At 48.0% G+C, this 144179-nt stretch overlaps 1 protein-coding gene across 1 annotated transcript; it reads right to left on the reverse strand.

Moving 5' to 3' along the window:
- Positions 1-12794: 12794 nt before the first annotated feature.
- PGP (phosphoglycolate phosphatase) lies at positions 12795-119307 on the reverse strand. Its single transcript, XM_069647346.1, has 2 exons — positions 118276-119307; positions 12795-14563 (listed from the first exon to the last, which is right to left on the reverse strand). The coding sequence occupies exons 1-2, from the start codon at positions 118871-118873 to the stop codon at positions 14238-14240; spliced, it is 924 nt and encodes a 307-aa protein (XP_069503447.1). The 5' UTR covers positions 118874-119307; the 3' UTR covers positions 12795-14237.
- Positions 119308-144179: the final 24872 nt, after the last annotated feature.

Raw genomic sequence — 144179 nt, forward strand, 5'->3', positions numbered from 1 at the left:
CCTTTTGTTGAGGTAGTGCATGCCTTCCGTGTTGTCCGTCAGGATCAGGACATTCTTCCCTCGCACAGTCGGCAGAAAAGCCTTCAGGGCTAGCCTGACGGCCCTCAGCTCCAACAGATTGATATGGAGTCTGGACTCCGACGGAGACCAACGACCGCTGACTGTCAACTTGTTGGCATGAGCTCCCCATCCCGTGACGGATGCGTCCGTCACGATCGTCACCTCCGGCCAGGGTAGCCAAAATGGAGTGCCCTTCATCAGATTGTCTTCGACGGCCCACCACAGAAGGTCCTGGGCGACCGAGGAAGGCACCTGAACAGGGTCCCACATCCTGCCGGAGGACTGAGACCACTGAAGCTTGAGTGCCCATTGCAAAGATCTCATCGCCAACCTGGCCTCCGGCACCAGAAGAATGCAGGATGCCATGAGGCCGAGCAACCTCAAGAACTCGAACGCTTGGAGACTCTGGGCAAGCTGAAACTTGGGCACCATCTGCTGAATGTGATAAGCCCTCACCTGGGGAGGAAAACACTGCCCCAGGGACGTGTCGAGCACTGCTCCGATGTACTGGAGCCTCTGAGTTGGTGTCAAATGGGACTTCTTTAAGTTGAGGGAGAAGCCAAGCTTGTGGAGGGAGTGGCAGGTGACTGACAGATGATCCAGGACTTGCGTGCCCTGATCAACCAATCGTCCAGGTAGGGGTAGACGTGAATCCCCCCTTTCCTGATGTGCGCTGCCACCACTACCATGAGCTTGGTGAAAACCCTCGGGCGGAGGTCAATCCAAACGGCAGGACCCGAAACTGAAAGTGCGAGTCGCCAACCGCGAACCTCAGGTACTTCTTGTGCTTTGGATGTATCAGCACATGAAAATAAGCGTCCTTGAGGTCGAGAGACACCAACCAGTCCTGAAGTTGAAGGGCCTGGAGGACTTGAGAGAGAGAGTAACCATCTTGAACTTGTCCTTCCTGAGGAGTTTGTTCAAACCGCGCAAGTCCATGATGGCTCTCAATCCCCCGTCTTTCTTGGAAATCATAAAATAAGGGGAATACCATCCTTTGTTCCTCTCTGCTACAGGCACCAGTTCTATGGCGCCTTTCTCCAGCAGGGATTGAATTTCCTGCGCAAGGAGCGGATACGGACTCTTCAAAGAGAGATTCCCCGGTGGATTGTTTTGAGGCCTCTGCAGGAAAGGAAGACAGTAGACGTGGGTTATGATCTCCAGAACCCACACATCTGAAGTAATGGCATGCCACTCTGTAAGATGCTGCGCCAGCCTTCCCCCAACCGGCGAACCATGGGACATGGCCTCATGACTGAGCTGAAGCGGCTGCAGCGTTGCCTGAGGGCAAAGTAGTAACAGCCCGAGTAGCCTTGGCATCTCGAGTACCTTGTTTTCCACCTCTGGCACTCCTACGGTGGCCCCTTTGACTAGTAGCTCCTCTCGCTTTACCAAAGGATGAGTAATAACGAAAGGAACCTCCCCTCCATTGCTGTCCCCTAGGACGAAAAGGCAGAGGTTGTCGAACTACAGCGTCCAACGACTTCGCTGCAGCTTTTGAGGTCTGCAACCTCTCAAGGCTCTCGTCAGCCTTGCTGCCAAAAAGATGTTCCCCGTCAAAGGGCATGTTGAGGAGCCGGGCCTGCACATCAGGAGCAAACCCCGACTTCCGCAACCACGCAAACCTGCGTATCACGGTGCTCGCCGCCATGGACCGGCTGACGCAATCTGCCATGTGCAAACCCGACTGAACGGCCTCACACATGGCATCCTTGCCATCCTGAACCATGGCAAGAAAACCATCCCGTTCGTCGCCTTTGGGAATATGTTCAGCCGCTAAGGAAGCACAGTTCCACAGAGTGTGCATGAAACGTGACAAGGCACATACCTGAAGCGCCATACCCTCTGAAGAAAACACTTTCTTTGCCCAGCCGTCAAAATGCTTGTCGTCCCCATCAGGAGGGATGGTAGGATACGACGCCTGCTTTGCCGGGGCCATAGCCGCCTGCACCACCAAACTCTCCAGAGTGGGGTGCTTGGACAAGTAGCAGGGGTCGCTACTGGCTGGGCGGTATTTTCGTGGCAAAGACTTGCCCACTGCCGGGAGACTCTCCGGAGCAGTCCAAGCCACCGCCACCCTCCTCTGTAGAGCCATATGAAACAGCAGTACCGGGTTAGTTGGTGGACCAAGGTCGAGGATATCCGTAAGGTCATCCTGAAGAAACTCCCCCGGGGGAGCAGACCATCCCAAGTACTCGGTGACCCTCGACATAAGGTGCCGGTACGAGGAGGTAGCATGAGTGCCAGGCTCAGGCCTACAAAACTCCACCTCCGGAGAGGTGTCCAGCCCACTAGCATCGTGCAGGGACTGCCTCAGGTCCTCAAACTGGCTATGGACCGAGAGAATCTCGTCTGGCACCGTATTAGGAACCATGCCATCATCAGAGCCCTCATCCACCTCTGAAATAAACTCAAGATGGCGGTAAGAAGGCACAGAATGTGAACCAAAGCCATGCTTGACCTTGGCCAGAGCCTTTATAGGGGGTTCCACCGAGCCTTGGGTTACCCCCGTCGACCCAGCCTCGAAAGGCATCGAGTGAATCGGCGTTGATGCCGAACGCGGCGCCGACAGCATTGATGGCGTCGACACAGGCCTCGAGGCCGGAGCCCCGAGCGTGTCCTTCGACAGCCTGGGTGCCGATTACTTCTTTGGAGGCGGGGCCTCGCAAGAGTCCGTCAACGACCTCGGCGCTACCGGCGTCGACGTCTTCCTTGAAGACATCACAGGTTCACACAGTCTCTAGCGTGTCGAGGACCGGGACCTGGACCGGGCATGACGAGAACGATTCCCCTTATCCGAGCGGGACCTCTCCCGCGAATCGTGCCGACCACCCGACCCCAAAGGAGTGCGAGCGGTGTCTCTCGACCGATCACGACCGACCCCACTCGGAGGCGCGGATGGACCGGTGCCCTGCGATTCGAGAATCACTAACATTTTCTTCCCGAAGGAAGCCCATTCCTCAAGCATCACCTGCTTGGTAGGGTAAGCAACCTGCCGACGGGCAGATTCCTCGGAAGAGGACGGGGAAGGCAACCGTTGACGGCGTTTCCGGGAGTGCCTCGGAGATGCAGAGGAGTGACGGGACCGACTCCGGGACCGAGACCCACTGGACTTCCGACAACGACGCGGAGAGTCGCCTCTCAAATCGTCTGTCGAAAGCCCCGCAGACCTCGACTTCCGTGGCTTAGACACCTTACCTACCGATAACTTCTTGCGCTCCCGCAAGGCTTTAGACGTGAGTGACTGGCAGTCGACACAGTCATTCGTGTCATGGGCCTCTCCGAGGCACCAGAGGCAGGTGTCGTGCGAGTCCGTAACCGACATCTTGGACCCACAGTCTCTGCACTAAATCCAAGACGCGGGGTGGAAGACGAGGTAGACATCCTTCACGAAGAAGAAACTTCACAAAAGGAACAGGTTCGAAGAACCGAGAAACAACAGAAACTCCAAAGAGTCGAGACGCGCCGAGATCTCCGAAGCGAACACGTTCGTGGAAAAAACGGAACTCAGGCTACGGGCGGCGTGCGTCCTACTTATAACATCCAGTGACGTCGGCCGTTGGAGGAGCTCCTCGAGGGCGGCGTATCGACGCCATCAACGCAGGACGCAGATGCCCAAAGATTTTCCGAAGCAGCACAGCTGTGGTGATTACTGTCATAGATATGGAATACGTCGGAAGACCCAATACCCTCGAAGTCTTAGTTACAGGTCATGGTTACAGGGAGCGAAGGCCTGATCTGGTGCAGCAACAACATGAACATAGGTGATTGAGATTATAAACATCAGCTTAGTCTAGTCATGGAAGAATTTAGCATACAAGCGTGCAAGCAACAGAGCGGATGGGAACAGGTTTAGACGAACAGAAGGGCTTTGACCGCTTTCCTGAATGCAGCGTGCGATTAGATGTTTCTCAAATGGGCCGGTAAAGCGTTCCAGTTGATAGCTGCAATGACGGGGAAACTAGATCCTCCTGCTCAAGCCCTGAGAGTTTAAGGGATGGTAATGCGGTTAAAGTAGGCGGTCCTTGTGGGTCTGTCTGTGGCGGGAATGGTGATTTGTTGAGCGAGGTAATAGGGGCATTGTGGTTTTCTTGCTGAGACACAGCTTTCCAATCCTTCTTTCTTCATGGGTCTGAGCTTACTAAATATGTGACACTGATGTCCAGAATTCTATATAATGGCGGCACAGCCTGCAGTCTACTCACTACGTATAGCTAGCCTTTAAGATCACTTATGCTACTTTCGTTGCTGCATTTGTACAGTTATAAAACTGCTTGTATTTTATCAAGTGCTCTTCACACGTGCAATCTTCCTTCCGCATATGAAAGTTTACTCGATTCTTTACTTCGTCATCAGATCTTATAAGGTCTATGCATCTTCTTCTTTGACCATTCTTCTCAGTGCGTCACGCTCATTTCTTGTGACATCACCAGCCTCTTTTTCTCTCATCTTCATATTCCTTTGGGGATCTCCTCCTAGAGATGGTCATCTCTGTGGGTGTACATCATATAGGGTCTTCTTAATGGATACCTTTTCTCGAAGACTCAGTGAAATTGGCACAATCACTGGGGTCGTGCATGTCAGGATTTCCGGCTTCCAACATATGGGCAAGATGGGGGCGGGACTTCCTGCAGAGGCCTTCAGATGCTCATCTACAACCTGGTGTGAAGAGATAGAATACCTGAAACAGGCGATAGTGGATACCACACACGAGAAAGAAGCTGTCAGAACAAAGAGTACTGGGGAACCCTTCTTTGCTGAAGACCATTAAGCAAATTGCCCAACATTACCCCAAAGAGCATCCTGGCCAAGGGGACCCTAGGAAGGCAACCAAGTACTAACCGAGATGTCCCGGATGGTTGAGTAAGAGTCTTAAAGTCCAGTTCCAGAAGAGACTTTGACAGACGGCTCAATGTATGCCGATATCCTCTACACCGAGGACATTTTCCAGCAACTCATGGGTTATAAAGGCAAACACGGAAGGTTTCAGCCCACGAGAGGTGACCCAAGAACCCCTTGTCAGCTATGTTAGCGAAGTTTATAGTCCATAAGAGGGAAGGTGGGATGGCCAAGGACAGGTTGCACAGACAATTGGAATTTGGGGCAAGATCCCAAACCCCCATAGGAGCCACCATGGATAGAAAACCTCTTCCAGAGGTAGAACCCCGTCCAGGGTAGTAGCCAATGGCCAAACTCATGCTACTCCTGTGGTCTCCTTGATCATGCTGCCAGATACTTTCCACTCGATTAGCAGAAGTCAATCAAGAACAACTGATTACAGAATCCCATCTAGGATGAAGAGACCACGAGGGAAGCAGCAAACTAGAGCAAGGGCCAACCTAAACAGGGAGCATAAAAGAGAGTAAAAGGAAACCCTTCCTTTATGCCCCTTCTGTTCACAGCAACAGAGAGTTCCTAGTACTATACCAGGTATACTATTGAGATGTGTGGGCACAACTGGACGCTATTACCCAAATTGTTCGTTTACAATTGTTCGAATGAACAATTGACCAAATTTAAAGGGCCACAATTGACCTTTTCACAATTGACTATATATATATTAGGGGTTTTGGGGGGTTTGGCGTTGGGTAGGGGTTGTGGGGGGTTTCCCCCCACATATATGATACAATTGACCTTCACAATTCGGTCAATTGTGAAAAGGTCAATTGTAATTCGAACAGTTGTAAAATGAACAATTCGTATACAACCCAGCTGGACTCCAGCAGCAGGCCTCATGCCATGCGACCACAGTTCTGACGCTCCAAACTCAAAGTAACTCGTATGAGGATCACCACAAAGTGTATCCATGGAGAATGCAGGGATTAGTCTAAAACACAGATTCCCATCAGGATCGGGAAACAATACTGGGACCTTCCCGTTGCAAGGGTGCCAGACCTTTGCACACACCTTCCCCAGGGGACAAGCTCTCAGAGATTCCACCATTGGTTGAAGCAGGCCTCCACACCTAAGAACCGTGGGGTAAAGAACCCAAACTCCCAGATACCTGAAACAAAGGAAAGGGGAAATGTGGTGAGCTGGTGGAACACTCCAACTTTGGGCAGAAAGCCACTCAGCCACCTGGAGAAAGCCCAAGCTACCAAACTGATGGTGCCTGTTATTTATTTCCTATTCATGGGCCAGACCAAGGAACAGGGAATCCTTATTCATAGCGTGTAACAAAATATTTAAGATGCAAATTGATTTTGTTTCCGCTAGGCACGAGAGACCGGCTCTGTGTGGGCGCTCATCATGGAGTTTGAGAATCACTGACCATAGGAAACAAGATCCCTTTGAACAGCAGCATTTGTTCCTCAAAACTGTGGTGTGCGATAATCAGGCGAAACGTGATCAGGGAAATCAAAGACCCAAAGTCGCTAGGCATCACAAGACACACGTCCACAAACAAGCGTGAACGAATCTAAAGGTTGCTATTTCTCAGTATGCAAGCATTTTACACACATGAGAGTTTCCGAACATCACTTACCTATTTCCTGAGCAAGCCAGCTTTGAGGTTAAGCATGCTCAGGGTAAAATACATGCTCATCCTTCCCGGAGAAACAGAAGTCTCACAGGTCACCATTGAGAAACAGGGAGGGATTTCCAAGATGGTGCTGCCCACCGTAGACACCCTAGAAATATCACAGACCAACAAGCCAGCTAAAGGAGGCAAAGTAATTAGCCTATACCAACATTAGGTGAATAGCTGAACAAGACTAGTTAGCAGTGCCATGAAGAATAACCAATCCCAAGGGAGAAAACACAGAGGAGATAACATATCAGAAAACAGTATGAAATAGAGCTCAACTCTCATAGATCAAAAAAGGGGCTGGTGCAGCTCTCTTGGTGTCTTGGACCCAGAGGAGATGAGGAGACTTGTGGGTCTGCTCATGCTCAATTGATGCAAAGGGAGTGCCCATGGAAGAGAGGTTCAGGGGAGGAATGACCCCTGGAGGAAGACCCAGGAAGTTTGGGAGTGCATGAGCCTGGTGGTGGTCCTGACCTGGAAACCCTGGAACTAGAAAGTATTCAGGGTAATTGAAAACTGAATCGAGACTGGAGGTAATTGGAATGCCTAAACTAGTGGCCATCCACCAGCAACACCAAAGAGTTGAAGGCAATACCGGAGCTGCGGCAGGAGGGCGACATAATATTGGAAGCCCGAAGAAAGAAAAAAAAAGAAATATGGAGGGTGTCGAAATACCCATTTATCCTGAAACCTAAGGCCGACGAGAGGTGCCTTCTAGGAATCCGGAAACTTAAGGCATATGAGAGAGGTATGCTGCGAATCCCGCAACCCGAGGACTCTGAGAGACCTGCTATTGACCTTGAAAGCCCAGGGTCCACACTAGAACGCCAGGTTAGAAATCCGGATAAGACAACGTCCAGAAAAAGGTCTAGTTACAAAGCCTGAATGACGCGAATGTCCTGGAGATGGACTGGTTGTGGAACAAGAGTAAAACCATAGTCCAGGAGGTAGCTGTTAAGAATCCTGAGAGAACCAGGGTTCAGGAGGGTTCTGACGTCCCGGCAGAGTCATCTAAGGCTCATGAGAGAGCAACAGCAAACTTGAAAAAACCAAGGCTAACAGAGGCCCTCAACTTTATTGTGAAAAGACTGAAGTTAACCTAAGGAGAGGTTATTGTAAAGCCTGAAACCGGAGAGAGATCTGTCGAAGCAAGGTGAAAGGAGACCAGACTGAGTAACCACTAGAAGAACCTTTTTATCCATCTATCTTTGTGCATTTGTAAAGTGCCTATACCCATAAGGCATCTAAGCACTAATAATGGGATGTAGAAAAGGGAAAGAAAAAAAAAATGGACTGAAACAGTTTATATCTGAATTCCATGGGTTTTTCTAAGGAACGAAGATCTTTATGGAGCGCATAGTGGTTAGAGAGTGAGCAGATCAGAGATTACGGGGCAGGCAGTGGCACTTACATTTTTGCTGGAGATGCATAGGGCCGATTCCTTCAAGGGCCTTGAATACAAGACCAAGTGCCTTGGACTTAACACATGTAGTGATAGACAGCCATTGCACTTTGAGAACTGGCGAAATGTATGCTCTGTGGAGGGGTACTTGTTACAACTCTAGCTGTTGTATTGGGAACTATCTGTATGAACATATTGAGGAGCTCCTAGTAATATTGCAATGCCATAATCGATCCTAGAGCTTACGATAGCTTTAGCTATCAATGCTGTATGACCTTCAGAGATTAATGTTCGAATGTGTTTAAGTAACATTAAATAATAATTTGACTAAGAATTTTGTTGACATGTTTGGTTATTACAATGTAGGTTTCAAAATAGGCTCCCAGATTATGCACGGATGCCTGAACTTTAATAACTTCATACAGAGGAATTTCCTTCAAGCATATTTGCGATGATGAATTTAAAGCAGTGCTTAGACACTCAGATTTAGACTCAGCTAATTGGTAACCATCTAATATTCTATATTGTTAAATGTTTTGAGTTCTTTTTGTAAATTCACTGTCTGAAGACTGAATATCAGTTCAGTGTCCTCAGTGTAACTCTGAAAGTACTCCATAGTACTCATCAGTCGACCCCAATATATTCAGACTCGTTTATATTGAGTTTTACTAAGTCAATTCTTCCTTTTAGGAACGAAAGAACCCATTTGGAGGCAGGCTCTGAAATTTTGGCCACTTGTTTTCACCTGGACATTAGTATGGAATGATCTAGAGTGTCAAAAGCTGCCGAAAGATCAATTATTTTGTTCCATATGCTCTGGTAGTTGGTTGGTTGCTGCCTTATCTCTTCCCAGAAGAACATTTCTATTTTGGTACTTTAAATTAGGGACAGACTTTGAAGAGTAGCTTCATGAACCGTTTTTGTTTTAGGACAGAACTTTATGCTATTAGCTTGTGGTGACTATAAGGCTACAGCCTTATGAAGAATAGGTTAAACTTTTCTGATGGCCTTATTGTTGGACATTACTTTAGACCTAAGGAGTCCACAGGGGGGCAAAGACTTTTTAGATTATGAGTTTTTGGAACTTTATGATTCACAAGAAGGTGTGGAAACGCAGCAACTAATTCCGCTTTACTTTAACCTACCATTGACACTGTTTGACTATAGACCTTTATAGTGCCACAAATATACATACAATGTGAGGTGTTAACCCAACCCGTTCCTAATTAAAATATCTGACAAGAAAGATATTGTTTGAACCACTCTTTTAGCCTGTAGTTATCGCCTTTAGCATCAGAAACATCAAATGGAAATAATTAGAATTGAGTAATTGTGAGCACAAAAAAAACACAATCATACATCCTCGGTTTTTAAACTTTTTATTTACTACAGAATGATGTCCTATATGGAACAAAAAGAACAGTCATCAGATGTACTTTTGAAGACATCAGTAGTATTTGTTATTCTACACGTTTATTATAATGTAATTGTTCTTGTAGTGGCCAGTCAGTGCGCCAAACTTGTTCATCTATGCAGCAGTTTTCCTTAACTGTTAAAATAAACTGGGTAACTGTAATACTAATTTCTCCTTCCAATAATGATAGACAGCAAGCTGCTGCCATAATGTTTTTCAATTTGCACTGCGGCTTTGCTTTCCCTTACACAATGATTTTTTTCCATTAAAAGCAATTTTTGACATGAAATCTGGTAAAAGAGGAACTGGTGCGCAAAATGAAGTTCACTTGCATCTTCAATGACTAAGGGATCTGCTAGGAGAAACCCTTAGTTAGCACTTGTGTGGAATAGAGTAGAGTGGGTGTTTATCTGGGGTACAGGCAGAGTAGCCCCTGCCCAAGATCACAGCAAATCAGGACTCAATTCACATTATGTTGCTCATATAAGAGAATCTTCCTCCACACTAGTATCTTGGTGTAGGGAACGCTATTCCTGCAACAACCACAAATGTACATTCAGCAGGGAAGACACAATGCCCACACAACTTTACAAAAATAATAATAAAATTAATAAACTGAAAAAAGTGAACATGTAAAAAAATGTATTGCTGGTGCCGTTTAAACCAAGCGTTCTTTGTATTTTCAAAAGGTCGATGTAATTTACTTTATTTGACACCTAACATAGTTTGAAAGCCTCCATGCTATTGTCTTGTCCCTGAATGCCTTCTAATGCTAAACAAATACTGACTGCTGTAGCGATGTAAACATATGTGGGGGTGAAGGAGCCAGTATCCCCACCTAACCCGCCACACTAAATAGGGAATAGACGAGGTTCCCAGGAAATTTGGTATGGCATGAACTCTGGAAAGAAATATAAAACTCCACGTCTGTAATGATGCCTCCATACCAGGGAATGAAAGGGTCCATCTCATAAAATGAAGACTCCATGTCAAGGAAAAAAGGGTCCATCTCAATGAATGAAGGTCACAGGTCAAAAAGGTGAAAGCTCCAACTCATGAAACAAAGGTTTTGTTGCATAAAATGAAGTCATCTCATGGAATTAAGGAATCCTCATAAAATTAAGGCACATCTCATGGAACAAAGGATTCATCCCAGGTAATTAAAGCTACATCAAAAAATAAAGCCTCCAACTCAGACAATGAAGAATCCATCTCGGTATGGATCGTTATGACCGTAAATGAAAGACTGATTACCAGTATGCTCCACCTCAAGAATGGGAAAAAACTCTGTGCTGAATAAAATCCACAATAAATAATTATTTTCAAAGGGGAAGGTTACATTGGCAGAAATAAATATCTGGCTTGAGGGAAGTGTTTCAGAACTGGGCTTCCAGAGCGTGCTGCCTCTGGGAAAGGCACCCATGCACAGTTATGTCCAGAAAATTCCTTCATGTGGGACATCTTGCCCATGCCGATGAGAAGCAGAAGAATTCCTAGTGCAGATCTACTCCAACCTTTATTAGCATCTGCTGCTTTCCCTGGATACAATCACTGGTGCCATAAGAATGCATGAGAACACTCCAAGGTTTGTAAGGTACCACAAAGCATTCTAAAAGGAAAATGGTTGATGTTTGGGCACCCTTCCATCAAACACGACAACAAACAGACACCTATGGTAGATCATTTTGATGAGACCAATCCATAAATGTTTAAGCCACAACCATACCACAGCTTGACTGGCCCTACTGAATATCCCTACGATTACGAGAGGGTGGTGCATTTGTTTCCTATGTCCACAACTCCCTCTGCTTACATTAAAACATTGTCAAATAAAAGTAGTTTAGTTTGCCCCCCCCCCAAAACAGAACATACTTACTCTTCTGTTGCCACTTGCAAAAGTCAGACGATGCGAGTGCATAAGAAGCCAGTGTATAGCTCTCCTTAATTGGAAGAAGGCATGTGACTCATCATATATTGCAGGTTGGAAGACTGTCAGGGTTTTCCTTGGGCTATTTCAGTTCCGCATTGTTCCATTCACAGCTTTATGGCCTTACATCAAGGGCAAGCTCTGTCATACAACTGTGAATATAGCTGGGCGCTAGGTTTATACTGGCCACTAGTCATTGGCCAGTGAGATTGGACTCTTGGCGAATAAGAAATGGTGTGCTGTGTCTATGTATAGAAATTAGGTTGCAAGTGACTTTTCTATGGCTGCTAAATTTCCATCGACACCATAATAAATCAACAGTTGGGTAAGGTATTTTCAGCCACGCATCTATGGTTCTATAGTCGAGAAACTATTTCCCAACTACAGCTTTATGGGTTTTACAGTCAGACATCATTCCTGAGACGTCCATACTGTACTACAACCAGAAGCCTCCATTCCAGCTGGGCTTTTATAGTCTCACAGCAGCACACCAACATGCCAGACAAATTTACAAAGTTCCGAAGTAAGACATTGGACCACATTGCAAGTTTTGAGGTTACTGAAAAAAAAGAAGTTCACAGCATTAACTCCTGTTTTTTCAGTTATCCTGCTTACAAGTGGCAAGCCCATAGATCGTAATACCTCCAAAAACGTATGGGCGTATTAACTCCAAAAGAATGGAGGAATTATCTCCTCTGGAGGGAAATCCTCCATTACCAGTGAAGTGCTATGGAATTTCAGAATGGGGATTAGCCACAACTCAATCAGGTGGAGATTCGCCATCAGTGGTAAGCGTAATTCTGTTGGAGAAATCAGCACTGCCAGCACATTAAAACTCCTAATGTGGCCCAGGGTCTTCTCAGTAAGGCTCACCCAATCTATCCTTCAAACAGTAAAATTCAATAAGGTTTTTCAATAAAGTTTTCAGGCTATATACAAAAAATGTATTCGAAAAATACATAATACAATAAATTTAAGATTTTGTGAATTACTTTTTGCTGTGGCATCAAGTTCAGCCCTGCATTTTAGTCACATCACTATGATTTTACCACCGTGCACAGTGTTTCAGAAACATTTAATGCCCTGCAGATGGGGATATATTTTCTACAGTCAAAAAGGGTCTTCCTACAGCTATGGTGACAATCTTTTTTCAGCCATGCTTTCATAATGCTGTAGTCAGGGGATCTGTCATTCACTTTTCAATAGTTGCTTGAATCAGACCGGTTTCCAGCAATACCATGATAGCACTAGAATTATACAGGAACCTTTAAGTCACATCTATAGTGGCAACTAGGATTCAGCTGTTTTTTTGCAGGTGGAAAAAAACATCAGCCGCAGCATTTATTTGTGATCTACTTACCTCTCTGCTACCACCTATACGCCATCCAGTTACACCTCATATGGGGCGATAAACAGGAATGCCACCTATAGCATTGTTTATCGGAAAGCAGAAAGACTGGGAACGTTCTATTGCCACAACTAGGCCCAATGTTTTATTCTGTTCTACAGTGCCTGTCGAACAGGATTTATCCATCAAATGGCTACAGTCAGACACATTTTTATCTGTAGCCAGGCAGGGTTAAAAACTTGTTTTCACAATTCTATAGTCTGGCAGGAAATCGTAGCCTAAACTCAATAGTACTACCAGACACAATTTTACAGTCATGCGTTAACAGTACTACAGTAGAGTGGGATCCTCATTCAGTCTGACCTCTTTCGGGCCAAAAATACAAAGTATTTCCATTACACCCCTAGATTCCGGCTAGAGCACCACACTTCAATAGCGCTAAAGGCATACAGGGTCTTTTGGTCACACATCAAATGCACAAGAGCTGCAAAGGATCTTTTAGCCAAATCTATACAGGATTGTAGGAGTACAGGATCTTTCTCACGTTAAAGTGCTAAAGTTACCAGTATTTTTCAATCACATCTATAAAGTGGCACAGTCAGACATGATATTTCAGTCACGTGTTTTTAAAGTGAAGGTCAGACAGGCTGTTTCAGTCAGATTTCCGTTGGTCTACAGGTGAACAAGAACTTTCCAGTCACATCCCTTATTTATATTCTGGGTCAAGATGTCTTCAACCCCCACCTCTGCACTTTTGTAGCAAGATCAAGCTCACCAGTGTGCCACAAAACAGAATGTGGAATAGATTGCATGCAATCTACAGGCATTCTCTAGAGCAATTAAATCTTATGTCTAGCAAAGCGTAAATGTCTGTATTTTCTTTAACATAAGCATGTCTGCACATTTGTTTAATTTGGGGACTAGAGAACAAGATGTTTCTAACCAAAAGGGACTGTAGAACGTAAAGTTTCGGAATCCAGAAACCAACTAGGTTCCCCATCATTTAAAAACAGCAATTGCTGTAATCACAAGAAATCATGGGGTTGGACAGAACTCACATTTTTCTCCAGGATTAGCCTGTGCTGCACATGGGTCCAAGAATGGGACACCAGAACTGACAAATGGTAACCCTGAAGAGAAGGCAGACTCTTTCCATTCATCCAACAGGACCAATGGTTCATGACGATTGAGAGAAACAGAGCACAAAGCCCAAATATGCTGTATAGAGCAGTTTGGCCGTTTTTTTCAGGAGAATAAGAACGCCTGCACCAAGCCGATATTAGGTGCAAATGATCCAAGCAATATAACACTGCTAATAGTTAAACTCTTCTTACAAGGCAAACAGTGCTACAAGTTTCCATATAACAAAAAAATCTGTGAAGCAAAACTGGCTACTACTTTCCTCAATGACTTCGTTGGTGAGACTTCCCCTTTATTTAGAGCCTTCTAGAGCACAATATAGCGTGTCTCCACTACAGTGATGAAGTGATGATGAAATAATCCTTTGGTGCTGTTAAAGGACTTCGGCCCTGAATGTGTCTTGCCTTCTTCACCTTCCTCTCATCCCTGAAGAGCTGGCAATAGGTCTGCTATGGTGTCCACGTAGTAATCGGGTACCATTCCCTGCCTGGAGGGACTACCACTGCTCAGGTGGGCCTGTGCGTCCTCGAGGGTGGAGAAACCTGTCAGAGTCAGGATGGTTTTGAGGCCACAACTGGTACCCATAAGAATGTCTGTGTCGAGACGGTCTCCAACCATGACTGTGCGTGCAGGATTGATGGGGTATTCGCTGGCCACACAATCCAGAATGAAGCGGGTGGGCTTGCCAACAATCTGGGCCTGGCGGTGAGCTGCTGTTTCCACGGCTTTCACCAGACAGCCAGTACCTGTAAGAGAAAATATGGGAAAGGGTGTGAGCCACTGCAAAGTCAGATGTGAAGAATATATATATATATATGAGAGGGAATAGTATAGGCTTAACCCACTACAACAAAATATCTGCCAACTGTTTGTCAAACTTTTCACATCAACAAAAAGATCATTCCCCAATTGTGTTGAGTACATATACGTCATGTTTCGGGATGCAAATTGTTTTGATGTGTCCTGCATTCAGGAAGTGTAGTCATAATAGCCTATCAAAAGCACATACATGTGTTGCTTTCTATACAAGAACTGTTCTTACCTCGACCCCAACTGTTGTTTTTGTCCTCATTGCAAGGTGTAAAATATCTTGGGGAACTAATAAAAAAGCAGTGGTAGATTGTTTGGCCTCGAGCCAGATAGAGTAAACAAAGCATTATCGTTTCTCATATTTCCCTCTCCAAATTAACAGCCTGCACTAACAGGAAGCATGAAAAGGTAGGCAGCAGTAAATCTGCAGGCGCACTATGACGAGCCCAATAGAACACTAGTAAGAGGGCAAACTATACCACGTCCTCTCCGTCAACAATTCTGATAGGTCGAAGGCAGATCAAGGAGTCTCCACATGCATGCAGTGAAAGACATGTCAACATGGGATCTGAATTGGTTGCCAATGTCTTTCACTGCACGCATGTGAAAAGTACGAGGTGGCCTGTTCCCCCTCCTGCACGGGCGTGGAAGAAATCTATAAAAGGCGGCTGCAATATGTGACATGGTCATGCTCATGACAATGTCCGGGGATGGGAGGAGTGAACCCATTTGCGGTAGGCAACCTACCAGTGTGTATACCAAAGCCAGTCCGACCCCAGAGGTGGCTTGAGGCCCCCCCTGACCCCCTCCAGACTGCATTGTACATGACAGCAGGTTCCACTGTCTCTTCCACAATGTTGACCAGCCTCTCTTCTGGCTAGAGGTCTTAAGAACCGCAACTCCCAGAATGCACATGGGAAACCCCTACACTGGAGCCAGAGGAATGGACCAGAGACCAGACGTGGAATTAACTGGGATTTTTCCAGCAGACCCTAGGGCAGTGGTCTTCAAACTGGGGTGCCCGAAGGAAGTCCGGGGGTGGGGTGGGGGCTACTTTTAAAAAGGGATTAAGATTACTGTTTTTAATATAAAAAGGATTAAGGTGACTGCTTTTAATCGAAAATATAAGCAGTAGACGATTGGGTTCTATTTTAAAGAGAAGGGGTCTCCCCTGGACACCCTTAGGGCCCCTAAGGCCAGCCAACCCCTAGGTGGGGGAGCCCAGAAACAATATTTGTGCTCAATGGGGGCTCACTATGAAAAAGTTTGAATACCACTGCCCTAGGGGAATGGTAGAGCAACAGAAAATTAACAGAGTGAGAAGGGACTGTAGGGGAGCAGGACAGCGACAGAAAACCTCCCCCAACCCAGTTCAGAACTAATCTCACGAGCAGCCGAGCATATCGCTGCCACCACACACATGGAGACAAAAAGGGGGGGGGCACTAAAGCCTTCTTAAAGCCTCCAAAGATGTCCCAACCCACAGAGGGATAGCCTAGCCAGATATTGGCCAAGGTGAGCATGGGAACAGGGAGGCTACAGGAATCCAACATGCCGACCAGCATGCGGCGGAGTGGCAATCATCCACAGGAGCGATTGGCCGTGCTCCATCATACCCTCTCCAAGAACAAGCTCATTGGAATTACTCGCCTACCGGTTCCCTCTATCGGCCAAGGAATCCATCACATTTCAGCTCACAGGAGTGACTCTCATTGCAGACATCTTCAACTTGCTCTCCTCTTATTTATTTCATTTATAAAGCGCACAGACAACTCGGAGGCATTGAGGCGCTGTTAAAAGGTACATGTGCAGTTCACATGAGATACATTATTAATGAAAATGTAGGATCAACCAAGAACAACAGTATTGAGCAACAGTAGGATCATGCATGTTATTGTTGGCGTACAATTGACAGATACAGGTCTCTATTATGCAAAGGGCTGTGTTTTGAGTGCTTTGCGAATAGCCAGTAAGATTTCTCAGCTCTAAGGGAGGTCGTTCCAAAGTTTTGCAGCAATGTATGGTACGCTGGAGCATCCAGCTTTAGTTCTCTTGACTTTCGGCACGAATAGGCGGTCTGTGTAAGGGGACCTTGTTGGTCTGGTGGCAGGTGCCTTGGAGATTATGTATGTGAGGTACAGGGGAGCTGTGCTGGATAAGTATTTGTGAATGATTGAGAGGGTTTTTAATTTGATGCACTCCTGTATGGGGAGCCTGTGTGCTTCTCTTCTAGCCTGAGAAATGTGATCTCTTTTTTGGATGTGGAGAGCCGCTCTCAAGGTATTTTTTTGTACCACTTGTAGTCTTTGTATATTACTTGCTGATGTACCTGTGAATAGGAGATTACAGTGGTCGATCTTGGAGCCAATGATTGCATGGGCAATAGTGAGACAATTTTCTCTGGTGAGGAAGGGTCTGGCTGTGTTCAGGACCTTGGTGGAGTAGGCAGCTGAAGAGGTAATGGCGCTTACTTCCCTTGACATGTTAAGAGAGGCGTCATGGTAGACTCCTAAGGTCTTCACTGTTGGTGAGACAGAAATTGGGCGTTATCTATCTTGAAGGCAGAGTACTGTTTGTCCAGGGACTTCAGGGCATTTGGAGAGCCTACAATTAAGGACCACTTCGATTTACAATTCTTTACAGCTCTTCTGCCACTTCTCAGCTGGATACCTTACAGAGACCTTCAATTGGGCACACACCCGGTGCCGGAACACTATGTCTCACAGCTTTGCTCTTTTGGACTACAAGTCCCAGAATGCACATTTAAGGTTTTGTTCCCATTTCGCCAGTTATATGCACTTTTGGGATTCAGACAAAGTTCTTGACACAACAGGTTATCCTGCCTTAGCTTCCCTCGAATCACAGGGTCTCCATCTTTTACCATCAGCGATGAGGTATTAGCGGGTCCTCAACAGAGATTCACTTGAGGTCAGGGTCCCAGCATCTGCCCCTCAACTACCTGGGTTTCTGGAACTCACCCAGGGAGCAAGCACTGATTTAATCATCAAAAGCGACCGACTTACCCACCCACTAATGTACAATGACTCTGTAAATTATATATGAACATCGTTCCATCACTACAGAATGTATTGTATTCCCACTAATCCATGCAATCCCTGGTAACATGCACCTGCTGTCATCTACCATCTGATAGTAATGTACAACTACCCTCCCCCCCGCCTCTATGATACACCACATTGGTTTCCAAGGTAGGACCACCCCCTACCTACACACATGACTGCTACAATATTTAAGAAGAGTGTCCATCCATTACCACTTTATGTATTGTGTCCCACCCATTTATGCAATCCCTGCACCCACCCCTCCACCCCCGTCGCATTCCTTAATTTGACTGGTCACTTACTGCAACAGGCATACTCTTCAGATTACGTGCCCAGTCCTTCCTGTTCTGCATCATGCTATTCCACAATACTTGCATGCTTACAATTGACAATTGCTCCCCACACACACCAACTACTTGGCTATGATATGTTATGCTATTTGGCATTTATATAGCGCTCTATATATCATTGGTATGACCTTAAAGCCCTGGTAGGTTGAATGCCCTCAGGGACCGCAGTCCAGTTCAGTAGAGAGAGTAAGAGTCGTAGGGTGCGTGGGTCCACCAGTTGTGTGCAGCTGATGTAATAGCCTGATGTAGAAGCTGCAACCTAGCGTTAAGCGTGGTGGTGAAGATATCAGTTGAATGTGTTCAGTCTGGTGGGTGGGCACCCAGACTAGGTTCTGGCTGCATTAGGCCTGTAGGACGCTTATGTCAGCAGCTATGCCGGTTTGTAATGGGATATAGCTGTGTTTTATTAGGGTGATGAGGTGTACATGGGGTAGTGTTTGTATGTGAGCAGCTAGGCTGAATTTATCGAGGGATATAGCTGTACACTAATTGAGCGATGGTGTAGAGTGTAGTGATATAGGATAGGATGGTTTATCCATAAAGCGCCTAAGCATAACAAGCATGATGTGTTTCGAAAGCGCTCTATGACATGGGGAGGAACGTGGGAGGACGCAGAGACGCTCCCGCAGGCCATGAGTAGCGGGAATAAGCTACTGCACTTGGTCTAGTTACACATCTAGGGCCTCCCTCTGGTACAGCCTCCCTGCCACTCTAAAACTTGAGGAGAACCATCTCTGGTTCCAGAAGCACTTTGCATCTGCCTTTGCTCCCCCTCTCCCTTGCTGATCTGCTCTCTCTTGGCACTGTGCATCTGGCCACCCCCTGTCCCCTTGGCCCAGGCACCTGCTCACCCTGCCACTCTTCTGCACTGCCTCCTGGCCACCCCTTGCACTGGGGACTGTATCTGCACCCATACAGTCCCCCACACCCCTTTTCTTCTTTTTATGCACCTATCTGACTTACCCAGCTCTGCTGCGGTAAACACAGCACTTGCCACTTGCTGGCTGCACTACCCCTGTTTATTGAGCCATTATCTATTTTATTTGTATTTATTATTATTTATCTGCTTATCCTCTGCTCTGCACTTTCCACTCTCCCCCTTCCATGCACTTTTACCCTTTTCCTTGCACTTGCTCGATCTCAAGGTCACTGGGCCTAGTAAGATCGTTGTTTTGTTCTCCCCTGTTCCCCTCCCTTGCCTTGTCGCGCTCTGAAACACTTGTGTACGAGCGCGATACAAATAAAATATCATATCCATACTGGCCAAGTGCTGGTGTAAGGACAGGAGGACATGCCTGGGAGCGGTACATGAGGACCAGAAAAACTGGGTACACAGTGACATTGCGGGGTACCGGGATAGGGGCAAATAGGAAGCATGCAGGGGCTAGAGGTACAGGGAGACATTACGGACCAGAGGGCTCGGGTATACAGTGACATCCAAGAGGACCAGAGGGGCAGGGCAGGCAGTCACTCCATGGGATACGAGTGGGGCATGGGTGTACCCAGCTATCTCAGGGGACCAGCTGGGAAGTTGCATTCCATCATGTGAATCCCTTCTTGTTGATCTCCTGCAACCTCAGACTTTCTCCCACAACTTCCTACTCATCTACAGACCCCTTGGTTAACGAACAACCTCTGTAATTCTGTAGCCACCATCCAAGTAAATCGCCCCGCTCAGGGAGGAGCTTTACTTTGTTCCAGCATTTGAGGACTTGGGTGGATGCTAGGGGGGTGTAGGGGGAGGGGTATTGGTGAGGATGGAGAAAGGGATGACAAAGTGGTCGGACCAGATGAGTGGAAGGGGGTTGGGGGTAGATGAATCGGGTCATGGAAACTGAAGATTGCATCTAGGGTGCGTCCCCTAGAGTGGGGGTTGGACCGTTCATATGAAGGGAGAGGTTGAGTGCATCAAGACTGTGGATCAGTGGGTGGGTCATGGGGTTGGTGGGAATGTCCAACCAGATATTGAAATCTCCTAGAAGAGTCAGAGCGGGGCGATTTACTTGGATGGTGGCTACAGAATCAAAGAGGTTGTTTGAGAAATGTCTGTCGTAACCAGGGGGTCTGTAGATGAGCAGGAAGTTGTGGGAGAAAGTCTGAGGTTGCAGGAGATCAACAAGAAGGGATTGACATGATGGAATGCATGTCTGAGATTCAACAAGTGAGACAGAGAAATGAGATTTGAAGAGGACTGCCACACCGCCTCCTCTGGAAGGTCTGTTGAGCGGGATGAGTGAGTAGCCGGGTGGGGTGGTGGGGTGGAATGCTTCATATGCAACATGGGCAAAGTCGTCAGAGAGCCAGGTTTCAGTGATAAAGACTAGGTCTGGTTTGTTAGAGGAGAGAGAGGAGGTCGAAGATGCTGTGCCTGTTTTTCGGTACAAAGCGAGCATTAAAAAGGATGCAGGTGACTTCGGAGTGGGGTGTGGTCAAGGAGGAGGCCATCGAGATGTGAGCAGCAGGAGCTTGGTGGATTGGGGGGCAAGGAGGGCCGTGGGGCATTCTGGGTCGTCGAGGCAGGGAGAGGAGGGGTAGTGAGGGGGTAGGGTGCAAGCAGATTCTGAGTGACGGGGGATGGGGTTACTTCTGTGGAGGCTGGTAAGAGTAGGCAGGCGGAGCAGGATATGTGAGGGGTGTGGGTAGAGTCTAGGAGGGGCAGACGGTGGACTGATGGTCAGTGGGTGTGAGGGGGATTAGGTGGTTAGAGATTGGAATACGTTTTGCAGGGTTCGGGGGGTCCGTTGTGCAGGGAGAGAAGTCGAGAGAGAAGGGTGGAAGCAGGGCGAGGACATGGGGGAGTGTGATGGGGTAGGTGAGGGTGAGGTTGGGTTGATGTAGATGTGGTGAGGAGTAGGCAGTCATTACCCACACAGCCGTTCTATCAGATCACAACTATATCCCTATGACAACCCAGCGGCCTATTAGAACCCGCCTTGTATGGGGCAAACTGGCCAATGGGTACAAGGATACTAGATAACTAGAAAAACAAGATGGCGGGCAAGATCGAAAGATCACTGTGACCACTCATCTTGTATCCAGAGGCCTCGCTGGCCACACAGGTAAGCACACACCCCCTAGCCACGCTATTATGATATGGCACCTTCATTAATACCAGCCGCCCACTTCAGCCAGGGCCACCGCACCATTAAGCTACTCAGGGTTCACCTCACTTTCCTCATCTTCTTAAGCCCATGTCAGCGCACCAATTTACCACAGGATCATTTAGCGTAGACCACCTATATATCAATGGCCCTGCGCCAGGCCTCAACTCTGGGCCCACAGAGAAATGCTGCGTCAGCCCTCACCATGGCCACTACTTGCATGTGATATACACACATGCCTACGGGCCAAATCACACACTTGGGGACCTGAGCCCCTATATTCTTTGACCGCTACCAGACAGAAGCTCATCCCCATTCACTCCCATGCTGCCACAAGCACACTAGACCGCCTTGGTCCATGATGCACACCACCACGACTGTTCAATCGCTCCAGCACTTGTGCTCCTCCAGGGAAGATCAGTGCCAACTGGCTGCATCCCACCTACTACCACAGGGCCACCATGACCCAACGGACGCCACATGGTACTCCATCTCAATTGATCACTGCAGCAGGCAACGCACTGACTGATACCCAACTAGTAATATCGCTGACAACGCGTTCTTAAAGCATCAGTCGACCTTCTCTCGAGGGCACAGGTTCTCACTATTAGGTTCCCCACGTGAGACACACTGTAGCCCCCTTTGTACTCACAGGCCTTACTGTGTTGGCAGACCGCCCCCCTAGCCCCCCTTTCAGGCTTCCCAAGGGTTCCATGTGATATTTTCGCCGCAAAAATATTGCGATGCAAAAATATCGCCATATTTTTGCGGCGAAAATAACACATGGACCCTGCGGGGGACACCCCTGCAACCCCCGCATCATTTTTTTTTTGTGCGGGGGACACCCCCGCACCTAATATTTTCGCCACCAAAAATATCGCCTATAGCCGTTCCAGACGACAATGTGTTCGCCGATATTTTTGCTGGCGAAAATATTACCTGATACCTTCCCAAGGTTCTCCCAGCTGCTGACTTCCCCTTCTGGCTTCCCAAGGTTCTTCCAGCTGTTTTCTCCTTCTGGTCTTCACGGTTCCTTCAGCATCCCCAGCACACGCAAAATGTTGTTTCTGGTGCTGCTTTTATACTCCCAGCTAGAGTTAATTGGAGTCAGATGAGAGTAGTTGTCCCTCCCTGCCTGATACTGCCTGACCTCATTATCGGGACAACATGGAGACTGCACAGAGGAATCCATTGCCCATGGATTCCTATGGGTAATGCTCATGACTCCCATCTGCCCCCTCTCCGTCCCAGTAGTTGGACTTCTAGAATGAAGTAGGGATTGTGGGAGTTGTAGGTTTTTCCAGAGATCATGGAAAACCCATGTAGGTTTTTGTCAGGATGAAGGGGGATAAATGTATTGTGGTGGGTGAATGGATTTTATATTGGGTTCATGTGATTTTATAGATGGTTTTAATTTCCCTGGTTGTTTTCTCCTTTTTATTACAGAAAGGTACTCGGGTATGATGGGACTCTGCTGACAATAACCCAGGACAACTGAGGGGATGTCGGGTAGGGGTGTATCCGAACGAGTGGAAAACCATGTCTCGGCCAAGGGGGTGTCTCTCATAGTCCCCAAGGACCCCTTGCCCAGGTGATCCTCCCTGGCTCGTCCGCCCCAAGTGCTGGGATCCAAGAGCGATGGCCCTCCCCCTGGCCACCTGAACAAAGGATCCCTGGGAATAGCCTGGGAGAAATGCCTTAGGTGGCTCACAACACCGTCAACCACCGCTTCCTTCTCTCCCTCCTTGCTGACCGGATGGGATTCGTTGGCACTGTCCTAAATTGGATCACCTCCTACTTCTCAGGCAGACACCAGGATGTCTGGATGAACTTGTTGCGTTCTAACTGGCTCCAGGTCTCCTGTGGAGTCCCCTAAGGCTCCATCCTCTCACCAATCCTGTTTAACCTTTCCATAGAGCCTCCCGACACTCTCCTCAAAGATCCCAATATAGCCATCCACCAATACGCAGACGATACTCAGTTGTACATGAGACTACACAGCGCGCAGGACATTTTTCGTCTCCACGATTACCCAGCCATCACCCAGTCCTGGATGTCAACTGCCTACCTCAAACTAAACCCATCCAAGACTGAATTTGTACTCATTGAGCCACCCACTAAAAAACAATTTGTCCAACAATGGCTCAATGATATGCGCAATAGAAGGCTTTGATCCACAACTCTCAGACTCCTTAGGCTTCACTATTGACAGCAATCTGTCCTTCCAGAAACACATAGCCAAAGGCCCAAAAAGCCTGGCCCAGAATCTCTACCCTTTGAAAGAAAGAAAAAAAAAAAAATCAAACCCTTCATCCCACCACAGGACTCCTGGACCGTAGTGCAGGCCGCTGTGGTCACTCACATTGATGGGCGAAACACTCTCCTGACAGGGGTCCCAGCTGCTCACTTGGATCCCCTAAAGGCAGTCCACCACGCTGCAGCATGTCTTATTACAGGAACACAGAAATTTGACAGAATTACCCCCATCCTACACAAACTACATTGGCTTTCACTCCAAGCCAGGATACTGTTTAAGACTACATGTATCACCTACCAAGCAGTGACGAGTAGCACACCAGAGTACCTGGTGGCCAAGCTCAACATACCTGGTGGCACACGATCCTTGCACAGCAAATCGGCCAGCCAGCTAGAGAGAACCCGCAAACAATCTTTCTCTTGTCATGCACCTACCCTGAGGGAGTTGATCCCGGTGTCGGATCAGAATGCCCCCACAATTCTCCAATTTTGCAAATCTCTCAAAACATGGCTCTTTCAACAACACCTGACCAAGGACTTATTCCAATAGACGCACATACTGACACAAAGACCTCACAGTACTGTGCTGTTAAAAGATGCCAGCCCAAATGCAGGCTACCCACACACTGTACAGTGCTCTGCTGCTCTCAAGCTAGGTCCGTGCTCAAACAATAAAATAATAAATAAAATAGGAATGGGGGAAGGAAAGAGGTGCAGATAGGTAGAGAAAAATATGAAATATGGAGAGAGAGGGGAAGGAGAGAGAGGGAGGGAGAGGAGGAGGAGGGAGAGGAGAGCGGGCGAGGAGAGAGAGAGCGGGCGAGGAGAGGGGGGAAAGTGGGAGAGAGGGGGAGGAGAGAGATGGGGAGGAGAGGGAGAGAGGGGGAGGAGAAGGAGATGGAGAGAGGGGGAGGAGAAGGAGATGGAGAGAGGGGGAGGAGAGGAAGAGATGGGGATGAGAGAGAGATAGGGAGGAGAGGGGAGGTGGGAGGGGGAGGAAGGTGGGAGAGACAAAGGGGGGAGAGAGACAAAGGGGGATGAGAGAGAGAGGGGGGGAGGAGAGAGAGAGAGGGGCAGAGTCTTTAGGTTTCCCTCCCGCAATAAAGAATATAAAGACAGTAGGAGAAACCTTGTATGACAAGGTCAGTAATCTGACGGCAACAAACATGGCCAGGGGCACCACACAGGGCACCCTGATTTTTCAATTAAGAGATACTAAACACGTACTACAATAATTGGAAAACTAATACATCCTGAATACTACTTTAAATTTTATTCTGTAAAACGCGAAGTGCCGCCAATTAACATCCAAACAAAGCTAATTTAGGACAGCTCAAACACACCCAATGCTTTAATAAGATGACAGCTAGCTTTGAAAAGGCATTATGGTCGGAGGACAACCAGGGGGCGCGGACCAAGATGGCTGCTTAGAGACGAGGCTTCATGTGACACCGTCCTTTCAATGAGCTAGATGATTCCCCCAGAGCCAAGGAGAGCTTTTTCCCCGTGTAGGGGCTGGCCAGAGTGAAGCCACATATGGTGGCAGAAACGGTGCCCACGAAAAGAGCAGTGGGAAGCTGACCGGGCCGTGCTAGGAGGTAAGGTGGTGCAGAGAGGGGAGTCTCGAGGCTGCCGGAACACACTGTGGGCAGTCAGAGTGGAGACAGGACCACAAAGGGGACCGGGAAGAGCTTTGACCTGCCCCCATCACAGGGCAGCAATATGTGGATGGATCAGGACCCCCCTGCAACGCGGCGAGTCATCAGTGGGGAGCGGCTCCGGACCCGGGCAGGATGAGTGGAGGAGTAACGGAGCACAGCAATATGGGCGAAATCAGCCTCTCTGAGCCCTATGTAGGAATGCACCAGGAGAGGCCCTGGGTAGGCTCCCTGCTTTGTGCGAGTGTGTCTCCGTGATATAGCGGGCCCCCCCTCTTTCACCCGCGGGGCTGGCATCCACTTAACACCAGAAAGACAAGCACCCAGAGAAGGCGAGACCGGAGGGAGAGCCTCCAGCCGTGCGCAGCGGCAACTTGGTGTGGCCCGGGCAGTGGAGGAAACTGACTCTGAGGTACCCTCGGCCAAGGCAGCAGCAGAGTTGACAGTAATCGAAGCCCCACGTGTGGAGGATCACAGGTACCAGGGGTAAAAAGGAGGCCCACAGGGTGGTGGAGTCCCATACCTCCCAGAGTTCCCAGAGCTGTGGGGCCTGGAGGACCCTTGATTAGGATCCCAGGGAATTTGTAGGGTCACAGAGCACCGGGCCCCTAGGGGTGAAGCAGAAGCGGGTGCCGGGCCCCAACCAGAAACATCAAGGCACAAAGGCCGGGTCCCCCGCACCGGGGCACGCCAGACAGTGTACCGCAAGCCGTCCTCGGATGTAGGGGCAGCCTTAAGTGCATCGTGAACCTGAGCCCTGCCAGAGAGCCTTGGGGACAGGAAATGGACAAGCGGTGAAAGGCGTCAAATATTGGAACTGAGACAACGGAGTAGCGGAGGCAGGGGTCACATATCCCCCCCACCCACACCGCCCCATAACGAGGAAGTATAGTGTAGTGAGAAAGAAGGTGGTGAGGGTGTTGCATGCATTGGATCTGGCTTGGCTGATTAAGATTGAATCCTGAACCGGTCCCATGGTGGCTCAAAAGCACAATAGCCACACTGGAGAGATTTCAGGACCAGATTCGACGACAGAAGGGCCTGGAGTCTGGCTTGGCGACCCTACAATGTTTAAGGAGGTGACTAGAAGAAGACATAGAAGGGACCCCAACCAAAAAAAAGACATTATGGCCGAGGAAGGAAGCGCGCCGACCCTGACCACGGACAACATGAAAGACATTTTCCAGGAAATCAAGGCCACCCGGACGGACATTCAAGCGTCAATATGCGACCTTAAGGGAAGGGTAGACAAGCTGGAAGACAAAATGGTAGGGATGGAAAACAACCATCTGCAGGTCGGCCTCCTGGACATGAAGTACAAGGCTTGGTTAATGGACCTGGAGTCAAGGGAAGAAGAAACGTTACTGAAACTGGATGACCTTGAGAATAGAGAATGTTTCAACAACCTGCACATCTTCGGAATAAAACAGCAGAGGGGTGAGACGGCAGCGGATGTCAGAAGGAAATTCTAGGGTTTGATCAACTCCATCCTTGTGGCAGATAGAGGGAAGGAAGTCCAGTTGGAAAGGGCCCATAGAGGTGTCGGTGGAGCTGGCGGAGGCCCAAGGTCTATCGTGGTTCTATTCCTGAGGTATAGGGAGAAGATGGAGGTGCTGGAGAAATCCAAGTGCCTGGGCAGCATCCCATTCCAGGGTGACTGAGTTAAGGTCTTTCAGGATTGGTCAGGCCTCACCCTGTCCAGACAAAGAGATTGCCGTCCCCGGACTCAGTGGCTGACAGAGAGGAGCATCAGGTAGCGTTGGTCCTTACTCTTTGCAATGACATTTGAAAGAGAGGAGTGGACTATTGCATCATGAGCGGCCAAGAGGCACTCAGGTACTTAAGAAAGACACCTCGAATATAGAGACAGGAATTGAGCACCCCGGGAGCAAAGCCCAGAAGGGTTTCGAAGTGCTAAGAAAAGGATGACAGGGGGCTGAAAATACAAGAAGCTGAACACCCCACCAACAACAAAATAAGGCTTTACCCCAACTTGGGAACGGGGCCTGAATATGGCCATTAGGTCCCTAGGAGACCCTAGAGTTTAAGTGCACACGGAGGGAAAGGGAGATTAAAAAGGAGACAGTGGGCAGAGCACCTGTCACCTCTGACGGCTCATCGTACGGTGGGCATCCCACAGCGAGGGAAGGGGCTAAGGGACAGGAGGTACGCAGAGGGAGGTGGAAAGAGGATAGTCCAACAACAATGGGATTTGGAGGGCACTATAGAGTGGTCGGGACACCTGATTAATTTGTTAAACGGAGGGACCTGAAGCCGAACCGATACACTGAAGGGGGGGGACACTGAATGTTAAGGGTTGGAATTCGCCCACAAAGTGGTCATTGCTGGCCAGGGAACTCCATAAAAGGGGACTTGATTTGCTGTTATTCCAGGAGACTAGGCTTATACAGGGCGAGGAAAGGCGCATCCCAGGGACACAAGTGGGGCAGACATTCTGGGCATCGGGACCCACTAAGAAGGGTGGAGTAGGAATTCTTGTAAACCAGAGGATGCGCATACGTGAGCCGCAGTTCTGGAGGAGGGAAGATGGGAGAGCTCTGGTGGTAGTCGGTACTGTCGAGAGGGTCCAGGTGACCATTGCCACAGTATACTGCCCGAACACAGGCCAACTACAGTTTCTTACCGATGTTATGGGAGAGATACTCGCTAGGGTGGTGGGCCTCCTCCTACTGGGAAGGGACTTTAATATGTGGGCAGACCGGCTTATGGACCATTGTGGAGGTCAACATAAAAAGGGAGGGGGAAGTAATCAAGGGGAGGGGGGCCTCCTCAGATACATGATTGACCAGGGGTTGATGGATGTCTGGAGGGAATGCCACCCTACCACAAGAGGCTTCACCTTTTTTCCCCAGCCCACGGGTCCCGTACGAAGATTGACTATTTATCTGTATACCGGCAACGCGCACACAGAATATCGACCAGAAACATTTGTCCCATCAGTTGGTCAGACCATGGTCGTTATGGGGTTAGTCCTGACGGGCCTCAGACCCAGAGAGGCATATGGCGCTGTAATGACAACCTACTAAAAGGATCTTGCCTTTGCCATGGAGATGAGAGAAGCGAGTTCTTTAGATTAAATGACATGGGAGAGGTAGATTCATGTGCAGTCTGGGAATCGGCCAAAGCTACACAGAGAGGCCTCCTAATACGGGAGGGTACCTCCAAGAAAAGGGTTAGAACTCTTCGAACAGAGAGGAGATCCGCAAGTTGGAAGTGAGGTTCTTGAGGCAGGGGGGTGGGGGGAAAGGATAAGAAACTGAAGGTAGCCAGGGTAAAACGACAAGAGTCGTGGGAGCTGGAGGTGGGGAAGGTTGTCTTGAGTCTCCAGTTCTTCAAACAACAGTATTATGAGAAGGGAGACAAGGCGAATGCTATGTTGGCATCAAGGCTTACGGGTCAGAGAGCAGTCTCCGAGGGCGCGTGGGGGCATTCACACTCCACCACAGGGGAAGCGGCCCAGGAATTTGCTACATTCTATGAGCAATTGTACGGGAGGGGGTGGGAGGCGGACGAGGAGGAGCTCGATAGATATTTAGGGAAGGTTGTCCTGCCAGCCCTTAAGGAGAGTGAGTCCTAAGACCTGGGAAAACCCATCTCGCACGAAGAGTCGCTGAGAGCCATCAGGGGGCAAAGGGTAGGGAAAGCTCCTGGCGAAGATGGTTATACGGCAGGGTTTTAAAAGGGGTTTTCAGGCTGCTTGGCCTAACACATGGCCAAACTCTATAATAGTATCCAGACCACGGGAAAGGCGCCCTCCTCGTTTGGTAGAGCATTGATAACAGTCATACCCAAGGAGGGAAGGGATCCAAAGAGATGTAAATTATAGCGCCCCATATCCCTTTTAAATGTTGATGCTAATGTCTTTACTAGGATCCTGGCCTCGAGAATGGAGGGGCTTATGCCAAAGCTAGTTCATTCTGACCAGGTGGGATCTATCCAGGGAAGACAGGGATCTGACAGTGCGTACAACACTGTACTTGATGGAGGCGGCAGTGAAAACAGAGGGTAACCCAGTGCTGGTCTCCCTCGATGCTGAGAAAGCATTCAATCTGGTTGACTGGGGTTTCCTTTATGGGCTATTGCGGAAGTTTGGGTTGGGAGATCGGTTTTCTAAGGGGATAAGGGCGTTGTACGAGTCCCCAGTGGCACGGGTCACGGGAGACTGTCACAGGAGTTCCATTTGGGGAGGGGCACGAGGCACGGCTGTCCCCTCTCACCACTCCGGTTTGCACAGACGATGGAGGTGCTGGCGGAACGGCTCAGGAGAGCCCCATGGGTTGAGGGGATCCGGGTTGGTGACAGGGAATTCAAGGTGGGATTGTATGCCGTTACATCTGGTGAACCCCCGGGACGCAATTCCTGCTTTCCTAGAAATCAAGGTATATGGCTCCTTTCCGGCATTAAGGTGCATAAAGATACGTCTGTGGTGTTCCCATTTGCAGAGGATGGCCAAAGGGACGTAGACGTGCTCGGGCCGCTGGAGTTGGAAATACAAAGGGAATGCATAAAATACCTGGGGGGGTCAACATAGTACGGCCAGGGAACGACCTGGGCGAGACCAACTAACCCCCTCTATTTACCTCCTTGTTCAGCGAAATGGCAGGATGGGCCAAGGGGCAGATCTCATGGATGGGAAGGCTCAACGCCCTAAAAATGAACTTGCTACCAAGGGTTGTACCCGTTTCAGATGTTGCTGGTTAGGGCCCTGAGGCGCTCCTTAAAGAGGCGAAAGCCTGAATGATGCGGTTCCTGTGGCAAAACCAGAAACCCTGAGTGGGGTATGACACGTTGATCTGGTCGAAGAGGGGGGCTCCCAGACCTGAAACTGTACTACATGGCGGCCCACCTCAGAGCAATGGTCCCCCACCTGAGGGAGAATCTCGAGATAAATGGATGCCGAAGGAAGAAAAAAAATCTCCCCATATAGTTATCATTTCCCTGTCAGCAACAAGGCAGACTATTTATTCTGCAGCTCGGACTTTGCTCTTATACTTAAATCCCTATATTAGAGGACGTTTCTCACTGTATGTTCCTGCCTCATATTGTGCTGCTCAAAATGTGTGCAGCAAGATGCAATCTTATTGCAAGTCCTGCTTATACTTGCTTATAATCATTACTATGGTGTCTGATTTAGGCTTTTTAAACTAGAAGCAGGATTTAAAATGGTTTACTGGTAAAAAATGACATGATTTAAAATGTTTAGAACACTTTACAAAGAACAGACGCAACACTCTACGTGTCCATCTACAAAATTGAAGGTTGCCAGGGAGATGTGGTGGATGTGGTACAGTGAACTTTATGAAGAGATTGAGGTTAGGATGATCCAATGACTAGAGTGCTTTGTCAAAATCAGTGGTATTTAATGCTTAATTTGAATGTGTTCAACTACAGTTAACCAAGTCTACAACTTCCGGAAATTGAACACGAAGGTCCACAGATGAAGGTTGGTGTCCTTGTGAATAAATCATCTGGTCACCCTAGGAGTAGAACACTAGCAACAAACACAAAGCACCATCCGCACCTGTACATTTGCACTTTCGTGACAATCATCTCAGTTTAAAGAGGCATTTTTAAGGGGTGGGGTATGATAACCCCCCCAGCCTGCCCCTCGCAGACAGTGTTCCAGGTGTCTATTTGTAACAAAGGAAACTAAACATATTTTTCAAGTTGGTGGTGGTTTGCAATCACACACACCTATCACCGTCTTTTTCTTTTTCGTTCAGACTTTCTAGAGTGCAACGTATGCCCGAAGAGATCTTGGCGCTAACGCAGACAGGACGGTAGGACAAGAGAACTAAAATAAGTATGTTTTAAGAGAATGCCTTCTACAATTCCCTACCTTGAAGGTGCTGCAGGGGAACACCCCCAGAAGCACCACAGCACTGTTGAACAGCCCTTCATATGTGAAAGGGCAGGGTCAGTGAAGAAGTGCCTCTTAAGTGTCACTGAAGATGCCTTCTGCCACAACCCTCGGACACTCTAAATGTGATGAAAGAGTGCAGCTCAATGGTGTAGTGGGCGAGATCCTTATGCATCCCCCAAAGTATAGGCGGTTGGAAGTTATAGAAGGATCCTACTGGTAGTAACATCATGGACATTACTTATTTTTGTCTGAGATATCCAATGGGGCAAGGGAACCGAAGAAATAAAAATAACCAGACCATTTTAGAGTTTGGCGCCTCATGCATGGAGATGATGATCCCTCCTTGTCTGTTTAATCATCAGTCCATCAATGACCATATGTGCTTAACACCTTGTACCACCAAGGGAAGGAGGCTTAAGCAGAGCTGCTAACTTGTCCCTTGCTTGGTATGTAATATTAAACAAGTCATGGCTTTCTTGCTCATGCTGCTTTAAATTCTGGTCCTTGTAGGTCTTCTATTCGTGACCAAGGTATTCAGTGCTGACCTTTTATTAAACAAAAACGTACATGCTGGGAGTTGTAGCACTAGATTATACTGATCTGTAAAGGAAAAACTCAGGACTGAAAACAAGATGTCCTGCTGACATGAAGTGTGGTAAGTCAAGACATAGGAGACGGACAAGAGGACACGTTTCGTTCAAATGTTTATTAAAGGAATTAAGCAAACTCCTCTACTCCTTAGCCCTAGGATGGTGTCAGTATACATCTATGGAACATAGTCTCTAGTTCGTTCAGGCCGCTTAAAATTCCTGGACCATACAAAAAGTCCATCCTTGGGTGCAAGAGCCTCTGTTTATTCATTCTTGTACCAATCGGGCTCCTGGGATTCCCCCACCTAATCCATATCACAGCCCCTGGTCCGTCCTTTATGTAATATCTCAGTCCACATTTCCCACTACAGTCGTCAATGCCCCTATTATCTTACGTCACCTTAATCCCCCGGCATATGTGACACCCCTGGTTTCATCCAGCTCTCTCTCTTGTCGGCCCTACTTGTTCTTGCGGCTTCAATCATATTCTGGGTAAGCATCTTCCAGGCCAGTACATCCTCCCTCCTTTCTCTCAGGCCCCTTTCTATCGCCCTGTGCCACACCACTGTCTCAGCCATCGCCCATCTTCAGTGATCTACCCACCATACTTCGAATGCTTGGGACTCTGGCCTGTTTCCAGGCCATGGCTATCCATCTTAGGCCAATATACATAGTAAATCTTTCATCCTTGTCTGATGCGCCGTCTGTTTGCCACGTCTTCCTCTTCTCATACCCCTTGGAAACATCCCTAATAAGCATGCCTCAGGCGGCCATCCCTGCATGTCAATGCCTCCCACTTTCACTTTTTCCACAATTCAAGCCCAGAATGTTTGTATAACTGGGCAGACCCAGAAAATGTGGATCATTCCTACCTCTCCTGCCAAGCATCTCGGGCAGCTTTGTTGTCCCGCCCGTGGAATCTGCAATATCCTGTTCGTTGTCATGTAGCTACGGTGCGTTTCATACAATTGAATCAGCTTGAATCTAGCATTTCTCGACACCCGCTTTGTGTATAGGCGTATATTGCCCCATTACACATTAGTAAAGTTCCTGCCCAGGTCTGCCTCCCACGCCGTCTTCGTGACCCTATGCCCCATTTTCCACATCATTAAGTCATATAGTCTCGATATCATATGACCACACTCCTTGACGTCATACCTGGTCGCCAATGTGTCTTCCGCTTCTATCCCAGTTTGTACCTCGGGCCATCTATCCACAATTAATCTCACCATACTCACATGTGTAAGATACTGGCCCGTTGAAATTCCATTGTCCCTCCTTAAGGCCTCAAACTCCTGTATCTTCTCTTCCTCAAGTAAATCACCCACCATGCTATCCCTTTTTCCTCCCATTGGATTCAAATCGCCTCCCTCATGCCCGCGTGCCCATTTGCTAACCCTGCTAGTAGGATGTTTTGTAGTAATGGTCTTCTATCTTCATCGGTTTCTATGCTCTCTTCCACATCCTTCTTCTGTGGACAACCAAATACAGCATATCTATTAAGCTTTTATCATCTACCCACAGTATTTCATTTAAGGAAGAGGGGTTTGAGCAATGGTTGTAGTAGTCATGTGTCTCCTGTAGCTTCATCTGCTATTCACCCGATAATGAACTGTAGCTGCCCTGCTAAATAATATGCTTCAAAGTTGGGTACATGTATCCCACTCTCAGCGGGGTCCCTCTGAAGCGTTGCCAATGCTATCCTGCATCTCTTGCCCACCCACAGAATTCACTTGATGGTGCTGTCAATTTTGCAAAAGAATGGCACGGGCAATCATGAGGAAAGTTCATCAACTGCTATAATAATCTCGGTAGTGGCACCATCTTAATCAGTACTGCCCTTCCTGCCATTGACAGCAGTAGTTCCTTCCAAAACGGCAGGCAGTTCCACACCCTTTGCGTATTCTGCCTGTGGGTATCTGTGAGGTCATGCCAAACATCTACTTCCAAGTATCTGAACAACCGCATCGGCCATTTAATGCCTAGGTCCGGGAGTGGAGTTTCATCAAATGCCCTCAGGGCCCCTAGCAGGAACAAGCTGGATTTGTCCCTGCTGATCTTAGTCCCTGAGAGTTCGGCATACTTGTCCAACACGTCTAATATATAGGGGAGATTGTCTTCGGGGCCTATTTAAGTAAAGCAGCATGCTGTCTGCGTAAAGTGATATAACATGTCTCACGCCTTTTATTGCTGTACCAGCATCTCTGTATTCTGAGTGCAAGAACTCTGCCAGTGGCACCAGGGACAGAATGACCAACATAGGGGAAAGGGGGCAGCCCTTTCCTGTCCCCTATGCCAGAGATATGCTTCCCCATCTTTAGTCTAGCCCTTGGTGCCGCATAGATCACTTGTACCCATCGCAGAAAGGCTGGACCCACGCTGAAGCGTCGTAGTATAGCATACAGGCAGTTCCACTTGACAGAGTCAAACGCCTTAATAGCATCTAGGGAGGCCACTACGCATTCCTCCTGCATACTATCCGTGCAGTCGATTATACAGTGTAATCTTCGCAGGTTCCAGGAGGTATCTCTGCCCAGTACATACCCTGTCTGGTCTGAATGCACTATTACGCCTATCACTCTTTAGTCGTTGCGCTAGTGTGGCCGTCAGTATCTTACAATCTGTGTTTGTCATGGAAAGGGGCATATACAACCCGTATTCCAGAGGGGGTTTTCCCTGGTTTTAAAATAGGCACTTTTATGGATTCTCGCAACAGTGTATTCGCATATTCCCTATATAATTCCCCAGGCAACCCACCAGCACCAGGGCGTCTTTATGACGACCTGTATTTCTTCTGCCGTCAATGGTGCCTGTTCCGGTGTTAGGCGCGGTAGGGTCAGTTCTGACAACACTTCCTCTGTCTCCGAGCGGTCCAAGTTCTGCCTTTGGCCGTATATGGACTCTCATAAATCTGGCAAACACTGTACTCACCCCAACTTGCATTCTGCGCAATTGCCCGTCTCATCTTTTATCGCACAGATCATGTCCCTCATGATCTCCTTATGAGATAACCACACCAACAGTCTCCCCGTTTTGTCTCCATCCACCATGTAATTATTCTGTGCATCTTGCAAAGTCGAATGTACCTAACCTCGCCCATTGTGCTATAGACTGCTGTCTGAGTTTTATCAATGTTCCATTCTCGTCCCCCTCTGCAGTCTGCTTACGTTCTGCATTGGCAATTTGTCGTTCTGCATCAAAGAGGTCTAGAATAATAGTCTTCCTGGCACCACTCATACGCCCTATCGCCTCCCCTCTCACCACAGTTTTAAAAGCCTCCCATTGTGTGCCCACACTGTGCTCGCTGCCCTCATTGTCTTCAAAGAAGTGCTCTATACTAGCTGACCTCGGAACGTATTGTCGAGTAGCGCTTCTGCTCGCAACTTTCATACTGGGATAGGGGGTCTAGATGATAGGCCCTGCCATTCTACAATCAGTGGGTTATGGTCTGAAAGAACCCTTGGCAAAAACTCTAGGAGCTCAAATTCCTTTAGGGTCTCCTGAAGAAATAATATATGCATGTAAATACTCCATGCATGGCTGAATGATGCGAGTATCCCCGAGCACACATCCTCTAGCGCTAAATGGTCTATTAATTTCACAAAGGTCTTTAGCGGGGGGGCTGTGGGGGTGAGGCTGCCTCTTATAATTCCCATCTGATCTGTCCAGTGTGGGATTTATTGTATAATTAAAATCCTCTCCCCAGATCCACAGTGCCTCCTGATATGTGGCTAGGTGTAGCAACAGCAAATTGAAGAAGGTACGCGCGCCATGATTAGGCGCATATGTGTTGGCTATGCACATCTCTCGTCTCTCTAAAAAGCCATGCAGCAGGACCATTCAGCCCTCCTTGTCCCTCCAAGATTTTAAAAGGGACGGAGGGCGTCATCCCGACAACCACTCCCACAGCATATGCTGAGTACGGCGAATCCACCAGGGTTCCTCCCCATTTCTTTGCCAGGGTATGTCGTTTTCCTTTCGTGAGGTGCGTCTCTTGCAACAGAGCTATGCCTATACCCTTTCTTCTGAGGTATGCATGTATCCTCAAACGTTAACATAATCATTGAGGCCCCATACGTTCCAAGTCATTATCTTAACCCCTAGAGCCATATTCGTTAATTATCCCCGCCACCCTCGTCCCACAGGCCCGCCTCCCAGTCTCTCTCCGCCACATTTGTGCATGTTCCCTTTTCTCATGTCCTCTTTGGAAGAGAACCAAATGTCCATCCTTTCCGGTACGCACTCTCATATCTATCCCTTGAAGTTTAGGCACCCCACCCAACCTTAAACTCGAACATTTATGGAACGTGTTCATTCCGAACATAAACAATGGCCCAACTGCGTATAGCACGTTCAGGCCCAACAACTTCTCACGTTCCCGCGTCTCAGGTGATCAATGTGCAGCGGCGAGCGCCAAATGACCTGCGCTCCTAGCAAAAGTAACTGTTTATGTGGGTGTGGACGTCACCGGCTGTCCAGAGAATTCTATTCTCTCCACCGGTCTCTGCCTCCAGGAAGACTTCCTGATCCAAACTCTGTTCTGCAAATACGCTACTGTATTCCATTTTCCGCTTCATTACCAGGGTAGTGCCATTTTTCAGCGGGCTCCTCTCTTCAGGATGGGCGCTATTCCTTTGCTGTTCAGCCATTCTTGTGCTTCTGTTGTGGATTCAAAAAACCAAGTTTTACCCCCATGCAACACTACCTTGGCTGGGTAGATGAGCATGCATTTAATATTTGCACATCGTAGACGTTCTTTGACTGGGCCAAACTGCACTCTGTGCTTTTGTAAGTGCAGGGTGTAGTCAGGAAATATTGCCAGCTGCGAGGACGCTCTTTGGATGACCCCTCCACCTGTACAAAATGCTAATATGCGCTCCTTGTCTTTGAAGTTTAGGATTTTTGCAATGATAGGTCTGGGTGGTGCCCCTGGCGGCGGTCTCCAGGGATCTGTGAGCCCTCTCCACTTAAAATCCTTGCGTTGGTGTGCTCGCTCCTATTTCTTGCATTAGAAGATTCTTCACATACTTTGTCGCACTGTGTCCTTCTCCTTCTGGCAAATCTAGTATAGAGATATTGTTCCTTCTTCCTCGCCCTTCTGCATCCTCCACTCTTTGCTCCAGAAATTTCATTCGGTCCGTCAGCTGTGCCACATTTGTCATGTTGTTTCCTATGTTCGCAGTGTTCTCTTGCACTTGCGGTTCTATCGTGCTCAGCTTGTCGTAGTAGCCTAATGCCCACTATTACTGCATCAATCTTGTTTTCTAGCAAGGCTTTCAGAGCGGCTATGGCTGATAATATTGGTCCTTTGCAACTTTGTTGCCCTTGTGCGGTGTCTCGCTCTGTCGCTGCTCTCTCCTCCATTGGGCCTGGGGCACTCCCATCCTTCCTTGCGAAGTCCTCCATCATTAGTGGTTTGCCCTTCCCTCCGTTATGTTTTCTGGACACAAGTGCTGCTCTCTGTGACCTATTATCTCTTTTCTATTTATCTGTTCTGCGGTTGGCGGTGGTTGGCCTCTTCCCTTTCTTATCTTCTCTGTTATGGCTTATTAGCCGCCCAGGTTATTCTGCTTTCTGAGCGCTCGTCTGTCCCTTTTTGCAGCAGGGCATAGTCAACTCGATCCCAGAGCTCCTGGTCAGAATCCTAACTGGAAGGGAAGGAAGGAGTGTTGGTCGCTGTCTCCTCTGTTACTTTACTTGCCCTCATGGAGCCTCTGTCGTATACAGCTGCAAATTCCCTTTTTCGGTGCTGTCTGCCAGCCAGTCTGTTTCTGTGGGTGTAGCTCCTCCCCACACTTCTATAGGTTAGCAGGTCTCTGGCTGCTGCCTCCGTGTCCTTACCATTGCGCTTGTCTGCCTGGTGTGCCCCAACGTTTCTTGGGCCCGACAGATGCTGCTTGTTTAATGTGAGGGGGGGGCGCAATTCTAGGATGCTCAGCCGCTGTCCCGCTTCCCCTTTATTCCTCACCTCAGATCACAGTCCGTTATGCGTGTCTGGGGGTGTGGGGGTGGGGGCAATGTTCCGAGAAGAGCTCCTCTCTTACCTCACGTCAGCAGTGTGCTGCTCTCCCTTGCTCCGTCACAGCTGCAAGGTTTTCTATGGCTTGTCTGCCATGCGCTCCGATCTTGGTCCGGAGCTTCTCTGCTTTTCGTCCCGCTCACACCCACCTCCTGTCCGATTTGCGGTATATGCTCTGCTCTCCACATTGCACTCGGAGTTCTCCACGCTAAGCACACTTCTTTTATTCTGCTGAGCAGCACCACTGCTCTCTGCTACTCGCTCAGTCTCCCGCTTCGCACATCGCTGTTCACACGGGTCAGGGGATGTACCGGCTCGAACGCTGTATAGGTTCGTGACAATTCCTGGGCGGTGCAGAGTCTTCTCCCTCCCTTCTTCCCTTCACTGTGTGACGGCTGCCATCTTGCGATCGGGAGATCGAACCTCTCAATCTAAGCATGGAGAGTGCTTTTCCCTTCCGAGTCGATCGCTCGAGTAACCCATTGATTCCCAGATCCTTTACGCTGGTATGTTCCTCAGTTCAGACCTGCATGGGCTCCGGGCTCCTTCCGTCTGCCTGGTTGCCTCACCCACCCACCCCTTTTCTGGGGTATTCGGCTGCTCAACCCTGCGTGGACTTCAGGCTAGCTCAACCATGTATGGTTTCTGGCATTTCTCACCCCCTCCTGGAGTATTCACACACAAAGCCCAGCAGGGTTTGGTTGTGGCCTCACCACCCTCCAGCTACTCTTCAGATGCTGCTGCATAACATTTTATGGTGACACTGCACTGGAGGCGATCTCTCTGGCCCATGGGGTCAGCATAATCCTTTGGTTTGGTCTCTGCAGCCTGCTGTTCCACATGGCCTCCCCCTTCTCTGGGGGTCAGCATCAACAAAGCAGGGTGCCAGTGCATCCTGTTTCGTTTGCTTCTGGTTTGTTCTTACACTGTCCCAGTCTAGTCTGGACATCCGCTCTCGTTAATGCAGCAGCACTCAGCAAGCTGCCTTGGGTCTCTCCCTGCGTGGCTGTGAGCTCCTCCTGTGTGGGAGCATCTCTCTCTGCTGCACATCCGCAAAATAGAGTATCTGGCTTTCCAGCGACACTTTCGTCTGCTGGTGTTCAAAGGTTTTTATGTCCCTCCTGGGAACGGAGATGAAGATTCCATTTTTGCTGTTCTTCCTCAAGCGGTGGCTAAAAAACCAGATGAGAAAGCAAGCTATGTACCTTAAAAGGGCTGTGTAACTGCTTGGAATTTTCAACTCCCATGCAACCCACAAAATATTGGGTAGTTTATGGTGGAGGGAGGTGGGATGGAATCCTTGTTTGGGGCTTCCTTACACCCAATGGGATCCAGTTTGCCCTGACACCTGCACAGGGTATTGTCTAGTGGGCTCACATCCCTTGTCCCAAAGGATGTGACTCCCCCATGGGGCGAAGGGGCGAATTCCCTGGATTTCTCACAGGAGTCACCTTATGCACAATATTTTTTTAACCTCTTTATTTAAATGCTACAAACAGTAGCATTACATTGTTACGCTCACCTGGTATCCACAGGGACGCCACCCAGCCCTGGTTGGATGATTTGCACTCTCGAACCCTCTCCCGGTGTCTTAGTGGGGCCTCTGGGGAAAGATGGGTATGCAATATAGGAGAGCTGGATTCAATACCAGATTGTCTTTATGTTTTACCACCTCCCTTGGCCTCAACTCCTTCCTCCCCCTTGGGCCTTCTCCTCACCTTAATATTGTAAAAGGTGGATTCTCCGTCCTGCTCCTCATGGCAGGGGCGCGTAGATGTGGGGGCGAGCAGAGACCAAGTTACTTCACTGGTGCAAGCCCCCTGTGGGAATCCAGGCCTGCTGCGACTCCGTAGGTTTGCTGCTTTACAGTCTTTATATGCAGTTCTTATGTTCCATTTAGTTCGAATAATAATGTCTTGCTTCTTTCCTTTTAGGTATGGAACGTTATTTTGTTGTTGTCAAGCAGTTTGAAGAGGAGCATTGGCTGGTAGGCGAAAGCGTGGTGTGCGCGATGTTGTCCGGTGAGCAATGCGCGATACGTGCTGCTATTTCGCCTTTTATATTGCTAACCTGTGTCTTTTCTCTCCTTGCAGGTTGCGATGTTCCTCGCCGAGCGCTGTAATGTTCCAGCAATGATACTGACCAGGAGATGACTACCCAGGTAAGAATTGTGTGGCTTTCTTCATTCGGGAAGAAACGTGAGTAAACGCTTACTAATGCTGTCTTTCTTTCTCCTCTTTCCAGGTTATGGTATTCCAGGATGCATGCGGTGCCGGATGATGGAGTTCGTACCTTCAGGTGAGTGGAACTGAAGTCAGTGATGGATTGAAGACAGGATACTGTTCCAGGTAAGTTTCGTAGTGTTCTTTCTCTCTCTGCAGGTCCTTGGTTTCAGGTAAGCTGGCATCAAAGAACTGGACACGGTGAGCGTTATGCTGCCTACAGCAGAATAACGCAAAGCATGTTCTGCTGTTTGGGTGTGGTTTAAATAGTCTCAGGTAAAGTAGCCCAGGTAAAATAGTCCCAGGCCTGCCACACCCAAAAGACTAGACCGCATAGCTCAGTTCCTTGTAACTGAGCTATGTGTGTGCCTCCATGTTGGCTGACACCCTCACCCCCTCCCCCAAGTTAAATAGTCCCAAGTAAATAGTCCCATTCTAATGTTGGTCTTCATGATGGTTATGAGCCTGACGCCAAAGGCGCCAGGACTGACTCCAAGAGAGTCTTGGATGAGGTTTTAAGGCCTCTGACCTGGCCCTAACTGGACGACTGACTTGCCAGTGAGGGCTCGGGGCAATGGTCATGACATACATACAAGGCTATTTTTTAATAACACGTATAGTAATACCTCTAGTTAGGTTGTGGTTTCTCAAAACTATTTATTTTTATTACTTGCTTTAGTGAAAGTCTGGTACTTGAAAGAAAAAAATAAACAGGAAGAAACAGTGCAATCAGTTTGAACAAATATGAAAAAGAATTTTGAAAAAAACAATATGAATCAGCGTCAACAATAAATGAAGTATTCTTTAGCCTGGAGTTTTTTTTTTAAAATCAAATTTTATTAATATTTTGCGTTATAACATTGCATAACATATTTAAACATGAGTCTCCATAACACAATTATAACAAAACAATTATAAAACGTTCCCCATATACCCTCCCCCCACTAAACCCCCAGTTCGAGCACTCGCACATAGTCCACCTAGTGAGTTTGTGGAGAGCGTAACCGTGTTTATTCATTTGTCTCTTTGCACACTGGAGTTTTGGGCCAAACATTTAGGCAACTTTCAATTGGTCCGGTTGGTAGCAGCCTTTCCCATCCAGGGGGGCAAGCCCCTGGTGTAATTCTGCCCCACTAGGCAAAGCAACCATATTTTTCGAAAAAGGGGAACCATAGTTCTTCAATATTTGATTTGGACTCATCGATCAGATGGGTGAGGAACTCCATATTGTAAATGGCCCGTACTTTCGGGACCCATACCTTTTCTCCCGGCATAGCGGGGCTTTTCCATTTCTGTGCCAAACAAAACCTGGCCGCCACCAACATGACTTGCAACATGTGGCCCTGAGTTCCCTCATGGTCATGAATTCCAAAGAGGAGGAGCCAGGGGCACAGAGACCTCTCGACTCCAGAGCAGAAAAAGTCTATAGAGGCGCAATTTCACCCCCTTGGAGCCTTGAGTGGAAATGAGAAGTCTCTCAAAGTCGGTTAAGTCCCTCCTGAGGGTGTCACCACACGATGGTTCGGTAAGGACCCCCTAAATCGGGAGGTATTGGAATGGTGACAGGGTGTCTATTCCCAGTGCCTCCTCTAGATCTCTCAAGGGTAGAAATGAGCCCCCCCCACCCAAAGGTGGCCAGTCCTGCTTAGACCGGCTTCAAACCACTTTTGAAATGCAGCTGGCTCTGCTATTTTGTCTATGAAGGGGGGGGGGGCAGATGCGGCTCAGTGGGGAGGGCCAGGTTCTGAGCCAACGATAGTAACTTCCCTCCCTCCATAGGGACCATAACACTTTCAAGACTGGGTGAGTCAGGACTCTTCTGGGAATGTTCTTTCTTGGGACCCAGAGCCATTCCTCTACTGTGACAGGTGTGAGGACTTTATTGTCCATAGCCACCCATTGCTTTTCAGTATCTGGGGTGAAACGGTCGACAAGCACCCTCAACTGAGTGGCGCTACAGTATGTCTCCAAGTCCGGGTATCTCACCCTGCCATCTTCCTTTGGCCTGGTTAGTGCCTCATAGGAAATCCTGTGTTTTTTACCAGACCAGCGAAAGTTCAGGAGGACTCGTTTTGTTTCTGTGAAGAATGTCTTGGGGACCTGTACGGGAAGCATTTGGAAGAGGAATAAAAACTTGGGGAGAATCACCATTTTTACCAGATTAAGGCGCGCCATCCAGCAGAGACCCGATCTTGCCCACCTCTCTATGTCCTTTTTAATTTCAGCCCAGAGGGGGGTAAAGTTACTCGGGAATAGTCCATCAGGGTCGCGTGTTACTTGAACCCGTAGGTATCTGAACCCATCTTCCTGTAGTTTGAAGGGGAGCCCTCTCACATAGTTTATCTCTGGGTCTGGCAGACCTCCCCCTATGAATGCTACAGATTTCCCGAGGTTGACCTTGTACCCTGATAGGTCCCCATAGCGCTTCAAACCCTGGAGGATCATGAGGACTGTGTGGGCTGGCTTTGTGATATAGAGTAACACATCATCAGCGAATAGTCCGATCTTACAAATTGTGTCCCCTATCTGTACCCCTCTGATGGCCTCATCGTTGCGAACAGAGATTGCCCAGGGTTCCATCACCAATGCGTATATTAAGGGAGACAATGGGCATCCCTGCCTTGTACCTCGCTCCAGAGGGAACACCCTCGATTCTGTCCCGTTCGCAGCCACCCTGGCCGAGGGAGAGGAATATAACCCAGCCACCTCGGCCCCATCCGCAGAGCTGAAAAAACCTCCCCCATGAAAACCCAGCTTACCCTATCGAAGGCCTTCTCCGCATCGATGGCCAACAAGAGTGCACCCTCCTCCCGAACTGCCCTCGAGCTCAGCACATGAAGGGTTTTCCACATATTGTCGGAGCCCTGTCTATTTAGGTTGAATCTCGCCTGGTCAGGGGTGTATTAAACAGGGGAGGCAACTCTCTAATCTGGTCGCCAGGATTCTGCCGAAGATCTTAGCATCTAAATTCAAGAGCGAGATAGGTCTATAGGACCCACACACTGCCTGGTCCTTGCCCGGCTTGGGTATTACGGTGATTAGGGCCTGTAGGAACGTCAGTGGGATTGAGTCCTGATTTTTAATTTGGTTGAATAATTTGGGCAGCGGCTTCACCAATATATGTTGGCATTGTTTATAGAAATCCGCTGCATAACCGTCTCCCCCTGGGGCCTTCCAAGCCTTCAGTCTTTTAATGGCTCCCTCCACCGCCTACTCAGATATTTCCCCCTTCAGGGCCTCACGCTCGGGGTCAGTCGGGGCAGGGGGTGTTCGGCCAGGTAAGTCCGAATGTCTTCCAGCAACTCGCCCTCCGGTCTGGAATAGAGTTCGCTATAAAAGCCGGCGAACCCCTCTGATATTTCCTCCCGAGTTTTGCAGACCCTCTTTGTCCCTGAGAAGGCCCACCCCTCTCTCCACTCTGCATCCTCGAGCCCTATGCGCCAAGAGGGTCCCAACCCTGTCGCCCCGTTCGTAATACCTTTGTTTGGTGTATCTCACTTTCTTGATGACTTCCCCTATGAGGACCGTGTGCAGCGCCCGTCTTTTACCTTGCATCTCCACTAGAAGAAGAGCCTCTCGATCCTCCCCGGGCAGGCTTAGCCTCGCTCTCAAGGCTCCCAATTCTGTTCGGATCTTATTTTCAATTAGGCGCCTTTCGCGCTTACGCCTTGAACCTTCGGCTATCAGGAGGTCCCTGAAGGTGGCCTTCGCCGCCTCCCACACCACGGCTATATCGGTCTCCCCATTATCATTTATCTCGAAGTAGGCTGTCATTTCCTTTCTCATGAATTCCGAAATATCGGGTCTCTGAGGAGCGTGTCGTTGCACCGCCATCGCGATGATCTCGGGGAGATCGGCAGAGACCAGTTCGCTATTAATAGTTCATGGTCTGACCACGTTGTTGCCTCTACCCTCGGTTGCACAACCTCCCCTCTCCCTTCTTCAGAAATTAGCAAGAGATCAATTCTTGTGTAGGTGTTGTGTGGGGGTGAGAAGAAGGTGTATCCACCCTGGGTCAGGCATGCTCTGCGCCATACGTCCACCCAGTAGTGTTCCCTCAGGAGGGTCTGCAGGGCTAAGTTGTCCTTGGAGGCTCCCTTGGGCGCTCCCCCCTTTTGCTGACCACCAGTCTAGGCGGGGGTCCATTGTGAGATTGAAATCACCCGCCCTGCCCTGAACCCCCCCTCCCCCCCCCAAGTATCGTGGTCCCCTCTGTCCATTCGTCTATTATCCTGAAGATTTGGGTGAGGAATCGTATCTGGCCTGAGTTGGGTGCATAGAGGGTGGCTAGGGTGATGCGTTCCCCCTCGTAAGTACCCTTAACGCCCAGGAACCGTCCCCCTTCTTGGTTTCTATTTGTGAGCTGCAGAGTGTCTTGCCCAGAAGAATGCCTACTCCCTCCTTTTTGGTACTTCTATGGAAGGCCCAATAGTTACTGCCAATTTCCTTCCCCTTTATCATCGATTCCTTCCCTTGTTTGTAGTGCGTTTCCTGCAGGAAGAAAACACGAAACATGTTGCTCATAAGAGATCTCTTATTCTGGGAGTTTAAGTCCTTAACATTCAGCGTGCCTATTCTCCCCTCAATCATTGTTTTTCTTCATCTTGAGCTCTTTAAACCCCTTCGTATAATTCATATGTAGAACCCGTTGTGGAACAAAAAACCATGGCTCGAACTGTTTTTCCCCCTTTTCCCTTAACCCCCTCAAAAACCTTCCCATTCTTCCCCCTCGCCCCCCTTACCCATGTTTGTGAGGCGTTTGTCGTCGCCACCCCAGCCGGGGTTGGAACAGGCAACGAACCACCAGGGTTGCTACCCTGGCCCCGGGAAAAACGTTCACATAGGACGTTCCTTCGCGCCCTAAACTCAGGAGTGTTACCCCATCTCCGCTGGCATCGGGGTTCCAATAAAGGCCCCTGCCCCGTGTGCTCCTCCCTGTGTCCATCTCATGTGATCCGCCCCACTTAGCCGTGGGACCCCATTTCGGATATCTCTCAGCGTGGGCCTGTAGGCCCCTATCCCAACACAAGGGCGAAGGACTGATAATCATTCAACATAGCAGTTTGCCGGCTTCTCGGCAGGTAACTTTGCAACTTTAACTCATGTCCTTTGAACTAAAGAAAAAACACCCAAACCATGGTGACAACACAAGATAACTAACACTTTCGCCTGGTCGTTGAGATCCCCTGGAAGTTGTATGCTGAACTTCAGTATGATGATTAAGCCTTTTTGACACTACCCATGCGTTCATGTGGGGCCCCCGCGGTCCGCTGGGGGATGTCTTGTTTTTTTAAACTTCCGAGAGCCCTTGACTTTAAGCTTCCCTTGAGTGAGATCCGGGCCCTGGGGGGCGCGGCCAAGATCTCTGTCACTTCCATTTTGGTCTCTGGATGTTCCGCCATGTCCCCAGTCAGGTCATCCGTGGCTCTCTGAATGTCCTCCTCCATTACTAACTGGTACCTCTGGTCCTGCCATTAAAAAACGCCAGGTAGAATGGATGCCCCCAGCGGTAACGGACCCCTTTCTCCTGTAGCCATCTGATGATGAATCCACATTTTTTCCTCATCTGGAGTGTGAGGGGCGAGAGATCCTGATAGATTGTCACCCTAGAGTTCCCGTACTGAACGTCTCTCAGGGTCTTTGCTCTTTCCAAAAGCCTGGCTTTGTCTCGGTAGTAGAGAAATCTTGCCAGCACTGAACGCGGGCCCCTTCCACCGCCGCCGCCCAGCCGGTGGACCCTGTCAAGCAGGAGTGTCTCTCTGGAGTCCGACCCCAGGACGATCCTGATAATGTCTTGGACCCACTTGGGTCTCCCCCCCTGTTTCTGCCGAAAATCCTCAAGTTGTTTCTCCTTTTGCGATTTTCCATATCGTCGACCTTGAAACGGAGATCCTCCTCACGGCGCTGCAGCTCCTTAAACCTTGTTTCCATCTGTGTTTCAAGGAGGTCCGTTGATGCCTGGTTATTCTCTACCCCCTCCATCTGGTCCTCCAGCGTGGAGACCTTAGCCGTGAGGTCAGCCAGCTTGGTGCCCATATCCGTCCTCATACCTCTGATTCCGTCAAGGATCGCCTGAATGTTGCTTTGGATAGTGTTCATATCTGGAGCTGGCGTGGAGGGGGGTCTGGTTTCCATCTTCAATTGCCCTGGCGTGAACGGATATCTCGCAAGGATCTCTTTCCAGCTCATGAGACTCCACTCGCCCTGGGTTGCTGTGGTTGTGCTGTGTTTTCGCTGGGGTCCTCCTGGCGCCCTGGGTCGTCTACGTTGTTATGCGGGGAGGGTCTTTGGGGTCTTCTTCCCCCCCGTGTTTGGGGTATGTGTAGCCACCCGGGCCCCTTTTTGCAAGTCACTTCTCTGGTCTCCCCAAGTCGGCCTCCACTGGTGTGCTAATTGTGGATCCGCGTTATGGGGGGATTCCAATGCCCTCTTCAGTACACCGTTCGGGGTCCGGGTGGTTCCTTACTGGTGTCTGGGAATCCAGTGGTGAGGACTACCCTCCTCGGTGCAATGCGCACTGTGTTTCCTCCCTGTGCCACCTCCCCATACCCCCTGGGTGTGGTGGGAAAGGTCAGTGTTTCCAAAGGGCCTCCTGTGATGTCCTCAGGGCTGGTTACCTCTTCCAGTGGGTTATTAGTGTGTACACAAGTTCAGGTATGTGGCAGGGTGATGCTGTTACAACTGCTTGTTTTGGAGAGCCTGGTATGGCCTCTTAGTGTTGGGTAGCGGATTTGGTCAGTGGGGCGCTTTCACCTGCATGGTCAGCACTAAGGCATCCAGATAAGAGGGGAGCGACCCAGGCGCGCTCCCGCGTCAGCCCGGGTCTGTTGAAGAGGCTGCAGGGGGGGGGTGGAGGGCGGACCCTCCAGGGGCCGCGATTGCCACCGCGGTCCCACAGCCTCTGCTGCTGCCCCTCTCCGGGCTATCCTGGATGAGCCCCCACCGTTGGTGTTCGTTGCCGGCGTCTGTCTCACCAAGGCTGAGGCGTTGCCTGCAGGAAAGGGGCCCTGGCGCGCTCCCGCGTCGGCCCGGGCCGGCGTGTGTCTCCGCTAGCAAGGATGGGGGGAGCAAGAGGGACACGGCCCCCAGCGCTCCCTAGGCGCAGGTGTGCCGCAGACCACGCCAAGTCCTCCTCCAGCCGCCCCCCCAGTGGAGCCTCAAAGCAGTGCTTCACTCCGGGAGAGGGAGGAGGGGGAGGCGGGGAGAGGATCCTCCTGCCAAGATCTGAAGTCGGTGGACCCCCCGGGGTGGGCGGGACCACCGCAGTGAGTCAGGGGCCCCTCTGGTGTTCGTCGGTGTCGCACGTTGGAAGCGCACTGGCCCCTCCCACCACAAAGCAACAGGCCAAACAGCGGTCCCCGATCGGTGTCGTCCTCTGTGTTGCTCGGGGGAGGGCCGGGACTCGCACGGACCTTTCTCCACAACGGGGGCACCCCAGGAGGCCACTCCAACGCCTCTAGACTCTCCTGTGTCTCCCCTCCCAGATCTTCATTAATTGGCAGGGGTCACTGTCCACTAGGGCGCATGTGTCTGCAGGTTTCGCGGGGCCATGCGGGGAGCATGTAGTTTAGGTAGCCATCTTGCCCGCGCCCTCTGGTGGCCTCCTAGCCTGGAGTTTGATGAAGGTAATCGGCGAATCAGATGCCCTTAAATTTTCAGTTGGCAGAAGTGAACAGAATAATGCGGCCAGTCACACGTGTCATGAACGCTAATTTCTACTGATCGCTCTATGGTACTCAGTGAATAAAGAGAGCTAAAGCCGAGACACTGTGGACATTGTGATAATAGTATGAATGCATTCAATTAAGGGAGACCAAACACCACATGTACTGAACACATTCTGAATCGAATAAGTGGGTTTGCCAATAGCCAAATTGTTACCAAAGCTTTTGCCAGACAATAGACATTAGATGGAGAATCTGATGGGGAAATCAGATGGAATCTACCAGCATGAAATACAGACCATTGATGCTAACAATATTTAAATTGTGAGTTTAATTATGGGAGACTGGAGAGTTTAGGTCTCAACATCACCTACTGACCTTAAACGCTCAACAAGCAGGTGCACCTAAAGCAGAATCCTTATCACCCTTTCAATTAAGACATTCAGAAACTCAGAATCGTTGGGGCATGACCACCAGATATCAACCATGTTAGCAAGAGAGACACAGTGTCACATACTGGTGTAAAATAGATTGTACAAAGATGGGATGGCATCATAAACTAACATGGAAAGATTATGTAAATACTTTCTTGCAGTTGAATCCAATGGGAAGATTTGGGTCCAAGCAGCCTCTGACATTATAGCTCCCATTTTATTTCCCCAACTGGTCACGTAGTGCAACTTATCGCTACGGCTATTGATACTAATTACTTTATATGCCCAGAATACCAGATGAGGAAAAGCTTTTCAAAGTAAGATAGAGGTCTGCAGCAGCCTTTCTCCACTTCACTCTGTGTAATTCAGTGAAATAGTTGATCAACCATGAAATTGTAGAGCTCCAGGATCCCAAAGGCTCCTGGCATGCTACAGAGTTTAGTGGTGTACCATCCCAATAAAACCATTGCCACCTTCTCTACATGAAGACAAAATTCATCCACAGGAGACAAATGTCATTCTGAAATAGTTTTTAGTTGAGCTGTAAATGCATATCAACGGATAGCTAGAGCAAACATACCTCCTTAGTATCTTGGGTGGTGTGGGATGTTACGCAAGATTCAAGGTATCCTACCCTTCTACACCAATTTATACATTTCTCTCTGGACTTGGTAGAGCACTGTTTCAGGGAACTCAATCAGGAATTATTGCAAAACATACAGATGGCGAGGTATGAAGTTCATCCTTAAGCCATCAGGGGTGTCTCAAGATGGAGCCAACTAGATAGGACTTGGTAAAGAGTAGCCAGCAATTTTGGAATATTGTGTCTATATGAAATATTCATTCTTAAGGATGATTTGAATTTATAAATATCTGATATATTGCTGTTCCTGTGTGAACAGGAATGCCTTCTTTCACAAGTGTAAGTGCTGCTAGATTCAGTGCAATTCTTTTTTTAAATCTAGAGACAGCCTGAAAAGATTTTATTTCTGATCCCATCACTTGGCAGAGGTGGTCTTAGTGTCTCTGATCATGAAGTGCATGTCATCCACAAAGAGTGCTATTTTGTGATGTCATGTGGAAGTGGCATAGCCGAGAACATTGTTATTTCAATAATTTGGGAAAGGGCCCTATTGGAAAAGCAATATGGGGAGTGAGAGAGAGTGGAGTAAAAAGCGGCGCAAGACCTTAGAAAATATGTTTGTGCCTTGATTGAAGAGCAGTCCAGGCAAACGTTATCAGATTTTAGAAGCATTGATTTGGTGACTGGGCAGATTCCAGCACATTATTTTCTGCATTTTCATATTTATTTTCGATGTAAATTATTCAGCCCTAACAGTCGCACCATTACAACTTACTAGGAGGATAAATGTCCCAACCTGGTCCCGACTTTTAGTTACATAAAACCTCACTTCCATAAAACCATTTAAGACATCTAGAAATTATCAAAATTCAAAAGATTCAAATGGGATTATCCCTGCAATAAAAGTGCACGTTTCACAATAGTCTATAAATTAACACCTGATCCTCACAATTAAACAAAACATTGCTTCTTTACATTTCCTAATTCCGTTGTGTAAAAAGTGGGGTCTTAAGTACTTACACAAAGCTGAGTAGCCGGGGTAGGTTAACATGAAATGCACCAAACGATCCTTAATCCCCATATCACAGTCACACTTTGTGGGTCCAGCCACCCACCTCATGTGTTTCTTAAGTGGTAGAAAATGTAAACAAATTAGTAACAGTACCCTTCTGCCTGCAGTACAAGAATTTAATTGAGCAGTTTACCCCTTGGTAAAAATGTAGGTATATGTAGGTCTGAAAACGTTGATAGCGTGGGCAGGTGCTGGATGTTTCGCAAATCTATATCACTTGCCCTTTGAACAGGTCTGACCTTGATAGCTGACTTAAGGCGACTTAAGGAAGTGTAACTTGATAGGTCCCCATCTGCCCCAAAACAATCCTACCATATTCTCGTACCTTTATTAAACCACTTGAATGTATCTTTACCTGTGGAAACCATCATCTCTAAAACTCCTGCAGTCACATTGTGGTTAACGGAATAACCCATATATTATTTTTCTAAAGAAGTTTGAAATCTTAACTGGCATAGGATTTCTATACTCAAAAGCCCTGATTTCTATCGTAATGCTCTAAAAGGGCTTCCGGCGGGGATGGGTGGGGTCGGAAGGCACATTAATGGACGCAAAACTGTGCCACCTCCAATGGCTCACATTTCGTATGTCCCCAAATTTCACTCCAATTAAAATCACTGAACAGACCTTCATTTTATAGACATTTGTCTAATCTAATAAAAATAACAAAACTAAAAAGTCCTCCGAGTCAGCCTCCTCAATACTACTTTCATTGGGGGACCACTGATGGGGGTTCCCTCACTTCCTGTAAAATATAATGTTTGCCTTATATTTATTAAGTTTCAGGGTATGGTTTTCCAAGAATTCGTTAGCGTAAAGAAGCCTGTGCTGCAATTCCGAAAAAGTTAAACCCAGAATAACTGCATCATCAGCAAAAAGGAGCAAACGATAAGATATTGTCTTCAAAAGCGGTGGATAGACTATCCTACTACATGTGGAAGGATTACAGTCTGAGAGAAATAGATTTAATAAGAGCGGGCCAACAGGCAACCCTCTTGAACCCCTTTGTAAGTGGGGAAAAACAGTAGATTGGTCCACCCCTGAATATCGGAACAACGCCTTGATGTCTGCATAGCTCAAATGAATAGGATTTAACAATCCCTGTGGAATCCCAATCGAATGTAACTGTGATGGACCATTCTGGCAAGGTAATTGGTGTAACCAAAAGTATAGTCTTTATTGACTTTTAAAGAACAAACGAAAAGGTCAAGCAAATAAGGAGAAGAAAATAAATAAATCTGGAGGCTTCCTTGGGAGATAAGTTGTTAACCTGGGTTTAGTCCTCGTAAACCCAATGGTAAGAGGTCCCTGTCTCTTCGCTTCCCATACGATTCTGCAAAAAACAGGATAATTCCCAGTTAGTCCTTCTTCACTGTCTGGTTTATATAGGGGCTGGTCAACTCTGGGCCAATCAATGCTCTCTACCCAGCTAAGCCTTGATAAACCCCCCCCCCCCCCAATCCCCACTCCCTCCCTTCGTTCTTTGCTGCCGGTCGCCATGATGCACTGCAACCGTGTGCCGCGAGGTGCGGACTGTGGTAAGTACTGGGGTTTTGGTTTCCTTCTTTCTCTCTGGCATGGAAGTTTCCCTCGTTGTGGGGAGTTTCAGCCGGTATTGACAATTGCCGTTCCTGCAGCATTTCATAAGGTTTCTCTTCTCTGCCCTTCCCCGAGCCGTGGCCGTGCTGCGGCGGGTAGTCCGTACCGCTCCCGGACCTTCCCTTCCCCGCCGAGCACAACGCAGGTGTTGGCCGCCGCCTCCTTCATTGTTTGCCATTGTCCGGGTCGCAGCTGCGCTTCTATTACTGCCGGCTCGAGTGACCGCCTCCTCGCCGCGTGAGTAGACGCTCAATGCCGGCAGCAGTTCCTGCTGGGGAGCATTCAAGTCTCCTTTGTCATGACTCAGGATTGAAAGGGCTTTGTCCGTGCCTAAGTCGGCACCCCACCATGTGGGTTCCCTGCTTTCCTCGGCCCCCTCTGCACTTGCGCCCCTCTCCTCAGACTTGCTTTCCTCGGCCCACTTCGCACTCGCGTCCCCCTCCTCAGACTTCAAACCATTACAGTAACATAAATCACAAGAATTTTCTATCAATTGAGTCAAGCAGTTTTTCTAAGACCAAAAAAGCAGCGAATACCCTCCCGTTGCACTATTTTTCTATGATGGTGTTCAGAGTGATGCACAGATGCACTATACTACGTCCTTGCCTAAAGCCCACTTGAATGGGGTCCAGGATATTACTTTAGTGGATCCTCTCCTAAAGTCTGAGCAGCAAACATTTTACAAATATTGTAATTGAGATCTCCAATAACGAGACTGGCCTGAAACAGTGAGGATGAGCTGTAGATCAATTTTTTTATAACATGTTTATTTTAAACCGGTTGCATGAGTGAAAACAATGCAGACATATATGAAACACATGATGTAATGGTGTGACCGTTAGGGCTGAATTTCGAGTAACATAGTCCGGAGACCCCAAAGCTCTCCCCACCCCCTGCCCCACCCACACCAGTTCGACTCTCTTCCTGGCTCGGTAGAGCGAGTGCGTCTGTAAATAATTCAATGCCCGACTATAGGGCCCGTCTGGCTGATTGCGGTTTGTGGGTCATAGCCGGGATGTTCTGATCATAGTCCAGAAGTGGGGCCCAAATGTCTGCAAATCAGTGTAAAAGGCCTGCTTTGGATGCTGTAACTTTTTCTGCGACCAAAATGTCCCAAAGTTTGATCCACCAAAGAGTCATTGAGGGGCCCTCAGCAGTCTTCCAGGTGCGTGCTATTGTAATGGCCAGTAGGAGTTGCGCAAGACGTTTGGCAGATCTCCCTGATCTCATGTATGCCCCTGGGGCTGGGGCGGCTAGCAGGACGGTTTCTGGCTCTCTGGGGATCACCACCTGGGTAATATCTTGTATAGTAGAAATGCATTTGGCCCAGAAAGATTGTACGGTTGGGCACGACCACCACATGTGAAAGTATGACCCTGGCTGTCCACATAGGCGCCAGCATTGGTAGATCCATTTTTAAAGTACAGGGACAACCCGACTACTCTTCTATGTATCCAGAGTCACTCAAGACTCAATGACAGCTTCAAATACGTTTCCCAGTATTGGCAACTTGAAAGCAAATAAAAAAACACCTGATTCCAAACCATCAGGACCCGCAGCACTCCCATTTTTAAGAGAGCTAATAGAGCCCACAAACTCTTCCTGTGAAAACGTAGCATCACAATCCTTAAGATTTCCAGTGGGTAGTACCCGTCTGCTGGCGAGTCGTACAAAACATACTGAAAATAAGCCATCCAACTTTGATGCAAGATAGAGCTGTAATGCCCCCACCCCCTCTTCCTGATCTCAACCCTTTTTAAATAATTTCCAGAATAATGAGCTTTTGTTCAAGGATACTGCTCTTTCGAGGGGCTCCCATTGTTTCACAGTCTGTTCAATTTTTTTTGCAGTTTTTTATAGGAGCATTTAATACTGTATATCTGACCTATAGTCCAGGCACCACTTCTTAGACCAGTGGTATTCAAACTGTGGAGCGTGCTCCTCCGGTCGGCCGCAGCCTCATGCCCGGGGGGCACGCATCCACAGCCTGAAAAGAGAAAATGACAGTGTGATGCTGGAAATGCATTGGAGGGACAGGGCCTCCGTATCCTTGTCCTTTACTGCTTTTTATTGTGTGTTCTGTCGTGTTTTCTGCGCAGGAGTTCATGTGGGACTCCTGGCGGTGCAGCTCTATTTTGGTTTTGGTGAACCGACCCCTGGGATACCCTTATGGCACCCATGGGTGAGGGTACAACCCTGTGCCCCTAGTGTATGTTTTTGGGCACCTGTGTGTGGCCCACAGAGCAGGGTACGGGCTGGTGGCAGCTCCGTGCTGAAATGACTGGTGCCCTGAGGGTCCTCCATTTTGGGATGCCCAGGCCCTGTCCTTGGAATCGGTAGATTCCTGATGGAGACAAGATGGCCCCCGTGGCCTCTTACCTTCCATCGTCTGTTACCTTGATCTTCCCGAAGTCCCAGGAAGCCCTCGCTCTGTCCCTTCCACCGGAAGGCTGTTGGGTGGAAGATCCATATATGGTAGTGTGGGGAAGTGCCGACCAGACTGGCTGGAGCCTTCCCAACGACAGTATGTTGTGGGTACACCTGTGGGTGGGACCTGGGTGAATGGAGTGTATGACGAATATGCACTTCTTGTTGTGGATGTCTAGTGTCTGATGTTTGACACAATGACTGAGACAGCCCTGCCCGAAACTGGTATGAATGCAGTGTGTACTGTTGAAAAGCGTGGTACTTGTCCGAATCCACATTCTGTGTTGTGAGTGTCTGGATGGAGAAGAATGGCCTGAATGCACCGTGCGCCTGATTGGCTGACAGTCTGCCAAATGCCCTTCATAGTGATTGGATGCTCGAGTGTGACCCAGCAGAATGAATGGGAGATCAACAGTATATCTGGGGACATCTCAATGCTAGGAATTGTGTTGAGAAGTGTTCAGAGCTGAAGTCCAAACTACGAAGAGTAACTGGAGTAAAACTGACGCTTGACCTTGAAGCCCTGCTGGAAAAGAAGAATTCCTTTGCTCTCCTTCATCAATCTGAAAGCTGGTAAGGCGTCCCCTTCCCGAGCTACGAGGGACCATCGTGCACCTGCTAAACTTTGCCAAAGCTCCCTGCTAGACAGACCTTCGACAGGCTGCCGACCAGAGACGGAGACTTCTGCGGAATCCCAAGGACAAGCACCCGGACTGTTGTCCGCCGCCGTCGACTACCGCCGTTGCTGGCCAGAGCCGCCGTGCTCCCGTTTGCCTAAGAACTTTTGATCCAAGGACGCTCTCGTCCGCATTGTCACCGGCTGTATCCCGCTGGAGAAGGCCAGACCGTTGACGCACCGAGGAGCATCCGCTGGTGGGTTTCCCGCCACCCAAAGACCACAGAGACGCCGACACTCGACGCCCTTGCGGGGCCACAGTTCTTCAAACTCTTTGCGGTCCAGAACTATCGGGATCGAGGTGCCCTGCACGCCTCTTCCTTGCAGGACATTTACGCTTCCCCGTCGACGAGCACCGCTAGGAACGAAGCTGCCACTTCACCGTCGTAGCTCACCCTGTTCTTCGTCGGACGTTCAACGACATGTGACTCCTGCCTTAAAGGGAGGACACTCAAGAAGGGCCGTTGATTCCCCGCCTAGAGGAACGGTACAACGGCAGGTACTTTGGGGTTGCAGAACTATTGGGAAGTCGCGTGTGAACAATATATGGACTGGGCGTGTGATATATCTTTATTCTACAGGTTGCCCAGATGGGGGGGGTCTCCACACAGAACTGTGTCTAGCTATAGGGGCCAGTATTCTGCCAATTGTTCCAACCAACTGCTTTCCTCTCATCTCTATTGTTGGTTTCCTTTACACACTGATTTGTGTGCCATTTAACCGTACAGTTGAGATCGAATAGTAATTGTGGTACCACGTAGAACTGTATATTTGCCATTATAGATAACTGAGTACAAAGTGAGTTATCGTGATATTGTACATAACCATGAATATTAATTATGTAAAGACTGTGTTTTAACTAATACAGTGTGCAGACATTCCTTTGAGGGTGCTTGGGGACTACACTGCACTTAAGAACCCGCCCGCATCACCTCCTGAGAAGCTAGGCCTTGATTGCTCGACCACGCACCAATAATAGAGAATCTTGGCAGGGTTCCTCTGTGCCTCTCCTCTACCATATAGAGAGCGGAAGTACAGTCCCCCCTCCGGCGTCTTCACAGACAGGAAGCCCTGTTTCTTGGCCCAGGCGGAGCGGGCGAACGGGGGCACGTAGCTAAATAGCTCAGGAGGTGGGCGCAGTAAGGGGCCCACACAGAAAGCTGCAGAGACAACAGATTAAGCAGCCTGTTGTACTGGTGAGTGCTGCTCTGTGATATGCAGTTGGCTGATCTCGGTTGACTTGTAGATGACTGCGATGCGTTCGGAATATGCAAACAAAGGAATGCATATTCCAAACGCAGCATCTAAGATGCTCTGGAGTCACACAACCTGCGCCCCTCGTTCTTTGTGCCGACAGCCTTTCAAGTGGGGCAATTTATAAGTGATGCCTCACTTAACAAGCCAATGTTGTTATACAGTATATGCTTAACATTTCAGTGTTAAGAACTGAAAAGGGGTTTTATTCTCCAGGTCAGAACAAGTATCACTTAGCTGATCAAACCTATGCAAAAGAGAATTAACATGCCACACAGAAAAGTTGAAAACTTAATGTCACTTGGCACCTTGATTAGGAAAGTTGAGTTCATTGTGTGTCACCATGCAGAAAGTAGTATGTGGCAAATCAATGCAGTTATGTTGGTTAATGGTGTCTATGTGGTGGACCCTTATGTAACAGCACATATACCTGTTTTTGTCTGATGTGCCCAATGTCCATACAAGAGCACAGTGGACTGTTTTGTGTATGTGACTGACAAGCATGCCATACTGTGCCCACACTTAAACACAAAGCAATCAAATAAGTTGCCTCAAATTGTAAATCCACGAGGCCAAAAGCCCTTTCTTAACTGCCACACCATGATTTTCACTAGCTGCAGGCCAGCACTAATAAGAGCTGCTAATGCCAGCTGTTAGATAAACCTTGGGCCTGCTCTTTTTTGCCAAAATAACCCCAGAGGTCTGCGTAATGGTGAGGAGGTAGTGGCTGAGGAACTAACTGTGGGCCCTATACTACGCATCAGAAGCCAATTTTGTTTAAAAACGCTTAATCAGGTTAATACTGGTCAGGCTAAAGTTTGAAAGAGGTACAATCCTTTCTGTGTAGCCTTTCTGTGCATTGTTTATTGGGTTTCTCTTTTGCTTCTTGTTTCTGAAGAATTTTACAGGAGGATGGGCTGGGTCTCTGTGTGGGCATGCCCAATCCCAATACAGAAACATCTTTAGGGAATTATATCTACAAACCGGGCAAGATATCGCACAAGAGCCTTTGTACCCCAATTGAGCGACTGATGTTGCAGCCATTTTACACTTGCATCCAAAAACGTAAGCTGTCCAAATGAGCATGTATAGTTCATGGTTACAAACATTTTAATGTTAGGGTGAGTATTGTGAACCGTGATGTGAGCACCAAGCCATACATCAGTTATGCATTTAGAGATTCACACATACAATCCTTTTATCACAGACTTATTTATCAAATGTGGAGAACTCTGATCACTGTTATAGCCCTGTGATTTAATGCAAAGTATACAGGAATCCTCATTGGTGCTATTTGTCCCCTTTCCCACTCTCAAGAGAGGTATTTTGAAAGAGTACAATAAGAGTGTACCAGACTGTCCATCTTCATATGGTTAGTCTAGTATTGCCACTTGTGAAATACAAGTGAGGTGGTACAAACAGAACACCTGCAACACAGGGCCAGGTCAGTGGGCCCTCAGACCCAGATAGGCTCTTCACAAAGCAGTGTGCCAGCACGGACAGTTTGAAACTGCATTCAGGCAAGGCCTTCCCTAAGAGCTGTTTGGATTGGAAGTGATTGTCGTACTGTCTTGGAGTGTCTCCCCAACAACATATCCCTTCAAAATTATGGCACCACGCATTCTGCAACCATCTCTATAAAAGAAAATAACACCAACACAGAGAGGCGCGGCCGGGTGGAGGGGGTCCCGAACAATTTATTTTTTGCTCAGGGGGGCCTTGGCATAAAATGTTTGAAGACCACTGCCTAAGACCAATATTCAGTTTATTTTTGCTGCTCTACAGTCCGCATCAAACCACTGAGAATCCCTTTCAGTAGACAAATTCCTGAGTGTGAGCTCTCCATTCATTAGACACACTGTTCTGAATACTTGAATTTATAGACTCCAACTGTAAAACTAGATAGGAACCTCATAACTTCTTTGGACAAGGAATAGCTCAAGAGGAAAATGATCACACTCTGTACGGTCTGGGATACTAAATGCCAGAACCTTCCTGAAAGAAAAACAGTTCACTAGTACATAGTCAACGGTTGAAAAATAATTCCCCCTCCTAACTGGATGCCACATCCATACCTGCCGTTCAGTGCATCAAAACAAACTAATTCATAAAATTGTCAAGTAACTTGCCTTCTGCATCAGATTCTAAATGTAAGCAAATCCTCAGTGGAACTCTGCAGAGCTCCCTGAATGCTCTCCGATCATTATTAATTGAGATCGTTGGGCCTACCTTAACATTGAGATCACCACATTATGCATTAACCCTTGAAATGAGGACTCCGTCATCCCATTCTTCAATAGTCAAAATTTAGAATATGATTTTGGGGGGGATTGTAGAGGTTAAAAATCTCAACTTCTGAAGATTATCAGTAAAAGAAAGTGACAGGGCCATCCCTCTCACTGCTACCAAGCTGCCCATTCTTTCTCCTCTCTCCCCAATCCCTATGCCTCTCCCTTCCTTCCCAGCAGCCTCCCCACTAGAACTTCTCCCTCTCCAACCATTCCCTCCCCGCCCTAAGGGTTCTTCCCCCCCACCCCCTGCATCCAAGGAAACTCCCCAGACCCCCTAGGTATCATGTCAGTGGGTGTGCCTAGCTTGTATGCCTACCATCAATGCCTCGCCTTGTGCCCGCAGCCCAATGCAGAAAATCATCAATGTCCAGTGTGCATAACATACTCTGCTGGCAATAAGTCTGTTACATATCCCACAATAACTCTGTTCTGCAAATACTTTGTTGTATTCATTAGTGTTCCCATTATTCGGTGACCCTGCCTGTTATTTCTTGGGGGAGCCAGTCTGCCTGCGGACTGAACGCATCCCTCAATGAGTCGGTTAATTCCATGGCCCAAAACTGTGGCCCTACCTGGGGTCTCCCACACGACATTACACATTTTGTCCTGCCTCCCACGTCCACATGTGTGCAATCAACACATACGCACCTAATCACAATGCCACCAAGTTGTTACGCTCACCTGGTATCCACAGGGATGCCACCCAGCCCTGGTTGGATGATTTGCACACTCGAACCCTCTCCCGTTCCCTTGGTAAGGCCTCTGGTTAAAGATGGGTCTGCAATATAGGAGAGCTGGATTCAATACCAGATTGACTTTATGTTTTCCCACCTCCCTTGGCCTCAACTCCTTCCTCCCCCCCTTGGGCCTTCTCCTCACCTTAATATTGTAAAAGGTGTCTGTCCTGCTCCTCGTGGCAGGGGCGCGTAGATGTGGGGGGCGAGCAGCAACCAAGTTACTTCACTGGTGCAAGACCCCTGTGGGAATCCAGGCCTGCTGCGACTCTGTAGGTTTGCTGCTTTACAGTCTTTATATGCCGTTCTTATGTTCCTCTTAGTTCAAATAATAATGTCTTGCTTCTTTCCTTTTAGGTATGGAACGGTATTTTGGTGTTGTCATGCAGTTTGAAGATGAGCATGGGCTGGTAGGCGAAAGCGCGGTGTGCGCGATGCTGTCCGGTGAGTAATGCGCGATGCGCAGCGCTGTTTCGCCTTTTATATTGCTAACCTGTGTCTTTTCTCTCCTTGCAAGACGCGATGTTCCTCGCCGATCGCCGTGATCTTCCAGCAATGATATTGACCAGGAGATGACTACCCAGGTAAGAATTGTGTGGCTTTCTTTGTTCGGGAGGAAATGTGAGTAAACGCTTATTAATGCTGTCTTTCTTCCTCCTCTTTCCAGGTTATGGAATACCACGATGCATGCAGTGTGGGAGGATGGAGTTCGTACCTTCAGGTGAGTGAAACTGAAGTCGGCGATGGATTGAAGACAGGCTACTATTCCAGGTAAGTTTCGTAGTGTTGTTTCTCTCTCTGCAGGTCCTTGGTTTCAGGTAAACTGGCATCAAAGAACTGGACACGGTGAGCGTTACGCTGCCCACAGCTGAATAACACCAAGCGTGTTCTGCTGTTTGGGTGTGGTTTAAATAGTCTCCGGTAAAGTAGTCCAGGTAAAATAGTCCCAGGCCTGCCACACCCAGAGTAGTCCAGGTAAAGTAGTCCCAGGCCTGCCACACCCAAAAGACTAGACTGCATAGCTCAGTTCCTTGTAACTGAGCTATGTGTGTGCCTCCATGTTGGCTGAACCCCCCCACCCCAAGTTAAATAGTCCCAAGTAAATAGTCTCATTCTAATGTTGGTCTTCTTGATGGTTATGAGCTTGGCGCCAAAGGCGCCAGGACTGACTCAACAGAGTCTTGGATAAGGTTTTAAGGCCCTTGACCTGGCCCTAACTGGAAGGCTGACTTGCCAGTGAGGGCCAGGGTTAAGGGTCATGACATAAGTTCTTCCAGTCACTGTACGCTAGGATAGCGTCTTACCAAGATATTATGTGGGTCTGGGGAGGAGATATTAATTGTACGCTGGACCCTAAATCGGACAGATCGGATATGAAGCATTGGAAGCTGGCACCGTTGACAAGGGTACTTGCGAAACTGCTGGGAGACCTGGAGTTAGTGGATGCCTGAAGGTGGATAAATAGGGAAAATTACACCATACTCTTATTATTCATGTCCGCATAACGTCCACAAACGCATAGAGAATATCTTTATGGGGCAGTAAAGTGTGCACAAGTACACCAGTGCCAACTATATGGGTAGACCGCCATCGGATCATGCTCCCTTGTTATGGATGTAAGAGAAGGAATTGCGGAATAGCCTGCACATGTTACAGCTTGGCAGGAGGGTGTTGTCTAGGAGCAGGAAGATGTTGGGAGTTGGCAAACCCTACTCCCCCACATGTACCACTAACTGCAGAGATTAGGGGGCCTTGGCATCATCTGGCATCACTGGGAAGAAAAAAGGCGTCAGTGTGTGGGGGAGGATCTGTTCCAGGAAGGGAAGCTACTGGAGTTCTCCAAGCTGAGGCCAGGATATGGGATTCACGTTGGCCAATACCTTACGGAGGCTAATCAAAGAAGCTTGGGTTAGATGGAATGGATTCCCAGATCGGATAGAAGATGATGCTACACTTAAGCTGTTATATGACCTGACAGAGGGAGGACATGGGGTCTCCAGATTGTCTGAAGGAATGTTGGCGAAATGGAATAAAATGGGAACTCAAAGTGAAACTAAATGGGAGAATGACCAGGGTACAGAATTTACAGACACAGAGTGGGCCTATACGATGCTATACATCAAAAGGGTCTCAAGAAACGCCTCGTTTAAACTCATTCAGCTACAAATGCTACACGGGGCATACATGACGCTGCATACAATAGCGATGTTCCCGGGGTCGACTCACATTGGTTGCCGTAAATGCGCACAGGGTCGGGCTCATATGCTACATAGGTTTTGGAAATGCCTGGTTGTATGACAATTCTGGTCCGAGATAGAAATCTGGATAGTTAAGAGGAGTAATTACCAAGTTTCTATGGACTCCAGAAGCAGGTCTGTTGGGGAGTGTACCCTCGCCCGCACACCACTAGGCACATAACAAAACGCAGAATTGCAATGGCATGCAAGTCCCGGACTGGCCCGGGAACAGCAGCCTGTTGGAAGGACCTTGGAAGATGGGCTATGGCGGAGGGGATGGTGTGGTATAGGGCAATGTGTAGAGGCATGCGAGAGGAGAGTGACATTATTATGGCCTGGAATGACTTGTACAGTCAATGTTCGCCCTGTCTGACGATAAGCCCCAATGAAAATGATGAAGAAGTGGTGTAAAGGCATATTGGCACAGTAAACAATCGGGGAAGGTCACTGGGTATGAGATGCTAAGGTATGGTTAAAAGAGTAAAGTTACTCGAAGTTAATATGGGAAAGGGCATGTGGCCCTTCCTGAGGAACGAAGAGGACAATGGGCTTGATGTGAGGATGTTACGCAAACTGTAGTTAAGTTTGTTATGAAGATTAGTGGTATACATTGCAATTGAATAAGAAATGTTACAATCTGCACTGGATGTAAAAGGTACGGTTTAAAATGTGAATAAATAGAAAGAAAGAAAAAGAAAAAGAAAGAAGAGGTAATGGACAGATAGAACATCCGAGAATCACTTCAATGCAATGGGTTCAGTCACTCAGTAGAAATAAAGGGAGATGACATCCAGCAGTGGATTAATTCCAAATGAGGTGAAAACACTTGCAAATACCTCCCACTGACACCCACCCGCATCCCGTGCAGGGCACCAGACCTGTCTAGAATCCCCCAAAACGTCTAACCATATTTCAATGAGTTCTGGGTTAGAGTGGCACTACTGGAAGAGACCCATACCCTCGGCGCTCTGGGATATAAAGAATTGGTCCACGAGTGTGAACTCTTTGCACAAAGTCAACACAAAGAGTATTGCAGAAATTGCAAAAACCCCTCTAAAATTGGCATGTTAGAATACTAGGGGCCACTCATCTTTTGTGCGACTGTGTTTAGAAATGTGTGTGGTCAGGAATATGGAATTATTTGCCTTCACGAAACCTGGCTAGAGACTGCTACAACTATTCATAGTTTCTCTACGTGGGTTGTGAAGGCTCTTAGAGGCCCGACGTTTCAGACTTATGAAGGTCTGCTTTCTGCAGTCAAGAATTATTGGCTTACAATCTCACAACATGAGTCCTTTTCCCCTGATATATTAGTTGTGAAGTTGGATTGGACTGCATTAGACTGGAGTATGTGTAGAACTTGTATTTTATTGAATGTATATTTTAATCCTAAAAAGAATATCCTAGAGAGATGTTTAACAACATTATCTGATTTACTTTCTCAATGGTCTACAGAGTCTGAACCTTATTTGATCATAATGCGCGACTTCAAAAGTAAATGTCTTGACCAATCTTGGTATATGGCGGCCCCTCGTAACAATAATGTGTCAGCATTGAGGGAGCGTGGTAATCACATTCGGTCCAAATTGGACCTATGGGATTTACACATTCTTAACGGTTTTGTTATTGGTCCATTTAAATGCACGTGGCAAAATCTGCAACAAAAATCAATGCTAGAATATATTTTGTGTCACGCACGTGAAGTGTTTCTGAAATGTTCTACTTTATCTGGTTTAACCACTGATGTAAGTGATCACAATATTCTTATTAATATTAATATTGAATTTGCAATAACTTATTTCAGAAACTGCAGCCGGTCCGGTAATACTGAAGTGCGGGATTGTCCTCTGACCTGGAGACCTATATGTGGCAACCACTTCAATAGACAGGTGGACACTTTGTTGAGATCAAATGAGACTGATTTAACGGATAGTCAAAACTATCACGGTCAACCATGCCATCCTGCTCAACCGCATCCATGATAACCTGGGTATCACCGATCAGGCCCTGGTCTGGCTGACCTTCCTCTTCAATGGACCCTGCCAGGTACAACTTGGGTCCTTCCTTTCTTCTATCTCAATCTCTACATGTGGTGTTCCTACTCACTCCCTGGCTCTTCAACCAATACCTGGCACCCCTTGCCCACCGCATTGCTGCTCTCTGCTGCAATTTTCAGTGCTATGCAGAGGATACTCAGCTCGTTTTCAGGCTCCCTTCTGCCACCTCTTCTCCCTCTCTCATCTCTGTCTGTCTGCAATCCAGGAGTGGTGTGCCGCCAAGGAGCTTTGCCTTAATGCCAGTACGACTTATCCTCCTCATCGGCACACCTGCACTCTCCTTTTGCTGTTACCATATGGCCGGCCTCCCTAGGCCCTCTCCCTGCCCCCATCTGTGAGTCAAAGAACCTCGGGGTCATCTTCGACTCCATGCTCTCCTTTTCTCCACACATCTCGGACGTCTTTAAGAAGTCAAACTACCAACTGCACCTCCTCAGAGGTATTCTTCCTTTCCCCAGAAGCTCACTGTCTCTAGAGCACTGGTTCTCTCTAGGCTTGACTATTGCAACAGCCTTTTTCTAAATCTTCCTGCAACCACGCTCCGCCCTTTTCAACTCATCCAGAACAGAACTGCGAGACTTGCCCTTGGCCTCGAGCCCAGGGATCGTATCTCTCCAGCCCTGAAAACTCTTCATTGGCTCCCTGTGGCTGCAAGGATTACGTACAAGACCCTTTGTATTGTCCACACGGTCTTCTGGGGCCTGGGTCCTCAATACCTTCAACTCTCCCTTCTGAAATACCTTCCTACTCGAGCTCTTCGCTCCTCCACCTCCAACTCCCTCGGGGTCAGCCGCTTCTCCAAGCAACGAGTTGGGGTAGATCCCTTTCTTTGGCTGGGGCCTCTCTCTAGAACAGCCTGCCTGCCACTCTGAAACATGAGAACCCTCTTCGGTTCCGGAAGCACCTCAAGACATTCCTCTTTGCTTCTGCCTTCGCTCTTCCTCTCCCCTGCTGATCCCCGTCTGCTTTAGCATTGGGCATCTGGCTACCCTCTGATTTCGGGCCCAGATCCCTGCCCACCGTGCCGCATACCCGCACTGCTTCCTGGCAACCCTTGCATTCGGGTCTGTATCTGCAACCCTACAGTCCTCCTCCTGCATTTATTAGATACCCGTTGTCTGCGCCTCATTCTTGCACTTGCCACCTGCTAGCTGCATGTCCTGTTGTTTTGATCATGTGTTCAGCACTTTCCACTCCTCCCGTCCCTTGCACTTTCCCCATTTCCCCTCCCCTTGCGCATTCTCAGTGTTACTGGGCCTAGTAAGATTGTTGTTTTTGTCTTCCCTTGTTCTCCTCCCTTGCCTAGTCGCACACTGAAACACTTGTGTATGAGCGCAATATGAATAAAATATCATATGTGGTGCAGAAGCTTCTAAGCAACTTTTCAGGGGGCTTAGACCCATTATGTTCATCTTTCAGAAGGAGACATGAGCATGTTTTTGATAAACTGGTTCAGGACAAAAAGAAAGAATTGCATTGGAACATTAGGATTCTTAGAAATAATGGTTTTGGTAGAAAGCCTGTTGATTCAAGGGGATTCAGAATCTATGCTCAGGGCCGTCTCAAAAAAGATCTGTCTTTTTCTGGACCTTAATAAAAGTTCTGGGTTCGTAAATCGCCCATCAATCTTTACAGTTAGAATTAGCAGGTTTGGATTAGCCACTTTGTGAACATTTAGGATGGTGGGCGTGGGTTCTTAAACTGAATTTTGAGGACATTTATCAGAGTATTACAAACTGTAAGCCTTCGAAGGCTTCCACCACCTACCGATTAATTTTTACATTCATGACATTGGTTCTGCTTTTTGAAATGCAAATACTAATCCCCAATTGGGTTCATTTCATCTGTAGCATATGGCCTACGCGGACGATCTGTGATCTTACTGCAATTGGATTGCAGCGGGGCATTGATGCAGTTTACCGATTCTTAAAGGCGTTGGATTTGGATATCAATGTACAAAAGACAACAGCAATGATATTAAAACCCAGGAAACAATCGGAACAAGAGTCATTCATTTAAGTTTATGTTGAATTATGCTAAAGTGGAATTAGTCACCCAATATAAATATCTTCAGGTGACATTATTAGGATTTTCAAAATAAACTTGATGCAACACAGTGCCTTCAATCTCAGGCTAAATTGGCTTCTGCACAATTACGTCTTCTGGATAAACTTCTATGGAAGATTTTCAATTATTCCTCTTGTGCACTGTTACCAACAGAAAATCATTCCGAGACTAACATATGGTTCTCAAACTATTGGGCGTGATGTACACTGGGATAGAATTGAGGCCATTATTTGGAGGCAGACCGTAGCCTTGCCAGAGGCGGTCCCTATAAGCGTCACTGGACATGAAATGGATGGATCTCCATTAAAGCAAGTATAAATTGGCAATTATTACAGCTGTATGCTAAATTGCTATTGCCCCCTACTCAATATTTATAAAAGAAATTATAAGAACAGTTAGAATCAAAGAACTGTAAACTGATGTTGAGTTGAGCAAATATTTGTAAGAACATTTTGATTAGTACGGGCTGTATGTCTGAGGAGCTCATAATTTGCCCAGCAAAAGTTAAAAAATAAAGTTTGAATTAGATTGGATTGTTAATAGAGCTAGGATTCTCAAATATTACTTATTTTACCATTTTACTTATGATATTATATCTTTTAACGTATTACCTGCTTGTTTATGTAAACATCCCTCCTGTGTTTTTAGAGCCATTTTTTTTAGATTCAGGCTTAACTTGTTTTTAACTAAAGAAGTTACAGGTGCAAGAATAGGGATATCTAGATCTGCAGGACTTTGTAGATTTTGTCACACAGAGGTGGAATCATTAAGACACCTGTAGCAGAGTATGCAATGTTAGTTTCATTAAGAAAGCAAATGGCATGACGCGCTTCATCTATCAGATTATTCATGGAATCAGATTTAGGGAAATTGATCTGAGCATTACAGTCTTAAAATTTCTTAACATTGTTTCAAAAGTTGTACAAATGTATATATATATACGATTGATTTATAACTCATATGTGTGGGTGCAAAAGATGCATTTGTAAACCATAATGCAATAAATATATACATAAATATTGGAAGGGGTTGCAAAGGGGTGGCTGCCAGAGCGAAGATGAGGTGTTAGTAGGTATTTTTGCACATTCACCTAGCCTCTCCCTTAGGAATGGGTCCGTGGGATTAGCATTGAAGCAGGGGAGAAACATGATTTAGGTTTTTGAGGAGTTTAGCATCACGCAGCATGATGCCATCCAGTGATGGACTGGATAGAAGCAGCTAGTGATGCATTGGGAGATGGCACAAGTGAAGGAGGGAAAAGACTGGATCTCTGTGTTATCTGAGAGATTGCAGTGACAGCCAAAGGATGAGATCAGCCTGCCCTTGAAGGTGGTGTGAAGGGTTGTGGGCGGAGGGCTACTGAATAAGGTAAAGTTCCTGTAGATGGAGTGGTCAGAAGGATTAGAAGCCACATTATGTGCGTGTGTCAGGGGAATGTTTTCTCCAGGAACCTAATTGGAGATTCCAGATTGCGTGATCCTCAAGGCTGTGGTGTGTGCAATTAAAGACTGCTTGCTCGAGGACCGAGTGGTGGGGCTGGAGAGAGAAGATTCCGAAGGAGGAATTTTTAAGGTAAGCAAAAGTAGGATAAGGAATAGTGGGCAGGGAGATAGGAGGTAGAGAAAAAGAAGTAGAGAATATGGATGATTGGGCGTCCAGTATGAGGATGATTTTGGAAGAGACGTAAGAGGCAAAGTCTTCAGTCAAAAGAGGTGAGGGCTGCAAGCATTTTTTTTATTGTAGAGGGGATGGGGGGTGCATGGCCAGGAGGGGGTTTAGAATACTTGGGAGGGTATAAGCCAGGGGTCGGAAACCTGTGACTCTCCAGATATTTTGGATGATTCCCATGACCCCTTAGCATTGACTATGCTGGCTAGGATTGGTGGGAGTTGTACGTCAAAACATTTGAGAGCCAAAGGTTGCAGACCCTTGGTAAACAGAGGCAGCATTCAATGTCAGTATAATAGGATTTTGCATTCAAGACAAGGCAAGGAGAGAGCCGTTATAGCCTTTGAGAAGGTTTGACAAATGGGCCTTATGCCAGCGGTGTAGAGTTTTTGGATGGCTAGGGAGATTCATGATGGAGGGAGGGGGGAAGGGGGAAGAGGAATATGGCTAGACAAAGGAGGTGCCAAATGTATTACTGAACTTGGTGAAGAGGAGTTCAATAGAGTGGGCAACAGAGGTGAGAGGGCAAGGAGCATGGTCTTAAACTTGCACTAAATATGGTGTCACTGCATCCGGTTTAAACTTCCTCTTGGAGGGGAGAGTCAGAGTGGAGGGGGAACACAGATGGTAAAGTTTACAAGCACTCATATTCAGAAGGAGATGGGTCAATGGAGATGGTAGAGGGGTGGTGGATAGGAATGGAATATCAAAGGCTACACCAAGGGTGTTAGTCGGAAGATTATTTAGGCTAACCAGAAATTGGTCAAAGAGGGTAGGGTTGAGCTGTAGTTGGTGGGTTTTAGCGATGATGGGGGGGGGGGATGATGGGGAGAAGGAGGTCTGAAGTTATGACCGAGGAGACATTGTCAGGGAAAGAATCAATAAGTTGGTCTCGATCATCGGGATTAGACTACCAGGGGTGGGGCAGGGGGGTGATAATTGGACAATAAACGAGAAGGATAGTGAGAGGGTGGTAGCAAGGAGTTGGGTGGAGATGTGGTCAAAGGAAGAGAGGGTAAAGAAGTGGGCTGAAAGCATGTCCTCGCTGATCATTCATGTAACAATCACCTTTTTTAGAGAGTCGAAGGGAGAAAAGATTTGAAAGTCAGTATGGAGTGTGCAAGAATTGCAAGATCATGGGGGAGGCGAGAGCCCAGCTTGGGGTGATAGGAGTATAAGTGGTTGGTAATAAAAGAGTATTAATTGTCAATATAATGGGCATTTCAGAGGACCACAGTGAGATCAGCAGTAGGAGACGGGAGGGAAGAGGTAGGTGGGCGAGTGGTTGAGAGAAGGTATGCTGAATAGATTGAAAGATGCAGGTTAGAAAATATTATAAGGCTGATAGGATGGGTCAGAGGAAACGGCGAGGGATGGGGATAGTCCTGGTGATCAGCCGGAGCGGTAGAAACCAAAACTGCAGATCACGATAGGCTGGAAGCAACACGGTTAAAAAAAAAAGAAAAAAAAAATATGCTGGTAGTGACCAAAGTCCAATTTAAATAGGCTGATAGTGACCAAAGATACAGGGGAAAAGAATTAGGCAGGTAGAGACTAAAGTAAATGTTTTATATAGGCTGGTAACTTATGCGACAAGGTCAGTCGTCTGGCCTTGTCAGGAGAAGGCGACAACCTCTATACGTCAGTGAGGGGGCGGGGGAGGAGGATGAGGAGGCAGCTCAGAGCCCAACCTCACTGTAAAGAAAATCTATTGAAGAGAAACATAATTCAGAGGTGCCGCCGTGTTTGTGCTAGTGTGGACAAGAGCAGACACATGAGAGAAAGAGACCTTGGCTGTGAAGCCAGCGGTGCGGGCTGCACTCTTTAATACCACAGCAATGTGGTGTATATTCAATTTGTTGTTATTCAAAAAGATTCAAAAAAATTATTCCAAAAATAAATTAATTAGCTGACAAACACGTAGATTGTCTAAAGTGATAATTTTATTCTTGATAAGCAATATCTTGTCTCTTCAGTTTACTGTTGTCTCTGATACAGATGTATTCAGGACCTAAAAATTATTATGGCCAATGCATTTCAGATAAAATATCCTTCATCAGGGCCAATTTACTGCGACATGCATCTGTTAGATCTCGGTCAGTACTTTAATCAGCGGTTGCTCCATGATGTCACGGTCAAAATGGCAGCGTCCTTCAGGTAACAACGATCGTGAAAACCAGTTTATGCTTCGTCCTCCTATCTTCTGCGTTCGAGCTAATTCAGACTCTGCGTGTCAGACCCATACCTCTGTGGACAGATACTTGCTCATGTCTTTTTTTTTTTTCATGGCAGGATAGTCCCGGTAAAGGGGGAGGGTTGGGAGAGTGGGGGCACAGGGGGGCTGTGTGGTGTGGAGAATAAGCCACGTCGGTTCAGCAATCCAGAAAACTTCAAAGAGCCAGCCAGAAGTGAGAGCTTAGCCTCCATTTAAAGACTCCTACCTGCAGATACTCGTCCTGGGAGGGAAGGATTGAGTTTGGGAGTGGACAGGGGGAGGAGGAGGAAGATGAGATGGCATTGTTAGGCCCACTCCTCTAATCAGAACTGGTTGAGGGAGGAGAGCTAGGCGGAGTATGTGGAGCGTTAGGGACACACAAGATACGCAGAGGACAGTTTGGGGATGGAGCGGAGGTCGCTCTCCGTTCTTTGCCATGCAACTGCAACAGACGCTCCTGGGGCAGAACTGGAGAACGATGGCAGACACTGGAGGAAGGATTGGGATGTTTTGCGGCGGAGGAGGCAGAGTAAGATTCTTAAAATTATTGTATAGGTGTATCTGCAGCTGTGGTGGTGGGGGAGGAGGGGGGGGGAGAGTGTCAGATGTAACCGAGGTTAGGGAGCGGGTGGCTGCGGCAGGGACACCGCGGGTCACAGGCCCCCTCTGCCAGTTTTTCGGTGCTTACGTGTTAGGTGTCTTTGCCCACCGACGCGAGTGTGAAGGGGAAAGTTTTGGAGAAGGATTCTATGGGCAGCAGTGCGTGAGATAGTGTGACTGAAGGTTTCAGGCTTGCGCTTGGGAGGGGTGATGATCCGAGCAGCAAGGGTAAACTCAGTACTGCAGTGGTTGCTGGTGGTGTACCTGACAAGGGGGCAATTACGACTGGAGAGGGGAGAAGTGGGAAAAAAGGATACAAGGGTGATGGTGGAAAAGGGAAGTTGGGTCCAGACTTTGGCGGAGGTTCTAGCAGGAGATTATCATGATGGTGGTGGTGGGGGGGGGGGGGGGGGGGAGGAGGTGGGTTGCATGGTGATGCAAGTGGGACGCTGATCAGTAGTGGGTCCCCAGTGGATAGAAGGGTTGAGGACAGTGGGAGAGCTGGTGGGTGTGAGCCTGGGGTGGAGGCCATGGAGGGAGGGGCGGAGAGGTTCAGAGAGGCAGTCGGGACAGAGCGCTCTAGTTTCTACAATTCAAGTCTTTCTTCTATCTTTGCGGCAGCAGAGGCGGAGCTTTCCTTTAAAACCTCATGAACCCTGCAGAGCATAGAGGTTCCGAGAGGAAGTCGGGGCAGTCTGGGAAGGTCGGGAGAGGTTGACCCAAGTCCTAGCACTGCCTTATCTAACAACAACAAAGAGGCAGATGGTCAAGGGCTACCGCCAACCATGACTGTTGCTTTCAGGATCCACAGTAGGCAGCGTCCGTAACTCTTGTCTTTTGTTTTGAAAGACTATCAAACAGTTTCACATGCCTGAAATACACTTGGCGAACAGCGCCTTTTTAAATCGTCGTGACTCAACTCACGGGTCGAGTAAATGGGTTTTGTTCAGCAGGTCTATAGATAACTCCACGCAAATTGAAATGACCGAGACTCGTCGGGTCTAAGAGCCAGTGATGCATACTGAATCTATTGGTTGTCTCCATGACCATCAGTCTGGCTTCAGAGCAGCAAGAAGCACGGAAACTGCTCTCCTGAACATCCGTGAAGACCTGCTCTCTAACCTTGATTCTAATTTCCCCTCTGTCCTCCCTCATCTTACTCGATCTCTCTTCAGCCTTTGACACAGTCAACCATGCCATCCTGCTCAATCGTCTCCGTGATAACCTGGGTATCACCGATTGGGGCCTGGCCTGGCTGACCTCGTTCCTCTCTGATCTACCCCCCCAGATCCAACTTGGGTCCTTCCTTTCCTCTATTTCACTCTCTAGCTGTTGTGTTCCCCAAGGATATAACTCTCACCCTGGCTGTTCAACCAATACATGGCACCTCTCGCCCACTGCATTGCCGTTCTCTGCTCCAAGCTTCAGTGCTATGCAGATAACACTCAGCTCGTTGTCAGGCTCCCCTCAGCCACGTTTTCTCCTTCTCTCATCTCTGACCGTCTCTGCTATCCAGGAGTGGTGTGCCGCCAACGATCTCTTCCTTAATCCAGTAAGACGGAGACTCTCCACATCGGCACACTTGCACCCTCCTTTCCTGTCACTCCCTGGCCGGCCTCCCTTGGCCCTCTTCCTGCTCCCACCTGTGAGGCTAAGAACCTCACGGTCATCTTCAACTCCACACATCTCTGATGTCTCTAAGAAGTCAAACTACCAACTGCACCTCCTCTGAGGTATTCTTCCTTTCCTCTCATTCCCCCAGATGCTCACTGTCTCTAGAGCTCTGGTTCTCTCTAGGCTGGACTACTGCAACAGGCAGAAGTCTTTTGCAGCACACCATGACTGAATAGCGGACAGTCAGATACGAGACTGAGGCCGCTGAGGGTAGCCTGAAAGATAGTTACGCGTCATCCGCCTAACACTGGAAACTAGAGGTGAAAGTGGTAATCACACATGCCAAGGTAGCCATATAGACGTTGAAGAACCAGGGGGATAGGTTTGATCCCTGTGGAACGCTGCAGGTTGAGAGAGGGATATTGGAGAGAAAGGCTCCAAGTTCCACCTGGAATGGGCGGTCGCAGAGAAAGGTGGTTATCCACGCCAGAGCCTGACCCGTGATTCCCAGGGTGTCGCGGAGACATGCAATCAGGATGTTGTGGTTAACCATGTCAAAGGCGGAGGAGAGATCAAGGAGAATGTGGACAGAGGGAGTGTTAGTGTCAAGATTTGAGGGCAGGTCTTCACGGGTGTTCAGAAGAGCAGTCTCCTTGCCTCTGGATGCTCTAAAGCTAGACTGACGGTCATAGAAGCAACCAATTGATTCAGTGTGTAGGTTCGGCTGAGAGCTAGCCAACTTCTCCAGGAGTTTGCCCATGAATGGAGTGACGGAGATCGGGCGGTAGTTTGTGGGAATAGAGGGGTTGGCAGAGGGTTTCTTGAAGAGAGGGTGCACAAGGCAGTGCTTCACAGCAGTTGGGAAAACTCCAGTGGAAAAGGAAAGATTGCAGAGGTCAGCCAGGGCTGGTGCGAGGGAGTAAATGTTGTTCTTAATGGTTTTGGAGGGGCAAGGGTCCACTTGTTTGGGTGAGGCCTTCATGGACTGGACTTGTCTGGCGACCTCATCAGATGTGACGGGTGAGAGGGAGGAGAGGGGAAGTGGAGGTGGGGTCAAGGGAGGCTCCAGTGTTGGTGTGTGCTGTGATGTGGAGGAAAGGGAGGAAAGGATATCTTGGGTTTTTGTGGTGAAAGGTCGGCCAGGACCGAGCAGAGGTCCTGGGAAGGTGTGACATAAGAAGAGGCTGCTGCAAGATTGGCCAGTTCCTTGCAGACTTTGAAAAGTTTGGCCGTGTTTGATGCCGCAGAGGCTTGAAAGACTTTTCTTGAGCAGAGGGTTTTATTTTTATAACAGATAACAGCTCTAAGAGGGCGCTGACTGCGGGCCGAGAGCCTTTGAGCTGGCCTAGTATTCTTCTTCACTGTATCCATTTGTTTTCCACTCACTCTGATTTGTGGAGATCAGGGGGAAAACAATAACAAAAGAATCTCCACTCTAAAATATTGAAATGTCACTTATGTATTATTTAAGGAGTGGGGCTTTGTAGGATGATCCATGCTCACCTGAACTCTAAAACCCAGGGGAAGTGGGGTATTTTGTCAAAAAAAGACCTTTCCCCGGAGACCGCTAGGGGGCGCATACCAGGATCGATGCGTGAAGACATCACTCTGAGCCGTTGGGTCTACTGAGTTTCGTTCTCCCACTGGAAGTGCAGGCTGCCCGGTGCTGCCCTTGGTTCCCGCGGCCTTGGAGGTGCTCCCCCCCAGCCCAGGTCGGAGACAGAGGCCCTGTGGGCTGTGCGGAACCGAAGGCCTATAGCATTTAGAGGCTCACGGTCCCCGCACCTTGAGCAGAGACGGCCCACACGTCCCATCCAGCGGAGATGAGCGACGGAGGCAGTGTGACCCGACAGAGGGTCGGTGCGTAGACCAGAGACCACCTCGGGTCCCCGGAAGCCCTCGAACATCAGCGGACGGGGGTGTGGTGCCTGGACACCAGGAGGCGGTGAAAGTGAAGGGAAAGCAGACAGGGACCAGACCGAAAAACGAGGTGAGCGGGAAGACGGGTTTGCCACTGAAGGCACACAACAGGGGTAGGAGACTTGTGCTGGCCCCCGACCCACAACGGTTAAGTGCCCAGCGCCGTGGAACCAGCAGCAAGGCCGCAGTTGGCCCCATGCGGGCACCTATCGGAAGAGGCATTGTCCTGGGGAGCCTGCACCCGGCGACTGGAAGGCGAGCGCCTCGGAAGGTGAGGAGACCGGAGCAGGAGGGGTGGGAGGCCGTTATCTGTGGGGCACGGAGTCATAAAGGAGAAGGCGATCACGGAGCAGCTAGACCGCAAAGCGGAGGTGCCATCAGGGTGGAGGGCCGCAGGAGCCCGCACCATCAGGGGCAAGGCCTGATGGGAGGCAGCAAGGGAGAGAGGGACACTACAGAAACCGTGACCCCGGGCCCAGGGGGTGAAAACAGAGCTCTCTAGTGAGCCACACCGTGGCCCGAACTGGCCATTGTGAAGACCTGAGGCCTCAGTGTCGTCTTGGGGGAGACCGCAAAAAGCATCGAGCACCGACTGAAGGGCAAACAGACCGGGAGTGGAGGCTTAGAGCCCCCACAAGGCGGTGAACCCAAGAACCCCATAGAGGACGTGCACGCGTGAAGTCCCAGCACAAACCCATCCCACGCTGGCGAGATGAGCGGCCCCAGTGGGTGATGGGAGACAGGGGTTCCTTCTCTGCAGCACTTTCTGAGACGTTCAGGGATTGCCCAGGAGGGACATCCACCCCCAAGCTCTCACGCGATGGCGCCCGGAGAGGACACCCGTACCCCTGCTTTGACCAGAGAAGACCTGAAGGACATATTTCACGAGATTAAAGCAATTAGAACAGACACATAAGCATCTATCTGTGACCCAAAGGGCAGGGTTGACAAATTGGAGGACAAGATGGAGGGAATGGAGAACAACCACTTACAAATGGTCGTCCTTGACATGAAATATGAAGCACGTCTAGCGGACCTCGAAATGAGGGAAGAAGAAACATTGTTGAAGCTGGACGACTTGGAAAACAGAGACGCAATAACCTACAAATCCTCGAAGTGAATGAGCAGAAAGGGGAGTCAGCAATTGAAGTTGGACGGAAGGTACAGGGCCTCATAAACCAATTGTTTACTCTCGAAGGAAGCAAAGAGGTGCAGCTGGAAAGAGCCCACAGAGGCAGAGGCGGAGTTGGTAAAGGCCCGAAGTCCATAGGTCCATAGTGGTCTGCTTCCTTAGATACAGGGAGAAGATGGAAGTTCTTGAAAAAGCAAAGCACCGGGGGAGCTTCATTTTTGAAGGTGACACGATCAAGGTGTTTCAGGACCTCTCGGCCCGGACGCTGGCCCGTCGTAGGGACTGCCGTCCACTCGCGCAATGGCTCACCGACAAGGGCATCAGGTACCAGTGGTCCTTTCCCTTTGCCTTGACTTTCGAACGCAGAGAAGTGGACTACTGAGTAATCAGCGAACAAGAAGCACTTCAGGTTCTCCAAGTCATCAAAGGCGAAGAGGTGACTGGGGACCAGGAGGGAGATGTGGCAGCGCCTTTGGAACGACGGCGGGGGCCCAGCGGCCCAAAATGGCTACAAAGAAGATAATGCAGGGCGGATCAAAATTCAAGACGTTGAACACTCCCTCTTCCCCATAAGGAGAGTGGGGATATGAGATGAAGGACAGGAAGCCACGGCCTGTCAGAAAGTGGGTGACTAAAAGTACTAAATCCCCACCACGGGGAGGGGAGGTGGTAGTGAGGTCATCCTTAGTGGCACGCCTTATGGTGGGCATCTCAGACAGGGTAATGTTTGGAGGGGAAGAGGGTAGGGTGTTGGGGTGGACTCAGGGAGTTCTACATGGATAGGCAAATCCAAGGTACATTGGGGAGATACCGTACCCTTTAGAACCGAGAGGCCACAAGGGGAAAACATGGCTCTTGAAGGCACACCCTGAGATCGAAGGCCGGGTGGAGGTCCTCAAGGTAGGCTCCCTGAACGTGAAGGGACTCAATTCCCCTACGAAACGTTCCTTACTGGGAAAAGAAATGCAAAATTGCAATCTAGACAAGAAACCCGAACGGTACTTTGGGAAGAATGGCGCATCCCGGGGGCACATATTGGGCAATTCCTTTGGGCATCTGTGTACCTTAAAAAGGGAGGAGTGGGGATCATACTGAATCACAGGGTCAGGCTGTCGGAACCAGTGGTCTGGAGTCGTGCGGATGGGAGAGTATTGGTGGTTTTGGGGAACATAGAAAATACGAGGAAAACCATAGTGTCAATCTACTGCCCAAATGTTGGCCAAATGCAGTTCCTGAGAGAAGCCAAGGGAGAGGTCCTGGGCAGGACGGAGGGCCTCCTCATTATTTGGGGGAGATTTTAACATGTGGGTGGACAGGGAAATTGATCACAGTGGTGGGCAAATCACCTCAGGGAGCAGGGGGGGTCCGCAAATAGAGGATGGGTGGACTACATGTGGAATCAGGGGCTAATTGACGTGTGGAGGGACTCCCACCCCACGATGAGGGACTACACATTCTACTGCCAGTCCACGGCTCCAGAACAAGGATAGATTACCTGTTCATGGAATAGCAGCATATTAATAGGATGGACAGGTCAGTTGGTCGGATCACGACCTGGTAAAGATGGAGATAGTCATGTCTGGTTTGAAATCTAGGGAATCTCTCTGATGATGTAACAACCTCTTCTTTAAGGACACCGTTTTTGTGGAGGAAATGAAAGAGGCTATTGAGAAATGTTTCCGACTCAATGACAGGGGCATGGTATGGGAAGCAGCAAAGGCAACGTGGAGAGGCCTTCTTATTAGGGAAGATGCGGCCAAAAAGAGAATCAGGACCCTGTTGTCCCGAAACCTCTGAGGAGAGATCCGCCTCCTAGAAAGGGAGGAGGGTAAGGATGAAAGGGAGAGAGAAGAGGACCTTAAGGTGGCGAGAGGAAAACGTCAGGAGTTGAGAGACAGAGATGGGAAAAGTACTGTCCAGCCTGCAATACTTGAAACAAAAATACTATGAGAAGGGGGTCAAGGCAGACTCACTACTGGTGGCGAAACTCTGAGGCCAGAGAGATGGGTAACCATGATCAGGGGAGAGGGGGGTCTGAGGTGTTCGGAAGCAGGGGCAGTGGCATGTGAATTTGCTGCATTCTACGAAAACCTATATCGGAAAGAAGGGGTCTCTGACAAAGATACACTGGGGACATACCTTGCGGGGGTGCCACTCCCGAGCCTCCGTACCGGGGAGAGTCTCCAACTAGACATTCCCATTACACAGGAGGAAGTACTGAAATCGATAGCGGGACTAAAGCTGGGGAAAGCACTGGAGGAAGAGGGTTATCCAGCAGGGTTTTACAAAACGTTTGCAGGACCCTTGGCGCGCAACCTAGCAGGTCTATTTACTAACATCATGGCCACAGGGAATCTGTGACCCCCATCTTTTGGGAAGGCCCCCTCCCGTCTTTTGGGAAGGCCTTGATTACAATTATTCCAAAGGTGGACAAAGACCCAGAGGATCGCAAATCCTATCAACCCATCTCTCTACTCAATGTGGATGCAAACATTTTCACCAGAATACTGACCTCGAGAATGGAGGGCCTTATGCCGAGACTCATCCATTCAGACCAAGTGGGTTTTATCCAAGGCAGACAAGGGGCAGACACTGTGAGTAAGACACTAGACCTTATGGGAGCCGCCGCGGGTGAAGAGGGGAACCCGGTACTGTTGGCCATAGACGTGGTGAAGGCCTACGACCGGGTGATCTGGAGCTTTCTCAATGGGATACTCCGGAAATTCGGCTTTGCCAGGGGGATCCAACTGGTCATCCAGGCTTTATACGAAAGTCAGTCGGTCAGGGTCACAGTCAACTGGAGATTGTCCCAGACTTTCCCGCTAAAACGAGGGACGGGGCAGGGGTGCCCACTGTCACCTCTGCTCTTTGCCCCAACTATGTAAATATTGGCGGATTATCTAAGGGTAACCCCGTAGGTAGAGGGCATCAAGGTTGGTGACAGAGTTTAAACTCTGGCTTTATGCGGACGACATCATGCTGCACCTGAGGCATCCCGTCCAGACCATCCCCGCGGCCATGAAGGTAATTAGAGAGTTTGGGAGGCTTTCAGGGTTCAAGGTGAACATTGGCAAATCGGTTGTCTTCCCATTTGCCCTCGATACCGCCAGAAAGACAGAAGAATTGGAACACCTGCGGTTGGTGATCCAGTTGGAGGGGGTGAAATACCTTGGGATCAATATGCTACATAACATCCCCGTTCAAACTCTAGCCATGAGGCTTTTTACCCTACTCGATCGATCAAAATGTCTTCAAGTGACTCATTGACCCCCACCATGCTTTGACTGTTATAAGATATGTTCAACGTGCCAATCCAGCATACTTTCATCATAGTGTATATAATACTGCCGGCCCATACGGCATTAGTAAAACATTGTTCTCTCTGCGTAAACTGTTGAATCGACGTGCACCCTTACCGCAACACACCAAAAATTGTATCCATTGTATCTCATGCTAGCATTTACTGTGTATGCTACTGCTGGCCCGTACGGCATCAGTAAAACATTGTCCTCTGTGTATACTGTTGAATCAACGTGCGCTCTTACGGCAACACACCCAGCCACTGTATCTATTGTACCGCATGCTAGTATCATTGTGCACTCGGCTGCCGACCCGTATAGCATTAGTAAAACGGTGTTCTTCTCGTATATACTACTGTTCACCTTGTATATACACTATTGAATCAACGTGCGCCCCAACGGCAGCATACCCAGCCACTGCATCCATTGTACCTCATGCTAGTATCGTGCATTCTGCTGCCAACCTGTACGGCACTAGCAAAACATTGCCTCTCACGTTTATACTGCGCAAATCTACCTAAGCCCATACGATTACTACCACTATCCCACCGTGTTATCACATCGTGCACACGCTATAGCCTAGTCGCAAGAGGACCTCTATTCCACTCTTCCTAAGGCATGCAGCCTTACTACTCATTACCGCCAAACTGCTTGCTGCGCCTAGCAAGTACTGTACACCTACCGATAGCGAGGACAGTAAACTCTACCCAAGTGCTGCATGCCACTAATTTAGTGCCATCCCTTCCCAAAACATTACCTAGGGCAGCACCCAGTTCTCAATGGACCCATTACGCATTATAGAAGATATTCTTTGTTCAGGCGGCGCTAACACATTAGTAGGAAATGGCCTTGCCAAACTGGGCTGCTACAGGCACTATCCTCTACCAGGCCCCACCCCATTCCTACCTAATATCACCCCTTTTCAACCCACTGCATCCAGATGGAACATCCAGCTCTCCCCTAATAGTAACACCCCAACTACCAGAGCGGACCCCATTACCAACAAGGCCATCATAATATGTCCCACCCCCTACACTGACCCTACCATTTGTCACACAGTAAATGTTAGACCCAGCCTATCATTACCTGCCACCTTAACTTCCTACCCCATCGTGGGTACCACTAGACTAAGTAGGCTAAGAACAGGAACTTCTATACCCTACCCCTCCATCATCCAGTCTACCTACTGTACATCTATAGGAAAGACACCCAGCACAACTATTGACAAAAAGCCACCCTTGCGCATACCAATAACACATCGATGGAACGCCCATCCCAGTCCTAAAACAGGTTAAAACCCTAGGCGTTCACCTCGACGCAAACCTAACTATGACCAAACATGTAAATACTATATCATCAGCCACCTCCTACAGATCTAAACTCATTGCCTTAAGCCGCCAATTCCTCACACCACAAAACTGCATTACACTAGCCTGTGCCCTCATCCTATCAAAGTTAGACTATTGTAATGTGTTGTTGCTAGGCATCTTGAATGCCAACCAAGCAAAACTTCAATTGCTACAAAATAAGGCTCTATGAGCAGCAACCTGACTTATTTTAAAATAAAAAAATAATAATAAAATTAAAATAAATAATAATAAAAATCGGATCATATTTACACCACCAGGAGTGCAGCCCACCGGCTCCCCATTAAAGCGAGAATCATTTTCAAAACACTCTGTGTCACTCACAAATGTCTTGATGTAGGAAGGGGCCTTTTTGTCAACAACACTGTCACTTCTAATAAAGCGACTAGAACACTAAGAACCAACAAAAATGCCCACCTTTTTATCCCAAATCCCACACTTCAAATGCTCCGGAGCAGGGGGATGCAGCTTTCCAGTTATGGAGTTATGGCCCCCAAACACTGGAACTCACTCCCACTCCACGCTAGAATTGATCCCCCTCACCAGTGCTTCAAGAAGGCCCTCAAAACGTGGATATTCAATAAATTTGAGCCCGATGTCCCCCCATTCACCCTACTACCAAGGGCAGTAAGAGCCTGGCGGCCCCATGGACAGCACTCTTACCCGCACCCTCCAGCATCTTGCGCCAGAACCATACTGCACGGCTAATTTTCCTGTGATGCAATGGTGTGAAATGTACTATGATTTATTTTTATATATAAGGGTCATGTTGTAATGCCGTGAAATGTACTGTTTTCTTAGGATAAGACAAGCAAGACAAGAAATGTACTGTTTTCTTAGGATAAGACAAGCAAGATGTCTAACAATGCCGTGATACCTCTGGGTTTGGGCATATTATAAATGCAATGAATAAATAAATTAAATATTGTTTGTCCTGGACAGGACCTGAGCAGGGCCAACTACCCTCCCTTCTTTAATAGGTTATTTTCCTAAATGGCGGCATAGGGGAAAAAGGGGTTGTCATGGATGGGGAGGCTCAATGCCATATAATTTAACCTCCTCCCGGGGGTACTATATTTGTTCCAAATGCTTCCGATCCGGGCATCGGACGAGCACCTGAAAGAGGCCAAGCGACGTATCACAAGGTTTCTTTGGCAGGGTCAAAAGACCAGGGTGGGATACAGGACACCGATTCTGCCTAAGGAAAGGAAAGGACAAGGGTGGGCCTGCCAGACCCAATGACATACTACAGGGCGGCCCAATTTAGGGCAATGGTACCGCGCTTGAGGGAGGACCTGGATAAACAATGGGTTTTCCTGGAAAACCAACACCTGCTCCCAGCAACAGTGGGGGAATGGCTCGGGTCCCAAGGAGCAACCTCCCGAGACGTATTAGAGACCATCCAATCCTAGGAGTTCTCTGGGAAGCCCTGGCTATGGGGGGAAAGAGGGAGGGAATCACCACCTGGCCCTCCCCATGAGCCACATTTGGGCTCCACCGGTTAGAGACGAAATACCAGAGGTTGAGCGTTACCAGTCTTGATTTGAGGCTGGACTCACTAGGGTGGGCCAACTAGTGCAAAAAGGGGAATTTATAATCATTCAGAAACTTGAAGAGTCATTGGGTATGGGTAAGTTGCCTGTGTTATACCTCAGGTTAAAAAGGGATATTCATGTCGGGAAAATGGAAGGAGCACATTCAGAGGGATCTCACCCCAGTCGAGAAGGTTCTGGATGGGTATGCAGACATGAAAGGCCTAATTTCACGCCTCTATGGGGTGCTGTTGGAACCCAGGGAGGGGGTCACTAGTGGACTCAGAGCATGATGGGAGCGAGACCCCCAGGTCAGCGGACATGGAGGTTAACCTGTGGCAGCTAATGCGTAGGGCGAGCTTTCAAGGCCTCTATTTCATGCCAGTACAAGTTGCATCCGATTAAACTGCTTCACCGTTGGCAATAAGACCCAGTGCGTCTGTCTAGAATGTTCCCAATGGTGGACCCCCACTGCTGGCATGGATGCAGAGCTAGACCCGACTACTGGCACATGTGGTGTGATTGCCCCAGGGTGCAAGTGTTTTGGGCCGAGGTTTTGGGGTGGATCAGGGACACAGCGGGTGGGGGGGGCAAACATTCTGGACCCTTCATTTGTACCGTTCAGGTTGGAGAGGTGTGACGATAGGTGGGGCGCACCATCCCCCCCATGTGCATTTTCTTCTACTGGCTGTGCAAGCGTGCCGGGCCAGACATTGGAAAAGGGGGCTTCTCCCCACAGTGCAGGAGTAGTTTAGCACAGCCAAAGACACATCTCACGGAAAAGATCTCAGCAGCAATCCACAGGGGTAGTTCCTCAGTGGAGACTGAATGGTTAGTTTCACAATAGATTTGGGTGAGAGGCATGTGGTTTGGAAAGAGGGACCGACACGGCCCGACAACAACAAAAATAAGAAGTGCGCCATAAACCATGAGGAGACAAGGACAATACTGATACAGCCAACTCAGTCAGGGACGCACACATGAAAACACGGTTCAAGAATCCAACTGCCAAAAGGAGAGGTCACTCGCAACATGGACGGGTAGGTGTGGGAGGAGAAATAATGGTGGTGTACGACATGTTGTCTACCGTATTGTTAGAGGGCATTTCCCTCGTGTGGTTCAGTTCAATAATTGTTTGACCTTGTCAAACCCCAATTAAAAAAAATGTGCAAAAAAAAAAAAAAAGACCCTTTGCCAGTGGGAATCACATCAGAACCTCCTAAAATGGGATACCACCCGTCCTGGCAAAACTTTCCTCAGTTTAGGAAGATAGCACGAACACGCAGGAAAATGGCCAAGCACCCACATTAAATATCCCGAACATGAGATTATCCTACATTCAGGGCAGGAATTCACACTAACAGCAAACTCCATGAAAAGAACCATACAAGATTTCTTCCCTAGGAGGAAATGTCGGTTCCATGTCTTAAAATCGCTACAAAAATGGCTGTGTATACAAAATATTGCAGCAAAAATGCTGTGGTTTTGCTGCCACAATCATGTAAAGGATGCGGGGGACACCCCTGCAACCCACGGACCCATTATACCATTTAAGGGGAGCAGAGGGCACCCCTGCTCCCTTTAAATGGTATAATGGGGTACACCTTTACCGGGTCAAACCACAACTTTTTGAGGCCATTTTTTTTTGTCAGCGACTTTTTTGACGCGATTTTATTACCCGATACCGAAATGTCGAAGTGTAGGGGATATTGATCTCTTTGAACTAGAGGATCTCATGGGGAAACTAAAACTTGAGCCAGACGGGTGGCAGTAATAGAAGTTCGCCTAAATAAAAATCAAAAGCAGAGTCCCCCCCACTACTGGTACACTAACCCCCTTACCATTGAATTTAGCCTCTAGCCCAATTCAAACACCCGGCAAGGCTCAGCCAAGTGGGTCATTATTGGTTGAAAGATGCAAGAGGGCCCAAGAAGGCAGAGAGAACAAAATATATCAACAGAGAGGGAAGAATGATGATACACTGCCGCCGCTTAACTTTGTTCTGAATTCCCTAAATGTTTTTGAATCATTAAGAGGGGAACTACAAACACATTCGGGCTGCTATTGGAACTAACAAGGGAGGTCAGGGAGTGTGAAGGTTCCCTGGTTGGCCTGAAAACAGCCATCAATGATGGTCTGCTGGTGTGGCTAAGAGAGCCATGTGAGGAGACGTATTCCGGAGGAGCTCCTGAGATCCTGCAATGATCCTTGTAAATGGTGCATACACGGACGCCTATAAGCACTGAAAAATTCCAGGCCTGCTTATGTATGCAGAGCACACGCCTGCTTGACTTCTGGAGCCTGTGAGATGCACGCAGACAAAGTTATGCATTTCGAAGAGGTCGCAGACATCTAAGAGGGGTGACACAAAATGGCGGACAGAACGGAACAAAGGAATCATCTGGCTGCGCGATGATAGTGCGACACCAACAAAGCGCAGACACTGCGGAGAGGGGCAGCGCACTGGGACTCTCACGCTACAGCCACGGGCGCAGTGGAGCCAGAACTCACGGAGGTGGACGAGCGGGCGCCGAGCCCGACATACAGCAGCGGGACTCCCCAAAACAAACCCCTCTTGCGGTTCGCCGGTGGCGGGGAACAGCAGCCTGCTGCGGCCGCTGGGGTCGCGTGAGAGGGCACAGGCTTTCGGGAACGACCCGACCGAACATTCATGGGCCCAGCGCCCGCATCGCACTAAACATGCAACAACGTGGCCGGCAAAAGGGAAAGCAGCCCCACGGAAAGACGGACGAGTGAGGAGCGCACAAGAGCCGCACAGTGTCAACACTGGGACGACCGTGGTGCAGCGAATTGGCGCGATGCGAAACACCCCCGCCGGGAGTGCGCCACTACGGGCCCTAAGGGCGGGAGGTACCTGCTGCTGAATAAACAATGCATAGGTTGCAGCGGCTGGCAAGCAAAATAAAGTAGCAGCGGTCCGGAGTGTATCGGACCCTACCCAAGGAACGAAACCAGACCGCGCGCACATACTTGGAGAGACCGGGCCGGATTGCATGGCGAGCGCGCCCCACAGCATTTGCTAGTACATGCACATGCGGCAGGCACGGCCCTGCCTGGAGGTGAATGGCCTAAGACACATTGTTGCACCGCGCGCCTAAGCGCGAACGCCGAGCACCAGGGGGAAATATATAGTGAGCATGCTCACGTGAAAGGCTGCCGCAGGGGTGGCTCAGAGGGCCCCGGCAACGCTGTGCTGCAGGCCAGCGGTGGGACCATTGAAGGTCACGCACAAGCAGAATAATACCAGATGCCGCTGATGGACAGTCACATAGGCAGCAGTAACTGCTCACCCGGAGGTTGATGGCCTCGGTAGAGACCTTGCGGCCTGCAATGAAGGGAAGCCGGCGGTCTCTTGTCAGGCTGCCTGGTGCATACTAGATGTGCTGAAGGCACAACCTGGGGTAAATCCTGGACTGGGAGACCCCGCTGGAGCCCGAATTTAAAATTAGTGGACAAGTGGGGAGATCAAAGGAGCCCGACAAAGAAGGCAAACACCAGCCTACGAGGTGACAAAAGGAGGTTGCTCAAGGTACAGTGGAAAGCGCCATTGAGGACCCTACACACATATAGGCAGCACCAGCAGCCAAATGACACTCACTGCTGGGGATTGCTGGGCCTATAGGAACACCCAAACAGGTCCACACGCCCTTAGGTGCGCTGACAGTGCGATGTACCACCAGGAGCCGAGGCATAGTGACACCAAGAAACAGTAGCAGCCAAGTACGTGGGAGGACAAACCATTCTTGACACCAAACTAACAGGACACGTGGACTCCCACTATAGGCCCCCTCAAGCGCCAGAGTCGAGTATGGACTAACCCTGAGGCGCTAAAAGACCACAGCCCGGAGAGAAACACACAGCAACATCAAGATGGCAAATAAACAGAACAAGGTAAAGGGCAAACAACCCACGCTGGAAGAATACGCCAGAACGCCGCAAATGACAGAAGGGGCCAAGAGCAAGGAGAGGACCCCCACCACGGACACCACTATGGGGAATAAAGATCAGAAAATCCTGGAAGCATTTGCAGACTTGAAACTGGCGTGGGAAACTAAATTGGAATCGGCTATGGTAGAATTGAAGGCAGCGCTGGAAGAGGTGAATCTCCCCAGGCAGGACGTCAGAACGCTAGCAGAACGCACAGGCGAATTGGAAAAGGAAATGGCGCCGAACACAGCAGCATGCGCGTCTCACAAATCAGAGATTCACATCCTAGAACAACGCGTGAGCAACTTGGAAAATAGGGCAGAAGAAGCAGAGGGACGCGCCCAGAGAAATAACGTATGCATAGTGGGATTGCCGGAAGGAGCAGAGGGACCAAACCCCACGGATTACATCGAAACGATGCTGTTGCAAGAAATAACGGGAGGGGTGCTGACCCAAGGATTTGTGGTGGAACGAGCGCACAGGGCCTGCCCGAGGCCAATAATCGCCAAGATCCTGAACTATCGAGACAGGGAAAAAATCCTAGAGCATTTCCGGAAGGGAGGGACGATTCAAAGGGCATCGGCGAACATCACAGCATACCCGAATTACACACTGATGGTACAAAGACGTCGTATGAACTATGGAGCAGTGAAAAGAAGATTGCGGGAAGCAGGCTACAAGTACATGTTAATATACCCGACGAAACTGAAGGTGTACCACAAAAACAGATCATTGTTCTTCGACACTCCAGAGGATGCGTCAGAGTGACTTGACACAGAACTGCCCATCGGAAACGGGTATCCAGAAGCAGGATGGCGCAGATAAGTAAAACAGAGGCTGCAGTACTCACGGTGCTGCAGACTCAGTAACTGGGACTAGAATATAAGACAGGGCAAAGATAGTTGGGACAGGTGTTATACGGGCTGTATAAATATCGGAAATATAGTGCGAATGTTAGGAGCCTAACGGAACCAGATCTCACACCGCCGCGAGATGAGTTAGGTTGCCGGTAAAACGGCAACACCCTGTTGGGTTCCTGATCTAGGTATTCCGAGATAGGACCAAATGCGGGGGAGCCTGAGATCCAGTGATGGAGCTGGGCATCAGTTGGGGACAGGTAGGGAGGAGGGAATGTGTGCAGTGAACATAGTTGGGGAGGAGGGGAGGGGGCTAGTCGGGGAGTTAACGTTATAATTAGATGGGGAACGAGCCCACATTCATGCCAAACAAGATTGGAGGGAGGAACAAAGAGGGAGGGAGGGGGGATAAAATACGGATGGCAATGGGATGTCTTAGAATTGTAACTTGGAACGTGAGAGGCCTAAATAGTTACCTGAAAAGGAACAAAGTAATGATGTACTTGAGAAGGCTGAAAGTGGACATAGCATTACTACAGGAAACCCACCTTACTAATGAGAAATTAGAAGTGGTAAAAAAAAAAGTGGAGAGGGACCACTGTGGGAGCGACATATTCAGCTTATGCTAGGGGGGGTGGTCATCTGGGTGGCACCTCATGTGCCATTCCAGATGCTTCAGACCACGGTGGAACCAGATGGGAGGATGGTAACGATGCGAGGGCTGCTGGAGAATAGACAATTGAGTATCATAAATACATACGCTCCCAACCAAGACACAGCGGCGTACTTTAGGACTCTTTATGGTAAGATCAGCCCCCTCTTGGGAGGCGCGATTATGTGGGGAGGGGATTTCAACTACACGCTATACCCCAAAATGGACAGGTCAGATACGAAAGTGGATAAACCCACCCCTGCCACAAAAGCATTACAGGCCCTGCTGAGAGATTTCGGACTAGAGGATATCTGGAGACAGCCGCACCCGAGGGATAGGCACCATTCACACTACGCTGCCCCACATAATCTGTATAGAAGACTGGATTATATGTTTGTTGCCTCTGACCTCGAAGGGGAAATGCCAGGCTCGGAATATAAGGCGAGAATATTATTGGACCACTTCCTCCTGGTCTTGGAGTGGAGGCATCAGCCCCCCAGAGCAAGACTCCCAACATGGAGGCTCAGAGCCGAGGCCCTACAGGACTCGGTATTCCGAGAGGATCTAAGGGAGGAGATTATTGAGTACTAACACAGGGAGCGTGCAATCAGAAGAAACCTTGTGGGAGGCGTTTAAAGTGGCAGTAAGAGGTGCGGCTATATCTAAATCCAGAGGACTCCATGGGGGCATAGAGCGAGAGCTACGAGAGACAGAGAATAAACTGGAAGAATTGATGCAGAGAGAGGGCACCTCACAGGAGGTTGCAGAAGAGGTGAACCTATTACAACAAACCAGCAGGGAGCAATGGGAAAGGCTATGTAAACTCAGCTATAAAAAATATATCGAAAGGCAACACGCAGGTGGAGACAAACCAGGGTGGCTGCTAGCATGGTTATATAAAAATGAGACACCGAGACCAGTATTCAGAGAGATAAAGGGAGAAGAAGGTCAGACCTGGGATACCCAACAGGGAGTGAACGAGGGGTTCCTTAGATTCTACAAACACCTCTACCAAGACAGGGGAGGAGGCAGGCCGGGAGACTCAGGAAACATTGGAAGACATAGGATTTACCAAATTAAATAATGAAGAACAGAAGAACCTGGGGCCCCAATTACAATAGAGGAACTAGAGACGGTGGTCCAGCACCTAACCACATGTAAAGCCCCGGGGTCGGATGGGCTCCCTAGCGAACTTTACAAAACATATAGGCAGGAAGCACTACCCACTGCTGGCCATGCTAAATGAGGCGTTCGAGAGGGGAAGGCTGCCGGAGTCCCTGAGGGAGGTGGTGATTATTCCGCTCCTAAAACCGGGTAAGCCAAGCACGGACTGCGGGTCGTACAAACCCCTATCTATGTTAAACCAAGATAGCAACATTCTCACGGCAGTGTTAGCAAATAGACTCAAAAGGGTAATTAGCAAACTCATTCACCCAGATCAAACAGGCTATGTGCCAGGCAGAAATATAACCGATAACCATAGGAGACTCCACAATATCATAGAACAGACAGAGCGACCTCAGCAAAATGGCTATAGTCTCGTTGGATGCAATAAAAGCTTTTGATTCCGTGAGGTGGCCGTGGATGCTGGCGGCCTTGAAAGAATATGGGATGGGACCAGGGTATTTGAAATGGGTTAAGATGGTATACAGCTCCCCTATGGCCAGGGTCAAAACAGGCGCGATAATCTCAGATAAATGGCAACTCAGCAGGGGCACGAGACAGGGCTGCCCCTGGTCCCCCATGCTATATATTCTGGCAGTAGAACTACTAGTGATCTGCCTTAAACAGTACGAAGAGATAGGGATTCACACAAAGGGGGGACCGCACTTGAGATCATTGTACGCCGACGACATGTTGTACCTGCGCTTCCCAGAAGAAAACTTGCAGTCTATCCTGGAAGTGATGGAACGTTATACAGCCCTTTCCGGCATAGCGGTAAACCCTAAAAAGTCATGTATGTTTCCCCTGGGGAGATACAAGGGGGCACCGCTTGGGAACCTACCCATCTTGCCGATACCCTGGCAGACCAGAACATTCAGATATTTGGGGATTGACATATCACACAGCTGCGGACGAATATAAATACAACACGGAGAGGGTGGTGGAAGGCATCAAGCATAGCATGGGGATCTGGGCGAGGCTCCGCTGTCCATGGTGGGAAGGACGTCCTTGCTCAAGATGGTGGTTCTGCCCAGGCCGTTACACTTCTTCACGAACATCCCACACTTGCTCCCCAAACGCTTTTTCACGAAACTCCATAGCCTATGCACGGGCCTTATATGGCATAATTCCAGAAATAGGGTGGCCCTATGGAAGCTGCAGAACCCGTATGACAGAGGGGACATAAACTCACCGAACTTAGAGATATACCACCTGGTGGTGCAGCTTCAGTATGTGGCCAGATGGTTGTCCGAAGAAGAGACGGCAGAGGCCAGATTACTGAGCAGTGATTGCGCCCCATTTTTTCTAAAAGAAATAATATGGCTATCTAAACCCAGAGATGCAAGGAAGAGCGGGATTGCTGAAACTAGGTTCGAATGTGTGGCGCAAAGCAGGCCAAGTAGTGGGTAACCCGACCCCATGCTCCCCGCAGGTGCCACTTGTGGCAGTATGCAGTGAGGACATGCAAATGATAAAGGATATCCGCAAATTCTGGGAACCGATGGGCATCGCGACCCTTGGGGACATATGGCAGGAGGGGGGAGGTGCTGGACTTCCAAAAGATAATGGAGGACACTGGGGTACATAGAGGACAATATATTACATATACAAGAATCATCAAACGAGTGGGTGAAAAGTGGTCCGAGGCATTACTAGTGGAACAACCCGACAGTCATAGAAACGATGTATGATATCTCGAAGGGAGGGCACGAAATATCCAGAATCTATGAACTATTGATGTCCAGGGTGGGCAAGGAGGTGCTCCAACTGAGGTGAGATTGGGAGGAGGTGGTGGGGGAACCCATGCAAAATGGACAATGGGAAAGGGCCCAAAGGTATCGTAAGGTGTCCCGGAATGCGAGGCTAGAGCAGATCCAGTTATACATAACCCATAGGGCATATATGACCCCCAGCAGGATTGCCAGTTTTGGAAGCTCAGTGACACAGAAATGCCGCAAGTGTGGGGAGGTGGATGCCGGGAGGATTCACATGTTCTGGGCGTGCCCAGAGGTGGAAAGATTCTGGACGGAGGTTCAACAACGTCTGTCTCAAAAGGGGATTAAGTTGGAGGTGGATTCAGTATGGGCATGCATGCTGGGGAGCTTTGTTAGACCACGCAACCTAAAGCACATTAGTAAATTGAAAGACCTAGCCTACGTCTTGGCCAAACGGAGAATCGCCATGGGTTGGAAAGCAGCCCAAAGACCTAGAGTAGAGGGATGGTGGACCGACCTCCTGAAGTGGGCAGAGGCTGAGACAGCAGCATGGTACGAAGCAGTCAGTAGGGGAGGGGAGCAGGAAGCGGGACCCCTGATAGCATGGAGACAAATGGTGGCCACGTTGGCGGGAACTTCCCATGATGAACTCAGTGAAGATGAGACATTGGGAAACAATATAGGAGATGAACCCCAGGTAACGAATTCGGAGGTATTGAAGTAGGTGCTCGAGTTAAGGGGATGGGAGGGGGGAGGACTGTGATGTGTAACATGTAAAAGTAATGATTAGAAGCAGATATGTGGAAATGTCCTACATGTTGGTTAAGTGTGGTGTGTTGTTAAAAATAAGAATTGTTGGGGGCGTGGCCTGGAGCGCCAACGATGCAGTCGCTCCCTTAATGGCCTGCGTGGGGTGCCCGTTGCCATGACGATGGACCCCGCTCTAACCGAGGCTCGATGAAAGCCTGCGGCAGTGGTGGCCGCGCTCCGGGAGCTTTCCAGGGCTTTGCCGCGAAGTTACGAGTCTTTGAGTTCCACGCCCGCTCCTCCCTCCAAGGTGGCGGATGAGGGCCTAGGAAACAGCAGAAGCCGCAGACTGGCGTAGAGGAGGGGGAGGAGCTCCTACCCTTGGGAGCCCACCGAGGGTCTTCTCTCCTGCGCACTTGCAGCTCCCTCCTCCCGATCCCTACAGCCAGCGTTGAAGCCGCAACATAACGGCCCCTCCAATCCCAGCTGCGAAGGACCGGTGGAGGAGCATTGGGAGCTGGCGAGGGGGAGCTCCTACGGACATCCCAGCGACCTTATCTGCAGCCTCGCACGCGCCGCGGACGGCCGGGAGGTAGTGGTGGGGACTTTGCGCAGTGCTGTCGACGAGTGAAGAGGCCCCGGCCCGGGGTGGAGGTGAGCCGGGGGAGGAGGGGGAGCTTTGGTGGCGCCGACAGGGTGCCTCCGCTTGCGGGATCATCGAGGCCTCCCCCGCCCCCTCAACAACTTGGAGGTCCCAGCTGGGCCCATTTGCCCCTTCCCTGTTCACCGGACACACGAGAAGATCTTCCTGGGGTGCCCCGGCCCACCCTCTCCAGCCCCCCCCCCTGCCTGTGACTCTCTGAGTGCTAATGCTGCAACATTCCTCCCTCCCGGCTCCGGGGCACATTGATCCCCTGCTTCGCCCAGGGGAACAACATGTCCAGACAACCCAAAGTCGGCAAAAACGCAGATATTGCAACAATGCTGTTGGTGTCTGAGAAGCCCAAAAGACAAGACCCCCCCGATCCTCCTTCCATGGGGACTCCAGAAGACAAGGGCTCCCTCGCCACGAAAAATGACATCAAAACTTTCATGGCGGACATTAAATCGGAATTCAGATCATGCATGCTGGAGCTCTCTACCAAATTAGAGAACATTGACCAAAGGGTAACAACTGATTAACAGAGGCTAGGAGAAGTGGAAGACCGGACCCAGGACCAAGCATCTACCCTGACGGAGATTCAACGCTCAATCAGATTCCTCCAGGACAAATGTGAAACAATGGAATTTAAAAAGGAGGACCTAGAAAACAGGGCCCACGTAACAACTTCTGCATTCGACGGGTCCCGACCTCTATCCCAGATAAAAACCTGGCAGAATACGTTCGGGACCTCTTTCAAGCTCTTCTTCCGGACTTCGAGAAGTCACAGCTCTTCCTGGACCGCACTCATAGGATGCACCCTCGCCGGGGAGTAGATACAGACCCCCACCCGATGTCATTACCAGGGTTCATTTCTTCACGAGGAAGGAAGCTATCTCCGCAATCAGCCGATCCCGTGATCTAATAACTTTCCAAGGCACCCCAATCCAAATTTATCAAGACTTGTCCGTTCTCACGCTCCAGAGGCGACGAGCTCTCCGACCTTTAGCAGCCTTCCTACAAGATCAACAAATTTGCTACCGGTGGCTCTTCCCCACGGCTCTCCAGTTTGCCTACAAAGGCACCCAGAGAAGAATCAGCCACATGGAGGATGCTGAGCAGATCATGAACCCGACCCCTGCTGAAGCGCGATCACCCGTGAACGTAGAGAGGGCCTCCAACCCAGACCTCCCGAAATCGCCCACCACCAAAGTAAACTCATGGTCCAGAGTCCCGAGATTCAGGAAGAAGAAATTAGCTACACAAAGAATCCTACCATCTTTAAGGAACAAAATGACCCCGCTGATCGTGGCAACGGGCCCCACCCCACGGCCCATGCCTGCTTCTGAGGACTAATCCATCTGCGTCCTTGAAGACGATACCCACAAGTTTAGCCATGTTGGCTACGGACAGTTACATGGCCACGTTGGCCAAGAGGGGGTGCTGGACACACAAACCTGCCCCCCCTCCAGTTAATTCACCACCTCCGCGTTGGAGGTTGCAGCAAAAAACTCAATGGCATGGAAAAAGATACAAGAGATGTTGGCTGATACAACCCCTTTCCCCGTTCCCCTACAAGTCGTGCCAACCCCCGCGCCCAGCGGCCCAGACCACTCCACTTTGAATTTCATCTCACTGAATGTCAGAGGCCTAAATTCCCCAGCTAAACGCAAATCTATATTACAGAAACTTCACAATGAAGGAGCCACGGTGGCCATGCTGCAGGAAACACGCATATTACCAGCCGACTTCGGACGTCTACGCTCCCGTCTCTTCCCGTAACAATTTGGCGCATCTGGAAATGCCAAAAAAGGTGGTACAGCTATTCTCTTCAGGGAAGAGGTGGATCCGCAGATTCTCAACACGAAGCTTTGTCCGGAGGGCCGGTTCGTTGCCGTCAAGTGCCTGCGGCTTGGGGAACTATATTCCTTTGTGTCGATATATGCTCCCAACTCAGCTCAAGCCGCCTTCTACGAGGCTCTATGCACCACTCTCCCCACCTTCCTGGAAGGCCAAGTCATTATTGGTGGCGACTTCAATGGTGTGCCGGATCCTACAGTTGACAAGTCCCATCCCCCATCATCCGGGGACCTCACCTTGGCCCTGGCGCTGCTACGCTTATTCAGAACCCTGGAAGTGGTGGATGCATGGAGGGTCTTACACCCTTCTGAAAGAGATTACTCATTCTATTCCCACGTCCACAGAACATTTTCGAGGATCGACCTCCTTCTGGTTTCTCCCCAACTGCTTTTGTTCACCAATGAGGTCTCCATAGGCCCACGGATTCTGTCAGACCATGGGCCAGTGTCCTTGGAAATCCGAGCTCAGGTCCCTCCTCACCCAGCCAGACGCATGTGGACGCTCTATGATCCTATTCTCAACGATATGCCGCTTAGGGACTCAATTGCCACCACAATCAAGAACTTTTTTCTGGAGAACCCCGTAACAGACACATCGCCCGCCAACACATGGGACACGATGAAGGCGGTTGTGATGGGGGAGCTGATAGCATGAGGTGTTGCCTTCCATAAAGCTAGACGTCAGACCCGCTTGACCCTCGAGGATGACCTCCGGAAAGCGGAGTGGACCCACAAAGAAAAAGGGTGGTCCCCGAAGACCCAACGAGCCCTCCGCACAGCACCGCAGAAGATTGAGGCCCACTACGCCGAACATACAGCACATCAAATGGCCAAAGCGAAGCAATTTTATTACGCCAAAAACAATAAAGCTAACAGGCTACTGGTGACCAAACTAGCCAAAGCAAAACGAAACAATACAATCGTTGTGCTTCGGGACACACAAGGCCGAATCCACTATGCAGAGCAGGACAAACAACGCCTGGCAGCTGAACACCTGACACAGATAATGACCGCTCCACCACGGGATCTGAAAGAACAAAAGGGAATACCTTCTTGGAGCAGCACTCCCCCGTATCCCGGACGCTACGCAGGACCTCCTATAGGCACCAATCTCCTCGGAGGAGGCGGATGAACCTATAAAATCACTGAAATCCCATGCGCCAGGCCCGGATGGCTACACAACCAGGTTCTACAGAGTCTTCAAGCTCCAGCTACTAGCCCCACTGGTACAGCTATTCAATTCCTTTAGAGAGACCGGTGCGATAACTCCATCTATGCAAGAGTCCATCACCATTTTGCTTCCCAAACCCGGAGGCAACCCGAGATGCCCAGCATCGTATAGGCCCATCGCTCTCCTAAACATTGATGCCAATATTTACTCCAAGATCCTGACAACTCGCCTAGCCCGCATCCCCCCAGACATAATTCAGCCCGACCAATGCGGCTTCCTGAAGAACCGATCTACGGCAGACAACATCCGCAGAGCTTTGAATTTGGTGGAACTAGCCACACATGGAGACAAAAAGATGGGGCTTATAGCGCTAGACGCAACCAAGGCATTCGACAAAGTGGACTGGACATTTATGAGGCTCACCCTGGAGTCGTTTGGATTGGGCCCGTAATTCTGCACGATGATTCTAGCCAACTACGAATCCCTCAGAACCCTACTCCGAATCAACAGCAATCTCTCGACCCCCATCTCGCTGACCTGCGGAACGAGACAGGAATGCCCGCTGTCCCCACTCCTATTTGCCCTGATCATGGAACCCTTCGCTCAACAAATTAGGTTGAACCACGCAATCAAGGGTCTCCAAGTAGGGACTTCGCACCATAAACTGGCCCTTTACGCGGATGACGTCTTGCTAACGATCACCGACCCCCGCAGATCGTTAACCCACGCCCTGGCCGAACTGAACGACTATGGAAGGGTCACAGGCTTTTCTATCAACTTTAATAAATCAACAGCGCTGGGAGTCGGACTCTCACCGAGAGAGCGAGAAGAGTTGATACCAATATGCCCGATCCAATGGAAGACGAAGGCTATCAACTACCTGGGGGTCCAGATCCCTGCCAAACCAACGGATGTCTACCGCGTGAATTTTCCCCCACTCTTCCAAGAACTACAGACCGATTTGAAGCGCTGGGCTTCCCAGGAGATCTCCCTAATGGGAAGGATCACTGCATGTAAAATGAACCTGCTTCCAAGATTTTTGTATGCATGCTCAGCCCTCCCGGTGCCGATACCGACCTCAGCACTCCAGAACCTACAGAGGAAGATGCTGCACTTTTCTGGAAGGGGAAAAAGCCAGAATACCAAAGGACTCAATGATGGGAAACCAAAACTTGGTGGCCTGGGAGTCCCAGACCTTCAGCAATACCAGGTGGCGGCCGAATTAGCGTGCACCCAGGCATGGCAAACAATTACAAATCGTCCTAAGTGGGTGGACCTGGAACAGTCACGTCTAGCTCTACCCCTACGCTTTCTCCCCCACATCTCACCGGCGACCAGACGGCCATGGCAGGAGCTATTGCTGTCCACCAGACATACTGTGGCCATTTGGGATAGGACGCTGAAGCAGAAGAAAGTCCCCAGGGGACTCAGCCCCTCATCCCCGGTCTTTATGAATCCTGCCTTTTCCCCGGGCTTGGCCCCCAGGAACTTCAAAAACTAGATTACGGGTGGCCTGGAGACCATAGGACAACTTTTCGAGGGAGGACAACTGCGCTCTTATGAACAATGTAAGGATAGCTTCCACCTTTAAGAAACGGACAGGTTCACTTACCTCTAACTGCGTCACTGGTGCTCCCACCTACAGATTCGTCAAGCGGCAACACGCCCGCCCACACCCATAGAACTCACTCTCGACGACCTTCCACTCCGAGGTAAGATCTCAACACTATACAAGCTCCTCCAAAAGGACTTTCTCACCTTCAAGTCCAGGGCCATGCGCAATAGGAGGCAGACTTGGGACACCCCATAGAGGACCAGTCCTGGGTGGACTTTTGGACCCGTACCCAATCAGCCTCCTCCTGTGTCACAAATAGGGAATGCACCCACAAAATCCTACTGAGATGGTACTATCCCCCCTTGAGACTGCACCACATGAATCAAGCGTTGGACCCGGCCTGCTGGAGACGATGCGGCCAGGTAGGATCCTTCTTCCACATGTGGTGGACCTGCCCCAAGGCCCAACCTTTCTGGAAAGAATGCCTGGCGGCCATTGCAGCAATGACACACATCACACTCCCACTAGAACCTGAACCTATCCTCTTAGGCACCCCGATTCCGGGGAGTTACCCGCGCAAGGGCCCCAAAGCTAGATTCTTATCGCACTGCTTGCTGGCGGGCAGAATAGTGGTGGCCCGTACATGGAAGTCGGTGGAGGGCCCGCTCCTGCCCTTGTGGTGGATGAAACTCTGGGATATACTCATTGTGGAGAAGGTGACTGCGGCCAGGGCAGGCTTTCTCCATCGCTTCCAGAACATTTGGAACCCGATCCTCGAATTTGATCATGACTTTCCAGCCTTAACAAAGCCTTAACATATAAACCCCAACTGGCCAGGAGGGTCTTGGACAGCTGGCCCGCCCCGCAGGAGCGAGAACAAGAGGAGGGAGACTGATCTACTAAATGAACTCAGAGGGGAAGGGGAAGCAATACTCTTGTGTGTTAATGCATTCCAAATGTCGATTGCAAATGTATGTAATGTTTCCTGCTTTGTTCAAAAATAAACATATTTAAAAAAAATTTAAAAAATAAGAATTGTTTAAAAAAAAAAAAAAAGATGGTCTGCTTGCCCCCCTAGCAGATTTAAAACTTGCGATAAGGGATCAACCTAAGGGACTAGAGGCAATGCAGGGGAACTGGGAAATAAAAGACGGGCAGCCCTCAAAACATTAACTACTACAGTAGAATCCCTTAGAGACGAAGTCTGGAGAAGACCAGGTTTAGAGGAAGGGGAGAGGCAGAGCTTCATGGAAAGAGTTTCATCAGATTTTAATGGCACCCCTCTCTCCGAATCAGTCATGGAGTGTTATGCATACAGGTTTTCGAAATGGCCGACGTACGTTTCTTGGAACCAAAAAACACAGAAGAATTAACCAAACGAGAGGCAGTGGACGGCGGGGTAGATTACTTCAAAACCCTGCTTTCCGAGGCGACCGGAGGTTGCCATGGAAGTTAGGTAACACGTTGATAAGGAGACGCAACTTTCATGCCGGATCACGGCGGTGATCATGTCATCTTAGCTACTTAACCCCGCCTCCCTGGTTGCTCAGTGCTTCTGATCAAGCATAATTCTTTTTGTGGTGCTACTCTTTTCTTGACTCTGGTTTTTGACTATCTGGTAACTTTGACCCTGGAATTGGACCCTACCTTGTTTTTGGGTCATCCCAGTCCGTTTAGGTAACTTTGTGCTCCTTCTGGTTTTTCTAACTCCTGCTTTCGCCTGTGGATTTCCGTGTTGCTTACTCTTTCAGTCTTTGTCTTTGCCCATGTGAGCTCCGACCCGGTTTTCAGTCTTTGTCTTTGCCCATGTGAGCTCCGACCCGGTTTTGCTTAAAGGACTCCCTTGGATAGTGTTGAAATCAAGTAACTTTTGGAATTCTGTTAGTACTCTCTTGTACTTGGGAAACAGCCTCAGCTGCACCGTGGGACAGCCTCCGCTGCGCCGCGGGACAGCATCCGCTGCACCGTGGGAAAGCATCCGCTGCGCCGCGAGACAGCCTCTGCTGCATCGTGGGACAGCATCCGCCGCACCGCGGGACAGCCTCCGCTGCACCGTGGGACAGCATCTGCTGTACCGTGGGATAGCATCCGCCGTACCGCGAGACAGCCTCCGCTGCGCCGGGGGACAGCATCCGCTGCACCGCGGGAGCTGGAACAACCGTTGTTGCATCGCAGAGATTCCTGCTTACATACGCTTTTTTGAACCAAACAGAGGTTTTGGTTTCCTCGCTTCATCTGTGTTATCTGCAATATAATTGAACAAAAACTCTTCATTTTTCGTGCTCCACCATGTTGGAATCCCCCTGGTAAGATTTACTGTGCAGTTACGTATTTTGTTGGCAGTTCTTTTTTTGTACAGAGTGAATTATAAAACATAGGGGTTGTTTGTTTTGCAGAATATTTCTACAAGATACGGCCAGTATTCAGATCGTGGTAGATCTTCTTAGGATCAGTTCTTTCACTGGTCAGGTTAGTGTGGGAGGAGTTTTAGTAGTTGCTTGAAGCCAGAAGGTATATTTGGATACTAATTGTGCTTCTTTCTTTCTACAGCCACGTTGGTCTCGGAGGGAAATCCAATCATCTTTCCATTAATTGATCCCTCTGTATGTGTGTTTGCACCATTCAGAGGGGTACATTGGTGGGAAGAATTATTCTTCTACACTACGGGGTCAAACCAGTGAAGAGGAATTCTGACATGGAGGAATTCATTCGGCTAGCAAAAACCTGGAATCTAGAAGAGGGAAGGGAGGCATCAAGTACACCCCATTTAGATCTAATAGAGGGTATCAGGGAGGAGCAGCCCCCTAAGGCAAATATAACCAATGGTAAAACAAAGAGAAAGAAGACAAAAGAAGCAGATGGTAAACAGGAGCTAATGCAACCTATAGTTCAGTCTCAAAAAACAAAAATCAGAAAACACCTAGGAAAAATAAATCTGCCACTGTCCAATTTGTTAGAGCTATTTCTACACCTAGATACCCGCCCAAAACAAACCAGACTTCATGGATAACCAACGAGCCAAAATGTAATCATTAAACTAAAGTAGGATGCAAATGGGTAAAGGAAATGGGGGGTGGGGGGAGTTAAGATGGGCAAAGGGAAAAGAAATGAGAAAGGTACCAAGAACTTGATAAAATGCTGCTCCAAAATGACTGTTGGGGTACAATGTCCCCAACGAAATCTCTGAGGATAGCTCCAATATTCCTACGCAGCAAGAAAGACAAGAACTATACCCCCGCAGTGATACCAATAGAATCACAAGATGGAACAGAGTCTAGCTCGGAGAATCACTCAATTAACACAGAGCCAACTTCAGTGATCCAAGAACCCGAAAAGAATAGAATACAATTGAGAGGGCAGAAGATTTAGCAACAGCTGAGCAATTTGAACTCGTTGAGGGATCTCCAGAGGATCAAAACTCAGAAAAGAGAACTAATGTAGTAGAGGACTCGGACTGCGCCCCGAACCCATTTGCGATTTTGAAAATCTGGATTAAACATACTAATTCGAGGAACAAATCTATGTTTCTTAATAGGAGTGGAATATTATCAATATTTCATCAAGTAGACAAGCTATTCCTCTTCTCCTCGCAGGGCATTGAGTACGTTAAATTTCCAGACCACAGTAGCTACAATATAACAACAGCGATAAGTCTGCAGTCACGTCTAGGAGTAAAAGCAATTCTAGCAGCTGTACCAGCTCCAAGGACTCTAGGAATAGAGGTATCGGAAAATTTGTTTCAAGAGCATGGCAGGAAATCAAATTCTACAGGAGCCAAACAAAGTTTTGAACTAGACAGGAGTTTAAAGTCTCAAAAAAACATGACCCCTAATATGAATGAGTTAGTGTCCACACAGAAATCCCCTCAATTGTGCACAAAGTCCCAAAACACTTGGTCTCTGGTTCCAGAGATAATTTCCGAGGTTCTTCATAAACTGGGACGGGCGGTGGAGCCGCTCTAACCACAAAAGAGCTAAAGTGGCTAGGTTGGAATACAAGGGGTTCCAGCTGCTTCAAAAATAAAGAAAAAGGGAGGAGATTTTTGGTAACAATGACATAGTAGCATTGCAAGAGACCTGGCTAAAACAAACATTTAAAACGCAGGGGTTCACAATAGTAGAACTAACTATACACAAAGGAAAGGATCGACCCGCCGGGTGGGGGGATGCCGATTGCACTAAGGAATTCAATCTTCTCAGGCTAGGAAATAATGAGCAATGAAACTCTGGGTATCTTAGCAATAGCAACTAAATTTAGGTTAGTTCAAATGGGAACGAAGCGTAATCCATATCTACTGGAACCCTGTTAATATCTCCTCTATCAGCCTTATTGTGTCACTTGGCTCGCATCCTAACCCAGTTAAAAAGCAAGGGGCAGGGAGTATAATCCTAACAGGTGATTGTAATGCAAAGTGCATTAAATCACAATCAGAGAAAGATCTCTGGAGGTAGCCCATGCTGAATGGCTGAGTGTGGCTGTCATTTTTAAAGAATTGGAATCTTTCTATGGCTAATGGCAACATCAGGGGGGGGTGTACCTACCGCAGCCTCTTGAAAGAGGGACAGGTAGTGGTCAACCATTGATTACTTATTCTTATCACAGGACCTCTTTATCCAGTATAAAGAATTCATCATCCAGTCAACCGCCTGGAGTGACCACCTTATGTTAACTGGCTCCTTCGAAGCAGCCACAAAAAGCACGGCTAATTGTTTATTCCCAGCGTTAAGGGTAAACACTGCAAAAAATATGTTAAAAGTTCAGAGGAGGTGAAATGTGCTTTAACAAAGTCCTTTCGAGTGGGGTTCGGGGTATAACAGTCCAAGAATCTCAATTCTTGCAGAATCCAACAACATTTGTACCGTTCCTGTGGGACAAACAGAGCCCCAAATTATCAGGGGAGTGGTCAGGGAAAACCCATCAGCATTCCTTATAAAAAACAAAAAAAGAGCACTGTGGAAAGATCTTTGCAGGTTAAATATCAGATATCTGGTGGAGAAGATTTGAATATGGAGCGCAGAAGGTTACGCCTCAAACATAGACAAGGGTCGAAATTCCAGAGGTATATTCTCGTCTAAAATGATGGAGAACAGATGCTAAGAGCTCTAAGGAAACAACTCCAGAAATGTTGCGGCCATAGTCAATAGGAGAAAGGAAAGGCAGGTAACCATCCATTGTAATGCTGTAGAGGAGCTGATTTGGGTGAAACATTTCAAGGCCCTATATGGGCCAGTGGAGGATTAACGGGAATTGGGACCAGCGAAAGGAATTTGGGCTCTCAACCTTACCACAGACCTAGTAAAGGAAGAAATAAAGAAATCCTCGGGATCTAGTGCCTCAGGGTCTAATGGTCTAACAAACCAGATTTTTTAATCGGATATTGCTCTATGGTCAAACATCTTATAAAGTCTCTTAAAATAAATAATTAAGTTAGAAACCCTCCCCGATTCCTGGACTTAGGCAATAATTATACCAATTTATAAGGGTGATGGGGCAGACCCGCTTATCTATCGCCCCCCTCCCTTCTTGATGCAGACAGTAACATTTTCACAGGCATTGTCGTGAAGGACCTAGAAATGTGGGTAAATAAACAGGGAAACCTTTTGAAGAACCAAATAGTGTTCAGATCAGGCCTGTTCACCACCTTGAATGGCCTGAATTTAAGCACATCATCATCAACATCCTTTCAGAAGGGTCGCCCTAGACTATTTGGAGTCTGGGTCGATCTTTCTCAAGCCGTTGACTCAGTCAATAGAGGTCATCTATGGCAGAAGCAGAGACAGTGGTGGCTTCCAGAATATCTGCTGGCAATAATCATTGAACTCCACAGAAATCCTTTTTGAGGATAATATTAGATGCTAAAGGTAACTTATCCTCCAGAATTCCAACTTTTAAAGAGAGTGAGACAAGGATGCATGGCAGCCCAATTCTTATTTAATCTGTATCTGGCTGATCTAGCCAGAAGCATGCAGGGGTAGGGCCTGGCAAGCCTAGTGAACTGGGTGGCATATGCAGATGAAATCGTTCTTTTGGACTATACACCCCCAAGGCATAAAATAAGCAGTGCCACATAGCAATTTGCTATGCAATTCTGTAGGTTTGCCAATTAAATTGACACTTGTATAGGAAATCTAGCTATTTAAGTTACCGTTTTCAATGAAAGCATGCTCACCATCCATTCCTTACTTGCAATGATCTCCACCTTCTTTTCTCTGTTCACTGCAAACTCAAGGGGGCTAATGGAGGGGGCAGCAGTAATAATTTCTGATCTCAACTGCCAAAGACCTGTGTAGGAGTCCTAGGCAAGATTTGATTCTTTTTCTACTAATTGCAAACCAGATGTAATCGGGATAATATGTTTATTAAGCTAACTATATCCTATCTGGCAAATACCACTATGTGATAACTATTTTAAAAAATACGGAAATGCAATTCTTCCTAAAAACCTAAGTTGTTACATAATGCATAATTAAAACACTACATTGTTGCCATGCTTTACAGTTGTTTAGGTTAGTGTATCTAAATCTGTTTCAACTATATTTCATTTTGTTGGGGAAGATTCATATTAACGAGTGGACACTTGAAAATGAACAGGAGTATTAAAAACAATGTTATTACAACATTGCTAATCAAATGGGTTGGTTTGCTAATCAAGACAAGTTTAATTAGCAAACTCTACTAATCAATTTCTAAAAACTAATTCATGCCTTGCACCTGTAGGGCTCCAGCATCTCCTGGATGCCCTGGGTTAGTTTGCCACATCTAACCTCAAAATTAACCCAGCCAAATCCAAAATAGTCATCTTCAAATGTCCTTTAACAAAGGAGCCCAATTTCACCTGAAGAATTTCTGGTCAAGTAGTGGCAATTGGAAAGGAGGTTTTATATCTAGGATTTAATATCCGCTCCTTCCTTTCACAGGGGTATGTTGAGGGCATAATGGAGGGTAAATTAACCCAACTACGGAGTCAAATGAAGAAACATCAACTCTGTTCTGTAAATTCTCGTTAGTACCACTAATTCATTATATCAGTAAAGTGATCCCTAGCTTAATAAATGGAATAGACGTCAATCCTGCCATTAATGCAAGAAATTGGGATAGGCTTGAGGGTCTATTGTGGAAAAACATCTTAAGACTCCCTCAATCTCTGCCTATCTCGACTCCGAGGTATGAACTGGGCCTATTAGCCCTCCGATGGCATATGGAGTGGAGAATATTGTCGATCTTCAGACTTTTCAAGGAACCACAAGAGAATACCCTATATAATGATCTGAAACCGGAATTAGCTAAAAACAATAACATCTTTTTTGTCCGGCCTGGCTAACCATGCCCAAAACATTTGGCAAGTCTGTGAATGCAAAATCGTTGATCTAATTGAAAATTCAATGCATGTAAAAAAGCGACAAAAGAAAGGATTGGATATTAACTATTGATGCAATGAGATCAAAAAAAGATCAAATTCCAATTTGGTATGCGACAAACCACAGGGCTTCCTACCAAGATACCCAACTCGTTTTCCGAATTCTAGGAGGTAGGAATGATTTCCTTATGTTCAGAGTAAATTTACCACCCACAAGGGAAATCCTCCACTCTAGATCTAAGGACCTGTACACTGATAACCTATGCCAAAGGTGTGATCTGGGGCCTACTAAGACCTTAAGACACATGCTGATAGATTGCCCTACTAATACATAGGGTGGTCAAGCTCTCGAGCTTCATAGATGAGGATTGGTGGCTCAACATTCAAGCTTTTTGGGATTGTCTACGATCAGGGAAAGAATGTTTTCTAACTAATCAAGTAGTAGGAACTCCTGCATTATCTCGAGCTCCTAAAGTGAAATGTTTAGAATTTTATTTTACTCAATTTTCTTTCTTTATTTGGTACACTATTTCCCGGTCTGTATTACTATCAAATAAGAATGAGATGGGATTCCAAGATGGCGGCGATGAGGAGAGGACGTGCGTGAGCGGAGCTCCGTCCTCTCCCCCAACTGCCGCGCCAATAAAGAAATATTTTTTTATTTTTATTTTATTTCTTTTTTATTGCGTTTAACCATTTGAGGTTTTTACAACATTTAAAATTCAGCGTTCTCTTGTTTTATGTATTTTATGTACTACTTAGGCCACCAGTTTCGATGGAACGATTACTAAGGAACCATTTGCAGGTTGCAGGCTGTTTGCCGAGTTTGCTCTTTTTAAGGCTACGACCAGGAGTTTTGCTGCCGTCGTGGACCATCTGGCTGAGTCACCTGCAATTAGACGGTACCATCCAGTTTCTTCATCTAGTACTGACGGATGAGATATAAGTGGTGCCAAGTACGCTTGTCTCTCCGAAGATAATGCTGGACAGGACATGAGGAGGTGTCTTAGTGTTTCTACTTGATCAGGGTTTTCAAAGAGACGGCAGTCCGATAATGAAGATAGCGATCTATTGGCCAAGATTTCCCTGGTTTGGAGCAAGTTTAACCAAGCTCGCATGTAGGTTTTTCTTAGTTCTTTATCCGGGAATTTTTCACAATACTTTAGTGGAGCTTTTAGTTTGTTAACGCCTGGTGGTAGATGTTTTAATGATTTGTACGGCAGAATCTTCTCATTAGTGATGATCCAGTCTTGTTGTTCTATTTCCATCTTGCCTGGATTTTTGATCAGAACCTCCTCAGTACAGGCTACTTCTTCTAGTATGGCTTGAAGTTGCCTGACCCAGGCGTTGAGTGGTTTACAACCTCCTTTCTTAATTTCAGTGGCAACCACCTGAAAAACTGGTGGCGAACTGGGTAGCAAGATTTTTCTGTACAACTGAATAGCACTTTGGTCCACCACTGAGGCAAAGAAATAGAATATCGCTGTTTATGGTCCCGCAACCCCCCCTCCCCCCGAAGGCTGGAGGTGTGGAGCAACTGCGGAGCTGTGGAATCGGGTCCGCCGCGGCCCCGCCGACTCTGGGACGGCGACGAGAGAGGGAGCGGGGGCGGGCAGCTCCTAACGTCAGACACAGCGGGAGAGACTGCAAGGCAGCGGGGGGCGCGGACCACCTGAGCGGGGGCCCAGTCCCCTAAACAACACCCGATCCGCATGGGGAATCAGGGACAGCTGACGGAGCACACACAACACCCGTAAAACACGGACAGCGGGTGGAGGAGTTCGCCGCCCCCCGCGGAAAGACGGAGAAGAAGGGTGTTACATACCCTCAAGCGCCGCAAGGAGACCGCCATCAGAACAGGCCTAGTGGAGGAAGTGCCGCACAGCGACCAGATCTGCAGGAAGCGGTGGAAGCAGCCGGCGGGCGACACAGAGGTGATCGGGAGCAGAAGGTTCGCCGTGGGACATTCAGAACAATGACAGAGGTCAGAGCAAGAACCACAACGACGCAATACATCAGCACTCTCCAGAATACGGCAACAGAGGGAGACCCAACAGCGGAGCGGCCCAAGCTGACGGAGGCAGCGCACTAGGGGACACTGATCCTCCCCCACATTAGAAGGTACAATACGAATTGGGCAGCAGCAGGGGATTTGCAGGAGGGGCGGAAAGGGAGAAAAAAGTGAACAAAACGGCTCCAACAAAGATGGGCGCACAAGGACTGTAGAGCAGCACAAGGAGAGGTAGAACCCCCGAGGGGGAGGGGCAAAAGATAAACGCACAAGACCTTTAGAGGGGAAGAAACCCCTCATGCCCTGCCCTCCCCCCCTGGAAAGGGGACCTCAAGCACCAAACACTGGGGCTCCCATCCGCCGCACTGCAGGGCTCTTATCGCCTCACAAAGAACATCCCACTAGAGACACGGGAGTGCAAAGATAAGACCCCGCTTGAACGAATAGTCCAAACCGCACGTGTGGCACCTAGCAGGGACGAAATACACGTCCGGACAGCCGCAACAGGAGAAACCAGGGGGAACACAGTGGCAGAGTAACCCAACCCATACCTGCATCTATGTCCAGATCTAGGGGAAAAACTGTGCCTCATTCTCAACCGTCACCTCAGAGAAAAAAAAAAGCAGTGCCTCCCTCAGCAATCTCAACGAGGAAAAAGAATCAAGAGCGCCAGAGTGCAGGAAACATTGAGACAGAGCCGGGAGAAATGGCAACAAAAGAAGACATGAAAAAGTGGTTTGCGGAATTCCAGGTACAGTTCATGGCCAATGTGCAGACTCAGTTTGAAACTATAATAACAGACATGAGAACTATTGTACAAGAGCTCAAGACAGAGTTAACTTCTATGGGGGAGAGAACAGACACACTGGAGAAAATCACGCAAAATCTGGATGAAGAGGTGCAACAACAGGCGGAAGTCCAGGAGCAACTGCTGAGACGGACCCACAACCTAGAATTGCAATGTGAAGATTTGGAAAACCGTTCGAGGAGGGCAAACATAAAAATGAAAACATGTCAGAAACGGTGGAAGAAAGAGACTTGAAAGAAGCAGTCCAACAGGTATTCAAGGACATCCTGGACGCTAGCGAGGAAGAAGAAATCGCAATAGACAGAATACATAGAGTGGGCCCCAAGAGGACAGGGGAACCAGGTGCAAGACCCTCCGATGTATTGGTGGCCTTATCCTTCTACCCTCAAAAAGAACAAATCCTCCGGCGAGCGCGGACAATGGAGCATATACGAATGAATGGGGAGGACATCCAACTATATCAGGACCTGGGACAGTCCACACTGCAGAAACGAAGAGAAATTGGCCCAGTGGTAAAGGAACTCTCGTTGAAACAAATTAGATACAAGTGGAACTTCCCATGTGGGAGGGGAAACAAAGAAGGGTAACAACATGTGAGGAAGGGAAGCAAACACTGGGAATACAGGAACTAGAAGGACTTAGCTAAAGAGGACGGTCAGAAAAATTCACCCAGCGAAAATTAGAATGGGAATGGCAGAGGAATCACAAGGTAAAAGGGCCTCAACTAAAGGAGTGAGAATCCAGTAGAAAAAAACAAACACAAGAGTCTTCGAAATCCACAGATCCAGGGACACCCCCAATCTGCACAGCAATCTAACAGTAACGGGGAGAGCGGGACCAATAAACACAGGGGCGGCAGGGGGAGGGATAGAGTGATTACTTGGGAACCGGAGGGGTTTTAGTATACCCACAAGTCATCCCTGAGATTTAGTGGCTATGGCGTAGACGGCGCAATGCCAGAGCGGTCAGAGGAACCAGAGTCCACCTCAGGGCAGTTTAGGGGGGCGGGGGGAGAGTTGTTCGAGCAGGTTGGGGGTTACTCAGGTTGGGGGAAGGTACACTCGTGGGAATTACCAAGCGTATTTAGACTCTGTCTAAAGTATCTGGAAGCAAATTTCCAAAACAGAAAAATGGGGATATAAATACTAACATATAACATTCGAAGCCTCAATTCACCGGTCAAAAGGAAGAAAGTGGAAGCTTTTTTAAGACAAGGGAAATATGATATACTGATGCACCAAGAAACCCATACGGGGACAAGATAAGAATAAAATTAAACTAAAAGGCTACAATGTGATCCTGCAGGCTAACACGCTCAAGAAAAGAGCAAGGGTCATGATAGCATTACGCGACTCCCTCAACCCTCAGAAACTCCAAACAGAAGGAGATAAACAGGGGAGATTCTTATTTATTAACACAAAAATTTACGGAATCCCTATCACCCTAGCATCAATATATGCTCCGAACTCCGGCCAGGACGGTTTTTTTAAAGACACATTAGACAAATTGGAAAAATTTGCAGGGGGGGGGAATCATTATGGGAGGAGATTTGAATATAGCGTGGGATCCGAACCGAGACAGATCAGGGCCCAGACATCAGGGTCAAGGAACCCCATCAAAGGCTTTAAAAAAAGAAAATGTCTTACCTATCCCTGGAAGATGTATGGAGGCATGCCAACCCCACCCAGCAGGGATACACATATTTTTCGCATGTATATGGGACAATGTCCAGGATAGATTATCTATGGGTCACGACGGGCCTATTAGGCAAAATAGGAATCGAATATAGGATCCATCTTGTTATCAGACCATGCCGCCCTCTGGGTAGAGATAGCCCTACTTCACAAATCACCGGGGATGTGGAATTGGCGGCTTCCGGAGGAGATAATTAGGGACCCAGTGTTAGGAAACACACTGCAAGAACATATCACAGAATACCTAGAAATAAACAATCTTCCAGAAATCTCCATAGAAACACAACGGGAGGCTCTAAAAGCAGTCACCCGGGGACACTTAATAGCCCTAAAGACTCAAAGGGAGAAACAAACGCCCAATGGGAAAGGGAATTAGAGGAGAACATAGCAAAAATCCAGGCAGAACTTACTCAGAAATCCACCCCGAAGCTGCACAAAGCACTCAGACACGTCCAAGGCCAGCTAGACTCTCGCCGCACGAAGAAAGCAGAAAGGCACCTGCTAAGACTGAAGCACTGGTATTATGTTAAAGCCAATAAAGCTGACACATATCTGGCTAGACAACTTAAAGGGCAAAAACAAGAGAGGACGGTAAAGGCGTTGAAGGATGAGGGAGTGGAAAGAAAGACACAAACGGAAGAGATAGGCCAAATATTTGCACAATCTTACCAGCAGTTATAAACATCTGACCAACTAGACGAGAGTCTGCAAACTACATACCTGAACGGCATCGATCTCCCAACGGTATCGGAAATGGATAGACAAATGCTAGGTGAGGAAATCACGCAGGAAGAAGTCATGTTAGCTATTAGGGATCTACCAAGGAACAAGGCTCCAGGCCCTGACGGTTTCACCGCGCAATTCTATAAGTCATAAGGATATACTCGTTCCTATACTCACGAACTTAATTAATTCCTTTAAGAATAAGGGGGACATTACTAGATGAATGAATGAAGCTAAGATGCTAGTTCTCCAAAAACCGGAAAAAGACCCTCAGCTCCCTAGTTCCTATCGTCCCATTGCCCTGATAAATCAAGAGGCTAAGTTATACACTAAGATACTGGCCTCCAGACTTAAACAAGTACTCCCGAACCTAATCCACCAAGATCAAGCGGGTTTCGTCCCAGGTAGACAGACATATGACAACATTAAGAGAGTAGTCCACCTCGTGGAAAAATCGGGTATCAAGCAATCTCCTGAGATAGTTCTCGCAATGGAGCAGAAAAAGCGTTCGACCAAGTACAGTGGTCACTCCTATTTAATACACTATGGAAGATGGGGGTGGTGGAAACATACATCCAGATGGTAAAAGCAAACTACAACTCCCCCAATATACGTGTAGCAGTGAACGGGAGCCTAACGGACAAGATACATATTAGAAACGGGACGAAACAAGGGTGCCCGCTCTCCCCACTCTTATACACCATTTTCCTAGAACCATTGCTGGAAAGGATAAGGGCCAACACAGACATTAAGGGCATAGATATGGCAGGATATTCCCACAAAATAGCAGTTTATGCAGACGATATGCTGGTAACCCTGGGGGATCCGGAGCATTCTCTCCCACGGTTGATGCAGGAAATCGACACATTCGGAGCACTTTTGGGCCTGAAAAATAATAGACAGAAATCGGAACTCTTAGCTCTGGCAGGAGACACCGCACAAACCCAAAAAATGGCGGAGGCATTACATTCCAAAATGGCGAAAACTGGGGTGAAATACCTGGGAATAACACTGACAGGGAAAATACAAGACTTATTTACACAGAACTACCCCGCAATCCTGCAACAAATTCAACGGGAAACTACAAGATGGAATCCCCTATCAATATCATGGTGGGGCAGGATAATGGTAAGTAAAATGACTATACTCCCAAGGCTGTTATATCTATTCCAGGCCCTTCCAAGCAGAATCCCATCATCCTTCTTCAGAGCACTAACACAAACCATCATTAATTATATATGGCAGGGGAAACCCCGAGAGTATCTAGGACAGTTCTCACAGCCCCAAGAAGTGAAGGTGGGTGTGCACTCCCACATTTCAAGAAGTACTACGATGCAGTCCAGCTGTGGGTGCTGAAAGAATGGATACAAGTCGAATCACAGAAATTATGGGCAGCCCAGGACAGAGCGGTAGCGACAACTCACACCAGACATATGCTCTGGGTAGGGAAGAAACACAGCCACCCAAATGTACAAATCAGTGAAATCATGAAGGCAGCACTAGAGATATGGGACAATGCCACACAGAAAGGAACACTAACAAAAGATCCGGCTCCCTTCATACCTCTCTTTGGAAATCCCGAATTCCCACCAGGGCTCGAGAAAGGGGCGTTCCAGAAATGGGAGGAAGCAGGTTGTAAAATGGTTGCAGATATGCACGAAGATTAACGCATAAGATAATATGAGGACTGCACATCTTTGCTAAAACTCAATACCACTGACACATTTAGGTACGACTATCACTGGTTGGACACGCCGAGAATCAAAGAAGCAGTGTCAAGGGAGCTAACCCCGTGTGAAAAATACATTATGACGAACACAAGTTCAAAAAAATGTGTCTCCATCACCTATAACACTACTATAGAAGAAGTGAAATGGAACTACATCAAAAGATGGGACCGCACGTTAAACAACCCCATGACCAAAGGGCATTGGGAATACATATGGAAAATGATCCCAAAATTGACAACAGCGATTCAAACAAAAGAGATGTGGATGAAAATCCTATTGCAATGGCACTACACACCGGAAAGGCTTAGTCAAATGTTTCGGAATTCCTCAAAAAAATGCTGGAGGGGCTGTGGAATCGAAGGAACTTGGAGACACATATGGTGGGATTGCCCAAAAATACAACAATTCTGGGGAGAAATCAAGGCACATATGAACTCGATGTTCCTGACAATGGGAACCATAGGAGAAGAGATATGGATGTGCGGACTGTGGAGCCCCAGGGACAAACCACACATCAGGACACAAAAAAGGAATTTTATGGGACTTCTCATAGGCGCATGGCTGGAATTGGCCCATAAATTGAAACAGAAGCATCCGCCTATGCCTATAGATTGGATAAGGAGGGTATGGACTCATGTGGCAATGGAAAGGCTAACCTACAACATACAAGGGGCCCATCAGAAATTTTGAGAAGAATGGGGCGAAACCCTGCAATACCTCCAGAGTGACTATATGGAACAATGGTGCCCACACAGGATAAGGATTTTGGACATGTTTAATTAAGAAAACCAGGAGGAATTCCGCAGACAGGAAGACAGAAAGATGCAGACATTCCCAGGGTGCGGGGGAGGGGGGCTTTTAGGGAAGTTGAAAATGTTGCAAATAATATGTTGTAAAACCAATAAAAATATATATTAAAAAAAATAATAAGAATGAGATATGTATCAGTTTATTTATTGTATATCGATTTTAACTGCTTTGTACTTTGTGAAAAGTTGAATCCTTTTTTTACTAAAACACAATAATTTTTTTTTTAAAAAGGGGAGGGAGGGTTGGAAAGTGGTTATTAAGTCGTCAAGGCCAAATCAGGATCTTGGTGGTGTTAGCCCTTTTGTTGTGTTGGAGTGGGACCAAAGAGGGATTGGAGCAGTGCAATCTGTCCAGGTGATCAGGGGAAATGGGGGGAGACTTTTAGTAAAAGGTGTGGGAAAGGGGAGAGGAAACTAGGAATAACGCTCTGGACTTGGGAGGCACCGCGTTTCTGTGTCAGAACAGAATGGTGTAAGGTTGTCATTTTTTGGGGTGCCACTGTGTGCATAAGGATATTGTGAGTTCCTTGCAGGATTTGTGGGTTTTGGAGGTTGGGTAGGAAAGACCCCGATGGGGTGCATTACTTTTAAGACTGTGGCAATTCGTTTTAGGGGTAGTAAAGTGCATGAGCATGTGTATTAGAGGTTACAGCACTTTAGGGTGAAGCCTTATGTTTCCGGCCCCTCTTTGGTGTTATAAATGTCCATAGTATGGACATGTGGCGTAATCTTGTAGGAAGGAGAGGAGATAAAATGTGGTGGTCCCCATGACATCAAAGACTGTGTTTCTGTCAGTGCGCCGAAGTTCTCCAACTGTGGTGGTAACCACATACCTTCCTTTAGGGGTTGTGCTACACAAGTGGAGGCTTGGAAGGTTGTGAATACGAAGGTGAGCCATAATATCAGCTATGCTGCTGCAGTTAAGAGGGTGCAGGAGGAGCAGGTGGACGTGACTGGTAGCCCTGCAGCATAGGTGGAGGAGAGACATACTTTGGGGGATGGTGGGGTGTTTGGTGGGGGAGTCTATCAAAATGGAGGATTTGCAGTGCTTTATTATTGCGACTATCAATATGACGGCCAAGTGTCAATCAAAATCTGACAGGTTGCAGGCTGTGGTGAGGGCTGCAAAAATGTATTTGCAGATTGGAAATATCCCTGAAAAGGATGTCCACACGCCGATGAGTGGTGGTGACGTCTTCCGCGAGTTCAGGGGTTTAGGAATGTGGCAATGGAATGCGAGGAGTCTATTAGCAAATGGGCAGGAGCTGAAGGAGGAGTTGTTGAGGGTGGGTGATGTCGGCAGGAGGCTTGGTTGAGAGATGGTATTAACTTCCACTTTCCAGGATAAGTGATGTATCGGAAAGATAGAGCAGTCGGTTGAGGGGGTGGGAGGAGTCAGCAATTTGGTGAAGAATTGTATAGGGGCATTGCAGCAAGCGTTGGTGCATGTTATCAGATATGTTTTCTGTGGTGACTTTAATTGTCACAATACACTACGGAACAGTCCTGTGATGGATGTGAATGGGGCTAAACTTGAGGTGTGGGCTGATGACTGCAGGCTTGTATTACTGAACTCACCAGAACATACGAGGACTGATATTCATATGGGTATGGAGTCTTGCCTTGATTTGACCTGGGTCTCGGTTTCTTTGGTCTTCAAGTCCCCCATCATTGCCCTAAAACCTACTAACTGTAAAGGCGACACCTGTCCTGCGCACTTCATTAAACTATGCGCACCCACTCTCACCTCCATCATCACTGATTGCATTAACACATTCTTCACCATCAACCTTGTCCAGCAAACATCAAAAGCAGCATGGATAACCCCCCCCTCTGCAAGAAACACACACTTGACCCACTAATTACTACCAACTATCGGCCTATTACCACAGTCCCTTTCCTTTTGAAGATAAAAGATTGTGTAGCATACTCACAAATCCAATCCTCCTTCCTTTAGCTCAACCACCTCCTTGGCTCTAGACAATCAGGTTTCTGCACCAAACAGCACGGAAACCGCTCTCTGGACCTAAAAATCCAGATGGACAGCATACGTGACACTGGAAATCTAAGCATTCTACTGCTTCTAGATTTGTCTGCAGCATTTAACGTAGTTGACCACAAACAATGGTGCCAAAACCTCTGCTACAATTTTCACTTCTCACCTGAAGCCAAGTCCTGGATACAATCCTTCCTATACGATTGTACCACCAGAGTCTTCATCAGCAAAGAGGTAGCCAATCCCATTCCAGTGCCACTCGGGAGTCCCCCAAGGCTCCTGCCTCTCACCTACACTATACAATACTTATACTAAACCCCTCTTTGATCTCTTAAACTCAATGGGTATCACGTACACAAACTTTGCTGATGTCTTTATCCCCATCACCGGCCATTACGCTTAGGACACCACCACAATCAACAAAATCTTCAGATCCATTCAAAACTGGATGGCTATAGAGCCTCTGTCTAAATAATGACAAACAAAGAGCTCCTCATTGTGGGCTTCCCCTCTCAAATAAAAGCACTTGACAGCAGCTACTCTTCCATCTGCATTGATGGCATAGCAATCCCAGTCCTCAAACAGGTGAAAACAATGGGAGTTTACCTGGATGCCGAGCTGTCAATGTCCAAACAGATTAACACGCCATCTACCTCCACAGCCTACACCTCCAGACTCATATCCCTGAGTAGACAATTCCTATCACCTGATAACTGTCTGGCACGAGCGCTAATACTATCCAAACTGGACTACTGCAATGCGCTCCTTCTGGGCACATCAGTCTCTAACCTATCCAAACTGCAGCTTCTACAAAACAAAGCCCTTCGAGCTGCCATTCTACTAAAATGCAGCGACCACATCTCTGCCACCAGACGCGATGCCCACTGGTTGCCCAAAGCTCAGATTGTCTTCAAAACACTTACCCTGGTTCATAAATGAATCTACGAAGAAGCTCTGCCTTACCTAAATGACTATCATTCGGAAAACACCTACTCGCACCCTAAGATCCAGCTCCAGCCTCTCTCTTGTCACTCCCCGTTACAAAAGTAAAAGGGCAGGAGGCTCCAACTTTGCAATTTCTGTCCCACCCTCTGGAACTCTCTACCCTCTTCCATGAGAAATGACCAATCCTAAAACAAATTAAAAGAATTTGTCAAAACCTAGCTTTTTGATAAATACAACTAACCAGTTTTTGCTATTACTGTATCACTGTATGACTACTCACTGATTCACTTACTGCCTGTAACAAACGCTCCGATACCCCTGGATTTGGGCGTTACACAAATGCCATAAATAAATAAAGTGTGTGTGGAAGTTGAGGTCGGATGGGGAGTGACCATGGCTCTATCTCTCTTGAGGTTAATGCTAGGGTGGTGAAGTCGACAAGTACTGCCCCGCAGGGATGTAACATACAAAATATGGATTGGGTGAAGTTTGGGGAGGGATGCAGTAGGTTGATGGGTGGTCTGGAGGATGGTGGCACCCAGCAGTTACAGTTGCCAGCTACTATGGATGATTTGGATTTGGCACTGGTACTCCTCTTTCAGAGAGTTGCGGCAGACCTGGCTCTGGTTCGGGGTAAACTCTTCAGGAAACCTGAGGTCCCATGGTGGTCATTAGACTATACAGTGGATGTACGGGATAGGAAGAGGAAATGGCAGAAGGCCATGCGATCTAAGGCGGTGGAGGACATTATGGTGTATAAAAAGGTCAGGGCACTAGTGTAGAGGGTGATTTGGTTTCATAAGAGGGCATATTGAAGGACTTATTGTGGAACTATTTCTGGTGACACTAGTATGTAGCGGGTATGTGCGGTCTGTATGAATATATCCTTTACTATGAGCGAGTTGTGGGATGCTTTGAAGGGGTGTAGGGATTCTAGTCCGGTGAGGATGGGGTGTGTTATGTTTATTTACAGCATTTTCCGGATGTCTGTCTGTTGCTGGTGTTGCGGTTGTTCAATATGGTGTGGGATAACGGTACATTGTCCAGCGGGTGGAAGAGGGCTGTCATCCTGCTGATGCTGAAACTGGGGAAGCTGGCTGGCTGGCTCTTGTGGGTCCTATCGGACCATTGCTTGGACGTCAGTTTTGGGTAAGGTGATGGAAAAAATATGTGGTCGGTTGGTGTTCTTTTTGGAGTCGGAGCAACGGCTGAGTATGTTTGAGCATGGGTTTCATAATGTAGATCGGTAATGGATGCTGTGGTTGCTTTGGCGACAGACGTTGAGGAGGCCTTGTCCTGCCGGGACATGGTGGGTGTGATTTTTGTAGATATGGAGAGGAGGGTAGCTCTATGCGCTTTCGGTGAAAGGTGTAAAGGGGAAACTGTATTCTTCGGTTAAGGATTTTCTGGAGAATAGGATGTTTCGAGTGCAAGTTAGGGAAGCTTTATGCCGGGAGTTTCCAATGGAGAATGGGACGCCTCAGTGCAGTGTTGTAAGCTCTTATCCTGTTTAATGTGGCGGTGGATGGTCTTATAGAGGGGGTTCACAAGAGTGGTTGTGAGGTTGGATTGTATGCGGATGATGGGAGTTATTTGGGTGAGAGGCAAGGTTGATGAAGTGATTCAAGGGAGATTGCGGAAGACTTTGGATGTTATGGAAGCCTGGTGTCAGAAATGGGGTTATACGTTGTCCTCCTCCAAATGGTATGTATGTTGTTTGGACCTTAAGTTGAGAGGGGATCTATTGGCATGGGTGTCAGAATTTCAGTATCTTAGTGTACTTTTAGATGCATGGCTGTCTTGAAAGTTACAAGTGGAGAGGACGGTGGCCAAGTGTAAAGGGCGGCTTAATTTGTTGAGGACAGTGTCCGGTCAGGAGTGGGGTGGAGGACAAAGGAATATGAGAATGTTATATGTAGGAATGGTGAGGAGCATGTTGGAGATTGAGGTTCAACTGCATGGTGGTTATAGTCAGACTCAGCTTGGTATGTTGGATGGTGTCCAGGCGAGGGTGTTGAGGATTGGGACGGGGATGGTTAGGTCGTCGCCTACCGAGGCTGTGTTAAGTGTTGGCAGGGATGTGGACATTGGATTTGAGAAGGGAGGAGCAGAGTGCTAAATATTGGTTGAAATGTAAATCCCTGTGTGTGTGGCACCATGTGAAGAAGTGCCTGGTGGTTCATTGGTTGCATGCCTATAAAAGTGGGAGTTGGGAGAGGAAAGGGGATACTTATGTGTTTCATGCCTACAGGCTGGTGAAAGGTTTGGGGGTGGAGGAGTTGTGTATGGTGGAGAATGTGGACAGGGTGATGTTGCCTTTCTGAATACTGCGTGACCCAAAATTCTGTCTGGACTCGGCGAAGGTGGTGGTCAAAAAAAGTGTTGATCGGGGGAGATTAGGAGACTTGCGTTGCAGCAGTGAAAGGGACATTTGGTGCCCAAGTGTATACTGACGGTTCCAGTGATCCAGAGTGGGTCAGAGGTGGCATAGCCTCCTACTTTGGGGAGGAAGAGGAGTTTTGGATGGCTAGGCTGTTGGATAATGTATCCATTTGCACGGCAGAGTTAATGGCTTTTAATATGGCAGTGATTAGGATTATGGAGAAGCAGTTGGCTAGGGTTGTGGTGTTCGTGGACTCCATGAGTGCATGGTTAGCTATCAAGGATAGGAATGCTGATGGACATAGTCATGCTTATAAGACAGCAGTTGGAGGAGTGAATTGTGGGGGTATGGTGGTGGAGCTGGCTTGGGTTCCCAGCCATTGTGGGGTTTTGGGTCACGAATTGGCTGACAGGGCTGCGTATGAGGCCACTATGAGGGGGAGCAGTAGATGTAGAAGTCCCCCTACAGTGTTGTTGAGGTGCAGGTCGGGGTTTGTGGCTATTAAGGGAATGTGGCACAAACGTCGAGATATGAGCTTGAAGGGTCGGCAGTTGTATGCAGTGCACAGGAAGGTGTGGGTTCAGATTCGAGACAATATTGAATCGCCTCAGGGTGGGTCATGCAGGGTGGAGGTGTATGATGGGTACAGTTGCCTCTGAAGAATGGGAGGCTTGTGGTTGCCTGGAGACAGTGGCTCGCTATATGTTGGACTGTGTGTGCAGAAGGAGTTGCTTAGAGCCAGTATGAGTGGCAATGGTGTGGTTGTGCAGGGGTTAGCGGATTTGTTGTTTGAAAAAACGGTTTGAGGATAAGCAGAGCAGGTTTCTTCTTCAGTTTGTGTGGGAGACTGCGAAGTGGGCAGAGATTTAGAGGCTGTGCTTGGCCGATTCTTATGGTGAGCATTATCTATCCAGAAGGAAATCGACAGCTCCAGATTTCTGGAGCCAACACAAGAAGAGAGGGGGAGTGGCTAGGGAGAGCTGGCCAATACAAAAGGAGGGACATTTAAGCAGGAAACGGGAGGTGTGGGTTATCTATGAGGTCAGTGGAGTTGGAGTACCAAGAGACGAACAGGAGTTAGGAAGGAGCAATGTATTTTAGAGGCGTTGAGGAGAAGGTGGGGAATGGTTTTGTGACAAGGGTTCTGCAGTGTGAATGAGCATGACTGAGAAATGAGTGAAGGCCGATTATTTAGCACAGGGAGTTGTGACGTGACTGAGTGAAAGAAGGATGTGTTGCAGGGTGTAACAGTGGCGGGTGGAGCACAGTCGGGGCAGGAGTAGCAAAGGAGTGAGTGAACAGGCCTAAACCCCTGGGTAAGTGTAAGGCACTACTTATATGCGTAGAATTGATGTGGCAAGATACTTTATGGTTGGCTAGTAGCTTGCAACTTTAATTTTGTATCCCTGTTGTTGTGAATTCAATACTTTTTTCCTCCTTTTTGAAAACACTCATAAAAACTTCATAACGCCACTGTACTTTAAGGGGTGATGGGGTGGGCAATGCCTAATAGGGGACAGATGTCGCAGTGCTTATTCTACTGTATACAGGGGAACCAAGTATGATGGAGGGCAGACGCACAACGCCATTGAGCTGGCCAGGCTCCCCCCCCTCCCTACCCCCTGAAATTTGAGAAGAGGGTCGGAGCTTTTCGTTACTCAGAGAGGGGAGAGAAGCCTTTCCTAATACCGGAGGCTTTAAAGTGTTAGTGTTCGTGCAGGAAAATGTATTTACACAAACACAGCAAAACTTTAAAGCTGCTATTTTCAGGAAAGGCTTCCATCAGCACACTGCCTTACAAAAATGAAATGCACACATCAGCCCCTTCTCCAAGGATGCAAGCGAACATATAACAACATGTGTGTTCTTTCACATCCGAGGGGAGGGGGCTGATGTGCACACTTGCTTTTGTTAGGCGGAGAGGCGAGGGAAGCCCTTTCTGAAACTAGCAGTGTGAAAGGGCGCAAGTTAGCTCATTATGTATGTATACATGCGTGCAAGGAGTGTGTATGTAATGTAAGCATGAATAAGTGTGTGAGAATGAGTGATGTATGGGGGGGCTGAGTGCGCAAGTAAATGAGCGAGTGAATAGTCAATGGGATGTTTAAATGAGTGAGTAAATGTGAGCGAGTGTGTTTGCTTATGTGTAATTCTCGACCGAGGAGCTGATTCTGGCGTGTAGAGGGTGGGAGGTGTGGTAGTTAGTAGGAGAGGGACGGGTGGCGTGCTTCTTCTTCTTACTGATAGATTTGTATCCATCAGCAGTGATCTTTGGATACTGAGGCTTGAGCCTCATTACTCCATCTTCTCTGGTTGAGTGTATAGGCGTGGGTTAGAATTCTGCTTGGTCTGTGTGGACTTGTCACAGAAGGGCTGGTTTCACAGGGTCTTCGCAATGATGTGCCGCGGGTAGCGGTCGAAGGGGTTTGCAGTGGTGGCAGTGAGTCTTCTGATCAGAGGGTTCAGGTTCTGATCCAGTCCTTGGCAGACGTTCTTACTCAGCTTCGCTAGATGTTCGTCCAACATCTCGATGTCCAAGTCTCTGTGAATGTCTGCTATCCTTCTGAAGATTGGTGCTCCAGAGGATATCCGCAGGGACTTGTTCTGGATTATCTGAAGACTCTTCCGGTGTCGCTCATGGCAGGTCATCCATGCTAGGGAGACATACGTCAGGGTAGGTCTGATGATTGCCTTGTAGACGTTGATCTTTGTCCGGGGGGCCATGGACTTGGTCTTCAGGAGTGGGTACAATGCTGCCATCTTTCCTGTTGCCACTGCTGAGTATTCTTGATGTGGCTCCCACTACTCTACTCTGATGTCGGATCTGTTCCTGCAGGAGTCTTGTGAGCGTGTTTTACTTCTGCAGGAGATCAGGCGTGCAGGGACAGGTGGGGAAAGGGTGATATGATATATGGGCTCCCTGCACATTGGGGGTAGAACAGAGGGGTGGGGCCTAAGTTTGCCCCACCGCTTTCTAGATTGGCCCCGCCCATAACCAGTTAGCCCCCCTGTCCCGAAATGTAGGTTTCGTTGCACTACAGTTGGAGGGCGACTGTGCTAATCGTGCCTGGTTTGATTGTGTTTCAAGGGCTCAATAATCCAGAATGCTGCCATACAAAACCATCCGTTTCAACAGTTTTGTTTTTACCACTACCCTTATGAAGAGAGCCTGCACTTTTTCAACACATACATATATATGTTTTACTGGGGCAAAACGAGCATGACATGTTTAAAACAGACATGCACATTATCTGGGGAATGCAAATTGGTCCATAAAGTCTCAATGTATCTTTGTCATACCTGGAATGGCTCGTCCTCCTTCCAACGGTAGCCGAGTGTCTGTGTTGGTTGCAAGGAAGAGGCAGGTGGGGTTCCGCAGGTAACCTAGAGCCCTGGTGAGCTTCATGTAGCTGAAGTGCTCGTCAAAGCCTACCACGACGGCTCTCACTTCAGGGTCGCAACTTACATTCGCCCATTCGTTCATCCCACCAGTGACGAGGTCTGGTCCAGGCCCCAGGTAGGGAATGCCCACAGCCGCAAACTCTTGGCTCAGCGCCTTGCCACCAATCAGATAGACCTTGCCATCCAGCTTGGCGATCTTGCGCAGGTAGATGGCTGTGCAGAAGGCAGTACCAAATACCTCCTCCTTCTCGACAACAAAGCCCATTTTTGACAACTTCTCAGCGTACATTTCCCGAGTCTTAGTGCTGTTGTTGGTAATGAAAAAAACCTGCTTTCCTGCCCGTTTCAGTCCATTGATGACTTCTGGAGCCCCTGGGATCACTTGGTCCCCACGCCATATGACCCCATCGCAGTCGAAGAGCACTGTGTCTACTGCACCCGACAAAAAGTCTTTTGCGGCAGCCCCAGCTAGTCGTACGCACTTGGAGGAAGCCATGGCCACCTGTCCTCTCGGAAAAAGTCAATGTCAGGTTATTAATAGAGCTCGCAGTACCACCGTCCACCGAGTTGCCAAGCACTCCCAAATTTGCAAATGGCTCAAGTGAAGTACAAGGGAATAAAGTAGCTTGCCCGAGAAAACACAACGTAATCAATCGGTTAGGCAGATAGCAGCAGATCTACCTCTGTTATAGTCAACAATTCAGCAGCTATGGCGGCACGTCTCGCAGGCAAATAAAATGTGTCCCTCTTTACAGAGCATTATGTTAGACTTTGCTTTTAAAGAAAGTAATCTTTACTGAACTACGGGGCACCGGTAACAAAAATTAAAAGGAGAGTAATAAGCAGTGCCGGCTAGGAAGTGACTGAGTGAATAGTTTCCGTTAGAGGAACGGACCAAGGCTGCGTCACCACATGATGAGACGTTACAGTCCTTGCAACAAACGTCAAGCAAGCATTTCGTGATCTATGTACGTCGCGTTACGTTCCGTGCAGACTATGACCTACACCACCAACTCGTGATCGTTTTATTAGCGGGAACGGAAACCAGGGAGTGGACTCGTGTACATGCAGTCATAGCCATCCATATAAAAGAAAGAGGAACCTAGTCCGTTCCCTGTGAATTATCAGGCGTTTGTTTGTTTGTTTGTTTATTCATTGGTAATGCACACCTAACCCTTAAGTAGCTGGGCGCAACAGTTACAAGGATACTTGAAGCTTAGTTACAGGATACAGATAAGTACATGAAACATAAACATATGTATTACATACAGGTTAGATAGGGTACACACACAATCAGGGCTTACATAATGGGAAAGGTGGGGATTTATGTTCAATTTCGAACTTTTTGTCCTTTATCTTGAGAGGTCATTCAACACGGTCTAGTTGTGGGCTATGTAAAGGGGCCGGTCAGAATCATGTGGCTTATAAACAAAGGTCTGTGCTGTGGCAAAGCGCTACCAATGAAGCACCATATAAAGGAGTTGTGCTCTATTTATTTACTGGTATTTATGTTCTGCACGTACAAGTATAAAATATAACAAACACAATTTTCTGGAGCAAAAGACTTGCATTTGAGCTAATTCGCATACCCAAATACTCGCATGCCTTGCTGATTGTAGTATTCTGCCTTTCTGAATGTTGGTGTGATGGTGATGCATTCTTTGGAACGTAGAGCATTAGCCTAGGTGAGTGTTCTACTGAGTGGCAGTTAGAGCTAAGCTGGCGGGGGTGCTGGATGCCAGCGGTCATACCCAGAAGTAAAAGTGGGCGGGAACTAAAGGGTACGATGTTCCCTTACTTTTCATTTTTAGCCATCATCATTACCTTATTATATGTGACCTCGAACACTGTTCAAGGACTGCAAAGCAGACTATCTTTTTATTTGTAATAACTGTTCTCCTGCTGGTGAATTGAACTTGAGCCCCTGCGGTAACGATCCGCTGTTACATCTGACTCCGATATCTCTCAGCTGCTGGGTTAACTCTGTTTTTTTGAATAGGGTGCTATTTCCAAGCCGCTCAAAAGCCCAGCTCGCCAAGGATCTGCTTTTGAATTGCTACAGGGAAGGGGGCTTTGCAGGTAATGGGGGAGTCGAGGCGGTGGGTGGGGGGGCTATGTTTGTATAATCATGGGCAAGTCCTGTAAGTGGAGCGAAGGGGTGGGTGAATGGGAAAGGTAGGCTGCATGCTGTGTGGGTAATGGTAGTCATTTTAAAGCATTTTCTTGTTTTCTTCATCATTGATAGCACCGTTGTAAAACATAGCGTCCTGGAGTGGAGGAAAGGAAGGACCCAAGTACAGGGTTTGAAATGGGTGGGAGGTCTTGGCAACGGGTAGGGGCAGAGGGAACATCGTTCCTCAACTTTTTTTTTACACTTCGACCACTGATCATTCCTATGTACTACTCTAACGTGTAACTGGCAATAAAGGCACTTAGCACACTGCTTGTTCCTGGTGTGATACTTGACAGAGGGGAAGGACCCTACCACACTGATTTTGTTCTAAACTGGAGTTGCGCTTTCAGCAATGGTTAATAGGTGGCGTTGTGGCATGTGTGACTTGGCTCAAATGTAATATTGTATATATATATATACATATATTGGTTCTGGAGTGCAGACCAGGTTGCCACACTGCTGCTTGCTCCATTCGTAATAATGAGCTTCCCACGCAGTGCCTCTTATGCTGTGCCTGCGCCCTCATCTCTCGCGTATCCCACATACCTCCTTTTCCTGAGAAGGATGCTGGGGCTAAACGCCCGTAAGGAGCAAGCGTTGCCTTTATTAAATGAGCAACAAAGTACATGCCATAAATTATCTAAATCAATTTTTGGATTCTAACAACATGAGGAAAAATGAAATTCAGTTAATAGGGGAACTGGAGAGATTACAGAAAAAGGAACTTTTTTTAATTTGTGGTTTGCTTTGACAAATAAAAACCTTTTCACAACATAAAAGGGGAATTCATTGAAAATGTAAAAGATACAATAATTTTAGGCATGGAAAAAAATACATGTAATAAAATCTTATATAACAGTATAAACATGTCCAAAATCTAGTTGGCACGTAAATGAGATGTACAACATGTTCCAGTAAAATACATGGTGAGTAATAACACTATTCCACGTGATTCATTTACAGAAAAATCCATCATGTATAAATACATAATGATTTAAATTTGTATCTTTAACATACTAAATACACTCACAAACAATCTATAGAGGTCTAACAGTTGGGTTACTCCGTTCCCCACCATCAGATTAGACCACTATAATTCATTTACATTTTCAGAGCAATACTCGGTAAGAGATCTAAAGTACTTATGCTTAATTTGTACAGTCTCTTCACAGAAAAGGACTAGGTGTTTCAGAGTATCAAAACACCCTGGGTTTATGCACAGTCTACAAGTTCTGTCTCCTTGCCATACATCAGCTATGGGTCCCACACATTCCAATGTGGGGAGCTGGTTCGGCGGAAGAACATTCTCTTCAAAATGATGTAAATGTAGAGTGAACTCGTAGGGGATTGCATACTTTAACTATGCCCTCTTTTGAAGAGCAAGATCCATAAATATTACACGAATTGGAGGGTAAGGGGGAAAGCTACAATCAATGTTTATTTATGTTTTTGACTCTTCTGGTGAAATATGCCAAGAAAGATAGAGAAAAGGCACTTGAATTAATTAATGAAACTGAAATGCAACTCAAGGATGTTCTAGAAACTGAAGAAGACAATAGATTACGTAAAAACATGAAAGCAAATTTTAAATCCCTTGAAGATGTGATCAAATGAATGAAACAATGTTTCTATCTGATGATCAATAAGATTATGAGACTGGGGGAGCGTGCAAATTTGCTGAGAAATTTGACCACCTGTGCACAAACTTCCCTCAGTATCAGCAAATCATGAACAAAGTGGCCCTAGTGATGCCACTTCCACTTCTAAATCCGACATCTCAAACAGTGATACTGAAGAACCCACAATGAAACTATCATGTTTTTACAAGAAATGAGACTGTTATGCCAATACGAAAAAAAACAACTAAAAAGGAAGTGGAGGAGGCAACACAGGAAGAAGACAAGGAGGGGCCAAAAAAAAGGTTAAACAAAGGAAACTCCACAACAGGACAGACTGACATGCAATGCAGTCGAATGGCGAATAAATAACAGATACTATGCAGGTATTGAACCTATCCGATCATCAATTCACAGACCGACAGATTAAGATTTTGCAACTAAGTATGATTTTTAGTTCGATGTCCGACACAGATGCATGACCATGTTCAAACATGCATTGATTTTGACAATTACATGCGTACAAATAAATTAATGAACTTGTTTGCCATGAACCCTAAGAAAATTCCTAAACCCCCTACCAGACAAGGCAAAACAAATCTAGTCATCAACAATCTCCTCACTCTGGTTGATTTGGCACCATTGTCCCTAGAGAGCACTTTCGATAATGAGGGCCCATCGCTAGACTTAGATCTTAGCGATTTGGACATTGACCCCACTCAAACTTTGAAGAGTAAACTCAAATGCAAGTCAAGATTCCATCCCATCATACAACCTTGGGATTGTCTATAAGCATTTCAAGGTCTTGTAATCTTGTATTCAAATACAGTCTGGCCTGTCAGGAGTACCGGGCTTATCATCAATGGTGTCCCTCGAATCTGATAACACCCCCTCCTCCACCTCCTCACCTGATCCTTCTGACGATAACACAAGTGTTCGGTCCTTCTTCTTGCTATTCACCTTCTTCTTCTTCTGATAGAGATACGGCCGCCCTCGGAAAGAAGCCACTGTGTTGCCGGGTAAATGCAAAGAACACAAGGCCCCCTTGCGAGAACGCCAAATGTAAGAGGAAAAAGCCAGCAGCTACAAAAAAACCTCTTGGATAAGTCTGAAGGTGTTTGTGGAAATGTGGAATCCTCTTGATAGAAGTCCTTTGGTGTTTGCAGTATTGTGGAATGAAGCAGAGTGTGGCCGGAAGCAGAAACAGTAGGGTTCCTGAATCACAACAAAAAATAGACCACAGTGCTGAAGAAACAATAAGGTAGGTCTCTGTGGCTAGTAAGCAATCGGAAAGAGAGAAGGCCAGCCAGAGATGGCAGCGCACGGACGGAGAGAAAAAAGAAGGGAAATAACCTCAGAACCGACGCCCCAGAGAAAAGGGGCGGCAAAGGAGGAGAAAGTAAACCGAGGACCCGCCACCGTAGCGAAGCGACAGCGAGGATCAGAAAAGGGAAATCAAGGAAAACAGCGCCGCGGAAGACAGCGACAAGAGAGGCAGCAGAGACCAAAAGGCAGCAGAGACAGGTAAGGGAAGTGGAAAAATAGAGCAGAAGGCAATAGCAGCTGCCAGGAGAAAACTACAGAGTGTTAATCCAGAGCGAACCGAAAAACTCCAAGGGTTGCAATGCGAAGCATGAAAGGGGGGCGGGGCTAAAATAGTGCGAAGCATGAAAGGGGGCGGGGCTAAAATAGTAAACAGGAAGGAAAGGCAGAAAGACTAGACCGCCACCAAGAGAAATGAGAAAGAAACGTGAAGGCTAATCAATGACGGTGTAAACGCCAAGCATGCCACAAGGGCCAGGATGGCAGGCGTGTGACATGGCCACAGAATGCTGTGAGGGGTCAGTAATGTGAGGCAGACAACTGCTTGTGTTTTTCTCACAATTAAACATTTTATTAAAGACAAGGGTTTCAAATAAATCCTCACTAATCCTACTGTATCAGGAAATTCCCTACCTAGTCTAAAGGCTAAGGGAATAACTCCTAACATACACAAAATGGCCCTCACACTAAACAACAAAACATTCAAAGTGAAACATAAACAACATAAAAGTGTGAACAAATTACAAGTCATTGGTTGACCTTCACTTGTCCTGGGTAAATCCCTTCCCCAGGATTGTCCAAAGTCAATTTCCTCAAATGTTCAAAAGGAAAGGCTTGAACCAGTTCTTTTAAGTTCCAAATAAAACAAAAGTACATCAAACAAAAATCCACCAGTAACAGTTCTTCAGCTTTCAGTTGAAAAGATCCCCTTCCAATTCCAGCCAAGAAAATAGCACCAATGGTAATCTTGTATATCCTCCTTCCAAGATCATTTTGCTACAGTTCAAAGAATAGATTAACAACTTCTCCTTCTACAACTTTGAAAATGTTTATGACCTCTGCAGTGTATTTGGTATAAATGTCAGGATGCTTCTTCTTGGGTTGTTGCTTTCCTCTTGACAATCACCCTTCTACTACTATTACTGTGGGAACAGACTCCTTTGTTCCACAGTATTCCACTACTTCAACCAACTTCTATGTAACATCCACCAACAGTCTTATACACAACCACAGTTCTTGTCATGATGCCTACCCCGGGGACCCAGACCAAGTCCAGCAACCCCGAAAGCAGGCATCAAGTTATTCCAAGCAAGCACAACAACCCCTGCTAGGGGCTATTTGGGTGCAGTCCTGGCGTCTATGGCGCCAGGCTCATATGGAGAGTCAGTCCTGGCGCCATAGGCGCCAGGCTCGTAGATTAAAACTTACCTGATGCAGACCATGCTGCAAACTTACCTGATGCAGACCATGCTGCAAGAGCTCCAAGCCAAAAGAGGCTTGGAAGGGACTACTTTACCTAGGGACTATTTTTTACTCGGGTGGGGCTGGGGAGGAATACTTACCTGGCACTACTTTGGGGCTATTTAAACCACGCCCGAAGAGCAGCACACGCTTCGCGTTATTCTGCATCCAGCAGCGTAACGCTCACCGTGCCTGCAAGTCTGCATCCAGTATTCTGCCACGCCCGCCTCGAGTCTGGAGCTCCTAGAAAAAGGGAGAAAGAAGGAGAAAAGGTTAGAACAAGAGCAATACCTTTGATCCTTACCTGAATTCCCGATCCATCACGCCTTCGAGCTGGAAGAAAGAAGTTATTTAATGTGCGTCGCCTCGCCTGCTGCAGCGCCGCGCTGAACTCACCGGCCTTCGCAGCATCTTCACATTCCACTGCATCCTTCTGCATGTTCCTGCCGCACTCCGGCACCTAAGGGGAAGACAAGAACAGCAAGGTGAGCCAAGGGAATACACAGAAGCAATATTAGTTACCCCCCATAGACTTACCTGATTTTACCACCGGGGGTACTATTCCTCTTCACGGGTCGGCGCAGCTTCCACTGCATCCTCGCCGAACCCCGGCCCCTAAGGGGAAACAAAAGGACAGCAAGGTGAAACAAAGGGACAAACAAGGGGAAACCTCCTCACCACAATAGACTTCCCTGATTTTACCGCCAGAGGCATTATTCCCCGAGACTTCATACTTTCTCTCAGCGCCTGAATAAGGGAGAAAGCAACAGGTTACATATTGACATTATCTTATCGAACTGTGTTGGATAATACAAATCATTACCTGAATATTACCGGTTGCCACGAGGAACTCTTTGGTAGGGTCAAGCTGCAACCTGCAAGGAATCGGACAGAGTGAAAGTCAGACATTTGAACTCTTATGACCTACATACTTACGGCGTCTTGCCGGGAATCTCAGAGTCAATATTGTTCTGGAACTCACCAATTCCTTCGAGCCAGTGAAGCAACTGGTTATCTACGCGCCCCCGCGCTCAATGCAGGATGGAGAGCTCATCTTTCCAAACCATCAGGTGAGACTTTAAGAGGGGACATCAAAGGTGATCAGTGGGGAGAACAGCGGGAGTGGGGGGGTTAACGCTCAACTCCACGGGTGGTTAATTCCCTTTCTTCATTTGCAGAAGAATATTCCTACGGGCCAAGCAAACGAAGCTAGGTGGGCCAGTCCAGTCTGTCATCTCGGCACTACGCGTCACATTGGTGGAGACTGCAGCTGTCCAGTTCAGATCGACGCCCCTGTGGGAGCCAGGTGAGCGTAACAGAACGCGAAGCCTACCCACAAATTCCCACCCGGGCGTTATGGACACCTCAGAAACTGACCAATTGGCCCAATTACTAGGGGAACTGAGGGCTGAAGTGCATTCTGCCCATCAAGAAACCAATGCTCTTAGGAGAGAACTGATTTTGTCAAAGGAGCGAACTGATGACCTTGTTAGGCAACTACTGCAAAGCCAGGTTGGACAAGCGCCCCTAACAGGTCCCGGGGGAAATCCAGCTCCTGTGTCATCGAGTAACCCTGTGCAAATAAACCTACCAGGAAATATTCCATTAGCTCCGCCCGAACGCTTTGCCAGAGATCCCAAAAGGTTTGCCGTGTTTATGAACCAATGCCGCTTGCACTTTTTATGCAGACCTGGAGCCTTCCCAAACGATCAAGCCAAGGTAGCCTTCGTATTGTCATATCTCAGCGGCAGTGCAGCTGATTGGTCAATTCCACTAGTTACTCAGGATGACCCAATTCTTCGGGATTTTCAGGGCTTTCAAATGAGCATGGAAAGACTATTTGCCCGGCACTCCCAAGGACAAGCCCTGGATAATGAACTTTTGTCCCTACAACAGGGTAACCAGGACCTTCTATCCTACATCTCGACCTTTAATAGGTTGATAGTGGAAACTGGATGGCCTGAGGTAAAACGAATCACGTTATTTCATCGAGGACTTCGAGGAGAACTCAAGGATGTCTTGGCTCAAGTCGTGAACCTACCTCAAGACTGCGCTGAATATATAGACTTAGAGGTCCAGTTAGGTCACAGACTTCAGAACAGAAAGGCTGATCGAGCCAAGTTTGAGAATCAGGTGTTGGTCAAAACCCACGCTAACCCCAAAGGAGCAGATGCGTCAGAACCCATGCAAATCGGAGGGGTTAAAGGACCCTTAACCCAGAAGGAAAGGGAAAGGAGATGGCAAATGCAATTGTGTCTCTATTGTGGAACTTCTGGGCATTTTCTACGGGGTTGTCCTGTAAAACCACCCAAGAAGGGGGTAGGAGCTGCTGATAAAAGCCATATGGAGTCAGACTCGGGAAACGACCACGCCCGACAAGCGTAGAGGTCCGCTTGCCGAGCTTGAAGAAGGATACTCAGACCTCGCATTTCATCATACCAATGGTCCTCGTAGATTCAAGGCAGCCATCGCGTATGCACGCAGTAAGGGCATACATTGATAGCGGGGCCATAGGAAACTATGTGGACTACGAATTGGCTTCCAGGATGAATCTACCTCTCTGCCAAAAAAACACCTCAGATGTCATCACCACAGTCGATGGAACTGAAATTGCCTCTGGGCCTGTAACTCATTCCACCGCAGAGATGACACTATTGGGTCAGGATGGGCATCGAGAGACTATTGTGTTTGATCTAATCAAAGCCCCACAGTTCCAAATAATACTTGGGATACCTTGGTTGGAAACACATAATCCTTGTATTGATTGGCGAGAGAAGAGAATAACCTTCCTGAATTGTGCACAAACCTGTTACCCAAAGAAAAATCTGAACGCAGGCCTGGCCACAGTAACCACAGCAGTCGTGCAACTACCTCCAGAATACCAAGAATTCCAGGATGTCTTCCAAAAAGGACAGGCAAACACCTTACCACCTCACAGATCGTACGATTGTCAAATCGATCTCATACCCGGTGCACAACCCCCTTGTAGCAGGATCTACGCCCTTACGGAACCTGAGAACCTTCACCTACGACAATACTTAGACCAGTACCTTGCTAATGGCTTCATTCGCCCATCCAAGTCCCCTGCATCTTCAGCTTTGTTCTTCGTGCCCAAAAAGGAAGGTGACCTCAGAATGTGCATAGACTATTGCGCATTGAACCAGATAACTGTTAAAACCGATACCCATTTCCTCTGATCCCTGAACTACTAGACCAAGTGAAGGATGCTTGTATATACACTAAGTTAGATCTCCGGGGGGCATACCATCTGGTACGTGTAAAAGAGGGCGACGAATGGAAGACTGCTTTTCGCACTAAGTATGGGTTATTCGAATACCAGGTGATGCCTTTCGGGTTGTGCAATGCACCAGCAGCCTTCCAATACTTCATGAACGATGTCCTTCGTGAACTCATTGACGTTTGTGTTGTCGTATATATCAATGATATTCTAGTATACTCCTCTTCAGAATCTGACCATGTGAAGCCCGTTCGAGCAGTCCTTGAGAAATTGCGCCAGCACAAACTATATGCAAAACTGGAAAAATGCGTTTTTCATGCCACAGAAGTTGAATTCCTTGGGTTTATCCTGACCCCAAAAGGAGTCCGAATGGACTCACAAAAGGTGGACGCAATCCTTAAGTGGCAATCACCAAGTTCAGTTAAAGGAGTACAATGCATGCTCGGCTTTGCCATTTTCTACCGCAGATTCATCCCGGATTTTTCACATGTTGTACATCCCATCACAGCACTCTTGCGAAAAAATAAACGCTTTATGTGGACTGAAGAAGCTGAAAATGCCTTCCAAGAGCTGAAAGGGAAATTCACGTCTGCACCTGTATTAAAGCACCCGCGCCCTGAACTTCCATACATAGTGGAAACTGATGCATCCAGTCTAGCCATGGGAGCTGTCCTGTCTCAAAAGGACCCTGAAACTGGCCAGCTTCACCCAGTAGCATTTTGGTCTAGAAAGTTCTCTGCACCCAAGTTAAACTATGCGGTTACCGGCAAGGAGTTATTAGCCATTAAATCCGCCTTCAAGGCTTGGCGGCACTATCTTCTCGGTGCCAGGCATACCATTACTGTGATCACCTATCACCGGAAATTACAGTATTTAAATACAGCCAAGGCCCAATCGTCACGCCAACTCCAATGGGCATTGTTCTTTGCCGAGTTCGATTTCGTGATAACCTATCGACCAGGTTGTAAGAATGGTAAAGCAGACGCCTTATCCCGAATAGGGATGGGAGAGGTAGAAGTGAACCCAGAACCAGAACCTATAATTTCCGAACAAAGGTTTCTTGGCATGACTACTCTACAGACATTAGAGGACATTCAGGTAAAGATCCAGCAACTCTTTGATCCTACAGCCCTGCAGGACTGGGTAAAGAAAGGCCCGGACTACTCTGTCACCAATGACCTGCCTTATTACCAATGGCGGCTATTTCTGCCACACAAGGAACTACAAGAGCTCGTCATTTCCCGTTATCATGATACCCTAATGGAGGGGCACCCAGGTATTGCAAAAACTGAAGCTAAGATTAAGAGACAATTCTGGTGGCCCACCTGGCGAAAGGATATTAAATCATTTGTGATGTCTTGTGGCATTTTCGCCCAAAACAAAAGTCAAAAGAAAAAACCAGCTGGACTCTTACAACCTTTAGACATTCCGCCTACACCATGGCACACCTTATCGTTAGACTTTATTACTGATCTACCCCCTTGCAATGGATTTAACACCATTCTAGTTATTGTGGATCTTTTTTCCAAGATGGCCCATTTTATTCCTTTAAAGGGATTACCTTCAGCTTCAATCCTCGCCAAGGAGTTCCTCGAAAACATAGTTTGCATACACGGATTTCCGTCCGTATTGGTCTCTGACCGGGACAGTCAATTCATTTCACACTTTTGGAAAAAAATGTTGTCTTTTGGCGCAAATCGATGTGAGGTTATCGACCAGTCACCACCCCCAAACCGACGGTCAAACGGAGAGGACCAACCAGACTCTTGAACAATACCTGATTTTTATGTTACATCAGACTGAGAGTAATTGGAAAGACATTCTTTGGATCGCCGAATATGCATACAATAATTCAGTACATTCTGGAACTGGAAAAAGCCCCTTTTATACCTTATATGGGCACCATCCTCGAACCTCAGACCTTGACTCACCCCAACACTTAGAAATGCCCGCAGTGGACCATCTGCACACTACGATTACACAATCCTTTAAGGAAGCAACTGCACATTTAAAACAGGCGAAAGAAAAATACAAGAAAGATGCTGATCGGCATAGAAGTGATACTCCACAATACCAGATAGGGGACCAAGTATGGTTAGCCACAAAACATATACCTCTAAAGGGAACACGGACCTTTAACCCCAGATATTTGGGACCTTACTCTATTAAGACCATTATCAACCCCGTGGCTGTCAAGTTGGACTTACCTGCTAATATGCGAATTCACCCCGTCTTTTATATGTCACTTTTGAAGCTAGTGCAACCAGGCACAAGACTAACCAAGCCATCAGACCCCATCTGTCATGATGCCTACCTCCAAGGAGCCAGGTCCGACCCAGCAACCCCAGAGGCAGGCATCATTTCCCCCAGGGGAGTGCCAGCGGGCCCAAGCTGGGGCCCTTTGGACGCAGTCCTGGCGCCTTAGGCGCCAGGCTCATGTTGGACCCCTGTCCTGGCGCCTTAGGCGCCAGGCTCATAAAGCTAGACATGTGTTCAAGTGTTTTAATGTGCACTTACCTGATGCAGACCATGCTGCTACATCCAGGCCCTCTTGAGGCCTGAATGCAACTACTTTACCTGTGGGACTACTTTCCACCCAGGTGTGGTCGGGGAAGGATCCATACCTGATCGGTGGAAGGATACACACTTGGAACTTCTTCCAAAGCTATTTAAACCACACCCGATCAGCAACTCACGCTTCGCGTTGTTCTGCTCCTCGCAGCTGGACACTCACCGTGTCAGCTCCTGCATCTGGACCTCAGCCACGCCTGTCAGTATCCTGGGTCACCTGCAAAGGGAGACAAAAGACCTTACCTGCTAAATCAGCACTACAGAGACATCACACCGACGATCCTGAAAAGGAAGACATCATTTTTAAAAGCATTTCGCTACGATCGCTGCAGCGCTGCATTTCACTCACCTATCCTGGACGCCTCCATCTTCAGCAGCGATCATCCGGATCCACAGCCACTTCCCAGAGCTTAGAGAGAAAAAGACAAGAACAAGGTGAGAGAAGGAAAGGAATAGGAAAAGCTCAGTTTCCTTCTAAGACTTACCTGTTAGGTCATTCCCATTTCATTTCGGGTCTTGCCGCTTGCAGGCATTTTCCGGACCCCGGCCCCTATGGGGAAAAAAGACAAAGACATTGAATGAGTGAATGCAAAGACATTACCCGAGTGCTCATCCAGAACTTACCTGTCATTTACTGGAACTGCACGTTTCACTTCGGGTCGGCGCCATATCTCCGGCATTCCGAACCCCGGCCCCTAAGGGGAAAAAGACATAAGCATTAGCGCTTGCTGCAACAAGACAATGAACATTATTATTAAGCTTGGACTTTTGAACTTGCAGCAGAACTTTTGCAGCGCCTTACCTGAATAGTCAAGCTTACCTGAACTCCCATCAATCCTCAATCCAGTGAAGTAACTGGGTTTCAACGCGCCCCTGCATCAGAAGCAGGATGGAGAGCTCATTCTTCCTGACCCTAAGGTGAAACTTCACGGGGAATCGTGGAATGGTATGGTGGAGGGTTGGAAGAGAGTGGGAGGCTTGAGCATAACTCAGTCACTAGGTAATACTCCCTTTTCACGCACAGGGGAATATTCCTGCGAGCCAGAGAAGCCAGAGTAGAGGGGCCTTTCCTGTCCATCCTCAGAGTCCTGTGCTTCACCATTGAAGAAGCATCAGCACTCGAAGCCAGACCTGCGCCTTCGTGGGAATCAGGTGAGCGTTACACCTTCCTTGTAGATGGGGAACCCGAATTTCAAGTTAAGAACATTTTGGACTCCAAGCTGATAAAGTCAAAACTTTTATTTAATCGACTGGAAAGGTTACGGACCACAGGAAAGATCATGGGAACCTAGTGACCACGTTCATGCACCCCGATTGGTGAAAACATTCCACCGAAATTTCCCAGAAAAACCGAAACCACATGGAAGAACGACTTTAGGAGGGGCCTTGGGAGGGAGTGCTGTCATGATGTCTACCCCCGGGGACCCAGACCAAGTCCAGCAGCCCCAGAAGCAGGCATCAAGTTATTCCAAGCAAACCCAACAACCCCTGCTAGGGGCTATTTGGGTGCAGTCCTGGCGTCTATGGCGCCAGGCTCATATGGAGAGTCAGTCCTGGCGCCATAGGCGCCAGGCTCATAGATTAAAACTTACCTGATGCAGACCATGCTGCAAGAGTTTAAAGCCAAAAGGGGCTTGGAAGGGACTACTTTACCTAGGGACTATTTTTTACTCGGGTGGGGCTGTGGAGGAATACTTACCTGGGACTACTTTGGAGGCTATTTAAACCACGCCCGAAGAGCAGCACACGCTTCGCGTTATTCTGCATCCAGCAGCGTAACGCTCACCGTGCCTGCAAGTCTGCATCCAGTCTTTTGCCACGCCCGCCTCGAGTCTGGAGCTCCTAGAAAAAGGGAGAAAGAAGGAGAAAAGGTTAGAACAAGAGCAATACCTTTGATCCTTACCTGGATTCCCAATCCATCGCGCCTTCGAGCTGGAAGAAAGAAGTTATTTAATGCGCGTCGCCTCGCCTACTGTAGCGCCGCGCTGAACTCACCGCCCTTGGCAGCATCTTCACATTCCACTGCATCCTTCTGCATGTTCCAGCCGCACTCCGGCACCTAAGGGGAAGACAAGAACAGCAAGGTGAGCCAAGGGAATACACAGAGGCAATATTAGTTACCCCCCATAGACTTACCTGATTTTACCACCGGGGGTACTATTCCTCTTCAAGGGTCGGCGCAGCTTCCACTGCATCCTCGCCGAACCCCGGCCCCTAAGGGGAAACAAAAGGACAGCAAGGTGAAACAAAGGGACAAACAAGGGGAAACCTCCTCACCACAATAGGCTTCCCTGATTTTACCGCCAGAGGCATTATTCCCCGAGACTTCATACTTTCTCTCAGCGCCTGAATAAGGGAGAAAGCAACAGGTTACATATTGACATTATCTTATCGAATTGTGTTGGATAATACAAATCATTACCTGAATATTACCGGTTGCCACGAGGAACTCTTTGCTAGGGTCAAGCTGCAACCTGCAAGGAATCGGACAGAGTGAAAGTCAGACATTTGAACTCTTACGACCTACATACTTACGGCGTCTTGCCGGGAATCTCAGGGTCAATATTGTTCTGGAACTCACCAATTCCTTCGAGCCAGTGAAGCAACTGGTTATCTACGCGCCCCCGCGCTCAATGCAGGATGGAGAGCTCATCTTTCCAAACCATCAGGTGAGACTTTAAGAGGGGACATCAAAGGTGATCAGTGGGGAGAACAGCGGGAGTGGGGTGGGTTAACGCTCCACTCCACGGGTGGTTAATTCCCTTTCTTCATTTGTAGAAGAATATTCCTACGGGCCAAGCAAACGAAGCTAGGTGGGCCAGTCCAGTCCGTCATCTCGGCACTACGCGTCACATTGGTGGAGACCGCAGCTGTCCAGTTCAGATCGACGCCCCTGTGGAAGCCAGGTGAGCGTAACAGAACGCGAAGCCTACCCACAAATTCCCACCCGGGCGTTATGGACACCTCAGAAACTGACCAATTGGCCCAATTACTAGGGGAACTGAGGGCTGAAGTGGATTCTGCCCGTCAAGAAACCAATGCTCTTAGGAGAGAACTGATTTTGTCAAAGGAGCGAACTGATGACCTTGCTAGGAAACTACTGCAAAGCCAGGTTGGACAAGCGCCCCTACCAGGTCCCAGGGGAAATCCAGCTCCTGTGTCATCGAGTAACCCTGTGCAAATAAACCTACCAGGAAATATTCCATTAGCTCCGCCCGAACGCTTTGCCAGAGATCCCAAAAGGTTCGCCGTGTTTATGAACCAATGCCGCTTGCACTTTTTATGCAGACCTGGAGCCTTCCCAAATGATCAAGCCAAGGTAGCCTTCGTATTGTCATATCTCAGCGGCAGTGCAGCTGATTGGTCAATTCCACTAGTTACTCAGGATGACCCAATTCTTCGGGATTTTCAGGGCTTTCAAATGAGCATGGAAAGACTATTTGCCCGGCACTCCCAAGGACAGGCCCTGGATAATGAACTTTTGTCCCTACAACAGGGTAACCAGGACCTTCTATCCTACATCGCGACCTTTAATAGGTTGATAGTGGAAACTGGATGGCCTGAGGTAAAACGAATCACGTTATTTCATCGAGGACTTTGAGGAGAACTCAACGATGTCTTGGCTCAAGTCGTGAACCTACCTCAAGACTGTGCTGAATATATAGACTTAGAGGTCCAGTTATGATCACAGACTTCAGAACAGAAAGGCTGATCGAGCCAAGTTTGAGAATCGGGTGTTGGTCAAAACCCCACGCTAACCCCAAAGGAGCAGATGCTTCAGAACCCATGCAAATCGGAGGGGTTGAAGGACCCTTAACCCAGAAGGAAAGGGAAAGGAGACGGCAAATGCAATTGTGTCTCTATTGTGGAACTTCTGGCCATTTTCTACGGGGTTGTCCTGTAAAACCACCCAAGAAGGTGGTAGGAGCTGCTGATAAAAGCCATATGGAGTCAGACTCGGGAAACGACCACGCCCGACAAGCGTAGAGGTCCACTTGCCGAGCTTGAAGAAGGATACTCAGACCTTGCATTTCATCATACCAATGGTCCTCGTAGATCCAAGGCAGCCATCGCGTATGCACGCAGTAAGGGCATACATTGATAGCGGGGCCATAGGAAACTATGTGGACTACGAATTGGCTTCCAGGATGAATCTACCTCTCTGCCAAAAACCACCTCAGATGTCATCACCACAGTCGATGGAACTGAAATTGCCTCTGGGCCTGTAACTCATTCCACCGCAGAGATGACACTATTGGGTCAGGATGGGCATCGAGAGACTATTGTGTTTGATCTAATCAAAGCCCCACAGTTCCAAATAATACTTGGGATACCTTGGTTGGAAACACATAATCCTTGTATTGATTGGCGAGAGAAGAGAATAACCTTCCTGGATTGTGCACAAACCTGTTACCCAAAGAAAAATCTGAACGCAGGCCTGGCCACAGTAACCACAGCAGTGGTGCAACTACCTCCAGAATACCAAGAATTCCAGGATGTCTTCCAAAAAGAACAGGCAAACACCTTACCACCTCACAGATCGTACGATTGTCAAATCGATCTCATACCCGGTGCACAACCCCCTTGTAGCAGGATCTACGCCCTTACGGAACCTGAGAACCTTCACCTACGACAATACTTAGACCAGTACCTTGCTAATGGCTTCATTCGCCCATCCAAGTCCCCTGCATCTTCAGCTTTGTTCTTCATGCCCAAAAAGGAAGGTGACCTCAGAATGTGCATAGACTATCGCGCATTGAACCAGATAACTGTTAAAATCGATACCCATTTCCTCTGATCCCTGAACTACTAGACCAAGTGAAGGACGCTTGTATATACACTAAGTTAGATCTCCGGGGGGCATACCATCTGGTACATGTAAAAGAGGGCGACGAATGGAAGACTGCTTTTCGCACTGAGTATGGGTTATTCGAATACCAGGTGATGCCTTTCGGGTTGTGCAATGCACCAGCAGCCTTCCAATACTTCATGAACGATGTCCTTCGTGAACTCATTGACGTTTGTGTTGTCGTATATATCAATGATATTCTAGTATACTCCTCTTCAGAAACTGACCATGTGAAGCACGTTCGAGCAGTCCTTGAGAAATTGCGCCAGCACAAACTATATGCAAAACTGGAAAAATGCGTTTTTCATGCCACAGAAGTTGAATTCCTTGGGTTTATCCTGACCCCAAAAGGAGTCCGAATGGACTCACGAAAGGTGGACGCAATCCTTAAGTGGCCATCACCAAGTTCAGTTAAAGGAGTACAACGCATGCTCGGCTTTGCCATTTTCTACCGCAGATTCATCCCGGATTTTTCACATGTTGTACATCCCATCACAGCACTCTTGCGAAAAAATAAACGCTTTATGTGGACTGAGGAAGCTGAAAATGCCTTCCAAGAGCTGAAAGGGAAATTCATGTCTGCACCTGTATTAAAGCACCTGCGCCCTGAACTTCCATACATAGTGGAAACTGATGCATCCAGTCTAGCCATGGGAGTTGTCCTGTCTCAAAAGGACCCTGAAACTGGCCAGCTTCACCCAGTAGCATTTTGGTCTAGAAAGTTCTCTGCACCCGAGTTAAACTACGCGGTTACCGGCAAGGAGTTATTAGCCATTAAATCCGCCTTCAATGCTTGGCGGCACTATCTTCTCACTGCCAGGCATACCATTACTGTGATCACCGATCACCGGAACTTACAGTATTTAAAGACAGCCAGGGCCCAATCGTCACGCCAACTCCGATGGGCATTGTTCTTTGCCGAGTTCGATTTCGTGATAACCTATCGACCAGGTTGTAAGAATGGTAAAGCAGACGCCTTATCCCGAATAGGGATGGGAGAGGCAGAAGTGAACCCAGAACCAGTGCCTATAATTTCCGAACAAAGGATTCTTGGCATAACTACTCTACAGACACTAGAGGACATTCAGGTAAAGATCCAGCAACTCTTTGATCCTACAGCCCTGCAGGACTGGGTAAAGAAAGGCCCGGACTACTCTGTCACCAATGACCTGCCTTATTACCAAGGGCGGCTATTTCTGCCACACAAGGAACTACAAGAGCTAGTCATTTCCCGTTATCATGATACCCTAATGGAGGAGCACCCAGGTATTGCAAAAACTGAAGCTAAGATTAAGAGACAATTCTGGTGGCCCACCTGGCGAAAGGATATTAAATCATTTGTGATGTCTTGTGGCATTTGCGCCCAAAACAAAAGTCAAAAGAAAAAACCAGCTGGACTCTTACAACCTTTAGACATTCCGCCTACACCATGGCACACCTTATCGTTAGACTTTATTACTGATCTACCCCCTTGCAATGTATTTAACACCATTCTAGTTTTTGTGGATCTTTTTTCCAAGATGGCCCACTTTATTCCTTTAAAGGGATTACCTTCAGCTTCAATCCTCGCCAAGGAGTTCCTCGAAAACATAGTTCGCATACACGGATTTCCGTCCGTATTGGTCTCTGACCGGGGCAGTCAATTCATTTCACACTTTTGGAAAAAAATGTCTTTTGGCGCAAATAGATGTGAGGTTATCGACCAGTCACCACCCCCAAACCGACGGTCAAACGGAGAGGACCAACCAGACTCTCGAACAATACCTGCGTTGTATGTTACATCAGACTGAGAGTAATTGGAAAGACATTCTTTGTATCGCCGAATATGCATACAATAATTCAGTACATTCTGGAACTGGACAAAGCCCCTTTTATACCTTATATGGGCACCATCCTCGAACCTCAGACCTTGACTCACCCCAACACTTAGAAATGCCCACAGTGGACCATCTGCACGCTACGATTACACAAGCCTTTAAGGAAAATACAAGAAAGATGCTGATCGGCATAGAAGTGATACTCCACAATACCAGATAGGGGACCAAGTATGGTTAGCCACAAAACATATATCTCTAAAGGGAACACGGACCTTTAACCCCAGATATTTGGGACCTTACTCTATTAGGCCCATTATCAACCCGGTGGCTGTCAAGTTGGACTTACCTGCTAATATGCAAATTCACCTCGTCTTTTATATGTCAGTTTTGAAGCCAGTGCAAACAGGGACAAGACTAACCAAGCCATCAGACCCCATCCTTGTAGACGGGGAACCCGAATTTGAAGTTAAGAACATCTTGGACTCCAAGCTGATAAAGTCAAAACCTTTTTATTTAATCGACTGGAAAGGTTACGGACCACAGGAAAGATCATGGGAACCTAGTGACCACGTTCATGCACCCCGATTGGTGAAAACATTCCACCAAAATTTCCCAGACAAACCGAAACCACAGGGAAGAACGACTTTAGGAGGGGCATTGGGGGGAGTGCTGTCATGATGCCTACCCCCGGGGACCCAGACCAAGTCGAGCAACCCCGGAAGCAGGCATCAAGTTATTCCAAGCAAGCCCAACAACCCCTGCTAGGGGCTATTTGGGTGCAGTCCTGGCGTCTATGGCGCCAGGCTCATATGGAGAGTCAGTCCTGGCGCCATAGGCGCCAGGCTCATAGATTAAAACTTACCTGATGCAGACCATGCTGCAAACTTACCTGATGCAGACCATGCTGCAAGAGCTTCAAGCCAAAAGGGGCTTGGAAGGGACTACTTTACCTAGGGACTATTTTTTACTCAGGTGGGGCTGTGGAGGAATACTTACCTGGGACTACTTTGGAGGCTATTTAAACCACGCCCGAAGAGCAGCACACGCTCCGCGTTATTCTGCATCCAGCAGCGTAACGCTCACCGTGCCTGCAAGTCTGCATCCAGTCTTCTGCCACGCCCGCCTCGAGTCTGGAGCTCCTAGAAAAAGGGAGAAAGAAGGAGAAAAGGTTAGAACAAGAGCAATACCTTTGATCCTTACCTGGATTCCCAATCCATCGCGCCTTCGAGCTGGAAGAAAGAAGTTATTTAATGTGCGTCGCCTCGCCTGCTGCAGCGCCGCGCTGAACTCACCGGCCTTCGCAGCATCTTCACATTCCACTGCATCCTTCTGCATGTTCCTGCCGCACTCCGGCTCCTAAGGGGAAGACAAGAACAGCAAGGTGAGCCAAGGGAATACACAGAGGCAATATTAGTTACCCCCCATAGACTTACCTGATTTTACCACCGGGGGTACTATTCCTCTTCACGGGTCGGCGCAGCTTCCACTGCATCCTCGTCGAACCCCGGCCCCTAAGGGGAAACAAAAGGACAGCAAGGTGAAACAAAGGGACAAACAAGGGGAACCCTCCTCACCACAATAGACATACCTGATTTTACCACCAGAGGCATTATTCCCAGAGACTTTATACTTTCTCTCAGTGCCTGAATAAGGGAGAAAGCAACAGGTTACATATTCACATTATTTTATCGAACTGTGTTGGATAATACAAATCATTACCTGAATATTACCGGTTGCCAGGGGAACTCTTCGCTAGGGTCAAGCTGCAACCTGCAAGGAATCGGACAGAATGAAAATCAGACATTTGAACTCTTACGACCTACATACTTACGGCGTCTTGCCGGCAATCTCAGAGTCAATATTGTTCTGGAATTCACCAATTCCTTCGAGCCATTGAAGCAACTGGTTATCTACGCGCCCCTGCGCTCAATGCAGGATGGAGAGCTCATCTTTCCAAACCATCAGGTGAGACTATAAGAGGGGACATCAAAGGTAATCAGTGGGGAGAACAGCGGGAGTGGGGGGGGTTAATGCTCAACTCCACGAGTGGTTAATTCCCTTTCTCCATTTGCAGAAGAATATTCCTACGGGCCAAGCAAACGAAGCTAGGTGGGCCAGTCCAGTCGGTCATCTCGGCACTACGCGTCACATTGGTGGAGAACACAGCTGTCCAGTTCAGATCGACGCCCCTGTGGGAGCTAGGTGAGCGTAACATTCTGGTATTTCTACTTCAACTTTATACTTCAGGATGGTAAGGCATTTTAAAGACAAGCCACTTCGACCCCTACAAGTAGGCGAGGCACTCTTCTTTCCTATGCTCCAATAACATGGCAGCCTATTTGCCTCTTCTGTCTGCCTTACTGCCACACGTATAATCTGCCTCTGCTTCAAGACTGACTTTCTCTCAACTTCAGTAGTCTGAGCATTACAGATTATTTGCTCAATCGTCTTACAAGCACCCAGCTGCCTTCCCCAGCTTTATTCACAACTTCTTGGTTCCAGTAGCTACCTTGAAGCTGTATTGCCACACTTCCAACTTCGGGCAACAATGTCACACACTTGTATCAGAGGACCCTGGACCTTTAACAACTTCGTAAATCAAGTGGATGGATTTAAACACGACTTGCTTCATTATAGAAAGGGTTCACCTCTTGGCTTGGGCAATGCTTGTTAGTACAACAACTTCTATGTTTAAAGAATACTTGTTCTTAATGTTACAAGGTTCAGTCTTCACAGGAGAAACAGATTTAGGCACACAAGACCTCCCTTTCAGGTCGATCCTTAACTTTAAATAAATGTAAATCCTTGTATTCCCACGTATTATCACAGAGAAGATTTCTAACTCCTGTCAGGAATCACAATTGGCCACACATGACCTTTCTTTGATGTAATAAGTACTTGTAACAACTGTGAAAGGCAACATTGGGGTTTTCGGAATGTTTTAGCAAGCGTTCCCTCTTTAATTAGGGAAATGCGACCACTCCAGCAACATTAACAATTAAAAAATGGGAAATTAAATGCTTTTTTTTCTTACGCGAACACTATGGGCCTCATTACGAGTGTGCCAGTCCAGTAATAACGGAGCCGGTAAGGCTACCGGCGCCGTTGTTACCGGACCGGCACACTCCGAGTCTGCGAGCGGTTGCCGTCCTGCCCACAAGGTCTGACCTGGCGGGCGGAAAGGCACCCGCTCGCAGACTTACATGGAAGCATCGGCACTGTTGCACACTGTGCCGGTGCTTGCATGCTCCCCATTCCCATTCAGTCCTATGGGAGGGACTCAAATGGGAATGGGGATTTATCTTTTCTGGCGCCTGACTTCCCGGACCGCTGGGCTGTAATGCCCCGGTAAATCCGTCAAGCCAGGCGCCGGAAAATCTTGCAAGTCCGGCGGCATCCTGCCAGTTTTACCGGCACGGCTACCGCCGAATTTGTAATGAGGCCCAATGCCTTTTACTAGAGGTGCGTGTGATACATTTCCATTGTTGGCAATACTTTTCACAACGCCGACAGTTTATACTCGCTTTCACTCTTACGCAAGTCACTTTAGAGCTGGTAACAGTTATCAGCAAGGTTTTCAGAGTGAACCTGAATGCCAAGCTTCACTCACCTGCTTCAGGAACACTGCATTTGCGGGCTGCTTCACTTTCCCAACGTCTTCCAATTCTACTACAGCCTTGGGCACACTTGGGACCCACACCCCTCTACAGTATAGTGTCTCAGGTCTGGCCATGCCAACTGGGAATCTCCTTTGCTCCTTTATTCCTCGCTTTGCTTCCTGCCATGGGCCTCGTGTTGCTCTGGCATGGTCACGGCTCTGCAATTACAGCCACTAGGCGCACCTGAGAAAATCTTCACTCTCAGCTTGTCCTTCTCAGTGCAGCCTTGGCAAGGCAGGGTTTGTGAACACAGGACCTTCTCAGAGCTTACAGGTGAAATCTGCTGTCTCCACGTTTCGGCATCCTTTTGGTGATCACACTTCCTCATGAACTGCCAGCCTTGTGCTCTTCTGCATCTGCTACTACTGCCAGCTTTCCAGCTCCTGCTCCATCTCCTTCCTTCCTCTCTCTCCTGCTTCAGCCTCGTTTTAGGTGCAGGCCATTAATGTCAATTTGCTGACCTTTGCAATGGTTGTTAGGCCTAATTGCCTGTCCTCCATTTCTACATGCTTCTTCAACCCTCTTATTCGTGTCAGTCCTTATGGTATTCTGGGACATGCAGTTTACTTTATTAAAGTTAGTTTTTCCACTTCATCAATTTGGCAAAAAGTCATCAAAAGGGGATGATTACGGGGAAAGTTAAAAAGGGGCTCCTCCCAGTCTTTCTGGTCTGATTCCCCCCACTGGGAAAGGAAATCAGCATTTCCTTGTTCTTTACCTTTTTGGTGTTCCACTAGAAAACAATAGGGCTGTAAATCTAGAAACCAGTTCATGACTCTAGCGATAGTGTCTTTTCTCAAACTTAACCACTTCAACAGAGCATTATCAGAGACCATCTTACATTTTTGTTACGTTAGATATTATTTTATATGGTTTATGGCCCATTTGATGGCAAGGTCTTCTAAGTCTAGAGTGGCATAGTTCTTCTCCCGTGCAAATCGTTTTTGACTTATATAAAGGACTGGATGTTCTATTCCATCATGTAATTGAGATAACACTGCTCCTAAGCCAATATGGGAAGCATCTGTTTGTAAAACAAATGTTCAATTGAAGTCAGCTACTTTCAATATAGGTTCGCTACATAAAATCTGCTTCAGTTTGTCAAATAATTTTTGATCTTCTTGTAGCCACTATAGTCTTTGAGGGGCTACATTTTTGAGTTTATTTGTAAGAGGCCCTGAGATGGAAGAACATTTGGAATACATCTTCGATAGTAGCCCACGAGGCCCAAGAAGGCATGTATCTCTTTTGTAGTTTTAGGAGGGGAAGTTCTCATAACGGCGCCAACTTTATCTTGTTGGGGTTGTACTAATCCATTCCCAACAAAGAAACCCAGATACCTAACTGTGGTTCTAGCCAGGTGACATTTTTTGGGGTTTGCTGTTAATCCTGCTTTTCTCGAGGCTCTAGTGACTTGACAGAAATGGAACATATGTTCAGGCCAGGCTTTGCTATATATATAATGATGTCATCAATATAGGCCCCACAGAAGAATGATAAAGGTCTTTGTAAAGAATGTAGGGGGGTATCTGTACTTCTGCCCCCTATATGGTAGGGCAAAGGTACAGAACAACCCCAGCAAGGCTCTCAATTTGGTAAATGTGGCGAGCAGCCAGGCTTAAGCTTTCAGGCGGTGATGCAGGCAGGTTCATAAGAACAGTGTTTCCCCAAAGCCCCACAAAGGAACGTCCAAAAACTATGTTAGGTGATAACACAGCTTCTTTATATAAAATAATGTTCAGCAATATATACACATATAAATAATAACACTTTGTACTTGAAAAGACTTATTCAAAGAATGGTAAATATATACACTCTATGCGGTACCACACACTACTTAAATCCAGTAAGAACTGCATTAACTGCAGACAGTTTTAAATGGCAGGTGAATTCTTAAATAAGGTGTAACCAGCATATAATAGGAAAGAAAGGCAGGTTTGTTATGAACAGTGGCAGCATGCTTTCTTTAGACCAGAAAAGTAATTCTGAGTGAGGATCCCCCACCTGGGCAACCTGTAATAGGAAAGTTAGGAGTAATTTATGGTGTCTTTTACAGGCCAGTGCAATATTGTTCAATAACGGTGTGCTCTCTTTTAAAAGGTTCTACCACTCCAAAGTACCTGAGAGGCCACAGGAGAATAGGATCCAAGATGAATCTGGGACCCCTGGATGACTCCTGGGGCTAGAAGTTGCTCTTCCTCCTCACAGTACCGTTGGTGCATTGGCATGCGAAGTGGCAGAGTTTCTTTGCTTTGCACGACGATTCCCTCCGAGGATGGACCGTCTTTGGAAGAAGGAGTCACTGGGATGTTAAGTCCAAGAATAAAAAGAAACCAAAGTCTTTCGGAATGGCAGGAGTTTGACTCTTCGCAGTGCTCTCTTTTGGTCGACGATTTCTTCGACTGTAGAAGTCCTATGAAGAAGAAACTTGCTGTGGTCTCCTTAAACGCTTGCTGGAGGAAAGTAAGACCCCTGTGACCCTTCAATTACTTTTGGCGACGACAGGTACATAGGTCACTTTTGGTATTGGGTTTCGGAATATCGCGTTTTTCCGACTTTTGGTTCTTCATGTTGCAGCACTGACCTCTGGATGACTTCTGGCAACCTGGACTCGACCACTGGAGTGGACCTCAGATCCTTGTCTAGTCTGGACCCTCTGGACATCCACGATAGCTTCTGGTGGCGAGAAACCCACTGTCGGGCCTTCCACTGCACCCAACGACTCTCGGCTCTCTCCAGCGGGAAAAAGTGGCCAGTGGTGACTGCAGTGATGTCCTTTCAAATGTTCTTATGCAGTTTGGAACTTTTGCAGCTCCGGGTGTCCAGCAGCACTATGCCATGGTACCCCCTCTTCTGGGCGGTAGAAAGCAACGGCTTCCAGCAGTCACAAAACGCACCTCTTGAACCTGGGCAACACCAATGGACTTCTCTGGCTCGAGATGTCCGGCACTCCTCTTCTGGACTACGAAGACCCCTTCTCCGGACGGCAGGCACACAGGACTGGCTTCCAGGATACTTCGATGAAGAGTAGCAGTTTTGCACGATGGTCACTCATTGTCATGAACTACAGAACACGTCCCTTTTGGACTTCCTGG

This window comes from Ambystoma mexicanum, chromosome 2q, assembly GCF_040938575.1.
Source record: "Ambystoma mexicanum isolate Mex_15411 chromosome 2q, UKY_AmexF1_1, whole genome shotgun sequence".
Taxonomy (NCBI): domain Eukaryota; kingdom Metazoa; phylum Chordata; class Amphibia; order Caudata; family Ambystomatidae; genus Ambystoma; species Ambystoma mexicanum.

Excerpts from the sequence above, each read along its gene's own strand:
- PGP (XM_069647346.1), bottom strand. The coding sequence starts at position 118,873 with ATGGCTTCCTCCAAGTGCGTACGACTAGCTGGGGCTGCCGCAAAAGAC. Across the intron at positions 14,564-118,275 it reads AGGAGGACGAGCCATTCCAG|GTACTGGCTGTCTGGTGAAA; the intron begins GTATGACAAAGA and ends TTTCTCTTACAG.